Genomic DNA, 144,179 nt, shown 5'->3' with positions numbered 1-144,179 from the left:
TAATCTTCTGTTCTTTTATTTCGGCCGTGGGCCTCTCTGGAATAACACTGAGTTGCTCACAATTTTAATCTCCCCAGAAAAAAAGAAAATGTAATAATCAAGGATGAGGTGTTCAGGCTCTTCTCGGAAAAGCGCTGGTGTCACTAACAAGAACACTTCTCTAGTCACTGGTTTAGGAAACGGATACGCTGGGTCCCAAATCACATCACGAGAGGAACGAGATCACAAATGGACTCTCAGGTTTGTCAGGACCATAATAATAATTCTAGCACTAGCAAGCACACTTCCCCTTTCATTTCCACCCTCAGTGTGAGAGAGACACTAAGACGCTCTCTGAGGAACAGACTGAGAGAATAGAGCTGTTCAGTCATGACGTCAATTTGTAGGCCAACCCGCAAGGCTAATTTGCTGTGATTCCCTGGGGATTTCTTTCAATGGGTTTTTAGAATAGTAGTTTTTGATTTATGAGTAAAATAAGGTCTGTGGATAATATTACATTTTGTTCTACAACATAAATGAAACACAGTCATACCTCATATTTTAAAATTTAAAAATGTGTGGTTTAAAAGACACAAGCTGCTAACAATCTGCTACAGCGGTTGTTCAATTCCTCATAAACACTCACAACTTATAAATGTAATGTTAGCATTTATTTATGTAATGTTAGTTATAGTATTTAATTTTTGCATTCTTTTATATTCATATTTTCAGTTTTTCATTTTAATTTAGCTTACATTTAATTATTGTGGTGTGCTTTTGTCATTTTCATTTATTTTTATTATACCATTATATACCAATTTTTTTATTTCAGTTTTAGTCATTGTAGGACTTAAACTTACTGTTTTTATTGCAGATTGTTGCCAAGCCAACATGTCCCATTTTTAAAATTCCAATTTTTGTTTTATTTACATTGTATTTCAGCTTTTCAGTTAATGTTCTTAATTAACAATAAAAACATCAATGGGAGTTGACTGAACTTGCAAATTAATTTCAATAGGTTTTGACATCTGCATATGTTTTATGATATTTTTTATCATTTTAATTATTATTGTTTAAATGCATTTCTATTGCTAATTCTATGTCATAAATTTTCTTTTTATTTCAGTTTTAGTAACTTTTTCAATATATTTTGACGTCTGCATGTTACTAAGCTATGATATTCTAATAAGTTGCATAGAAAACTAATGAAATGCATAGAAAACACAGTTTCTGGGTGGTCATTTCTCATATAACAAGTGGTGTTTGGAAAATGGGTTTTTCACCCTCACCATGTCCATCATCTTGGACTTACTGTTTTCATTTTTCTTTCACACAATACTAGGGATGCATCCTGTAAAAAAAAAAAAAAAAAATTGGAAGCCAATAAAAATGATGATAATAATTTCAACAGCTCTATAAATACATGTATTTATAACATCTGTAATATTTTCTATGTTTTAAAATTATTCTCTTCTGCTCAGAAAAGCTGCCTTTGTTTTGTACAGTAAAGAATACATGCCTGATTCAAGAAGGGGTCTCAAAAATGGCCAAAAAAATTATGTTTTAACTAACTTATTAATTTAAAGTTAAATTGTGCTTTGGTATAATATCTGCTAGAATGTTAAAACACGTTAATATTTAATATACAAAGTAATATTTTTCAATTTTTTAAGCAATCATGCAATTTTACTTAAGAAATTGGCTAAAATAAGGAATCCTACAGTGCAGCATAATTAAAACGCCTACTGTATGATACTTTAAAATGCTGCCTCTGTAGTCAGCGCACTGTAGGTTCATGGAACCCAAGAGTGGCAGATGGCATTGTAAATCTGAAGCGAATAACCAATCACATTAGGTTTTTCTCTTTCTCTCTCTCTCTCTCTATCTCTCTCCAAATAATGTAAACCACAAATCAAATAAGCTCACATCACAAGGGCAAGTATTTTCCCCCAAAAACACCCCGTCTCACAATCACATTAGAGCCTCTGAGAGATGCAAGAATCCTAAGGGTCTGGTCGAAAAATGTCCAGGGTGTGACCCATAGTGTGATAATTTCTCCATTATCTCCACATTATCTGATGTCCTAATGGAAGGTGTTGCGAACAGTTAAAAGAGTAATGCATTTTAGGTTTTTTGTTACCTACGGTAAGTTTTCTATTATGAAGACATGTGTGCTGGACCCACAGCATAGACACTTCACTGTGTAATATCTTTTGTCTTCGTTCTCAACTTTGAGTGAACCATCACACTCATAAATTGAAGATAGATCACACAGTGATTGGTTTTTGTGACTGGGGGAGAGACTGGCATGGATTACACTGGTCCTACTCTCCTCATCCTCTCTGATTGCTTCCTTTCAGCTATTTGCAAAACGTCTCGCCGCTGGTCCTCAATCATTCTTTTTGTTTTGTCTTCTTGTTCCTTTTTGTCTTCCCTGGGATGATTTATAGATACTGTCCATTATCCCTGGCTGTGTCTCATCACTCACTGCTGATGCTTATCTTCATCGGAGCCTTCGAATGCTACGTTTTGAAGAAGTTTGTTGGAACTTTGTTACTTTATTGTTTTTCTTCGCAACTGAGGAAACATGCTTTATATTTTAATTTGAGAGCATTATATCTTCTATTGTCCAGCCCCTGCTAGTAGAATCTGGTAACGGCACAAATCCTACTCTGCTGATTGGCAAAATTGTAGCCATGTATTCGAACAATATATTTTTACTATTAAATAAATTTTCAAAATTTGGAGTTGGCAAGATTTTTATGTCTTTGAAAAAGCCGGCATTTATTTGACTGAAAATAGGCTACAGAAAAAAAAAAAATGAAAAATAGTATCACAATTTTACTACAAGTTTTCTATTTGAATATATTTTTAAAATGTAATTTATTCCTTGAGATGCAAAGCTGAATTTTTCAGCATCGTTATTCTTTTTCTGAAGCATCACATGATCCTTCAGAAATCTTTCTGACATGCATCTTTAATGATCAAGAAACATTTCTTGTTTGTTGAAAACAGTTAAGCTGCTTAATATATTTGTGGAAACTTTGATGCCTTTTTTCCACCCTGATCTGATTACGAAAACCTACCCGTAGGAACTTTTTAGCAAGAAGCAAAATACGTAGTGGCATGTATGTTTCGTGAAATATTTGAAGTGAAATGTCCACTGAGTGGCGCTAAAAGACTGGTGTTTTTTTTTCCCCCCAGAACAGATGAAGTACATATGGTACAATTTATATTTTGGCCGCAGTTCTGAAAGTGAAAGTGGAAAGTGACGTGACATACAGGTGACCCATACTCAGAATTCGTGCTCTGCATTTAACCCATCCAAAGTGCACACACACACATGAAAACACACACCCGGAGCAGTTGGCAGCCATTTATGCTGCGGCGCCCGTGAGCAGTTGGGGGTTCGGTACCTTGCTCAAGGGCACCTCTGTCGTGGTATTGCTGGCTCGAGACTCAAACCCACAACCTTAGGTTTAGAAGTCAAACTCTCTAACCATTAGGCCACGACTTCTGACTTGAAATGTCCATTGAGTGGTGCTATAATTCTAATGTTCCGTGATGTTACCATCTACACTACACCTAAACCGACCCAATACCATGCAAAAGCCAATATGACATAAAAACGTAATCGCAAGCATGCCCTTTTAGCTTGTTTTTTAATCTGTCATCTTTTAGCTCTTTCAATGTGAATCGTGTTTTTTACAGGATTTGTACCCAAGGATTCCGCATTCTAAAGCTGGGCTCACACTGTGCGATTTTTGGCCACGATTTGGTCATCTGAGACAAATTTTGAAAATCTTAAAAGATTCCTATAATCCTTGGATAAAATCTGTAGTCTTTGATAGCTGGTTTAACATGGTTCACCCACAGCCGATTAATGGCTGTTACAATCAAATTTTACCTCAGACGAAATTCTGGCAGTGTCAGAAAATTTGGCCTTTTTGTCCTGCAGTGTGACATCTCTAATGAAAAACATCAAAACTGTTTTTCGTTTTTTCAGGACAAGCCATGATCAGAATTAATGCTAGAGAATTCTTCTAACTGATGTAAACTCCAGCGCTCCCGTACTCGACTTACTTTCATTTGGGTGTATAGTGCTTGCTTACACTATTCTTCTTAAATACACAGGTATCCCCCCATTCATACATTTTTAATGATAGCCATCGTTTCAGCCCAGTGTATAACGCAGCTCGGGGTCACTGAATGTGTATGGGTTGATAATGTAAAACTCCGAATGTCACAGTTATGTTCTGTTTTGGTTCTGTTTCTGTCTCTACATTTCCCTTAGTTCCCTTGTCTGTTAGTTTATTAGTTTTTTTTTTTTTTGATTTAATTAGCTCCACACTTGTTTCAGTTCTCCCTATACCTTTTCTGCTCCTAATTTTTTTCCATGGCTCCTTAGTTCTGGTATTGATGTTGATTTATGTTAATCTCCTTCCCGTTTCTCCTTCCTGTAGATTCAATAAGGGACTATCTTGTTTATTTCTATGTGTGCATTGTGTGCTTTCCATTTCTACATGTGATAGAAAATCAGAACTCTAAGTTACTATTGCGGCGTTTTTTATTCTTTTTGTTTTCTCCTCTCCCGAAAGGATTTACCGGCTGTCCAGCTCCTTTGCCTGGAGCAGCAGGACTGTTCACTGGAGGACCATACTAGGGACTTCTTACATCTGGCGTGCCTTAAACATTTCCCTGACCACTCGCTTTGCATTTTTTATATCACCAGCCTGAGTGAAACGCTGTAAGGCACGCTTGCCAGTGAACGATCCCAGAGGAGGATTTCACGCGCGTTTGTGGAGTGGGTGCTGGTGAATAATCAATCTTTATTCACTGTCTGCCCCACCGAGGAGGACTTCACCAGCCCCACTCCAAACCCAGAGACCAGCCAGCCATCATCCCACTGCACGGAGCAATTGGCTGAGCCCAACACAGACGGAGGGCCTGAGCCTGCCACAACACGAGTCAGCGCGTTAACCCGTGACTGAGCCGATCATTGCCCCAGAGCCTGAGCCTCAAGAATCATCTGACCATGTGTGTGTACTGGGAACACTGCCCATCCCCGAGGGGGTACTGGTGGAGATTGAGGGCTTGGAGGGAAGCCTCGCCCACACTCCCGCTTCTGAGGGTGAGCTGCAACTGGTTTCTGGACATCATGAGGAACTGATGGACATTTTTTCTAGACTTAATAGACAGTTTGGGGGAGGTTATACCCAGTGCTCCTGAGTCTCCTATGTCTCCTGTGTCTCCGCTAGTTCTGGTTTGTGGTGAAACTCCTGCGTCTCTCTGGTTCCATCCAGCCCTGAATCTCCTGCGTCTTCGCTGGTTCCGCCTAGCTCCTGTTCTCCTATGTTCCCTCCCAGCTTCCCTCTCCCGCCTCATTTTATGCCAGCCAGTTCCTCTGCCCTGTCTCTGCTGGTGCCTGTAAGTCCCTCAGCTCACCCTCAGTCACTACCACCTGGGCTCTCTGATCTGCCTAGGGACTTCCAGTTTCCAGCTCCGCCTAGGCGTGAGGATCCCCTGTCTCCACCTCCATCCTCTGAGTCCTGGACTCCACCCTGGTCCTTCAACTCATCGCCTCTGCCTTGGCTCTTAGCTCCCTCGTCTCCACCTTGGCCCATGATCCCACTGGCTCCACCGGGCTCCCTTGTCCCTCTGGCTCCACCTTGGTCAGTTGTTGACCATCCACTGCCTCGGGACTCCACTCCTCTGGCTTCGCCTCTTTACTCCATCCCTCTGGCTCTGTCAGGCTCCTCCATCCCTATGCCTCCGCCTTCATCCTCAGTCGCTCCGGCTCTGCTATAGTCTTCCAGATCCCCACCTCCGCCTCGGTTGCCTGAGTCTTCGGTTCCACCTTGGCCCTCCGGATCCTCTGTCACCCTGGATCTCCATCCGTTGGCTCCTTCCTGGACTCCTCTTCCATCTGCTCTGTCTCCGTCAGTCATCCCCAGGGTATTGTCAAGCCCTTCTCCACCATGGCTCCTCCCTCCCTCGACTCCACCCTGGGGCCTCATCCTGGCTGGTCTCTGGATCTCCGTCTGGCTCTTTCTGCTCCGGGCTCCTCCTTGGCTCTTACTCCACACTGGGCCTATGAACTATGCTCCTTTCCCATTGCCTGCCCCTTGCATGCACCTCACTCACCTCCTGAATGCTCTCCCTCCCTCTGTTGGACTGTTTATAGGTGTGAGGACATGCCTTCCACATTTCTCTGAGTTCCCTTGCCTATTAGTTTCCATGGCTTTTGATTAATTAGCTCCCCATCTATTTCAGTTCTCCCTAATGACCTTTTCTGGTATTTAAGCCCTGTGTTTTGCCCCTTCTCCTTAGTTCCGGTATTGATGTTGATTTGTGTTAATCTTCTGCTTTTCTTCTGCCTGTGGATTTAATAAATGAATATCTTATATATTTCTATTCCTGCGTTGTGTGCTTTCCATAGCTACACATGACACCGGACATCTTTCTTACACGCACCCATTTTTAATGCATCTTGACTGTCGTGCATTATGACATTAATGACAACTGAAATCCCACAGTGTGATATGATCATGATGTTCGTACAGTCTGACAAGCAACAATCGTAAAATAGACTTTTAAAAATCACACAGTGTGAACCCGGCTTAAGTCCAGTTCCATGCTGGCTTAGCTACCGAGCAAGCCTGTTATGTTCGGAAAGCAAAACATATGGAGCTGTAATCATAACTGTATACGAAAATGATAGTGTTCACTGTTTTACCACTTCTAGGGTTAATTTATTTTTGAAACTGCAGTGATATGTACTTATTGATACGTATTTCGCATCTTGTAAAAAAGTTTCCACAGTTACATATTTGTCATGAGATCAGGATTCTTTTATGAATAGAAAGTTTATGAGAACAGCATTTATTTAAAATAGAAATCTTGTGTAACAAAAATGTTGTTGCTGTCACTTTCAATCAATTTAATGTGTCCTTGCTGAATAAAAGTAATTATTTTTCAGAAAAATATTACTGACTCCAGACTTTTGAAAAGTAGTAGATAATATTGTTTTTTTGCCAGCAACCAATTTTTTGGGGAGGGCTTTTAAAAGTGTGAAATGGACCGTCTCGCCATCTACTCGTAAACAGAATGACTCACAATAAAAATCTGCAGCAATAAACACAAGCACACCAGTGCTTTGCCTCAAAGTTTCTCTACATTGGTCTAGAATCAGGAGCCAAAGAATAGCAATCTCAGAAATGAAAGAACAGAATATGATGCAGGGATTACCAGTGGGACCGATGCACATACAGTAGGTGGATCAAATCGAGGTTTAATAAACCAATCTGCAGAGTAAGATGACTGTATGGAATGGAAAAATGCCTGCTTCAGTGACCTTTAGCAGGAGGTCAGCGCTACACCTTTTCTTTCATTATGAAGTGGCCTTTTAGGGACAGCACAGAGTTAGCTTTCCATGTGAAGCGATTATTTAGACCATTATTGCATTTTTCCACTTCAGTGTAATTCTGGACAAGTGCAGCTGGTTTCAAGTCAGTAAGCCTAATATCTTTTTACAGGGAAGGAAAGTTATTGGACAAGCCTTTGACCTTTTACTATCCCATTCTGAATTTTTAAACTCACCGTTGTGCAGTCAAACATATAAATAACTTAAAAAATAGGCTTTTGTGACTTTGGTGTGAGTAGTAAGAGAAAACAATGACGCACTGATCATCTCAATATGCAGTATTTTCCTCAAATATTTCTTCATTTCATCATTTTCTGACTAGAATGCATTTGCAGATTGCACCGTCAGCTGTTTTTTCCTCATAGCTGTGCATCCATAAGATAATTCAAATGTGTTTATTTGTCATGAATCGAAAAGCATTTTCCATACCTGCAAACTAAATGTCGGCCATCTGCTCTTAAGATATTTCATCTATAGCAAAAAAAAACGAACAAAGCGGCGGAGCTTGTATTAGTGGATTTTTGCTTACCGTTGCTTTCCACGTCTGTGGTGACGTATCTGCCATTTACTCACTTTACATCAACAGCAGATGGTGTGCAAATTCCCATTATTCTACATGCATTTGCGGTAACGGCAAAAGGGCTGATACATGAAGCGCAGACAGGGCTTGTGAACTTCACCGGATTGATGACTACATACTTCCGCACTGATCTGTTCGAAGGAACATGAAAGTCAAGGGAAAATTTCAACATTTTTTCAGGGATGTAGCAGCTTTCCCCCCATCACGCTTTCTTCTGAGCTTCACAGAGTGTTTCTAGAAACTTTATTTCAGTCAGAGTTTGTCAGAAATCATCTCTATCTTTCTTCTGCCATAACCCTGACTGCCACAGTAGAAGGTGAGTCTGGAAGTCTCTCTCATGCTCTCGTTCTCTTTCTTCTCCCACACATGGTGGGTTGAAAAAGCAGCCGCTTACAAAATGAGCATTTATGACAGAGATTAATGTGTGTGTGAGGGGGGAAAGAGCAGAGCAGAGAGAACACAACAGCAAATCCATTACTCTCCTCTTGATAAGCCTCTCTCTTCCCTCTCTCTTTCTGTCTCGCACGTTCTTCTAGTGTATAGTGAGGTTATGGAGGTGGGGACAATGCTTCTCTGGATTATAGTACTCCCACATCATATCACAGACCTAATTGGATCTGAAAGGCCTTCCCTTTCCCCTCTCCCTTCTGCTCCATTGTGTGCAATGAACATTGGGCTGACTATTGAAAAACAGCAGCGCCGTAAAAAAAATACAAAATAAATAATCAGCCCACTAAAATTTAAATCTTAATTGGATTTGCTGCCTTAATTTGTACAGCCTGCAGTGATAAATCTATTACATTTAATCATTTTGATATTAATTCATGAAGAAGACTAAACTAAAATGACAAGGCAATGTTAATTTATATATAGATGTTGTCATCTTACAAAGACATAAATTATAATGGAAAATACATTAGATTAAAATTTCAGTTAACCATGTTAACCATTAACTATTTCAGTCAATACATGATATTAAATACAATTTATAATCTCAAATGTCAGTTTTTGGTTATTATATATACACCTCACTCCAGCTAAAGAAACTTAAATGTGACTTATTTTAAAGTGAGTTGTGTTATAACTTGCTACAACACATAACTAACTTTACCTAAGGTTACAATCAGTTGCGAGTGGTTTTACAGGGTCTATGCGCAATTCCCACTGTGCTCTTTAGCAGAGCACCTATCTCAGGTTGCTCCAGGGGAGCTACACCTGTAATAAAAAAAACTTACTGTAAAGAGAGAAATGCAATGGCTAAATGACAACATGCCACTGACATACTAAATATAAATTTCAACATGAACATGATGTTCATCATTGCTTATGTTTAATTACAGATATAGAACATAGCTGCAGGGAGCAATTATAGGGCCAAACACAGCCAATCTGGACAATGCCAAGAGTTTAAGGATGACAGAGGTGCATCACAATCTTTTGGGTAAAATTCCTGACATACAGTCTGAGATCATTTTTCCACCAACATTGTCAAATACACAAGAGTGAGATTTAAAACTAGTTATAAACACATAAATTCTGATAAATCTGACAACTTTTATGAGGATTCATATGAAGTTCACATTAACCAACACTTGGGGGAAATTGGACAATATCTGTAACGAAATAGTAATAAACAATATAAAGAAGTTAAAGAAAATAATTCTTCCAACCCAAAGGATTAGGAATTTTTAAGAAAATGATAATACACTTTGAGCTAAAGGTGGCGCTAGAGGGTATGCGCGGGAGACTCCAAACTTGGTCAGAGGACTAGTCAGGCCCACAGCAATCAGAGTGCCAAACATCCCTCCAAATGGAAGTTTCTAGAGGATTCTGAAGACTCACACTGCAGAATATGATTAAGAGTATGTTTACATGACAAAAATATACTAAATATAGAAAAGTTTTTTCTTTTTTCTTGGGCCTTTTTCACAATGGAGTCAATGTGATTGTCCCACTTCAGCTCCTGAGAGATGGTGGTTCCCAGGAATCTGAATGACTCCACTGCAGCCACAGTGCTGTTCATGATGGTGAGTGGGGGGGAATGCAGAGGGGTTTCTTCTGAAGTCCACGATATATATATATATATATATATATATATATATATATATATATATATATATACATATATATATACACACACATACAGTCATGCCCAAACATATTGGCACAATACTAACCTCATCAGGCATTTAGTAGGAGAAAATTTAGGCCTGTTAAACTGGCAAGTGGAGGTTTAAAAAAGAATTCAATAAAAGGGTGACGTTAATTGTGGTCCATGTGTATTAGAGAAAAACCCTTTATTTCATAAGGATATTTCCCCCCATTTTTTTAAATTCTTATTATCCAATGAAAGGAATACATTTTTGTGAATGAAAGGATACATTACATTTTTGTGAAGATCAAAAGGATTAACAATGCAGATGAATTTCATGATCCAAACTACTGTACAAATATATTTATCAATTTCAAGTGTTAATACTTTAGTGTGCCATACAGTTCATAGTAATATACTGTTAATACATTTCAGCATTTCACATTTTTCATTTATTTGTGTTTGAATCAGTTCACCACTGATCCTGTAATGCAAAAATAACCATGTGCTTGTTCACCGGACATTTGCCCTCTCTCCTTCCCACAGATGACAGAATGGTCATAGGATGTGAACACACTGTGCATTGCTCAGTCTGAATAACCAACACATCTACATCTTCCTCCCAGGATGTTAAAAGATTGACAGAGGAACAGAGAAAGAGATAGAGAGAGGGAGGGCGATGTTTGGTAGTAGCAGTGCGAGTGCTTATTCTGATTTTGTTGCTGGAAGGAGAGGGAACAGAAGCATGCAGGTTATTCCACTCACCTGAGGGTAAGTAAACTAAGGTCAGAGAGGTCAGGAAATGTTGCTCAGGAGAAAAGAACACAGGCACCTGTTTTAGGTTTATTGATTCATTGTTTGTCTGTAGCTTCTTATCCCATAAAACACAAGCAGGGGTGGTGGGCTCAGTTCTTCTGCTCTGTTTGTACAGGTTACCTTTAGTTCTAAAATGTAACATTATTACATAAGTGTCTATGTTTAACCTGTTCTCCTCATCTAGCACAGTGATTAAGATAGGCTTCACACATACCTTAAGCAATCAGGAGTGATATAATCAAGGTATAAAAATGAGGTTCCATACAAAGTCACACAAATTTCACTGCTAATAAACCTTTGCCGCTTTTAAACTGAATTACACATTCAGAAATGTAACAGAAATCATGAATCATTTTATCATTTACTCAACTGTTCGTTTAGGAACGAACAAGCAAATAAGTTACAGTCTTAGTTACAGAAAATTTATACTAGAACATCTTAAACATTGTATACTGAAACCACTCTGAAATACTACAGTATCATTGTGCTTGTTGTTCCCCAATATAATCTCTATTTATACATGCTATCAACAAGACCTTATTATAATTTGAAGGTGTATGCTGGCCTGTATGTGTTATTTAGACTATTCTAATTGCTTGTTTGTTTCGAGCCCTCTGTTAAATAAGGTCTCTTCCTTTATGTTTTTCACTCCTCAGCAAGAAGTATTTGATATTTATATCAGTATGTGTCCAGAATTTCATTTCAACATAAGTATAAAAGGTAGTTAACAGGAGCCATAAAGTGAGCAGGAAAGCATCAGCGGCAAGCCTCTATATTTTTTTTAATCTATATCTGATCTATGAAGCTCTTCTTTTCTGCATTTGTGGCTGGGGAGTAGAATTTCAGAGGAATTCTCAGATGCAACTGCACATGCTCATATATAAATAACACATTGTCCTTGTGGGGGGAGACAGATAAACAACCAAAGTAACCTGCAGGACACACTTTAAAGAGTGTACACAGAGATGTTTATTTTGTGATTCAAGTAATATTATTTTTTTATTAGGTAGCATATCAGCTTTATAACCAATAATGATAAGAAAACTATGAGGCGCCGCGTAGGATTTAAATCAAACGTCGCTTATGAATACATGCATAAAACACGTGCATATACACCTATACATTACTCACATATACATGTATACTACTGGATGTTCACAAATACATATATGAAATACACGAGCACACTAATATGAAATCGATACCAATACACAATGAATGCATAGACACTTGTGAATAACTTGCATATACATATAAACTTGACGCGTGCATACACCTACAGACATTCGCATATATGTATAAGCTCGATCCATGCATACTACACACACTCGCGCATACATATAAACTCGCTGCATACAAACACAACTGCACATACTCGCATATACATATAAACTTGATCCTTGCATATATAGGCCTACCTATTAAACTGTTACGGGGTCGCTGAGACAAGAGTCGTTTAGATCCATTTGCAGGCTTTATTGGTGACAAGGTCAAACACAGGCAGGGTTGAATCAATAGCAAACAGGCATGGCACGGGCAAAACACAAGAATAGTCCTTGGGTGAGCGCGGGTCGACGATCGGCAAACAGTATCCGGAGGGCAAGGACAAAAAGCTAAATCCAAAGTACACGAGCAAGAATCAAACACACGGAAAGACAGGCAAGGCTAGAAACACTGACAAAGGCTAGTAGAATAGCAACACCAAAAGTGTGATACACACTATACAATACTTGGCCCTGAGTGGGTGAAAGTCCAAGGCTTAAGTAGGCTGAGTTGATTGGCTGCAGCTCTGTTATCAGGTGAGAGTGTGATTAGGAAAGTGGGTGATGGGAAATGTAGTTTGGGGTGAGGTGTAATAGTCTGTGTGTTGTGAGAGTTCGTAGTGGTGTAGTGTGAGAGTGTCCATGTGGTGGCTAGTGACATTTGGTGGTGCCTGGACAGAAGGGCAGGCACTGGATTCCTAACATAGCCCCCCGCCAAGGAGCGGCTTCCAGATGCTCCAACCACATTACAATCCGGGAGGGCGGTGGAGCGGAGGGAAAGGCGGAACAGGGGGAGGGGCGGAGGGCCAGGTCCAAGTGAAGAGACCAAGGTCAGAGGCTGAGCTGGCAGAGCTGAGCTGGCAGAGGCGGACACCCAGGCAGACCCGGCGTGGCAAGGAACCATGGTGGAGCAGGCGGAACTGGAGCCCACCGGAGCGGAGCAGAGGACCCCCACAGCTGAGCAGACGGGACCGGAAGCCCCCACCAGGGCGGAGCAGAGGACCACCACAGCCGCAAGCAGACAAGACCGAAGCCCACCAGGGCGGAGCAGAGGACCACCACAGCCAAGCAGATGAGACCGAAGCCCACCAGGGTGGAGCAGAGGACCACCACAGCCGAGCAGATGGGACCGAAGCCCACCAGGGCGGGAGCGAGCAGAGGACCACCACAGCAGACCAGACTGACCAGGAGACCATGGTAAATACCCAGACCTAGAAAAAGCATAATAGACAACACAGACAGCACATTCACAGAGCCCCAAGGGACGAGAAAGAGTACACATCAACAGTTCCCCTGATGAAAGCTGAACGGTAAACGGTTCATAATCAGGTCTACTAAGGGTTGGGGGGGACTGAGCTAACAGGTAGTTCATAAACTAATTCGGGGTAATTATGGGGTGTACGGACAGTTCAAAATCAGGCTCATTGGTAGAAACGGGACAGACATAGAGTGCATATTACAGTCTCTGAGTGTTAATGATAGATGGGGTTGCGATTCCAAAGTCAAGTCTTTGGGGCTGTGATGCCCGGTCATTAAAGCCTACCGGAGTTTCAGTCCAAGGTTTCTGGGGTTGTGATCGGACTGAGGGGGGCAGACACAACAGTTTCATAGTTGGGTCCATTGACAATAACCAGACAAACAGATTGTCCAACATCAACTGCATGGCTAGGAGTAGAACTGGAAGATAATTCAAAATCAGGGGTATTGACAGAAGTTGAAGCAGACAGTTCAACAGTGGATTCAAAAATTACATTTGTACTGACAGATAAATCATCACCAAGTACATCAACGGAAAAACTGACTGGCAGACATTTCAGTGAGGGGAAAACTAAAACTGGTAGGCAATTCATAGTCAGACTATCCATTGAAACAGACAGTTCATTTAAGGCATTCATGACAGTAGTGATGGTTGTTTTAGTTAGTAGAAGTGAAAATTTCTTGAACAGCCCCTGTGGCCCTAGCAAAACAACCTGGGAGTTCAGAGACAGTGTTTTCAGGTTTAACCCTCTGGAGTCTAAGGGTATTTTTGGGGCCTGGAGAAGTTTTGTAATGCCCTGACATTTGTGCTTTTTCAGTTTCTTATAAATATCTAAATGGGGCTAAAGTCTAATCTCACTGTAAATCAGCACAAAAAACACTAGGCTATAATAATATGTTGAGCAGCATGTATGTACATGATTGTGTGTTTTTGAGAAAAAAAAAAAATGTTATGCGTGGTTTAGTGAAAAACTAAAAAATGTTAAATCAATCACTTGAAAAAAGGCAATAAAACACATACAGAACATTGGTTCCCAGGAATTTTGAGAACTGGAGCTTGTAGTAGCCTAGAATTTTTTTTTTCTAATGAGTGATTGTGAAAATATCTTGTTTACTCACTTACAGAAAACAATATATTGATTTAAATTTTCTAAGACACTTTTTGTTGGTAAAAGTCATATGCGAGTAGGCGTCAACTATCAGAATTCACACCTGAGAAGACAAAGGCCTGCATAATGAGCTGCATAATGAGCCATTCAGTCAGCTGTGTCACTGAGAGGGATGAGTTACAAGGAAAGAATGTGAGGACAAAATAATCTCTATATAATTTTTATGTTTGTAGTTTATTTAGAATATATTTAATTATCCCACAACATAAGTTAATATTCACTTGTGAGTGCAGTTAAACAGTTTATTAGGAAAAATCAAAAAGCTGACTTTCAAAACTGAATGTTTTTTGCATCATTTACTCCAGTCACACCTAATCCCTTCAGAAATCCTTTTAACAATTTATTTTCTACAAAAAAAACATTTATTGTTATTATTATCATCATCATTATTATTATTATTATTATTATTATTATTAACTGTTGAAAAGAGCTGAGAATTTTTTTTTTAGGTTTTTTTAGGGGGGGATAAATTGAAAGAACAGCAATGATTGTTACATTTGTTACAGTTACATTTATTGGTACATTTATATTATTTACATCAAGCTTTTGAATGGTATAGTAGTGTATATTTTTATTGAAACTTCATAATATTTCACTTGATTAGACATTTAGTCAGGAATTATAGTTTGGAAAAAGTCTTTGGAAAAAGTCTAACCAGTAAAATGTTTACACGTTATGTGAAAACTTGTACAAGTATATAAATAAATAAAAAGAGACTTACTCATGTTTATGAACTCTGCTGAATAAAGTGCTTCATTCTTTTTTTCTGAGGAAATCCAAATCTCAAATCCTCAACCACATCACATCTTTTTGGGGTGAATTTATGTCTTATTCCTCTCATCACGAAGCAAACAGTAAAATAATAAAAACTTGAAGAACAGTCTCGCTGCGTTGTCTTCTGTTGTGTGGGCGTATGTCAAAAGCCGCGCGCTTCAGTGAAACATTTGAATCTGAAAGGCGCGCTCGGCGCGGGGGGGGCGTGGTCGCATTAGAAGATAATGAAGGGAGACGTGAAAAACGGACATCGCGTTGTTTTCATATGGATTACTTTATCACAGAATATTTGTTTTCAGCAGCACTTGTTTAGTTTAAAAGTAGACATGTCAGGCTTTCTATAGATATCTCTCTCATGTCTCTGTGTTGAGTATTCACTGAGTTACAGTTCATTTTAATGACGCATTTGTATCTGAAGATCAGCGCAGACAAAGGCTGCAGACAGCACTCCTGGTTTGTTATCTTTATTTTATAAGTGCACAAAGTTTTGTTGTTTATTATGTCTGTATACAAAAAAAAGTAGTACCCTTTACAGATTCGATTGATGTATTGCACTTATCTGTAACGATCAAAACTGCTGAAAGTGTAATTTAAGTTCTTTTCGGGGTTATCAGGAGAAAATACCCCAAAACGCGTATAAGCGTTAATCGACTCCAGAGGGTTAATGGACAAGGCTGAGAGTGTAGAATCTGCTTCTTTGGCTGGGTCAAGCCAAGGCAGTAGTTCACAAACAGCCTTAATGGCTATGGCAGGAGCAAGTCAGGGATCCATAAACGGCATCCATAGCTGTGACAGGGCAGGATGAAGGAGAGTTCACCGACGGCCTCCCTGGCCATGACAGGACTGGTAGGGAGGGGAGCTGATGAAGAGTGGATATCACTGACACCTCCAGAGGGTTCTAGCAGCAGATTGCCACCACCCTCGGGAGGGTTCTACAGTGATGCCAAAGGAGACTGGGAGAGTTCATCTGTGTTAATCGACTACAGTGACATGATGAGCTGCTGGAGGTGCATTGCTGGATGCCACCACCATCCAAGGAACTGAAGTGAGAACCGCCGCTTCAAGAGCTCCAGGCTCTCTGTCTGGCATATGCCGCCACCTCCGGAGAAAAACCGCAGAGCAGGCACCATTGCTTCAGGAGATACAGCAGTGTGTCGCCTCTACCTTAGGAGGTTCTGCAGCCTCAACACCCACCGACCTGAAAGCTTTCATAGTGGACAACGCCCATAATCTGGGGGTTCGGAGATGGCATATACAGCCCAGACACACCACAAAGAGATTCCCATCAGGGGAAGCACTCTAGTCAGGGGAAATCAGTTCGGGAACAGAGAAGAGCAAGATGTGAGTGAATTTTGGGGATATACCCGTCTGCATGTGCAGACATCATCGGTGTATCCCTCACACTTTACACCCAGACTCGGACTATCGAAGCACGGACCTTGAATATCCAGGTGGGACAGAACAGGACGTGTACGCATACTCTGCGGATGATGCCTGTGAGACATGAAGGGATTACTGGACGATTTAGCTTGCGATGACATTAGACTCTGGAACGATTGGCTGAAATGTACGAGGCTCTGGAAGTTCAGAGCTGAGATGCGACTTGCATTCGATGATCACTTGTGACTTGGATGATGACTCCGGCTTCAGCGGTGGCTGGAACTTGACTCTGGAAAGTCAGCTGCGGCGCCATTTATCGTGCAGTGTCTCTGGCTTGGCGGCCATCTTGTGCAGTGGCTCTGGGCTGCGGCCATCTTTACCGCACCTGTCGCTTTCCTCCTCCATGAGGCCCCACAGTAAACAGCTGAGCCAACCGAACATAAAGCAAAGTCCAAAAAATCACTTAAAGTCAAACGGGTGACCCTCCTAAAATCAGTCCCTGATTGTTTGAGTGGCTGGTTAAGACCCTCACAAAAAAAATCTATTAACAAACAATCTGGCAGATCTGAAAAATTAGCCGACGCTTAAATATTCCATAACATAGTCTTCCGAGCGAGCGTGGGTGCCCTGGTTGAGGGTTAATAACGAACTGGCAATGTCCACACCTGTCCCAATGGCCACTGAAAAAGCCGCTCGGGATCCTGTGCGTGCCGAGTTATTCTTGTACGGGGTCGCTGATACAAGAGTCGTTTTAGAGCCCTTGGCAGGCTTTATTGTACACATGTCAAACACAGGCAGGGTCGAATCAATCGCAAAACAGGCATGCACAAGAATAGTCCATTGGGTGACGGCGCGGGTCCGCGATCGCAACAGTATCCGGTGGGCAAGACAAAAAGCGTAATCCAAAGTACACGACAAGAATCAAAAACACAACGGAAAGACAGGCAAGGCTAGGAACACTGACGAAAGGCATATTAGAATAAGCAACAACAAAAGTGTGATACACGCTATATCAATACTTGGCCCTGAGTGGGGTAGAAGTCCAAGGCTTAAGTAGGCTGAGTTGATTGGCTGGCAGCTCTGTTATCATGTGAGAGTGTTATTAGGGAAAGTGTGCTTGATGGTAAATGTAAGTTTGGGGTTAGGTGTAATAGTCTGTGTGTTGTGAGTTCTTCGTAGTGGGTAAGTGTGAGAGGTGTCCATTGTGGGTGGCTAGTGACATTTGGTGGTGCCTGGAAAGAAGGGCAGGCACTGGATTCCTAACATAAACACTCGCACATAAATGTAAACTCGACGCGCGCATACACATCCATAAAACACTCGCGCATACAGTACAGACCAAAAGTTTGGAAACATTACTATGTTTAATGTTTTTGAAAGAAGTTTCTTCTGCTCATCACGCCTGCATTTATTTGAATTCAAAAATACAGAAAAAAACAGTGAATATTGTGAAATATTATTACAACTTAAAAAATAGTTTTCGTATTTGAATATACTTTAAGAAAATAATTTATTCCTGTGATGCAAAACTGAATTTCAGCATCATTAATCCAGCCTTCAGTGTCACATGTAACATCCAGTCTATCACATGATCATTTAGAAATCATTCTAATATTCTGATTTATTATGAGTGTTTGGAAACAGTTTCTGCTGTCTATATAGATTGATGAATAAAAGGTTTAAAAAAGAACTGCATTTATTCAAATAAAAATAAAAAATTCTAATATATATATTCTTATTCTAATCCAAGATATTTCTTTACACTATCACTTTTTATCAATTTAACACATCCTTGCTGAAATAAAAGTATTGATTTTATTTAAAAAAAAGAAGAAAAAAAATACTGACTCCCAAATTACTGACCAGTAGTGGGATTTGTTCATTACAAAATATTTATATTTTAAAAAACATAGCTTCTTTTTTTTTTTTTTTTTTTTTTTACTTTTTTATTCATCAAAGTATCCTAAAAAAAGTATCACCATGTTCTGAAAAAAATATTAAGCAGGGCAGAACTGTTTCCAACTTTGATAATGAATCCTCATATTAGAATGATTTCTAAAGGATCATGTGATAATGATCCTAAAAATTCGCTTTGCATCACAGAAATAAATGATAATTTAACCGTATAATAAATTAAAAAAATTATTTTAACCCATTGTAATAATCTATCAACAATATTAATTTTTTTTTTCCTGTAATTTTTTGATATCATAATAAATGCAGGCTTGATGAGCAGAAGAAAACTTCTTTCAAAAAACATTAAAAAATAGTAATGTTTCCAAACTTTTGGTCTGTAACTGTACATAAAAAGAACATTTACTAACGTATACAGTCAGATTAAAAACAGACACATGCTTTATTTTGTGTACATATATATATGCAAGTGATTTCATATGATGGATGTGCTGGTAGTGAACTTTTCAGTGTAAACGGAATGGCATTTCAGTGTAAAAGGAAGTAGTTTGAGCGTGAACGGAAGTAACCTGTCTATATACCGCATTTGCAATGGACAGAGATCGTGCTACAACTGAAGCAATTAGCATTTTGCGAAATGTTCTTTCTTCGCCCACTATTATAATAACACGCAAACGATGTCAGCATCATCCGCCAGCAAAGTTCACGGACCATGATATCACACTCGCCAGCAGTTAGTTAATTGGCAGTCTCGATCTAGAAAAAGGTGAGAATTTCACAATTTCACTTTATGCAATCATCATGAAATACCTTCCAAACGCTATGCAAATTACGCACACACACAGAGAGAGTAAAATGTCCTGCCTCTATAGTTAAAAAATATAAAATTTGTTCCCAACTAAGTCCCAGTTTCAATAGTGAGCTTAGCCATTTTCAGAATTAAGGATGTCAAAAAATTTAAATGTGGTTAATTAAAGTTTGCCTTTTGTTAAACTGTGTTTGTTTTTACAGGCCAAGGACACAATACCTTTGGACTTTTAATAAGGATGTTATACTGTTGACCTCCCCTGATGATAATGTAGTAGTAAAGCAAAAGAAAAAACAGCACTTGCATGACATTGGACACATATTAAATGCGTTTGAATTTGACAAAGCATGGGATAGAAATCATAGAAAAAGTGCTACATGATTTAAGGTAAAAAAAATTTTAAGATGTTATATAGTTATTGTAAATGTTTTACTGCGTGATGTATTATTTAAGGGTTTATTAGGGGTTTATTTATCAAGGGTATTACAGTAAAACTTTTGAGTGGGGTCATTTTTATAAATTCAGTTATTATTTTTTCTTGTGGAGTATATGTAAACATCTCATGTAAATTAGCTTATTCAGGACAGAACTAAATAAAAAAAAATAACATGCAATTTTCATGATCCCTCAAATTTTGTTTCAACTATTAATATTTTGCACATTCTGCAAAGGCTATGTAAACTTATGAGTGCAAATGCACATGGCCTAAAATAACCCTAAACCCAATAAGGAAGCCTATATGGGAAAGAAAAAAAGTAAATAAATTAAACTTCATAACATAAAAAAAACAAAAAAAAAAAACACACACACACACACTCCTGTCTTACCAAGAGTAGTGGTCTTAAGGTATTTACGTATAAGGCCTTCAGCTTGAACACCTTTAAAATAAAGCTGCTATCCAGTTCCTGACCTTCACTTAAGGTGTAATGAGCTTGTTGCCACATACCATAAGTTTCCAAACTGCACACAATTAAAACCAGTGGGACTAATAAACCTTTAAATAATACATTCACGCAGTGAAAAAACATTTACAATAACTAAGTACAGAATTAATAAAACGTCCTAAATTACAACTACCTTTACCTTAAATCATGTGGCACTTTTTCTTTGATTTTTCTCAAAACCGATCTATCCCATGCTTTGTCAAATTCAAACGCATTTAATGTGTGTCCAATCTCATGCAAGTGCTGTTTTTTCTTTTGCCTTTACTACCATTATCGTCAGGGGCGTCAACAGCATAACATCCTTATTTACAAAGTCCGATGGTATTGTTAAATCCTTGGCCTGTAAAAACAAACACATTTTTTTTTTTTTTTTTTTAAACAAAAAGCAAACTTTAATTAACAAACATTTACATTTTTTTGACATCCTTAATTCTGAAAATGGCTAAGCTCACTATTGAAACTGGGACTTAGTTGGGAACACATTTTTATATTTTTTAACCTATAGAGGCAGGACATTTTACTCTCTCTCTCTCTCTCTGTGTGTGTGTAAGATTTGCATAGCGTTTGGAAGGTATTTCATGAAGAGACTGCATAAAGTGAAATTGTGGAAATTCTCACCTTTTTCTAGATTCGAGACTGCCCAATTAACTAACTGCTGGCGAGTGTGATATCATGGTCCGTGAACTTTGCTGGCGGATGATGCTGACATCGTTTGCGTGTTATTGATGCTTTTGTATACCAGGGGTAGAAGGCCGAACAAAGGCGCCAATTCACTATTGCTGTTTCTGACTGCAGTTGAGCAGGCATACACACGATTCAACTGAATTGGAAATTGATCTTATAATAGCGGCGAAGAAGGAGACAGAAAGAACATTCGCAAAATACTAATTGCTTTCGTTGTAGCACGAACTGTCCATTGCAATGAGGTATATATACTACCATTTCCGCTCAAACATTCCTTTTACCGAAATGCACTTCCGTTACACTAGAAAAGTTCCGCGCGCATCCACATGTGAAATCACTTTGCATATATATATATATGTACACAAATAAAGATGGTGTGTTCTGAGTCTTTCTTATCTGGACTGCTTATACCTTAGCAAATGTTATTTTTTTGTTAATGCGCGAGTTGTTTTATATGGACGTGTATCTTTGCGGCGTTGAGTTTACATTTATGTGTGAGTGTTTAATAGGTATATATGCACGGATCAAGTTAAAATGTATATGCGAGTATGTTGCGGGTGTGTTTGTGGCAACGAGTTTATATGTATGCAGCGAATGTGACTATTAGGGGTGTATGCATGGATCGAGATTTAAGAAAGTTTTTTTATGTTTTGTTTTTTAATGAGGTTAGTTATTGTAATGTTTATGCGTGATCGTATTATTTAAGGGTTATTAATAGTAGGCCACTGGTTTTAATTGTGTTGCAGTTTGAAATACTTATGGTATGGGGCAACAAGCTCATTACACCTTAATTAGTGAAGGTTCAGGAACGGGATAGCAGCTTTATTTTAAAGGGGTTTTCAAGCTGAAGGCCTGTACGTCAAAATAACAGATTAAGACCACTACTCTTGGTAAGACTGGGAGTGGGTGTGTGTGGGGTGTTTTTTTTTTTTTTTTTTTTTTTTTTTGTATGAAGTTTAATTGAGTTTACTTTTGTGTTCTTTCCATATGGCTCTTAGGTTTAGGGGTAGTTTTAGGCCATGTGCAGTTGCACTATAAGTGACATACCCTTTGCAGAATGTGCAAAATATTAATAGGTGAAACAACTTTGAGGATCATGAAAAGGAATAACTATATATTTTTTTTGTATTTAGTCTGTCCTGAATAAGTACTTTACATGAGATGTTATACATAGACTCTACAAGACACAAATAAGTAACCTGAATATAAAAATGGACCCCATCAAAGAGGTACTGCCAATAGTCACCTTGATAAAATAAACCCCCTAAGAGAAAACCCGTTGGAAAGACAAATACACTCACACGATTAAACAGTTACAATAAATATTATGTGGAGCCATCCTTAGTAATAACTTATAATATTATTTTGAGTAACTCTGAAAATTCAGGATAAGGCACAGTTTGACGAAGTGAGTTTCCTTATCCTAACTCATTCCGGCAGCGATTTGTCAAATTCAGGTATAAGCGCATATTAATATGTGTGTCCAATCTCATGCAAGTGCTTTCGGGTATATTTTTCTTTGCTTACACATTATAGTCAGGGGAGGTCAACTAGATATAACACCTTATCAACGTTCGCGATGGGATTGGCTGGCCTGTAAAAACAAACACAGTTTAACAAAAAGCAAAAACTTAATTACACCACATTTAAATTTTTTGACATCCTTAATTCTGAAAATGGCTAAGCTCACTATTGAAACTGGGACTTAGTTGGGAACACATTTTATATTTTTTAACTATCGAGGCAGGACATTTTACTCTCGCTCTCTCTTTGTGTAATTTGCATAGCGTTTGGTAGGTATTTCATGAAGATTGTGTAGAAGTGAAATTGTGAAATTCTCACCTTTTTCTAGATCGAGACTGCCAGTTAACTTACTGCTGGCGAGTGTGATATCATGGTCCGTGAACTTTGCCGGCGGATGATGTTGGCATCGTTTGCGTGTTATTATAATAGTGGGCGAAGAAAGAACATTTCGCAAAATGCTAATTGCTTCAGTTGTAGCACGATCTCTGTCCATTGCAAATGCGGTATATAGACAGGTTACTTCCGTTCACGCTTAAACGACTTCCGTTACACTGAAATGCCTTCCTTCCATGTTTAAACTGAAAAAGTCAACACATCCACATATTGAAATCCCTTTCTATATATATATATATGTACACATATAAAGCATGTGTCTTTCTTATCTGAACTGTATACGTTAAGTAAATGTTATTTTTATGTATGCGCGAGTGTTTTATGGATGTGGTATGCGAGCATCAGGGGGGGAGCTTACATTTATGCGCGAGTGTTTAATAGGTATATATGCACGGATCAAGTTTATATGTATATGCGAGTATATGTGCAGTTGTGTTTGTATGCACAGCTTAGTTTATATGTATGCGCTGAGGCCAAAATATGTGATGTAGGGTGTATGTATGGATCAACGCTTTATACATATATATGCTTAATGTTCAGTAGGTGCATGCACGCCAAGTTTATATGTATACGCAAGTTATTCACTAAGCAAGTGTATGCATTCATTGTGCTAACATCATATGTATTGGTATCATTTCATATTAGTGTGCTCGTGGTATTTCATATATATGTATTTGTGAATATCCAGTAGTATGCATGCATAAGGTGAGTAATGTATAGTGTATATGCACGTGTTTTATTATGCATGTGTATTCATATAAGTTTAAATTTGATTTAAATCCTCACGCTGACTACTTCATAGAAATGTAGCATTGCATCAATTGCTCACCATTGGATCCTCTGCAGTGAATGGGTGCCGTCAGAATGAGAGTCCAAACAGCTGATAAAAACATCACAGTGTAGTAAAATTGATCAGTTTTTACGACATTTAAACTTCAAATTATTGCTTCTGACTAAATTGTCTATCCATAGTATTGCTTCTCTATAGTGAAAAGGTAATCTTGTCGAATCAGGAGAGAAAATGGCAAAAGCTATCAAGTCACAAAAAAACAGGATTTTTACTGGATTTTAGAGTGGGACAGAGGATAGATTTTTTGAGAAAAACATAACTGTAGATAATTAGACTCATATTTTGGTAAGAAGCGAAGTTAAAACATTGTAGTTGGAAACATCTTGATGGATTGGTTATTGCAAACGAGAATTTCAGTCCACAATATGTCAATTGATGGAGACCTGGAGTCATGTGGATTACTTGTAGATTATTGTGATGTTTTTATTAGCTGTTTGGCACCAATATTCACTATTGGTGAGCAGAGGACAAACCAGCAACTTTCATATTAAGGAAATTAAAGGTGCTGATATGATATCTATAACATGTAACAATGCACATCTTATTTTCTGTATATGAAATGTGGCCCGACTGAGACGTCTTCATAAAACTTCATAAAGCAAGTAGTCCAGAAGCCTGTAATGCTGACAGTAGCACCAACACTGGATAACTCATTATAAGACTTTTCCACTCACAGGCTATACATGTAATAAGTTGTGAAAAAATTGCTTTATTCATTCAAGGTAATGCCTTTTAAAAAGTTCTTTCTGAACTATCTTTTAACCTTCTAAAGAAACCTGTTTTTGTCTGTGTGAATGCACATTCATCTTTGTAAACGTTGGAACTGTTTTGCTGTTTGTGGGTGGCTGCACCCTATGAACGTATTACGACTTTTAAAAAAGCCATCTTTCAAAAAACAAAGAGCAGAGAGTTCGTGGTCCATGACAACACGGATGTGAGCCTGTTCCCTTGTGAAACACAAGCACAAATGGCAATGGCTAAATGAATGCTCTACGGCACGAGCTGAACAAATCGACCAGAGCACACTAACCCCCAGTTGGACTCAGGAGCAAATGCAAATCACGAACAGTACATGAGAACTCCCACAGGGACATGCGTCATATTCTTGTCTTTTTATATTCTACTTAGGTATTGTTAAGTATTAGGTTTTTTCTTATTCAATGATGATAAAATATTCTTTGTTTTCCACTTTTAAGCAAAAAAGAAAAAGAAAGAAACACAGCAAACTTAGACACATTTTGTTAAATTTATGGAAAAAAAAAATCATCTTAATACAATATATTCTACATTACATTATGGATGGGTGAGATATATTTTTTGGACTCAAAGGACACTCAAATTTAAAAGTGGGTTAATCGTTATAATGTAAAGCACAATTGTAGTTTGACATCCACCCAAGAGCCTAAGCGAAATATTCACCTGGACCCACTGGAACTGTAAATCCTCTGATTCGCTATGATCAGATACGGCCAATTCGTATGTATTCTATACGTAGGGTCAAGGTCGTTACTGAGATATGCATACTAATTTGTCTGACCTCACTCAATTCGTTTTCGGATTTCTGTGACCAGTTAAGGGGGAAACGTTTAGGGGTGCGGGTTAGGTGTGGTCCTTTCATATAAATACATACGAAATTTTGCCACCTTGTAAAAATATGTACGATGCTTTCAATAACAATGTATCGAATCATATCATATGAGTGAGGTTTAGCCAAAGTTAAGTCATTTGCAATTTTTGTGGAATTTACTCAGTCAGCGGCAAAGGCTTTGATAAATAATTGAAGAGATTAAGTAGTACACTTTATTTGAATTATTTAAAATAATTGTAATTATTGCAGGTTTATTTATTTTGAAAAATGTACAGTATGTGTTTTTGTGCAGATTAGAAAAGAGTAGAGATTCTACCACAAGTCCAATCCCCCCCAACCCAAAAACAAAACCTGTCAAAAACAGATTATACTTGTTCCCCCTAAATATTATTCCTGTTTTTTAATGTCCCAAAAAAAATACTATCTTATAATATTACATCAACATATTATATAAAATTTTTGCGTCATTTGTTGATGCTTTAAGTGATTACCATACTTGTTTACAGTTCACATGTAACACGCCTGGGTTCAGATTTGTCAGACTAGAGAAACTGTCAGCTGTGAAATTCTAGCTGCGAAAAGATAGAATGCTCTCTTTACTGATTCACACAAATTAACTTTATAACTAGCAAACTTTTTCATTCGCCGTAGTATTCAATGATGACAGCTCGACCCCTAACCTGAAACACATTCAGTGCCAGAGCCTGGACACATAATCTCGCTGGAGTGTTGAGAGTCCGATCAAACAAGACCACCAGTCCTCCAGTGCTGCTATATTGAGAGAGAGAGATGCGAACAGCTATATAGGTACAAATAAAACTCTGTGCCAAATTCAGCACAAACATTGCCGCTCAGATTAGTTATAACAAACTCTTGTTACTGGTGGTGAATCAGCTGGTGATGGCACTGCTCAATGATTGATCATCAATAGCCTAGAAAGAGCATTTTTATTAGCATTTGCCTTGAGGTATAAAATTAGCTTCCTGAACAAGTAACAACCCAACTCCGCCATACTTAAGCATATTCAAGATGATTTTAGATTAATATCCATATGATGAGAAGTTAATAGTTACGTAAGTATATGTCCTTCGAGGGTAATAGATGATGAATTTAAATGTTGATCATACCCGTATGGGAGATATAAACAAACCACAATGCGGTGGCCAAGTTTTCACTTTGCCTAGTGTGTGCAAGAAAGAAAACAATGACGGTGCTCAAAGTGGTATGATATCCTGAGGCCTTCGGTGCTGTTTTGTTCTTGTAGCGAAGGCTGCAATGGATGATGGTCTGAAATCTAACAATTTATCAGAGCTTACGATATACACTGCAAAATGTAGCGAACTGCCTGTGTAGTGTGTGTGTGTGTGTGTGTGGTGTGTCGTGTGTGTGTGTGTGTGTTTGTGTTGTGTTGTGACTGTTTGGTGTGGTGTGTGCACAACAGCAATAGCCTGAATCCATCCACTGTTTTAGGTGCTGATGCATCCTCAAAAATGTACTGTTCAGAATGAAATTAGTTCACTTAGAATGCTTAACAATATGTGAGAATGCTCTAAAAATGCTCTAAATATACACCGGGTAGAATCCTAATCCAAGGACTGTCCTTGTGGCAGATTGCTCGGTCCGCAGTGTAGAAAACAACGTGGCCTGGGTTCATTTGATGTCACATACAACGCTGTGACAGCGAGAGATGATGAAAAGCACCATAATTCAATTCTTTCTATGGAGACAGAAGTGAGGAACAATACAGTATAAACGTAAAAATAGCTAAAAATAAACACCACCATGACTGGAATACTGCAGGAATTTATTCCTGTGCCTAGTGATATGAGGTAATAAAGAAATGCCCTGATATGATCAGAATTATTATTACAAGATATAAATGAGAGATGATGTATAATACCTTTTAAAGAGGGGATGAGGATATTCTTCATGAATAAAATCGGTCGGTTAATTAATTTAGTCTGCCATAGCCTGTGTTATCACCTCAAGTGAGATATCTGAAAATGAGATTATGCAAGATGGGACATAGTGACTTGTCCTGTGGGCTGCCTTTGTTTGTGTGCACTACTTTGTCTTTTGTTCTTCTCCTGTATACTGGAGCTATAAAGGTTTTATTTTTGATGTGTTGTTGTTTGTTTGTGTACATACTGTCAGGTTTTACGCCTCAGATTCATTTATAAAATTAATACAATTATTAATATAAAAAAAAAAACAGTCGAATGATGAAAATTCAGTCAGAATTTATAAGGGATAAATTAACCCACAAAAAATTAAAATTTTATGTTGAGCTTTTGTTTCTTTATTGGGATAGATTTGGAGAATGCCTGATGCATACTATTGCAACACGTTGTTCACCATAGCAATGGATCATTGCCTGCAGTGAATGGGTGCCGTCAGAATGAGAGTCCAAACAGCTGATAAAAACATCACACATGTATAATTGATCAGTTAAGATTAAGACATATTTAACTTCAAATCATTGCTTCTGATTAAATCATCTATCCATAATATTGCTTTCTATATAGTGGAAAAAGTCATCTTGTCTGAATCATGAGAGAAATATGAACATATCAAGCATTAGTTTTCTACAAGCTACAAAATAGGTTTAAGTCACAAACAATATCTTTGTGATTTTGAGTGTGGGGGGAGGGACAAAAACATGATGAGCTTTTATAAACACTTGTTCAATGAAAAGCATAAATGGCAGAATTATCTGGAATTCGTACTTGTGCGCCAAGAAGCTAGTGCTATATATTAGTTCCTCTGATGTTATCCCAATTATATGTTCTTGTATGGATTTCGTGTTTACCTAACAAACGCACAGACGTTACATCCAAATTGCACCCACCCAACGGCACGTGCGAGCTGCGAGTCACGTCCGACTTACTTTGTGGAATTAATTTTTGCATATAATCATTTAACTGCAGAGGATCCATTGGTGAGTCAGAGTTGATAAAGATTTGCTACATTTGACTGAATCTTGTTTTGAGTCCGTAGAATAAAGAGACAATACTCTACCTACATCATGTGGAAGCCGACGCCTTAGTGTGAAGCAATCTCTGTATCTCTTTAGGCAAATTTGCATGATGCGTGGAGTGTGATAACTATAGTATTCCCTGAATCATGAGGCGGTAAATAAAAAAATGCTGATATATCTATAAAACGTATAGTCACACACTTTCCACTACAACAACTAGGTACACTGACTTCATAAAGCAATATCCCAGAAGAATGCGTAGCACCAACACTGGATTACACTCCATGTAACAAAAGGTTGTTCACCTTCTCTGTGTCCAAATCATGTAGATAACTCTGTGAATAATATTCGCTTTTAAATTCATCGCTTCAAGGTAAATGCCTCTTGTTTAAAATATAGTTATATTCTGGAACCAATCATTTAACATTTGTTCTGAAGTCTAACAAGCGAAGCGGCAATAGAAGTTCACAATAAGGAACTCAATGGCATGTGGCAAAGATGCATAAACAAAATAAAGCCTGCAAAAAAAAAATATAATGAAAAGAGGCATTATTCAATTATCCGTCATTGTCTAAGCATAAAAAAAAAACAAAAAAAAACTATCTTCATATGTACTCCTATACAAACCACCATTAATCTTACAATTTTGTCTCCAGTTACCAAAAAGTAGTCTAAAAATTTTTCAATTAATGTAGGGCTTAATGAATTCCTCGTTTAGAGCCAAATTAAATGTAATTAAAATGCACACATTCAATAAAGATGTTTTTCATGAGCAGAAGACAGTACAGCAAGGGTACTACGTTAAACCCATAAAAGAATCCTGACTCATTATCAACCACTTCAACTAAATATAATAAGGGATAGAATACTAATAAAAATAATTCACGCGTTAGAATTTATTTCAGACTAGCTTGCCCAAGGCATGAGTCGATCGAGGATCTTTCATGATACTAATTATCCAGGCCATCTCTCAGTTCCTTTGTTGACCGTACAGAAACCAAAAAACAACTAAATCTAATTATACATATATATATACTAGCTACACTAACTTATATATATATATACTATTTATATATATATACTATATATAGTAACTATAAATATAGTGTAACATTTAGATAGGACATCTACTTGAAAAAAAAAAAAAGAAAATAAATAAGAAATTATGAAAACACAACAGTAAATTACTAAAACTGAAGTATCAGAAGTATCTAAAAGACACTAAGCAAACAACCAAACAAAATATTCTTATTATTATTAGCTATTATTATTATTATTATTAAGGGGCATTAAATCAATGTTTTTTATTAAATCTCTTAAGTTAACTTTGACTATAGAACATTAAATATAACAATAATTACATAGGTCAAAACCAATATTATATTACAATAATGATTCAAGTGGGCTGTGTTTATTTACTAACAAATTACTGGCTACTACAGGGCAATTTCCACATGTAATTATACTCAAATCAAAATGCCTGGTATGTTGTTATATAACAAAAAGTATGTTCCTTATTAATGCACATGTATATGCATCATGATGACTAAATTAATTATGTACATTTTTATGAGTGGGAAGTGATTAATCAGAATAATCATACAAGAAAGGCATCAGAAAGAGAGAGAGAGAAGAAATCTTGACTACAGGGTACAGAGATTCTCCAGCACTGCCTCCAGGCTTGGCTCTCTATGAAAAGCAATTTTGCAGCAGATGATTCAAACTCCGATAGCTGTTTATTATCTGGGCAGCGGCAAAAATCTAGAGGATAGGGAAAAAGAAAGGGGGAGGGGGGTCCTGCTGGAGGGGCAATAAGAGAGAGGTTCCACAAAGACCCATTTGCTTATATGTGGAGCAAACGATACTACAGACTACCGAGACTGTAATTGTGCTCTATCACTGTTATGCCCAGGAGTAAGGCACTTAACCTGAGGTTACTGCTTTATGACTATCTCTGCAAGTCGTTTACTGTAATGGTCTTTTCACACTTAAAATATTGTTAACCTAGTGCCATTCTAAACCCTGGGTACCCAGAGTTAAAAGTAACCTTAACCCTGGCCTAGGTTTAAAAAGACGTTAACCCAAGGTTAAGTGCAGTTTTTAAAATTATAATTTTGTTAACTTTGTGGTGTGAAAAGCGTTTGGTCAAATGTTGGTTGATAATTTTATGATAATTGCTGATGTGCTTGAATAATGCCATTTTCTTTTTTTTCTTTTTTTTTGTTTTTTTGTGTAATGCCTTGAGGCCTATCCATGCCAGTCATCAAATATATAAATCCCGTGCTTGTTTGCCCTTGCTTTTACTATCCAAACACTGATGCATTTATTGCCTGCCTCCGTTAAATCATATCCTCCTATTTATTATTTTTATAGCTCGTCTATAACACTTAAAATTCAGGGTCAGCCTAAAAGGAGACTATTAAAAGTCTATCAGCACTATTTACTGTTTCTCCAAACACAGCTTAGTACTTGCTCTTGTGGAAATCTTAAAACTTTATGATACTGACCTTGTAAAAGATAATCAAAACAGATTTGTTCGGAAGTTGACCATGTCGTAAAATTCTTTAGAAGTTGTCTGTGGTATTATATTTTTTTTATTAATAAATTAATTTTTATTTTTTTGGTTTTAGCACCCAGTTTTAACCATGTCAGAAAGAAAGCCTATAGCCTCAGGATAATGAACGTATATGATTTAGAGACACTAGATCTGAAATGCCTGTTTATAATAAACAGAATCTTTATCGTGATGAGTTGAGTTCCGGACGCTGATAATATGCATATATATGGATTTGTATTTTGTCTTTATTTGTTTTTTATCTTTAAGGGTTGTTAATAACTATGATATAAGGATTTGTATATAGTCATTTTTGCATTTTTTGAGAATTTAAGTGGTAAGGATAGTAAATAGAACGCAGTTAAAAAGGTACAATATGGTTGGTATCGTTTGGATCACTTTCTTTTTAATTTTTTTTCAGCTGATGATAGTGACTCTAAGGAAGTTTTAATAGATGACTAAACTCTAATCAAAATGACAGATTCTCGCAAATCCTCACATCTTTGAAGGATCTCATGAAACCAACGGCGCCTTTTTTTCCTTTGTTGTCCTTGCAAAACATAAAATAGCAGCAGGTCATCTACATCCATTTTCGTTACTTTGAAACTCGGCCATGCAAATTTTAGAATAAACAGACATTTATCGCTGGCTGATGTGGACACAAATATAGCTATCGTTATCTTTATTGTTCTTGGTGTGAATGGACCTTTAGAATAATTATTAAAACTTTAGTTATTGTTATAGTTATCGACCTTAGTGTTAACGACCCTTTACTGTTACATCTTAAGATATGTAGATATCATCCATGCGAGGAGTCTCATCAGCTGAACGCACAAGTTACAAGGCACGATCCTTATGGCATTTCATATATTTCATTATTTCCTGTGTCTCAACAGCAATAGACTCATTATATTTAATACAGCCACTGACTCCTACACCCTTAGATGCTCACTTGCTCTGGTCACAACTTCATTATGGCTCTTTTTTGTTATTTTTATTTTTTTGCATTTTTTTTTTTTTGATTTTATTTTTTATGTGAGTGTTTTTTTGTGGAGGGTGTTCTTTGAAAAGGCTGTGTGCCAGCAGAGACCGGTTTTGGATGCAGCTGGTTCAAACTACCAAGGATGCAAAGGCGCCAGACAACTCCTGATATTCCCATAGCTAGTTCTGTGCATTTGTATTCTGCACAAACTGCAGTCAAACAAATGCATGCCGGCATGGTACATATGTTAGTCTGAGACACATGATGCAAATATACATGAACAAAAGCATGGTAATTTACAAGCACTGCTCTGCAAATGCATTACAGCCACAGAAGCAGCTAACAATGTTAGCTACATTACAACAATAGCTTAATAGACAAACAGGTACGGGCAGCGCCATTTAGCATAAGCGACAGGTCTAGCGGCCCTCTACTGCATGCACATATCCCAGCCTCAGTGATTGACAATAGGCAAGAGAGTAAATCAATACAACCTCCCTCATGTCCTCATTACATAAATGATTTGTGTTTGTTAATGGAGGCGACAGGCTACTGAAATTTTAAACAGCCATGAACAAGAAGCAATGCAGCAGCGCTGCCAGATGGAGAGGATGTGTCGATGGTGAAGCCACCTACCCGAAAACACACACACACACACACACTTTCTCACGCTCTGTTCCACGAAAAGTGTGTGTGTGATGCTACTAGAGGGGAGCAGAAGGAGCTTTCACGTTAACGGTCAGGGAAGCAGTTGGAGTGGTTTTCTGAAGTGTGGAGTGAAACGAGGATTTAATGGGACTAATATCCATTATTAATAGGGGAGACGTATGTAAATGTAGATTATGGATGGGAACCGCCAACTTTTTTATGAGAGCTGGGCACAGGCTAGTCAGGCCAAGACCCTGGAGTATCCACGCTCTCAACTCATATTGACTCTTTTTCTCTTGCAAATGAACTCTTTCCTTTCGCGTGACTGCATCCCCATTTGGAAGCTTAAAGTCACATTTACAAATCTCCCACACACTTTTTTTCATTTTCTCTCACTTCCTTGATCATGTTTATTCACCCCAATGGAAAACTGCATGTTGCATTTTAATGCTAAGAACACTTCTCAGTTTTAATTTTTCACAAATGTTTCCATTTAAATGGATAACTTACACAAATCTGAAAATAATTCTGATATTATTTACTTACCCTCATGTCTTGCCAATCTTTTCAGTAAAATTACTGACAAACAAGGTCTTTTTTACATCAAGATTATCCAAGAGCCTACATAAAGACATGAACAATGATCTAAAAAATGTTTATTGAGGGATTCACGTTTCACTGAAGAAAGCAAGTAGCCGATATGTCTGCTTTGCAAGTGCTGTGTTGCATCATGAAAAATTAGAAGAAAAAGGATTGTGAATCTTTTTGGTTTTATTAAATGCATCAACACATAAAGTGAATGATTTCACATTTCTAACTAAAAATGCTGCACTAAAATTATGCCATTTTAGTAAGTAAAAATGACTGAAATAAATATTACAAAATACTTAGCCTACTATATTTTATGGATATTTTCTTCAATAGACAAAAACTATGAATAAAACTTTGACACTTTTGTAAAAAAAAATCAACACTATGACGTTCTTTCTTGTGCAGAATGCAAAATGAAGTATTTTTAATGCTACTTTGCATGCCATTATAATTTGTCGCATTCTATGTAAATAAAAGATTAAAAAAATAATAATAATAAAATAAAAACAAGGAGCTTTCCAAACACATTCTTTTGTGTGGAACTAAGTCACGGATTCATGATCAACCGTTCAAAGGATGTGCCGAAGCCTCTGTGACTAATTAGAAAATGTCACGTTAGCTTGGGCTACTCCTTGTAAATGATTCCAGTAACAAGGACAGCACAATACCGGAAGCGTCAAGTTCAAGCCAACCCGCCAGGTCAAAACAGTGATACAGTGGAGGTGGGTTTTACGTTTAGTCTACTTATTCAAATAACTTATTAATGCTGTCTAAACACAAAAATACTAAATTATGACTGAAAAAAGAAAGTTTACAATACACAGTATATATTCAGTCAATATAGGCTACATTAAGAACGAATTTTAGGAGTGACTTGACATACACCCAAGTATGGTGACCAACACTCAGAATTCGTGCTCTGCGTTTAACCCATCCAAAGTGCACACACACAGCAGTGAACACACACAGTTGGGGATTCAGTGCCTTGCTCAAGGGCACCTCAGTCGAGACTCGAACCCACAACCTTAGGGTTAGGAGTCAAACTCTCTAACCATTAGGCCACGACTTCCCCATGACTTGTCTGTGTTGTTCGCCAAATATAACTTACATTTTAGACATTTTGTTTCAACCAAATTTTTTAATATATATATTTTTTTTTTTTTTATATATATATTTTTTTTTTTTTTTTTTTTTTTTTTTTTTTTTTGCTCCACATACACTAAAATAGTTCCCAACTAAGCTGCTCATTGTTTTTTTTTTTTTTTTTTTTTTTTTTTTTTTGACATACACTAAAAATGATTTGAATGTATTCCTCAAGGTTGACTTCCTCCACTAAATGATTGAATTACTCAAGGTTTGTCCTGAATGTATCGGTTGAATTAACGATTCAGGGACTAAAACAGCCTGTCACTTGTCGCCACCTATTGGTCGACTAAAATCCCCTCCACCATTAAAGTGTTTGTGTTGGACTTTTATATGAGTATATCATTTTTATGAGTTTTTGAATATTTTCATACAATATGGAATATTTCCTGATATTATTATACTCTAATCTTAATTTGTCTCAGTGGCATTGGTAGTTTTAGCATGTTTTTCAGTGAGATCAAGTAGAAAACACTGAGGAGACCCAAGTGAGATACGCAGTCTGTTTCTCAAAAAGAAAAATCTGAGGAGAAGATTTAAGCAGAATTCTTCATTTGCTCTTCATTTCATCTCATAGATGTCCAAGATTAGCATATGAGATATTAAAAAGATCTCATTTGCAATTTTTTAAAATCTTCTTACTCTTTTCCCCCACTCATTTTTCACTCTCTCCTTTTCTACTATCCCCTTCCCAACCTCCCCAGCCCCTCTCCTCTTCGTCAGGTGTGGATGGATGTTATCATTTAATTTCCTGCCTGCTTTCCCTTGGGGGCAGCTCAGGGAGAATCCGCTGGAAAAGACCAGGAAAGTGCCAGGGCTCAATTATTCTCAGTAAACAGGGATGAGGAGGCTTGGTCCTTGTTCCCTCTGTCATTTGTTGGAGAAGGATGAATCCGCTGGAATAATGATAAAAGATCAGGCCCAGGTTTCCCAACAAATGAGAAGGCTGGAACTGAGGCTCTGTGCTTAAGAGTCGCGCCAAAGGCCATGAGTGAAACGGCCCCCCAAAGTTATAGGCGCATACCATTCTTTTGCTTGTCATGCAGGAGGCTGGTCTTATCTCTGACAGGAGTGAGTTTGAGGTCTGGCTTTACTGTAGGCAAGATGAGGTCTGGCTGCATATGAAGAGCAAAAGCCTGAGGATGATCTTAAACAGATGCTACAGAATGCAGACTGGCAGCATGGGATGAATTGTCTTGAATTTTGGATGGGCATAGCCATTGGTTAGACTTTTCTTTTGTGTATCATGGGCTATTGTTGTCTAATGTCTTTCTGTTTTTTCATTATGTCTTTTATGTTTAATGATTAATATTGTTTAGTTGAGCTTAAATTGAACTGGAGATAATGTTAATTAAATAAACTGAAATTGGTTATAAAATAAATAAATAAATAAATAAATAAAGCATTTTTCTTGACAACAACAAGTAAACCATCTGTTGGTTGACTTCCTTGGAAAGTGTAAACACTGTAACCTTTGACCTTTAATGTCAATGTGAATCATTGCAACAATCAACATTTCAGGCTTGGAATTCTGCCTTCGATTTTTTTCTGCCTTCGAACTTGCAACTAAACATTTTTCTAACTTTGTGCACAAACTGATGCAAATCCTTCAGTTACTTCCCCATGCTTGCCCCAAACATCTGTCTATGTAAGTTTAGTGAGCAGATACGAATTTCCTCAACAAGGGCGGATTGCTTTACTGCAGCAATAAATGCAAGTGTACAGCAAGGGATGGTCTTAAAGGGATAGTTCACCCAAAATTGTAAATTCTGTCATTAATTACTCACCCTTATGTTGTTCCAAACCTGTGAGACCTTCATTCATCTTCAGAACACCAACTGAGATCTTATAGATGAAATCTGAGAGCTTTCTGACCCCCCATAGACCGCAACGCAACTGAAACTTTTAATGTAATTTATTTTATGTAGCTACGAGAATACATTTTGTGCACAAAGAAAACAAAAATAACAACTTTATTCAATTATTTATTTAATTAGTCACAGAATTTTCAATTTTGGGTGAACTATCCCTTTTATATTGGGTTTTACATAGAATGTATCTTTGGTTGGAGAATAGAACTGTCAGTTTGGTTCGTGTGTTGTGTTTCTTGAGAATGGTGTGGTGTGAATTTATTTATTCAGTTTTGCGTGACAGTCAGATACAGTTTGCAGTTGCTATACTGAATCTTACCCATCACAAAATTGTCTCACTTTTCTTACAAAACAGCATTTTTTTCTTTTTTTTGTGTGTAAAGTTTGATAAATTTGTGATTTTGTGTTTAATGGAAAACATGTTGAAGATTAGCTGATTAGGCTGTTGGGTTAACTGAAAACTACATTAAAATGATACAAAAGCAGTTTATTGAGTGAAGAGAAGCTTTTCCTCCACTGACCCTCCATTTAAAAAGGCCTCTGGTCTTCCTGTGTACCGCAGCGTTAAGCTTTTGCTGGTAATCCCTTTTTGTTTTTGTTGGTTTTTTTTTTGGTTTTTTTTGTTATTGTTGTTTTTTTTGTTTTTTTGCTGACTTGGGAGAAAATAAATAAATAAGGCAGTGCAATTACCACAGTGATAAATTCAACTCTCTTATTTGTTGGGTGGTGGGATAGAAAGTCACAAAAACACACAAAATTGCAACTACACAATTGATTTATTTGGATGGTTAGTTCACCAAAAAAGAAAATTCTATATCATCATTTACTCAAGTTGTTCCAAACCTGTATGAGTTTCTTTCTTCTGTTGAGCACAATATTTTGAAGAATGTCGGTAACCAAACAGTTGACGGAAGCCATTGACTTCTATAGTATGGAACAAAAATACTATGGAAGTCAATGGCTTCCGTCAGCTGTTTGGTTATGCCAGAATTTTTTTTTTTTTTTTTTTTTTTTTATTTTGGTTTTGCCAGATTTTTTTATTGCGGTTCATTTTCAGCCAAGAGTGCAAAAACAACCTTAATGCCGGATAATGGCAGGGGGGGGAAGCAGCACTTAAGGGATAAACCGAGAAATGCACTACACTACTAAGGAGTGCTATTTGTATGACGCATTGATTTTGACCAAGGCACAACAAATCAAGTCCTTTATGACGCCATGCTAGAACGAAGAGGGCGGCAACTGAGTGATTGGCAGCTTACTAGGTTTTGGCATCGACAACAGAGCTGCTCAGTCTTTGCAGATGCATATGAATGTTATTCACATCACTCCCTAGCACTGACCAGTAACCATCACTTCTGCGTAGCTGCCCACAGCGGGTCAGCATCGCCGAGGCACCTCGGTGGCAGAATACAAAAAAAGTCCCGTGCTCGGTCACCGAGCACGTGCGGCTCGAATACTAATCAATTTGGCATTCCCGTGTAGGGGGTGTGCTAGAGTTTGCGCTGGGGGAGCAGACCGCACACAGGCAACAGGTGCAAACTGACACCTGTTCTGTGTTTATGATGACCAAGCCTTCAGCAGGGAGGGAGGGCTGGGGGTGAAAATACCTGTAATTTTTCCCCTCAGCCCTTCCGTTCCCCGCGCTGCTTTTTCTCACTTACTTTTATCATTTCCCAGAAGGTGTGCGGATGAAAGGGAACGAGACGTGCCATGTGGCCAGTGCAGCCAAATCCATCCTGTTTTCATCTTTCAGTCACGTGCACATCTTCAGTGGCTAGATTTGAGCACTTTTAGTCATTTCTAGTCAAGCGTTTGGCAAAAATGGCTTGATAGCATTACACACACGGGGGTTTATGCAAACAGCAGCGCTGTAGCTCCAGTCGTGTTGTTGCGAGCGCAGTACTAGTCGTGTCATTGAGCAGAACTGCAGTGGGGTAATAGATGCAGGTGTCACGCAAACCGTTCTGGCACTTTCCTCCTGTGCTCATTCTAGCTGGAGGAGACTTAGCAAAGGTAGGAGGAGGGGGTGGACTGAAAAATGGGGATAATTGTTCTCATGCTGCGTGGGTTCTGAATTGTGGCCATTGCTCTCAGCACAATGCCTTTCTTCTTTTTTCTCCTCTTGCTTTTTTCCTCTCTTTCTGTCATGCAGCCAGTGTGGCACTCGACGTTGACCTGTCAGTCTACAGAACTTTCACAATGCCGTTGGCCACAGAAGTTGTATGTATGTTCATATGTGTGTGAGTGGTAATGTGCTTTGAATCGTGTTGGCGTGTTGTGTAAGGAATGGGGGGAGTTGGCAGCGTGGCCCAGTGGCCCTTTTACGGTCAACATTTGCACAGGGTCGTTTTTAGGGGGTAGAGGTTCTTTTTGCTTTTTGTCTTAAGTCTTGGGAATTGAATGTGTGTTAAAATTGTTCTTTTGTTATTTTTTTTTTAATGTTTTTGTGTGCACAGATTTTGTTTTTTTGAGTGAGCGTATTAATGAAGTAGACGATACAGGCTATAAACTTCATTCAACAACCAATCTAAATCTAAAAGTAACCATTGACATCATATTAACATGTGACTTTGCGTCTATTTTTACATGATGAGACAAACAACTTGTGGTCATTAAAACATGCTTTCTGTAGAATGTCAGTGAAGGTCTTTCCAAAGGATCAGCGCATCAATTATCAATCTTTTATTTTTATAGCTTATGTTGTAATGCATTAGATATATAAGGGACGATGTACAGCTGGTTATACTGCAAAATAAACCTAGACAGGGAGACGAGGTCCTCGTTGTGAAGCAGGTCTTGGTTTATTTAGAGATAATGACTGACTGACTGACTGACTGACTGCCTGGATGAAAATTGGCCTGCCTATTAGACAGCGACTTAGCAGATAAATAAATACATGGACATGAGAAATTGATTTGATCTTACTTGTTAATTGTCTTAATGTCTCAAAAAACAAACGTAAGAAAAAATAGTCTGTTGCTACATTTAAAACTATGAGCCCAGCAAGCAACAAGACAAATGGAACGATATTAGTTCATAAATTGCTGTTGGCTAATCTGCATTCAAAGTTCTTACTCTATTTTAAGATCTCTGTCATTCAGTTCTTTCATTTCTCGTACTGGTCCATACAAGGGATGTTTTCATTTTCTTGCTATAACTGGAGACTCCTGAGCTTCCGTCCAACTATTAAAGGTGTTATGCGTTATTAAAATTTATACTGTGGTTAATACTGTGGTTAAATCAATATTTTTGTGTCAGTCAGCTAGTTTAGGGTCTCTTCTGGTTTTATGAAGGCAAATTTAAGCCTTTTTTTAGGCCTTGTTTTTAATGGTAATGTATTAAGATGGTTGAGGTATGAAGAGGATTGAGTGAGTAAAGACCTTTTTTTAGATCAAGTAAAGAATATTTAAGGAATAAATTGAAGGAAACATAATATATAAAAAATTTAATGTAAATGGGAGCACACAATCACTTCAGAGTTTGAAAATACAACTTCCTACCAATCTCAATTACTTAGGTCAATTTGTCAGAAAACAATGCTTGTGGAAGAGCGAATTAAGACCCTCAGAAACTGTGTAGTTGTACCAACTTTTTGGGTCACAAGATGGCACTAATCAGCTTTAACAACTTGCATTGGTATGAAAAGACAGACCAAAGTATACAAATGTAGCAGCCATTATAAAAATATTTGATTGCTCAATGATTGACCATTGTTTGAAATCTGGGTGGCAATTTGCTGTATTCGGTTCAGTTTCTTACATAGGTGTTACCACTTTTAATAAATACTGATGTGTGTGCATGAGCTGGAATATGCATTCATTTTCTCGGTAGGCCTACACACACACTGTAGATCTGCGCTCTGTGTTTATTTGCTGCTATTCACCTCTGCACAGCAGTTAATCATATGGGCAGGTCTAGCAAGTGTAGTCTTGTTCAGAATGTTTATTTGGCTTTAGATGTAATTTAAATAAAGCTGATTAGGATGGCAGCACCAATTCCATAAGGACAGAGCGCTCCCTTTCTGTGACCTCATATTAGAGTCTATAAACACATGAGAACATGTGATTTTTCTTTGATGTTTTATTAAATTTATAACACCATTCCAGCTGAGCTAATCAAGATGTGAAAAGTTACCTCAGATATAGGCTGTTATAACTCTAATCACCATATATAACCTCAAAGATTGCACAGAGCAAGATAATCTACCATTGGCTGCTGTCCAGTTTTGATGTTATTGATGTTATTCACGTCTTGACTGCGAGTCAAGTACTGCAAGAATTACTGTAGATCATGTTCATTTGAAGAGATAAAATAAAAAATATTCAAGCCCAGCATCATATCATAGGGCGTTTCTAACACTCAGTGCACTTTTTTTTTAAATATATATGCAAATGCAACACAATACATCTTTAAAGTGACAGTGACCCCTACTTTGCTGTCATCCTGCATGACACACAGTGCACAGGCTAGAAGTGATTTGGTGAAATGCCTTTAAATGCCATACATTAAGCCAGGGATAGGCAACGTCGGTCCTGGATTGCCGCTGTCCTGCAGAGTTTAGCTCTTACCCTAATCAAACACACATGAACAAGCTAATCAAGGTCTTCAGGATTACTAAGGCTACAGACAAGTGAGTTTTTTTTTTTTCAGGGTTGGAACTAAACTCTGCAGGACATCGGCACTCCAGGACCGACGTTGCCTACCCCTGGATTAAGCTATCAGAACAGCATTGCCCCATTCCAGGGTGTTGGAAAAGAAATTCTTTCCATTTTCTGATGTCACTGCACCAGCCGATGCGAGAGTCAGATTGAAATAGAGCAACGGACACGTTGATATGTATAACAAACGGTCCACTGAAGGCGAGTTGTGATGAACCCAAGTGCAGCTTTTATTTAAAGTAATCCAAACAAATGAAGAAAGTCTTGACTTTGCACGAACAGACTTGACAAACTCACCAGCAGTAGGTTTCACGTATCAATACTAGACAAAGGACAAAGGCAACATGAGGGCTATTTATATCAAACAATACAGGTCACATGACAAGAACCAACCAATGAGAGACAAGACACATGAACCAAAGAACTAACAGCAGGATAACATGAGAGTTGCGTTCGACTTCATGCAGCGCCGCGCAAACTGATCGCAATCTGACTTGAAGCAGTGCATGCTGGTTAGAAATTTTGTCCGACTTGAGCCGGTTGCCGACGCCACATGACTGTCACGTGTGGCATCAAAGTACCGCGAGAGGGTTTCCAGAGCAGCCAGCCGACTCAGCCGCCACAGTTTCTCCAGAGCGACTGCAGGAGCGCTGATGACGACACAGCTGTTTCACAATTGGCCAGATTCACCACATGACAACGATCACGTGTGTTTCAGGTTTATTCTAATAAAAACTATAATAATGGCCACAAATCTGTGTTTTTAGAACTTTTTTACTGTAGTCACACTGTTGTATTGAGTCACGTTTATCATACAACACTGATAAAAGCACATATGCCCCCACTTTATTAGTATTTAAATAGTATTTTGATATTTTGTATTTTGTTCTTTATTATTTGAAATAGCTGTATTAAGCAGTATATAAAAACTGTTTCTGTTGCTCATGAAAACATTTCTATAACATCTGTGTATTTGACAAATATTGCATTTAATTCACTTCATCTGTAATAAAGTATGCATCACATGACTAGACAGGGACCATGACTAAACTAAAAACATGAAAACATGAACACGAAACAAAACCCAAAAAACCCACCTTACAATATGAATGTGCAGTGGAGTCAGAAACTATGGATTCTTCACTCATCTCACTCATGAAAAAACAACAACACTCAAGTTTAAATAAAAGCACATAGGGTCATGACAACCCCACTGTGTGCATAGGAATCTTTATACTGTCATTAGTAAAATCAGTGGTGATGAATTGGAATTTAAAAGGCGTTGCTCCTGAATATGAAACGACTGTTAAGTTTGGCCCGCTCTGTTAAGTAGTTGCTTATCATTAGAAAGTGTCACTGGTAAATTGGATCCACTGGAGCCAATTAACCACTCGAAGACGCTGAACGCTGTGCATCCTCATGTATTTATTGATCAGACACAATTGCTTTAAAGTGGGGTTATCAACGCTGTAAGGTATGCTTCTCGCTCTTCACCAACACATGTACTAAACATGTTACATGGTTAATTATACTAAGATTTTGTACTTACATTGAAAAAACAAGCTCTTATTTGCATCTGGGAAGCAGATTATTATTCCAGATAGATATTTGCCATTTAAGCAGATGCTTTCATGTAGAGTGCCTTACAGTGCTCTAATTGAGCACAATGCCGGTGGGATAATCTGGGGTGAAGTATTTTGCTCAAGGGCACAATAATAATTGGACAGGACAGTAAACTCAGTACCTAAACACTTCACTGACTGGGAGTGAACATGCAACCTTTATTTTAGCTTCAATGGTTACCTTCACTACTAGCATCCTTGAGCACAAAGTCTTCAAATATATATATATATATATATATATATATATATATATATATATATATATATATATATATATATTATATATTTGAAATTTGCTCCATTCTATTTTATTTCCCCCATGGCACCACCAGTGGGTTATAAAGACACAAGAAAAACAGATTTTTTTGATCTTTATGATTCGATATGTCCAACATGTATTTTTTTTTTTTATTGTTATATATATCATTAAAAGGAATGTTATATATTTATTATTATTATATATTCTGTAAGGGAATACTAAGGACATTTTAGTTGGGTTTTTACCATTAATATCCAGGTATTATAGATCTTATTGTAGACAGTGTCATATGGTGCCAGTGTTGTATTACTTTACATCTTTACATCTGAAAAAAAAAAAAAACTATCAGTAATATCTATTTTTTCAGAGTTTCCACATTAGACTCGCGTTGCCTTAGTGTCAAGTCTGGTTTAAAGAAATCGTGGGCATGAAACAACTTTGGCATTAGGCTCATGGTCTCTATCTAAAATAAGCTTGCAGCACTATTATTTATTCAGTAAAGGAACACTAAGCACATTTCAGTTACATTTCAGTTGATTTTTTTTCCATTAATAATTTCAAGCATACCACTGAATACTCCATGTCGATTTCTGTGCAACAATAAGAGAGAAAATATTTTTTATTAACAAAAAACCAACACCCCTGAAGCTTTCGACTCTCTCACAACGACGCACACCATGACTCCAACCACGCAGTGTTTTGGCTCCCTACTGAGGAGAAACAGTGCCCCCTGTTGTTTAACAACCTATTTTACACAACAAGGAACTAGGCCACAGAGTCGGTGCTTAGCAAAGCTTTCATCTTTTTCAGCATTTATGCAGAGCTCATCTCACACCAGACTCCCAAAGCTGGAATAAGTGCATCAGTGCGAACTTTATTGACGTCTTAAGTCTGTACCAGTTTACTCCGTTAATGAGTTGCAAAACTATGCTAAAATGTTCCAGTAGCAGATTGCCACCACATCTCTCTTCAGTCTGATGGCAGCAGATAGCTTTAAATTGCCCTCACGTATGTTTTGAACCACATCCAGTCTAATTACAATGATAGCAATATGCTGTGTGCATTTAAAACATGGTCAATGTACAGTAAAATACATCAAAATCTGTTCACATCATGTGCAATGCAGTTCATATTCCTGGAATGCTCTGAAAGAGTAAAGAGACTGAATTGATAAGAGCTGTAAAGTGTTTTCAGACTTTTAAAAGTCTCAAGACTGTGTGGGGCTCATGAACCGTGGCAGGCAGGGAGCCCAGCAGCATCCTAACAGTGCCCCAGTTTCCCTCTGCAAGTCAAGTTATTATTATTCATGTGCTCCTCAAAATAGGAAGCCTGTAAGAGGGAAAGTCAGAGTCTGGCCTGAATAGTACAATGACACTCGATGGAATTCCCTTGTCCATCATTAGCGAGCAGAGGATTAGGTGATGGGCGCCGTCCATTTTGGGAGAGATCTGCAGGACTTTAATTACCTGTGTGAGCTCTCGTCACAGTCCAAAAAAAGACAGAGAAGAAGGGCTATTAGGGCCCTGTGTTCAACCGAAGCTAAATTACTCTTTGATTTACTACCGGATAAAATCAACTTCGCCTTTGTGGATAGTGAAGGTCATAGTAGATACGCTCGTGTGGTATTCGGACACTTAATGGGGAATTCACTAAGAATGCACTGTGCCTGCTGATAGCACTGTTTTAGCAGTTTTGGTTATGCAAATCAGTTAAGTGCAAACACGTTTACAGAATTTGTGCTGAATGCAAATGCAGATCTTAAGGGTTGGTTCTAAGCGGACTACAACATTCTGCTATACTTCGCAGATTCAGACACCTCAATTGTTTCTTTAAATGCGAAGGTTTTGTAAATAAAACGTTATCTATAATAAACTTAATTTTCATAGTAAGGAGACATGAATTTAAAAAAAAAAGAATATTCACTGTGCATTGCTACTTCAGTGCATTTAGCGACTGGCTAAACCAGACTGGTTAAATAATGCAATCTTAACTGCACTGGCAAAATTGTAAAAAAGAAAGGTAGTCTATAATAGGCCTAAATGACGTAAAATAAGCATGCTTGCGCTCAATTTTTATATATATTTTTAATTAACTGCGCATTGCTATTTTAGCACATTTAGCTACTTGTTAAATTGGATTGCAGGTGATCATCGAAAACCCAAAAGTGGGCTTGTCTAAAGAAATCCAATCTGATGAATAAACGATTAATATCACGCGGCGATGATCGCAATGGCAAACAGCGATACAAATTGTGAATACGGTGCAGTCTAATTTATATAAAAGAAGTGTTTGCACATCACATAAATATTCTGCACATCGCTACTGCATTTAGCTGCTGGTTTATCTCATTAAAAACTAAAAGTGTGAATAAATGGCAACTTTTGACAAATATATGTTTTCGATCAATACAGCACAATGTTAAATGCTCCGACAAATAGCTTTGTCTGTTGTGAATAAGGTGCAATCTTGCATAAGCCTAATTTACAGTCTCAAGACACAGTCTTATTTTATTAAATAAACTGGTTTGTGGGTGGTTGTGTTTTTGCCAAAAGTGACACAACTGTTTTGCATCACTACTTTAGAGCATTTAGGTAGACGTTTGCCAAGAGTGGGCTCATCTAAATAAATAAAATTTTATGAATAAATATTCGTTATAAATATAATGCAACGATAATCGCAATGGCAAATAGCGATGCAAGTTGTGAAGAAGGTGGAGTCTATGAGCCTAATTTACTTAAAAAGTGGCAATAAAATGAAACATAACATTCTCTGTGCATCGCTACTTTTACATGTTTAATTATAAGTTTAGTTTAGTTTAGTTTAGTTTAGTTTAGTTTTAGTTTACACTAGATAAACAGGCGTTCTTTAAAAATCCAAAAGTGTGCTCTATATAAATAAAGTTTTTACAAATAAATGTTCACCTGATCAAGATAATGCAATGTTAATTGCGCTGGGGAAAAAAAAGCAATGTTGTGAATAAGGTGTCATCTATAATTAGCCTAATTTACACAAAAAGACGAGTGTTTGCACTTAAAGAATATACACTGTGTATGGCTATTTTAGTGCATTTAGATGATTATGGATTTTGGGTGCACTTAAACAGCCAAAATTGTGCTTGTTTGAATAAACTGTGATTATTTCACACTTTACCATCATTTGAAGAATAAACATTTACATGATCAATATAGCACAATGTTAATAACACGTCAAATAATGATGCATGTCCTAAAACAAGCCTAATTTACATAAAAAGTGTGTGTCTGTTATTCAAATAATGACAAAACAATTGCAGTGCAATTTTAGCGCATTTGGGTTTAAGTTAGGCTACAGTGATTCACCCCCAGAGAGGAACTGAACTATGCACACTCACTTATATTTAACTTCATTGTCCTATTTTGATTCTGAAGCAGTCCTTAGTTATTCTTTTGCACTCCTTTCACCATAATGTTATCATAGGGTGAACTGTCCTCTTCCTCATTGTCCTTCTGCTTTGAAAGCAAGGCCCTCCTGGGAGGTTTAGGAACTGCATAGTCGTCAGCAGAAGCATTGTATGGATACTCATGACCGCTCGGATCCATTACTGTGCCCAACATCTTCCAAGCATGACCTTTGACCTCCTCCGGTTCATCATAGAGTGATGGAGGCACACTTGGAGCCACACCACAACCCTCTGGTTCATCATAAATGTGCTCCACTCTTTTGTAAGGATGTGGTTTTCTGTTTGAGAAACGGTTTCTGATTGCAGTTTCATCTATAATGTCATAAAGTGGTTCTGTGTTTTCTATATTGCCTTTCTTGTCATTTTCACAACTGGGTTCTACGAACATGGGTGAAGAGTTTGATGCAGACAAAATATTTCCCATAACGTTCTTGGAAATGTTGTCAAAGGGCAGCGAGTAGTCAGAGTCCTCAGGGTTGGAGCATGGGGAACATCTATCTTTTGGTTCTCTCTTCTCCCCTGGACTTCCCCGATCTGGATCAGGGGCCATGGCCCGGGAATACATCTCATCCTCACTGTTGACCAAGGGACAGCTGCGGAAGTTTTTGACCTGGCTCTTTCGTGGCGGAGGCCTGGCGTCCAGGGTCAGGCTCTTGACTCCGGTCAGAAGTTTCTCTGCAGGGGCTTCAAGTCTGGTTTGCTGGGGGTTCTGGGGTTGTTTGGATCCATCTCTGATTGCTCCCTCAGTCACCACACTGTAGATACATGCATCATCTGCCACAGCTCTCATTTGAGGTGAAGGGGGCACGGTATCTCGCTCCCCACCTGATATTTGCTTCTGAGGTAAACTGACTCTGTGTAGATTGATGGCGGCCTCTACAGATTGGAAGATGCTGTTTCCTTGCTTTGTGTCGAACTCAAAGTTGCCTTCCCCCGAGTCGCATCTTCGCCCAGCCTCAAAGGAGAAAGTTGCCTGTTTGTTGAGAAATGATACATTTAATTAGTAGTAAGTAGTAAAAAGATGCTAAGACACTAAATTTCAATTTAATCTTCAAAAACAATGGATGTAGAATACCATCCAAAAGTTTGGGGTCAGTACGATTTTGTAAATTATTTTGAAAAATGTCCACACCAAGGCTGAATTTATTTGATTGAAAATATGGTAAAATGGTAGCTAAGCCTGCACATTTTGAAGGATTACATCAGAAACAAGTAATGGAAATGCCTAATTAGGTATGAAAAAATTCCATAATTCTGAAAAAAGTTTTTATGCTCACTTGAGGTGGTTTTTGACGTGAAAAACAGAGTTAATGTAAAAAATGGCAGATAGAAATGCATTTGCTGAATAAATCCTGACATACAGTAGCAAACATTAAAGCCATGTAACTAATCATCTGTTTCCCCTGATGGTGTCTTTCCATTTTTGTTTGTTTGTTTGTTTGTTTTATGGTGTCTTTCCATTTTTGTTTGTTTGTTTGTTTGTTTTACTGTTTATAAACTAAATTACCAATACCACCCGTCAACTGCTTTAAACTAATTTTTTTTTTTTTTGCAGACTGCATAAGGGTTCTTTTTTATTATTAAGATGTATACATAATCTGAAAGCTGAATAAACAGGCTTTCAATTGATGTATGGTTTGTTATGATAGGACAATATTTGGCCAAGATACAACTATTTGAAATAAAAATGTAATCAAAATATTGAGAAAATCGCCTTTAAAAGTTGTCCAAATGAAGTACTCAGCAATCTGCTTTACTAATCAAAAATTAAGTTTTAATACATTTATGGTAGGAAATTTACTAAATATTTTCATGGAATATGATCTTTACGTAATATCCTAATGATTCTTGGCATAAAAGAAAAATCAATAATTTTGACCCACACAACGTATTGTTGTCTATTGCCACACGCTACTTATGACTTGTTTTGTGGTCCAGGGTCAAGTTTATCCCTGTGATGGCAAATCTGCATTACTCCAGTTTTAAATGTCACATGATCCTTTGAAAATAAATGTATATCAATGTTGAAAACAGGTGTAATATTTAACATTTATGTGAAAACAATGATACATTTTTGCAGTCTGACCACAATAAAAGTGTAAAGTTTAGGCTGGTTTATTATTTATTTATTTTATTATTTTATTGAGTAAATGTTTTTATAGTACGTGTTTATCAGTTCAGTCAAGTCCTAACAAAATGATTTATACAGATACTGTTAACTGCTAATACTGATAACTTTGCCTTTTTATCAGTTCAGTCAAGTCCTAACAAAATGATTTATACAGATACTGTTAACTGCTAACTTTGGGGGCAACATTCTTTCTGACGTACAATTTTTTTTTTTTTTTTTTTCACAAGGGAGTCTGCGTATTAAAATAACAATCTCATTCAAATGACAATGTTTTTTAACAGTTCAATATCCCCATCACTCTACTGGGGCATTATGAATGACAGAGAGCACACACCTCACTAGCATTAACTGAATGACTGCAGATCACTGTCAAAGCCATACCTTGTCTCGTCCGAACCTGCGGAGGAAGCGGTAGGGCCAGGAGTAGAGAACCTCTCCCGTCTTCGGTTCCTTCAGAAGAAGGCTATCAAAATCAGTCCGTAACAGCACTGTTCCTTTCAGGCCACATCTCTCAGAAGCCTCTGTACGCCTCACCGTCACCTTAAAGTCTTTCATTGCTGAAGACAACAGAAAGGAAAAGCTTTACATAAACAATGTGCCAAAAGAACACAACATATATCAACCACTTGACACTTTTTCAGATAAAAAATATCAGTGGATTCAGCACACTTGCGGCCTTCTGAAGGCTAATGAGTGTCTTTGCGGTTATATCTTTCAAATCATTTTTAAAAACTCTTATTAGAAACTACATCTGATGGATAAACCCAAATGGGGTTCTATAATCATAAAAATGTGTAACTGTAATAAATTATGTAATATTTACAGGCTTTTCTTGGTGAATGAATATACTGATTCAACTCTTTTTGGAAGCAGATGGTACGTATCAGAGGTCATTGTCAGATATGTACAATAGTTCAAAGCAGATTTCTTTTGATGCTAAATGTACGCAATATAATTGTTTTTACAGAAGTGTACAGATTTAGCACATGCACTGCTGGGAAACAAGCGTCTTATTAGATGTTCTCGGTTAAGAAAGGTCAACACCCCATTCATTACTGCTGAACCGCAGGGTGAACTGTGTGGTGCAGGATTCTGCTGCTGCTCCAGAGGGATTGTCTATTAAAGCGCTCACCATGCAGATGTTTTTCCGCATGAAGCAGACATGGGTGATGAAAACTCTATTAATTTCCTGAGGTGAAGTGTCAGAAAGAGATTTTTCTGCATGTCATTCAGTCCAAAAACAGTCGACCCGTAACACTGGGCTATTAATTCAGGCTTTGCTTAAATTTTATGTAAATGTGAATGTTTCTCAAAGTCTGTATAGCAGAAGTTAAAATTACTCTGAAATATTATTTTTCATTATTATCCTTCAGAATTAAAATAAATAAATAAATAAAAAACTATATTTGGGTGTTTCCATTTTAAATTTTTTTAATAGTTTGTTTAATTTTTTTTTTTTTAAAACAGTGGACCATTATATTAAAAGATTTATTCATACATTTAAATATTTCTATATATATATTAAAAATAATGTAAATATTATTTTAATTTACCATAAGTTTGATTTGGAATTATACACAAAATATTATGTCACTGCAATATTTAAATACTTTTAAATATTTTATGATTATTTCATATGTCTGTTTAGATGATTATCTAAATGTAATGCTGATTTTTTTCATATATTTAAAAAAAAAAAATTATTATGAAAAAATTATTAAAATTGAAAGTGTTGGTCTGGAATGAGGATAAACCAAATCTATAAATATGGTTAAAAGCATGCAGCAAAAATTTACCAAAAACAACAACAAAAAACAACAACAACAAAAAAAACAAGTAATATATAAATATTAGTTAGATACTTTTATAGTTTTTATTAATATTTTTAATTAACATATATATACAGTTTATTCAGTTGTCATTATAATTTTTTTTTTTTGTTTATTATTTATTTGTTTATTAGTATTTTTAATATAATTATTTAGTTGTTGTTGTTGTTGTTTTTCTCCAAAATTTTTAGTGTTATTTTAGTATTTCAACTTCAGTTAGCTACCAGGGCAATATTTCTAAATTTAATTTAGTTTAGGTTTTTCATCTAACATTTATATTTTATTTTATTTAAATGTTTTATTTTATTTCAGCTCTATTTCAACTAACAAAAAATGTCTTTAACAGTTTTATAGTTTAAAATAATAACCCAGGAATAAACACCCATTTGCATGTTAGTATAATGTTTTGTCAAATCATTCATTCATGTTACGGTATTTTTGGCTTTTATTAAATAGAACAGTTTAGACAAGAGAGGAAACAACACTAAGAAGAGAGAGGAAGAGGATCAGCAGAGGACCTGGAGCTGGGGCTTGACCTCGGGTCGCGAGGTGCAGCTCTGCATGTCATTGCTTCAGGCCATGCATCGGCATAGTTATGTGAAACTCTTTTGCATAATTGTGCCAATAATCATACCAGAAAGGGGAAGAGAGAGAGACAGAAAGACAAAGGCTGCGATGTGGTTTGGAGGTATCTTTTTTTCGTTTGAAACGTGGCTCCTCCAGCCACAGTTAAACTTCATTGAGAGGAAGTATGTCTTTGCAGAAACAATGCTAGCTTCTGTTTGCAGCTGTCAGAATAGAAGCAACAGCCTAAATCACCTCTCTAAAATGAAATCACTTCTCTAAAAACACCTCTCATCAAATGAAAAAATGGCACTTCCTGCAAAAGAACAAAAAAGGCACACTATATACAGACTAGTGTAAAAATGAGACTCATTTCCATATTTACATCCTGTTGTCACTGAGCGACAAGTGGTAAGTTTCAAATGCAAGATTCTCTCACTACTGCTCTACATTTGGCAATGCACCAAATTCACAGCAACTGTTTTGTGGTCGTAACCCCCCATTTCCACACGACCTCATTTGCATAACACACTCTCACACTTTATCTCTTTCTCCCTCCAGGTGTGTGTTGTGTTCAGGAAGTTGTAAAATCGTAAAAGGTACATTTGATGCAAACAGTGCATTTGATGTAGACATGAATAGAATGGGGTATAAAGTCTGAGAGCTCTTTCAGTGAAAGATGCACAGCCCTGGCCCTGCTGTGTTACAGGATAAACAGAGGATTTGGCGTCTGATCAAGTTTGCTAGCAGGAGGTCACTATCTGGTCAAGCATAAGGTTACCATCAGCCAGAGAAACCCATATCTCTTCCAAATTTAGTCTTTTAGTCACAAAATAATCTTTCTTGATTTATCAAGGCAAAGCTTTATCATTATTTTGAATGCAAAGTAATCATTTGTGACACTGACAGATATTTTTTAGACAACAAATGATAGTCTAACTGGTTTGGTTTTTTTTTTATTATATATAATTATTCCTTTGTTAAGGATACATTAAATTAATTAAATGACTCCCATTTATAATGTTACCCAATATTTCTATTTCAAATAAAAGCTGTTCTTTTGCACTTTCTTTTAATAAAATAAAATAAAAAATTAAACACAAATGTTTTCAACACTTATAATACTAAGAAATGTTTCTTGAGCAACAAATCAGCATATTTAAAAAAAAATAAAAATCAATGAAGATTGATATTACAATGATTTCTGAGGAATCATGTGATACTGAAGACTGGATTAATGAATTAAATAAATTAAAATTTAAAATGTATTTAAATAACACATAGGTATTTTAAACTGTAATAATATTTCACAATATTTTACTGTATTTTTGTTCAAATAAAAGCAGCCTTGGTGACCATAAGAGACTTTAAAAAACATAAAAAATCTTTTTTAACTATAAGTGTCAAATCTGGCATCAGAAATAAATTGGCGGAGTCAAGATGAGTGATGCTTTTCTAACCTCCTAACACTAATGTTTTTAAATCTGGCAAGTGGTTTCATATACTACGCGATTTGCTGTTATTTGATGTGGTTTACAGCTTTTTAGTATCACTAATTTCGCCATAAGGTTTGATTCATTGACGATTTTGTGTTGGTTGTGAAAATGTTGCATCCTGGTGTAAATATCTGTATGTGCTGTAAATAAGCAGTAGTTTTACAGCCTTACAGTTCCCCTCTGATCCCTGAATTCCTCGCGCACCCCGTTACCCTGCTGTCGCTTGACAGAACAAGGCCTTCTGATATTTAAATTGAAACAGATGGATTTGTTTGATAGTCTGTATGTGTGTGTAACTTAAGCAAGACAGATTGATTAGGGAGAGGAAAGAAAGCAACAGAATGCTGAAGCTCACACAGACAAATGGGCCAACTTTTTGCAGACTGAAATAAGTCAATTAGTGTAATGAGATCATTTAAATGCCATTTCTGAATGCGGGCAAATACAGGAACATAATCACCCATGATTAAACAGTCAGGGTTGTGTTCAAATGCCCAGTGAAGTTGGACTGGCTGGGGCAGATTGCCTGTTAAGTGACATTTTTGAATGTGGGCAAATACAGGGTGACAATGAGGGTCTCCTATCTGTCTTTTTTTGGTACGGCACTTCTCTTACCCTGGCATTGTTTAAAAGTCTGTTCGCCTCTTTTTCAATTTGCTCAGTGTAAATGAACAGATGGAAGAAGAAACATGTACCAAGACTGAAGACAATGCAGAGAGTTCGATGGATTCATACAAACAAATTCATGCAAAATTTACATATGAAAATATCATTGCAAGGAATATAAGATTACATAAATAATAATGTGAAATTTTTATTATTATTATATACTATATGAAGATATATCTATTAATATTATAATATATTATACTATAATAAAACACTTTTATTTGAAGACCTCCTATTAAATTGAAACTATTTTGAAGAATCTATTAAATTGATTAACAATGACAGAAAAAAACACAAATATTTTTTAACATTACAAATGTTTTATCTAAATAAATGCTGTTCTTATGATCTTTGTATTCATAAAAAAAATTAATGAGCACAACTGTTTTCAACATTGACAATAATAATAATAATTATTATTATAATTAGATTAGCAGCAATTCAGCATATAAGAATGATTTATGAAGGATCCTGTGACACTGAAGGCTGGAGTAATGGCTGATGAAAATTCAGCTTTGCCATCACAGAAAGAAAATTACAAAAATAGTGAGCATAAGAACATAAAAACTTTCAAAAAAAAAAAAAAAAAGCCAAAATTTTGAATGGTTGTGTGTGTGTGTGTGTATATATACACATAATTCCAATGCAGAGTTATCTGTATTAACTCTACATTTTCATTTACAAATAGGTCAGAATTTGATTGATGAGATCAGATACAGCTTTGACGTACAAGAACGTCTGAATGAGAAATATGTGCATGGTCTGTTAAGAAATACACACAGCTGTTATCATTATTTCACATAATTGCAAAAGAGCCCAACTACACTCCCGAAATAATGTTCTCAAATACTGCAGCATTTGATGAAATGAAATGAAAGATGAGTTGAAATGAAAGTATCTGGTGTTACAAAGAACAGTACACTATACCAACCATAAAAAACAGCACTTACCCAGCATTAATGAAGACATTCAAATAAAAATGGATGAAAAGGAAGTCAAACGGGGCACTGAACACTCTTTGAGAACTGCAGGATATTGCGCATTTACACAGATAGTGGTCAATCTGCAAACAAGGCGGACACTTGTGTGATATTTTTTTCCACCACAAGAGAACTAAGATGAGCCACAACTTTCCACTACGTAACAGAGGAATGAAGAAGTTAGCTGTTGGTTTACAATATTTTCACAGCACAAAATTAACTAGAGGTGTCAGCCTATCTCAGCAAAAGCTGGTCAGCTAGAGACGGTGTACCAAATTGGTTAGTATCTACATCTACTCCTGCCATGAGGTCTATTTTTTGAATATGTTCCACAGAAACTGCCAGTAACTGGCCGTGACCTTTGTAAAGTACTTTACCAGATCTCTGAAACCAACTCATCCATCAGAACAGCTCCACAAGCAACTCCTCTTGTGTGCATGCATTCATATTAGTGGTTTTGGAATGATTTTGTTGTAATTTTATGGGTTTGTACACACTGTACACTTCCTTACCAGTTTCTCTGCTGCAGTAGAGAGTGTTGTCCGCCATCGTGACGTCATCAGATTCAGCATGTAAACTGTTTCCTCTCACTGCTCCTCTCTCCGTCCAGCTCATCTACAATTAACAAAAACATACAGCAGTTTAAACCACACAACACAAACTTTAAAAATGCAGTTTTGGCTTACCATGTTGATTCACTTAGCCTATAATAAACATACAGCAAAAAAAACAAACACCACACACACCACACACACACATACACACATGTTTGCTTTTTTTGTGTATATATATATGTATGTTTTTTTTTTTTGGGGTTAGTATAATAGATTATCATGCATTACAATAAGCTGAGTAATGTTAACAGCTCTGATATGGTGATCACAGGCAACCACGGGTACAGTATACCTCAAACCATTAGATTCACCTTCATGCATAATTTGAGATCCACAGTCTTAAAAAACTCACAATTGTTACAGCACAAAACACAATTATAGCAAAATATACTCAGCAAAATAGTATTTTTCACACTGTTAGTCCTCTACCAGCAAGTGTCATTTCCACTGGTATGTTAGATGGAAATTCTCTTTGCACTTCTTTATTTTTCGCACCAGCTGAAATGCTGTTTAACTTCACCACAAGGCTTTGGACAAACGGCCTTTGTTGAGGAACCATATTCTGAGCCAACAAATGCTCTCCAAAACTGAGCCAAAGTGATCATATTATGTTGCACAACAGCAACCTTCTCAACATAAAGCCCTATTCATTTCCCCCAGTGCATTACATCAAGCTCTTCCATTCCACAGCGTTCCTCATTCAACAGCCACAACACAGCTTCCACTGTTGGCTTTCTGTAGCACCACTCCAGTTTCAAATTCTCAAAGACAGCAGCCTTTTTTTAGGCAAAAGCTAAAAAGCTGGAGGAACCTGAGACATCAGACTGTACGTAATCTCAACATTCCCATTGGTCTGTGCCAATATGTTCAAATCCATAGCTGAATGATTCAATTCCATATCTGGCAAGCATCACTCTTGCGGTTTCTCATTCTAAGGTGTGGGGATTTGAACAAACCTCTAAGCGCAAGTTTAAAAAGTTTGGTGTGTAACTCGTCTCACATTGTTTATGCTACAGACATGATTGATAGATTTCCAATCAAAGAGAAGCCAATTTCTCATCTGGCAGACAGAGCTGAAAATTCTGACTGAAGAATTGGCTCCCATTCTACTCATGATTTGGAGTATGAATCTACAGTATCTATCTACAGTATCTGTATTTATCTGTCTATCCATCCATCTATCAATCCATCCATTCATCATTTACCTGTCTGTCTATCTATAGTATATAACTATAGCAAGCCAGGCTCATTCAAAATACATGCCTCTAAATGCATTTCTGCAGCACTGTTATTACGTACCTAGGCACGTATTGCTGTGTTGCACTATAGTATCTATGTATCTTTCTGTCTATCTATCTGTACATCTATCAGTCCATCCATTTGTTTATTTACCTATCTGTCTGTTTATCTATAGTATCTAATTACAATATCTATGTATCCATCCATCCATCCATCAACCTATCCATTTGTCTGTCTCTCCATCTACAGTATCTAAATACAATATCTATCTATCCATCCGTCCATCTATTAATTTTCCTATCTGGCTGTCCTTCAATCAATCCTTCTCTCTTCAATTAAAAATTTTAATTTAATTCCATTTAATGACTGATACATAAGTAGTAATTAAATTGGAGTTTTAGAGGCAATTTCAATTCAATTCTGAAAGGTGCACAATTCTTGCTGGCAGGCAATACCCACAGGAGGAAAGCCAGTCATATCTAGGGACCAAAAACACTTAGGAACCACTCACATCTATTTCAAAAGGTGTTCAAATGTAGTTAAATGTGGATATGAAACTAAAGAGAATAATAAAAAAAGTGTTAGCAGTATCAAAAAAGTGTGAGGTTAAACCACTATAGTACAGTAGGTACTGCTGGAGTGTTAAAATGAGAAGTTTTAATTAGAGAAGCTTTCATAAGGTCGACCTTTTGGGTACAGGCCCCTTTACTCAGAACATACTTCTTAGCCCATGTAATGTTACAAAGCATTTACTTTAACCCGTGGCCAGAACAGCGCAAGAGTGAAGCTCTACATGTTGCAACCGTCTGAAAAGAGCTTACGTACCTCTAACATCCATTAAGTCAATGTTACTTGACAGTTACTTCCTTTATTTGAACTATAACCGTTACTCACAACACAATATATACGGTACAATGAGATATGAAAACAACTTCCCTTCTTTAAAGACAGAAAGAAAGAAAGAAAGAAAATTCAATTTAAATGGAAGCTGTTGTTTTTATTTGTAAAGCAGAATGAGAATGTGAATGTGTATGAGTAGCAAGTTGTCTGATCAGCTTTGAAGGGCTTTTACATCTGCTGAGATGACAAAAAATCTTGGCAAGCTGCTGCAGTTTGAATCCTCACATATGCAGAAATTTTAGCATAAGCAGCTGACAAGCTTTCAGCAAAGACAACCTCTATAGTCTTAGCTGATGGCAGAAGTAAACAAATGTCTGTTAAACTGGCATGCAACAGGAATCAGGAGCTTCAAAAACATTAAACTGAGGCTACAAAGCCTGAAACAAAAGACAGGACCAAACCTGGAAACTTTGAAATAACCGCTATACACTTTGCAATCAGGTGTCAAATGAGGTGTTGCACCATAATATTCCAAAACAGAAAAAAGACAAAAGCAGTGTTAAACACTGGAAAGAAACCATCGCACAATTTAAAAACAGTGTTAAATACCGGAAAGGCGATTTCACACAGTTTCTGGATCCAGTCTTCAAGTTCAGCAATCTCAACAGCAAAAATAAATGTCTTTTCAGTTGTCTCCACCAAAAAAGGTCCACAATCCCGTGGACAGCCTTCAACATCAGCCTCCGAAACACGAATGCAGTCATTCATTTTTATCACCTATAATAAAAAAACACAAAAATTGAGATTTTATAAAAATGTCAAAAATTTGTTTTGAAATGTTTGCCAAAAAATATAACTACACATCAGCATTTAAATATGCTCCAAGATTTGCAAATTGTGTGGGTTGTATGATGCATGAACATTTTTTTTTCTTTCCAGGTCTGATCATTCTCCATATGCATTAATTTCAGAAGATAGCTTTTTTGTGAAAATCCTAATTTGTATGGAAAAGGGGATTTTTGTTTGTCATATTTCGTAGCAGAAATGGGAAAAAATTTAATGGCACCTCCTGCAAATTGTTTGTACATGTCCGCCCACACATAAACCTTGTGCATGACCCCCCACCGAGTTTGATTGTTCATGTAGCGTGGCACATCAATGATCTACATCACTCTCCTCAGATATGTTCTCACTTGAGCCAATCTGAGCTACACGGTTTCTTGCTCACCTTTTTGTTTTCCTGTTTACGGCTGGCTTTCTCCAGTGTGTTGCCGCTCAGACGAGAGATGGAGCAGGAGCTCTCTCGGTACAGCACGGACCAGACCTTACGCCATTTCTGAAACAGAGAGGAGATAAATTGCTTAAAGTGATGTAAACTGTCACACTTTATTATATTTCAGGATGTCTAATATAAAATAACATTAGAAGAAAGCACCTTACATCTATAAAACATATTAGAGCCATAAAATATCATCTTGGGACAAAACCTTGATGGGTAGGCTGAATCACTGGGTTGTACGATTTACATTTCAAATTGTCCCCCCCCCCCAAAAAAAAAATTACTCATCCTGTTTTATAATCTCTTATAATCTTCACATTATCGTGTATATTTTCAGATAATATACATATCTATATATATATATAGATATATATATATCTATATATATATATATATATATATATATATATATATATATATATATATATATATATATAGATATACATATATATATTTCTTTCTTTTTCTCCTTCTGGTATTTTGAAAATTTACTTTGACATGCAAACCAGTTTCTTTAACTTTTTATTCTACTCTGGTATTTAGAAAAATTTACATGACATCTAAAAATCAACTTTCTGGTATTTAGAAAAATTTACTTTGACATGCAAAACAGTTTCTTCAACTTTGTGATATGTTTCTATTTGTCAAAATATGATGTTCCCTTATGGTTATTTGAAGTTTTCATAATGTCAGTGATATTACCAACAATTCTGCACTTGTTTTTGACCTTAAAACGGGAAGTGGTTCATGTAAAAATCTTCCCATAATGTTTTTTAAACTAAAAGTCACTAAACAGTCCAAAATGTGTACACTTCAATAAGAAACACATGTAGAATGCCAATTAAGGTAATGACAACTTATTCAATTGGCTGGTAGGATGGTAGGATCATATGAGCATCAACTGATAGCATTTAAAGTGTGAGATTCCGGAAATACCCGTAATAAGATGAAGAGTTTAAAGAATCTCGGTGGTACGGAGATTACCTACTATTTCAGAGAAATTCATGGCCTCAAACAGCACATAATCTATTACAGATGCAACACACACCTTCTGGTTTCCTAAAGAGACAGCCCTGATCCTATTGCTAATATTAACCCACTTTAATGGACTCCAGCAGCCCATAAGTCCTCTAAATTATGCCAACAGGCTATTCCTCTACTGCAGTCCCATATGGTGGAACCAATAATATTATCAGCAGCATCAATCAAAATGAAGTGAAAATGGTTTTAAATGAGAATATGGACAAGTTAAAGTGGATCATGTTCACAGTTCAGGAAGTTGTTCATGACACTGCCAGTGTGCTTAATATGATTCATGAATTCCTCTCTTATTGTAATAGCTCAATAGACATGGAGTATTTGTCCACAAACATGTGGTGGTTCAAATTAGGAAAAGTGAAGGCTGCTAATTGAAATTCATAAGCCCAGCAAGCTGCACACAAATTATAATGCAGAAGTATTTTTTCCCCAATGATATTTATCTTTTTCATTCACTTGTGAGTGCAAATATAATTTCTGTCACACAAACTATTACTAATTCAACTAATTAATTAAGTTCCCCACACTGTAAAAATGTCATACTTTTAATGGGCAAAAGACTGTAAAAATGCTACCTGTTAATTACAGTTAACGATAAGCTATTGCATTATGATTTTAATGTTAACATGGAGTTTTATATGTGTGTGCATGACCCTGTGTGTACCTTTATATTATAATATACTTCATCTTGTGGGAAAGCTCATTGCAATGAGCTGTGATTCTACTGAACATGTGGCTTTTTTCATGACCACCTGTGTCTTTTGGTGGTTGTCAGTGTATTATGGTAAAGTTCATAACTGATTTTAATACTTCAGTTGGCTGTTATTTTAACATTATATCAGTTAATGAAATAATTTTTAACTGTAAATGAATGCAAACCGAATTGCAAACCCTTTTTTACAGTCCACATTAAAGAGAAACAACTGAAGTGATATATGCTTGGAGTACTGCTCAACATCACGGGTACATTAGTGATTCCTTTAGGCCTTAATGTTTGGACAGATACTTATTAACTGTAAATAAAATAAAACAAAATCAAATACAATTAAATTATCTATCTGTCTGAAATATGAACAGCTGCGCTGCAATATTACAGACAAACGCAAGCAAAATTATAGGTGTTATACAGGAACTAAAGAAGGGCCAAATGTCCAGTATTTTGCAACAAAACATTTTGCAATTATTTGAGATAAAAATAAAAAAAGACAACAGCCATCAAAAGTGTTTTTTACGATATTCATGGATTTCACCATTTTGCTGTAATTTATGAAATGGAGCAGCTACAACCTACGGTCAGGCCAAATGAGTCTTTTTAGTACAGCCTTCATTTTGTTCTATGACAGTAGTTCCACACCATTACCGTAAAAGAACACGATTGTTCATTGATATAAGCCCCCTGGTGAGTAAAGCACTTTCTGTCTTACCTTCCCAAACCGCTGCTGTTGTAAATACAGCATCCCCTTCTTTCTAATATCCTCCTCCATTTCTCTCGGTCTTGTCTCCGACCCAGCTCCTTAAGACTGTCTCGTCTAATATATCATACTACTTCTGCTAAACTTGCTTGTGACGCAAACAGCATCTCCAAGTTCCGCCATATCTACTTCCTGTATAGCCCAAAAGAGTTTACACTTCTTTGCAGAACTGTGCAAGAGCATCTGTAAGAGCCAAAGCCACAATGATTACTCAAGATCATGAGTTTCCTCATGTTATTTTGCACCCAAATGAAAGGAAACAGCATTGTACTTTAAATTGAAAAACATCACAAACTGTTTAAACCCAGAAAATTAGGCAGATTATATTAATTGAACATGTTTTGCATCATTACATGAGGCCTGAGCGTTTCCATATTGTCTCTCATATTATTTTGTTGAGAATTTAAGCAGTAAATTGCGATATAAGAAATATATATATGTTTGTGTGTGTGTGTGTGTGTGTGTGTGTGTGTGTGTGTGTGTGTGTGTGTGTGTGTGTGTGTGTGTGTGTGTGTGTGTGTGTGCGTGTTGGTAGTATACACTTTGTAAAGGCCTGAGATACAAAATGTATTTAAATAAATGTATTCAATCATCATGTAATAACGACCCAATGCCAGTTCTATATTAAGCCTCTGCCTTTTGGATTGCAGCATTAATGCAACACAGCTGTCAGACCTACAAACAAACAAACAAACCCCTTTTTCCAAAGGAAGTCTGCATTTAGTTAAACCGAATCAAACAGAATTCTGTCCCAAATATTTTCTGAAGAAAATGAGCTGCACGAATGTGCTAAAATTTGCCTCCGCGACGATACAATGTTGTGGGTGTTTTCCAAGTCGTCGTTACAGTGTTTTATGAAATGCTTTTAAAATCTTTAATAGGCTATATAGTTATTAGGTTTTTCTGGTGGTAGCTTACTGGTCCTAAAGTAAATATCCTAACTCTCTATAATATTCAAATCTCTTCGTTAATGCAAGTTTGACTCATTCAATGGCAAAAATAAGCCATACAGTGCGGGATGAAATCTATGTCGAGGTTTAATGCTTAAGGGTTCGTTTATACCTCAAATCAAAAATATGAACAGCAATAAATAGACTACATGCTTCCAAGTAGTATCTTCTCACTGCCCTCTAGGGCCTCAAAGCAGTACTGCACATGATCTAACATCACACCGCTCACACTTCATGAAAGATCACTCTCTGCGGCACATAAATATGTTTGACAGCGTATACCATCACACGTTTCTGTAAAGTGCCATTTAACAACGAGATGATTAAATTGTAAAAGAGTACAATGAAAATAATAAACAACTGGCAAACAAGGCAGAAAAGTAAAGCAAGAGAGACTTTTTTATGACATTTGTTTGTCATTACCCCTTCTGATGTTGTTTTGCTCCACCTAACAGATCTCTCTGTTAGTACTTCAACTTATATTGCAACTAATGCAACACGTAACCAATGACTGCAGAAACTGTCAGCTTTGTATTTTTGCCTCATAAGCTCATTAGTCTGTTATTCTTCCTCAGTCATGAACATGAACTCTTCCTGTTGTCTTTCACGCTCACTTTATTGATTACACTAAATCCACTCACAAGACTGATGATCTTTCACACAGCACATGGATCTCATTTTCAACAAGACTGGTAGGAAAACAAAAGCAGGGAAATGACTTTAAGAGTCTGGAACTACTTTTCTTTATTTAAATCAGACAGAGGCAGCTCTTTTGGGGAGCGGAGAGGCCTTTTTTAAGTGGCTATCATGGTTTAGCGTTAGCCGTACAATGAATGCTGCCGGGGGATTTGAGTGCCTGTGGTGACTGAGCTTGATGAAGACCAAAAAGAGAAAAATGAACAAAGAACATTTTGTTATTTTTGTTCTTCGCCTCAAAAACTATGCTTTCCCAACCAGCAATAACTTAGCTATATGAATTTATCTGCATGTCTTTTTGGTTGTCTACTGCATTTCTTAAAGCTATTTGTTTGAATTTCAAGCCTTTTTCGTCCTCCATCTCTGTGCCAGTAATGTCTTTTCATGACACAGGATATTAGCGGATTCTTGGGCAGAGAAGGGAAGCCCCTCGCTGCTGGCTCTGGAAGTTCACACGATCCCCTGAATATTTCTACAGTTTTCCATAGAATTTGGGGGAAAGAAAAATAACTGGTTGCAATGAAATTGAAACCGACAACTCCCTCAAACTACTGGAAACTATAGATTTTTGTCTTGTGAACCAGTGGCGGCTCGTTTTCTATAGAGAAAATGGGAGGAAGACTATTTAATGTTAATAAAATTAACAGTTTATTTCAGTTCATGTCTCAGAATGTGTATTTTTTTTTATTTTATTTTTTTTTTAATTTCACAGTTGTAATACCATAAATTGCTAATGAGGCTGGAAAGCGCTGCATTTCTATTGCAAATGTGCCAAATGTGCTGATGTACAGGTGCTGGTCATATAATTAGAATATCATCAAAAAGTTGATTTATTTCACTAATTCCATTCAAAAAGTGAAACTTGTATATTATATTCATTCATTACACACAGACTGATATATTTCAAATGTTTATTTCTTTTAATCTTGATGATTATAACTGACAACTAAGGAAAATTCAAATTCAGGATCTCAGAAAATTAGAATATTACTTAAGACCAATACAAAGAAAGGGTTTTTAGAAATCTTGGCCAACTGAAAAGTATGAACATGAAAAGTATGAGCATGTACAGCACTCAATACTTAGTTGGGGCTCCTTTTGCTGAATTACTGCAGCAATGCGGCGTGGCATGGAGTCGATCAGTCTGTGGCTCAGGTGTTATGAGAGCCCAGGTTGCTCTGATAGTGGCCTTCAGCTCTTCTGCATTCTTGGGTCTGGCATATCACATCTTCCTCTTCACAATACCCAATAGATTTTCTATGGGGTTAAGGTCAGGCGAGTTTGCTGGCCAATTTTGAATGGAATTAGTGAAATAAATTAACTTTTTGATGATATTCTAATTATATGACCAGCACCTGTAATTACAACCGCTAGGTGATAGAGAAGGGGAGGAGGAGGCCGGGGCAGAGCTGAGTTCTCGTGCCTCCATTGGTAAAAAAAAATTTGCCAATCAGCATCGAGTGTTCACTTTCAGCGCTGATGAGTGTTGAGAAAAGAAACCTCGCAGAGGAGGCTAGCCTCCCTTCTGGTATCAACCAATCATCATAGAGACGTAAATTATGTGCTATTAGTTTGAGGTTTGAATGTCTCACGCTGCACTGATAAGGCACAAAGTACTTATGATGAGTAGCGATATTGAATATTTGATCGCCATCAGATTTACCAAGCTGTCATTCAAACAGTATATATACAAATTTACAAAAGGGAAAACACATCTTAAGCTGGATATATGCTACAGCAGTCGGCTTAATTAAATGGCACAACAGGCAGCTCTCTTTCAACACAGACTTTTAAGAAGGGATGCATGTTTGCTTCAAGTGATAGGACAGGTAAGTGAAATTATATTATATTGTTGTATGTGTGTCGTTTTCTTTACATTTTCTGACTAAAAGCAAACAAAAAGCCATTTTAAACCGGTTCAGCAAATAATAATAATAATCGGCAGGGATCCCAGACCAATACAATTAGTGTGCCTCCTCTATTTTAAAACCCACGAGCCGCCACTGTTGGGAACTGTCATTCCGACAAAAATCACAAAGCATCAGGATGTAAAAACTTAGAGGAATAGTTCACCCAAAATTAAACATTTGTTGAAAATGTAGTCGTCCTCAGGCCATCCAAGAAGTAGATGAGTTTGTTTCTTCATAAACATTACATCACTACTCAGTTGGTAAACATCTTGTGAAGTGAAAATCAGTGTGTTTGTAATAATCAAATCCATCATTAAGGCATTTGAACTTTACATTTAAATCTTGGATGGCCTGAGAGTGAGTAGTGAAGAGAGTGACAAGGGGCCCAATGGAGATCCTATTTGATATATCCTACCCATAAAGTCAAAAACTTAAGCACGTCCAGTAGAGGTGTTTTGAGTTTTCAGAGTGTTTGGTTGTATAAGGCAAGAGGAAACGGCTCTGTCCCAGGGTGCTCTCAGTCTGAAATGATTTAGACCATACTACAGGCTAATTGCTTTAACAGTTGACTGCTGGGTGGAAGTCATGCAAATGGACCCTTAAACCACATGTTGTTACATTTGGTTTGTTATGCACACTGTTTTTGGTGTTTTCACAGAACTATTGTACAGTACATTAATGTAAAATACCATAAAAAGTTCTCCAATCCTCTGATTAGAGGTTTGAAACAACCTAGTGTCAAAATGTGAATCTTTTACACATTTTAAATAATGTAGCATCTAAAATGTAACCTAAAATTACATGCAGAGCTGTTAACATAATTATTCTGAGTTAAAGGCACCAGAAAACATCATGAGAGGGCATGTTATCCACGACCGTTCTGTTAAGTACAGGTCTCTGACCACTAAAAGGTGAAATTGATTGGTTAAGAGATGTTTACTGTATATCAATACGTAGCCTGATAGCGTTTGTTGTATTTTCATCAAAAGAAGTCCAACCTGTATGCACATGTACAAAAGAATAGGATCCCTGCTTTTGTGTCCTAAGACAGGAGATCATAAAGATATATTAAAGCCAGCTGTGTGCTCAACTGCCTCACCCAGATCTGACACACACACACACACACACACACACTCAAAGAAAAGGCTGGTAAAAGAGGGATGCCACATGTGGAAACATACATAAACTCAGCAGCTGATACACATTCTGCTTTGAGTAGAAACGGATGGATTGTGAAGAACTTTGCACAAGAGTTTGCACAAATGTCAAGCACATATTAGACAGCAGCAAGTTCTCAAACAACAGCGGCCTTTCAGAGAAGATAAGACTATGCATTTTAGTGATAGGGCCAGCAAGTGAAGGTCTTGAACTGATTCATTCAGGAATTAAACTTATGGTTGCATCTCAAATTGCATACTCCTTTTGAATAAGTATTACTTTGCGACTGTTGAAAAATTCTATAGCATGAATGTGTGTAGTATGAATGTCTGGATGTACTACATTCGTCATGTTTTTATTGTCCTGTGACCTACCAGCATCAGTTGTGTTGCTTCAGTGCTATTCAAAAATCCTCTCCCATGGCTTCATGGGATAGAAAAGTGTGAATGGATACTATAAATTCAGACATATTACTCACACACTGTTTTTCACCTACTATATAGTAGGGACCTATGCATATTGATTGAGTCATTGAATCATTCATTCAGCAAATAAAAAAAAAAATCGCTGATTCATTCAGGACAGCAAATGTTGTTTAGAAATGTATAACAATAATTTTTCTGTGGCGTTGTTTGGAACTATTTTATTTATTTATTTTACTTTTTTAGATGGACAATGTAACTAATACTGTTGTGTACCTAATGTATAAGTTACTCAATTTGAATTCTTTATTGAGCTTTTGTATAAATGTTATACTTTTTTATAAATACAATTACAGCTTCTGCAATTAACTATTTGTGAAATGGTCAGTTATAGCATTCCATTTCAGTATATTCAAAATGTTATATTTATAACACATAAAAAGTAAGGTTTAGAACTGCAATTATAATATGAAATTATCAAAAAAAATGTATTTTTCATGATCGTGCAGCTCACATTCAAATTTCACAGTTCTTCATGTTTTGTCATGTGAAACAAAAGAGACATTCAGCTCCAGTAGCTACTCTCTGTACTGAATTTCAGAGCTTCTAGCAGCTTCCAAACTACTCCCATTCTCTCATTGTGTGTTTTTCATCCATTTTAGAGGCCTGTGCCACTGGGAATTTATTTAAGATTCTTCCTCAACGTCTCCATGTTTGATTAACCAGATGTAGAAAAAGCTCTGGAGGGCGATGTTTTTTTTTACAGGCTTACTTTTTTTCAGTCATTGCTTGAGTGTCTTCTTGCCATGTCTCAAATCGAATGGCTAAAAGTAAAAAGACATTGTTTTTCTTCTGTGGGATCTGAAGTTTAGTAATAATCCCTGTCATAGTCCTGCAATCGGTCATAGCTCATCATTTCATTCAAGTTTTGTTCCAGATAGGTAGACATCTCATCTGGGTAAAAAAAAAAAATTAAAAAGATTTTAAAACAGATTATACTGTATGTAACGCTAATGGAACAGGAAATATTACTGTAGGCCATTAGCTCAGGGTATAACTTTTACCTGGTGGCAGGACTCCTAAAATTGCTGTGGCTGAGACGAGGCCAAGCTCATTTCGAGCGATGCACCTGTATGTGCCAGAATCCATCTGACTGGCCTCTTCGATCTGCAGCCAACTGGAAAGTTCATATTTCTGAGGGCCACCTCGTGACTACAGGAAAAACGAAGAAATGGAAAGGCTGAGGTAGATCCTAACATACTTTTTCCTATCTACTAAACTACAAATTCTTGACAAGCTCATTAATAACTTTAACCAACGTCCCAAATCTTGAAACCATAAACACCTGCAGTAAACCATTAGACATGAATATTCCTATAAAATCTGCTGACTTTATTCACATTTTTTGCACTTACTTTGTGGAAAAATCTGTGTAATTCAGTGTAATAGATTTCAGCATGGTATCATTTGCCAAAATAGGCAAAAATGAAAATGTACTTTCTCAGGCCATCCAAGATGTATCCAAGAGTTTGTTTCTTCATCACAAAAGATTTGGAAAAAATAGCATTATATCACTCGACAATGCATCCCTTGCAGTAAATGGGTGCCATCAGAATGAAACAGCTGATAAAAGCAACACAATAATCCACAAGTAATCTACATGACTCCAGTTCATCAGTTAAGATCTTATAAGATGCATTTATTTGTAATAAAAAAAATCCATCAAGACATTTTTGCTTCCAGCTAAATATGTGTGTCCTCTATCCATAATATTGCTTTCTCCTGTGAAAAACTCGTCTTGTCTAAATCAGGAGAGAAATATGCAAAACAAATCAAATCCAACAAACAAAATTCAAAACAGTTCTAAACAAATATGTCAGTGGATTTTGATGTGGGAGGACAACAGAGGAAGAAGAAGTGTTATTATGGATTATGAACTTGTATTTTTGACCAAGCAACAATTAAATGCCTTAATGTTTGATGGACTGGAGTCATGTGGATTATTTGTTGATTATTGTGAAGGTTTTCTTTTTTTTTTTGTCTTTTTTTCAGCTGTTTGGACTCTCATTCTGATGGCACCCATTCACAGCAAAGGATCCATTGATATGCAAGTTATGTGATGCTAAATTTCTCTAAATCAGTTCTGATGAAGAAACAAACTCATCTACATCTGTGAGGCCCTAATCAAGGTTATATATTTAGTTTATGTTAGAAGTACTTTACCTGAACAGATATGTGGGGATCATCACCAGGTAAAATGACCTCTTTTCCATCTTTCCTCCATTCTACTAGCGCCATGGGAAATGCAAACACTTCACAGAGAAATGCTATACTGCTGCCCGTTACATTTACCAGATTATGCGGCGGCACCTTGATGATGGGGACTATCAGAAATAGAGAGAAAGGGAAAAAGTCATATCAGGGATCACATTCAGAAACCACTTCCCATGTCAGTCCAACTTAGAGAGCTGTTTAAAGGTCATAAATCTCATCTTTAAAGTCACTGGGAAAATTATAGGGGCCAGGTCCAAAATTCCCAAGTGCTGGCAGCCCAGAGAGAAAAACACTCTTGAGATAACACTTCAAATCACTTGTGAAAGAAAATAAGAAAGAGACAAACAAAACAAACAAACAAGTAAAAAATGATATAAAGATGCTGATTAGAGGAAGAAAAACATTTGTGACATCCCTGATTATGAAAAACAAATAAATAAATATTTGTTTTAAGATAAAAGTTTTGAGATAATGTTTATTCCATGCATTAAATAATAATAATAATAAATATTAGTTTGAAAAACACTTGGGATACTCCATGTAAATAATTACATAAAAAATTAAATATGTTGGGTGAAAACATTTATGTTCTATTTATTAAAGAATGAAAATTAATTGATATATAAATAAATACTGTTTAGAAAAACACTACTTAACCATGTCTATTCCATGTATTAATGAAAGAATGACAAAATTTATTTCAATATCAAATTAAATTAAATAGTGTGTGGACAAAAACACTTAATATAACATAACATAAAACGTAACATAACATAAGGTATGTTGAACATAATTCCACTATAAATAAATAAATAAATGCTGCTTAGAAGGGGAAAACATTTGAGACACCTCTCTGATTAAATAAATAAATATTTGTTTAAAAAATGATGTTTATTCCATAGAAGTAAATACTGGAGATAGCTACTTTTACTCCATGCAAATAAATAAATGTTGGAAAAAACACTTTTAAAACATTAGTAAAGTATGCATTTGTTAAAGATAAAATACTGCTGGGGGATAACATTTCCATGTATTTAAGAAAGAAAGTGAAATAAAGAAACACCTAAATAAATACTGGTTGGAAAAAAAAGCTTGTAGGCCATTCATACCTGTCCTGCACGGCCCGTCGCTCACATTGAGTCCAGGATTAGAATAAGCCGCTTCTTTATATTTGCAGATATTCATGTAAGTCTGTCCGTCTGAGCCACACAGAGGTTTCTGGAACAAACACACACACTGAGCTTCTGCCTCCTCTGCGTCTGCTCCATCCGATCGGTCCAGTTTGCACTCCAGGTTCTCTCCGCACAGTCCATAATAGATGTTTCTCTGGCCGAGGTCACAGGTCTGTCCCTCCAGGTTGGCGCACTGAGAGCAGCAGCCGCAGCTGTCCCGCACCAGCCCCGCTCTACAGCCCAGCGGCAGCGGGCACAGCTCCGGCACACACTCCTCACAATGCTGCGTCCTGTTCCCCTCGTCAAACTCACCCGTGTCTTTGTAATAGTCAAAGGTGGCCAGATCCTCGTCCATGTAGTCATCTTTGTAATTTGGGAAACCGTCTGCAGGTCTGATGCTCAGAACCAAAACGGCAAACATAACTATGTGCATTAACATCGTGAGAGCTTATGTCTCGTGGCCAGGCTATGCATGCAATAAATGCAACTCTTTCCCAAAAGCTGCGGCGTCATCCCCGACTGTCGTTCTGCGTGTCTCTACTTCAGCCTCTCAGCCTCTGAAACCATCTGTGGCTAAAAGAAAATAAACACAGCTATCCTCCCCCACTCCCGCGAACTCACCGCTTCGTCCTATTGGATGCCAGAGGAGCAGGAAAAAATCATGGTGAATTTTTGGAGTTTATTAGAGGTTTACGAAACAATAATTTTTTTAACGAGTTTAAAAGAGTGTATAAAAAAAAGAGTGTTAAAAGAGTGTATTTAGTACAGCGGGCGAATACTACATATGAGTATATGAAATAATCGCATTATCCGTGCGCATGTAATCGAAGTAAGTGGCGTCGGTCATTGGTGTGGAAACTAACCTATAGTTACTGTTAGTTATTTTATAGTTCGTTCTTGGAGTGAACCGGCTTTAAGTGTGCCACCCAAGCTACTGGGTCCACATTTACTTTATTAGCTTTCTGGCGTTTTACAATGACTATGACTCCCTCTGTTGATAGGCGTCTATAATTAATTAATAATAAATTAATAATAATTTTTTACTTTAAAAATAATTTAAAAGTAATTAATAATTAATTAATTACACAAATTAAACAATACCACAATGCATTGAAATATTAATATGCACTAAGTTCAAAATATTGGTCAATGCTAAACAAAACCATTACCCTGAACGACAAAACATCTACTTCAGCTTATATTGCAAGCAATTAAATGGTGACCTATTTCAAACAGTGAACTTGTCCAGTAAAGTTAATCACAATAATTCACAACATCTATTTATATAAATAAATAAAATCTAACAATAAAAGTTTTTGTTTGTTTGTTTGTTTTTTTCACTGAATGACATGTTTTTGTAAACCACCCCAAAAGGGTAAATTACCAAGCATTTCAGAGCAAAAAACTCACTTTTCTGCAGCACCACACGGTCTTCCAGGAGCCATTTGATGATATCACAAACTGCCAAATGACTCAGTTTTTATATGATTTCAGAATAACTTCTTATTCCTGTGAAACTGAATGACCTCAGACAAACTGCATTTTTGGGACAAAAGTCCCCTGGTTATTTAAATACAAAAAATAAATTAATTAATTAAAATTAAATTAAAATAAGCATAGTTCTTTTAATATAAAGGACTATATTGTTTAAACTTGGCATTTTATATGTTTATGGTAAAATCAAAGAACATTATTTCCCCCATATTTTGACATTTTATTGTCACAAAAGTTTTTTGAAATATGAAATTAGACAATTTACTTCTATTTAAGATGTTTTTACATATTTAAAAAGACTTTTGTATATGTAATTTCTAATTTGATGCAGACACCAAAATGGTGACATCTCACCTTTGACCCATGTAAATTATTCCTAACATAAACAATGGATATATGCATAAAGAGCCATGAGCAGAAAACTTTTACTTTATGATTCACACACATGCAACCAAGAATCATCAGCAAACCAAGAAGACTCCCTTTCACAACTACAGGAAAAATCACACCCGCCCCACACACACCCTTTTGTCCTTTTAATATTTGGTTTTCATTGTATATGTGACCCTGGACCACAAAAGCAGTCATAAGTAGCACAGGTATATTTTTAGCAATAGCCAAAAATACATTGTATGGGTCAAAATTATAGATTTTTCTTTTATGCAAAAATCATTAGGTAAAGTAAAGATCATGTTCCATGAAGATATTTTGTAAATTTCCTACTGTAAATATATTAAAACTTAAATTTTGAGTAATATGCAATGTAAGAACTTCATTTGGATCATTTTAAAAGCGATTTTCTCAATATTTTGATTTATTTGCACCCTCAGATTCCAGATTTCCAAACTGTTTTATCTCGACCAAATATCGTCCTATCATAACAAACCATACATCAACTGAAAGCTTATTTATTCAGCTTGCAGTATAAACCAATGGTCAAAGAATTGACCCTTATGACTGGTTTTGTGGTCTACGGTCACAAATCATTAACTCCAGTCCTGACCTCTGCTCCTTTGATGTGAAGATACTGAAAGGGCAAAATATAATTATTTACTTTAGCTTATGTAACATCATTAAATAATCCATCTCTGTCATAGTCATAAATGTAGTAAATTCTACTATTCTGTGTTTTCTGTTCATTACAGCTCTAAAATAAATATTTGTTTCATAAAGATTAATTTTTGGTTCACCAGAGCAGAGTGAGAGGAGGAGAACAGACTCAGGTGAGGAGGGGTTACAGAGGGCTGTTAAAGTGACTACAGAGCAGTTTCACGTCCACTGCCTTCTCAAACATCTTACTAAGACACTGTCTGACAGATTTTGAAAAGGAAACATGGTCACATTATCTCTTGTCCTGCTCTTGCTTTCAGTCCAGTGGTCCTGGGCTCAGGAAGACCCTCTTCTGCCTTTCTCTGAACACCTGGACTCTGAGCACAAGGTGCGGCTGAAGTGGGGATTTGATGAGATCAAGGGTACCATCTTGTTCGAGCTCACGATCAACACCAACGGCTGGGTCGGTTTTGGCTTCAGCCCCAAAGGAGGAATGACTGGAGCCGATGTTGTCATTGGAGGAGTTGGACCCGATGGCAGTTACTTTACGGTAAAGACTGATAACCGTCACAGTGATCTTACAACTCATTTAATATTGTTTTGTATTCTATATGATATTTTGTTCTTTATGTTCTTGATTTTTATTTATATTTAAAATTTTGTATTTTTTTTTTATTTGGGTCTCCTAGTCTTTCACATCATCAAGACTGATAACTGACAATAAGTCACTTAGGGACTGCAAATGCAAATAATCAAAATATCAGGTCGGTATATATATATATATATGTCTATATATATATATATATATATATATATATGTATATGTATATATACTGTATATGTATATGTATATGTATGTATATGTAATGTATATGTATGTATATGTATAGGTATATATGTATATGTATAATAATCAAAATATCAGGTCTGTATATATATATATATATCTTTCCAGTTGTGTTTGTCTTGGTGTGGAGGTGAGTGGTGGTGAGCAAAAGACTAAGCCTGTGCTAATTATCCAAAAGACAAAAGCCAAATATAGTTAATTTGTCTTGCTAGAGCTACCGCGTAAGTTAGCTAAAGCAATAGGAAGTCTAAGAGGTTACACCAGTGCGCGTTCTTTCACTGCATGATTGAGTTTATTAAAATGCATTTGATCACAAAATTCAAGATATGGGGGCAGAAATATACAGGTGCTGGTCATATAATTAGAATATCATCAAAAAGTTGATTTATTTCACTAATTCCAATCAAAAAGTGAAACTTGTATATTATATTCATTCATTACACACAGACTAATATATTTCAAATGTTTATTTCTTTTAATTTTGATGATTATAACTGACAGCTAAGGAAAATCCCAAAATCAGTATCTCAGAAAATTAGAATATTACTTAAGACCAATACAAAGAAAGGATTTTTAGAACTCTTGGCCAACTGAAAAGTATGAACATAAAAAGTATGAGCATGTACAGCACTCAATACTTAGTTGGGGCTCCTTTTGCCTGAATTACTGCAGCAATGCGGCATGACATGGAGTCGATCAGTCTGTGGCACTGCTCAGGTGTTAAGAGAGTCTAAGTTGCTCTGATAGTGGCCTTCAGCTCTTCTGCATTCTGGGGTCTGGCATATCGTATCTTCCTCTTCACAATACCCCATAGATTTTCTATGGGGTTAAGGTTAGGCGAGTTTGCTGGCCAATTAAGAACAGGAATACCATGGTCCTTAAACCAGGTACTGGAAGCTTTGGCCCTGGTGCCAAATCCTGTTGGAAAATGAAATCTGCATCTCCATAAAGTTGGTCAGCAGCAGGAAGCATGAAGTGCTCTAAAACTTCCCTGGTATATGGCTGCGTTGACCTTGGACCTCAGAAAACACAGTGGACCAACACCAGCAGATGACATGGCACCCCAAACCATCACTGACTGTAGAAACTTTACACTGGACCTCAAGCAACGTGGATTGTGTGCCTCTCCTCTCTTCCTCCAGACTCTGGGACCCTGATTTCCAAAGGAAATGCAAAATTTACTTTCATCAGAGAACATAACTTTGCACTACTCAGCAGCAGTCTAGTCCTTTTTGTCTTTAGCTCAGGCAAGACGCTTCTGACGCTGTCTGTTGTTCAAGAGTGGCTTGACACAAGGAATTCGACAGCTGAAACCCATGTTTTGCATACGTCTTTGCTTAGTGGTTCTTGAAGCACTGACTCCAGCTGCAGTCCACTCTTTTTGAATCTCCCCCACATTTTTGAATTGGTTTTGTTTCACAATCCTCTCCAGGGTGTGGTTATCCCTATTGCTTGTACACTTTTTTCTACCCACTTCCCTTCGCCTCTCTATTAATGTGTTTGGACACAGAGCTCTGTGCTCTTTGCAACGACCTTTTGTGTCTTGCCCTCCTTGTGCAAGGTGTCAGTGGTCGTCTTTTGGACAACTGTCAATTCAGCAGTCTTCCCCATGATTGTGTAGCCTACAGAACTAGACTGAGAGACCATTTAAAGGCTTTGCAGGTGTTTTGATTTAATTAACTGATTAGAGTGTGGCACCAGGTGTCTTCAATATTGAACCTTTTCACAATATTCTAATTTTCTAAGATACTGAATTTGGGAATTTTCTTAGCTGTCAGTTATAATCATCAAAATTAAAAGAAATAAACATTTGAAAAATATCAGTCTGTGTGTAATGAATGAATATAATATACAAGTTTCACTTTTTTAATGTAATTAGTTAAATAAATCAACTTTTTGATGATATTCTAATTATATGTCCAGCACCTGTATATAGTTAATCAGTGTCATGCGAAGATCTTTCACCAAAAAGCAGCATTATTACAAATGTGATATTCATTTTATAAAGCAGTTCCATGATCAAGAATTTAATATTAAGACACTTATATTTTAGACACAATATTGACTGTTTTTGCTCTATTTTGCCAACAAATATAATTCCAATTTGCATCTCTGATGAACATGACGCTGTTTTGTTCCTAAATGAATCAACTGTTTAAATTATTCGGTTCAGTTGCAATGACTCACTATTAACAGTAAATGCATTTCCATCTCCCATTATTCGCATTAACCCTTTTTCAAAAACCACCTCAAGCGAGCGTAAAAACAATTTTGCGAATTAAGGCATTTTAATTTTTTATTTCATTATATATATTTATATTATATATATATATATATATATATATATATATATGTATATATAATTTCAGACATCAGTATTCAAAGTTTTATGTTTAAAATATCAAAACAGTATGCATTTGTAACTGCAGGATAAATACTGTACATTTATGTCCCGCATTAAACAGTGCATCTAAATGTCCCTTCTAATGCAGCTTCTGTGTTTTCTCTGCATTGCAAAGATTCATTTTGTCAATACTGATTTCACTTCCTTGGTAAAAGCCCAAATGATTTTTTATTCTAATTGACTGATTCAGTTTAAGAATTTGACTGAAAAGATGATGCACACTTTAAGAATAAATGGCTTTATAAAGGTAAAAATGCCAATAAAAGGTAAAAATCAATTTAAACTGATTGGAAAAGATTAATTTCTATCACTGCTGTGAACTGATCACCACACAGAATATGAAAAACTTTAGGAGTCAGCTGTCCATGGTAGCCCTTAAGATATCAGCACAATAACACTCAACAAAATATCCTCTAATTATCGTTATCAATAAAATCCTAGAAAATATTGATTGAAATATTTTGTCAGTATCACACACCCCTAATATATTTATAATGTTTTGTTTGGAAAGAAAATTAAAATAAATATGAGAAGTGCCCTTTTTTCCACTTGAGCCCCTGCTCCTCAAAATGTCTGTGCACGTACCTGAGTCACATTTAATTAATAGGGATGTGGGCCCAACGGTATTATCAATATCGTGGTATCATGACAGTTTATCAATTATCACTTGGTCTTGATATCATCGTGGTCACATGACGATATGAAACAATGGCAAAAAGAGTAGTTTAAAGCAAAAATGATATACCTATGAAATATTAATTTTCATTTATTTTACAGTAAAATAGTTTTACTATTACTGTCATATAATATAAAATTGTTGTTGATGTTATTATATTCAAATTTGTTTGGCTTCCTAAAACACCATTGTGAATGTAATTTTTTTTATTATTATTATTATTATTAGACCAATAAACTGGATTTTTTTTTACTAGATATTCTAACATATGCAGATGCTGGTAACATTAACCTGATATTAATGTAAGATCTCGAGAGTCAAAGTGTTAAACTGATAGCCCAGATTGGAAACTGCAACTAAAACTGTAACTACAGCATTACAAAAACACCTGTTGCTACGCATGCATACATGCTACATTTCTCTTTCCTGTTTTTTTGGTATTCAGGACCGTCATGCTGGGGGGAATTCAATGCCTGTGGTTGACCAGCAACAGAACTACAAACTTCTGTCTCTGACTGAGTCTGATGGGAAAACAGTCATGAAGTTTCAAAGGTCTATCGATTCCTGTGATAAAGATGATCTACCCATCACTGTGAGGCTGTTTAACCATTTTTCTTTTAACTATTCTTTACAAAGTAAAAGTAATTCAACACCAGCATGTATCCATCCCCATTCATTGTTTGTTAGATGTACTCTGCAGTTTTATTCAGAAAACAATGACGGTGGAACCAGTATGAGATTTTGACATATGACATATGAAACATATTTGCTAATAATAATATCAAATGGTATAAAATCGATTATTGTTATTTTAGTGTTTATGCACATATAGAATAAGTTTTTTTTATTTAAATTAGATTCTATAATTTTTAAAATTTAAGCAAAAACAGAAAGAAAAAAACTTTCATAGCTTTGTAAAAGCTTTTTTCATTTAGCTTTGTAAAATTATGCTCCAATATGTACAAGAAACAGAAACATCAGTCTAAATGAGAACGCAAATTCACTCTCTGCCAGTGGGTGGCGCTTATGGTGCAATGGCGTTTAGCATTTCCTGGGTTACAGATGTAAACCTTTTTCTTTCCGGAAAGGCCATTGTACACTTCAAGGTCCTTGCACACTGATTCCGAAATTTTCGTTTGCGTTTTTTCTTTTCTTTTCCATATTCGTCATCTTTTCCTATCAAAATGCTTGCTGTGGATGCGAAAATGCAGAAAATCGAAACTGATTAAATTTTTTTTATGACAGACGAAAGTTTCGGAGGCCCCAGAAACTTTCATCCGTCATACAAATAAAATAAATACAAAATATATTGGACCAGGTTAAATTTTCTGCATTTTCGCACCTGTAGCAAGCATTTTGATAGGAAGGGATAACGAAAACGAAAAGTACAAAAAACGCAAAAAATTTGAAAAATGTAACATTTTGGACTCAGTGTGCAAGGACCTTAAGAGTGGCTTCTGTCTCATCCGCATTCAGCTATTTTTAGCTATACAAAAGCACTCGATTTGCTGCTTTGATTTTGCACAATTGGTATTTTGCCAATTATAATTATGAACACACTGGTTTGTAGTGCAAATTTCCATTTACTGGACGTTGTTATTCTATGTACATATGTACAGATCTATGGTCAGTTCTCTTCAGAGATACATATAAATATAATAATACAAACCTCCACCCCCAATTAAATATTTAGCATTTTCTTCCAGTAGTATTTCACGCATAGTGAACAGAGCTGCTCTGCCTGCTGCCTCTTTATGTTCGTCTCTGTAAAAATTGTATTGATTTTTGAAAGTGCCATATAGCCCACCATGAAACTGGTAATCAGCCCATGCCTTATGGCACTGCAAAACAAAACCAGCAATGTAAAGGAATCCACACAATGTTAGGCCCACTGGGATCAGGGCATTTCTAAGAACTCCTACGTACTAAGTATCTGTAACTAAGTAACACACTGTTGACCTTGTTTGTCAAGGAGCTCTCAGCTGCACTTCAGAAACACTCCCTAAACTGAAAACATCGACTGTCTTTTAAAACTGAAATTCTAGATCAAATAGCTAAAAAAAATTAAAAAAAAAAAAATATATATATATATATATATATATATATATATATATATATATATATATATATATATATTATATATATATATATATATATATATATATATATTTATTTATCAGTGGCATTTAGCTGCAGTGTGCATGTTGCCAAAGAGCTTCTCATTTCATGTAAATGATCAAGTAAAAGTGATTTTAATTGCATGATCAGGATCTCGCCATGAAGCTGATCTATGCGTACGGACAGACTGATGACATCACGTACCACAGTAACCGAAGAGGCACAAAGGAGTTGAACCTGTTGAAGTACATGCCTCACGTCAACCCTCCAAACAGCAGCTTTTTTGACATAACAATGGTCAATGTAAGAAAGATTTTTACTTTGTTGTTTTGCTGTTCTGTCTGTAAAACCAATTTTTGTTTCTGACATTTCATGAACAGCATTTAAAAACTATTTGAACATATTTGAAAATGTAATATATTCAGGTGAAGCAAGCTGAATTTTCATCAGCCCATTATTCCAGTCTCAGTGTTCATATGATGACAAGGATTAATTATTGTATTATTATTTTGTTTTTTATCACTTGATATTTCTTCATATGATGACAAAGCTGAATTATTGCATTAGGATATTTTTGATGAATAGTAAGTTCAAAAGAACAGCATTTATTTGAATAAATGTTTCATACTTTGGTCAATTTATTGTTTCCTTGTTGAAGAAAAGTTGTTGAAATTCTTACTGTTTCATAGCCTACTTTGAATAACCTAGTAGTTTACAAAGATTATCGTTCTTAAATGATTTCTCTCAATTAAGGAAAGAAGAAAACCTTTTCGAAGTGCTAGTAAACGTGTACTTTCACTTTACATGTTGCTTACATTTACAATCATTTCAGTTCACTGTACCAGCCAAGCAAACCTACTATCACTGCAAGATCATGAAAGCCAGGTTTGGTCCCAAACAGCACATTTACCGCGTGAGTTTATGAACTTAACACACACATTATCTATCCAATGATCTGTCAATCATCTTCATCTCTGACTTTCTTTCATTATTTCCAGATTGAGCCAGTGATCGAAAACTTTGACCTTGTGCATCATCTGCTGCTGTACCGCTGCCCTCCGACTGTGACGGAGCCGCTTGAGGCGGAATGTTATACTGGAGTGGATGGGGAGTGCATGGAGGTCGTGGCTGTGTGGGGAGTCGGTGGAGGGGTTAGTCTCACCTTTGACTAAGGTTTAAATCATTTTTATGTGAAAAATAATTTTATCATTTTATAATAATAATAAGTCATGAATTACTTGAAGAAATCGTTAACCGCTATGACCACATCGTTTAAAATCAGGAATCGGATCAGTTTGGTTCTTAAAGGGGTCATCGGATGCAAAATTCACTTTTACGTGTTGTTTGAACATAAATGTGTGTTGTCAATGTTTGTACACATCCACCCTATAATGATAAAAGTCCACTCAGTGTTTTTTTTTTTTTTTATCCCTATAAATAATATCCCCTTTCTCAAATCAAGCCGTTCTCAGCTTCTTGGCTGTGTGATGTCACACAGACCTAGGCCCCTTCCACAATTTTTGACTGACACCAGCATTTTACCTTAGACCTGTCCTGAGTGAACTGTCATCAGTCTGCCATTGTTTTGACACCAGAGAAGGAGTAGACAAGAATGTCTTTCCTCCTAAGTGATTGAGATGTTCTGTTGTTGAATGTAATAATGAACATAGCAGTCGTCATTTACTTCCGACATCTGAGCCGCTGAAGAAGCAGTGGGTTACGTTTGTTTTTGAAGGGAATGCACCCCAGGACTGCCTTAATGTGTTTATGTTCACACTAATCATTCGTGATCCAGCCTCACCTCCAGAAGAAGTGAGTATACGGTTAATGAATCTTTGCAAATCACCTTTCCTAATAAGGTGCTAGTTAGCAAGTTCCGTGGCTAAAGTAAACAGTCTCATGAGAACGGCTCGTCACCCCTCAGAAGAGAGGGGCGGGGTCACCAGAGCTCATTAGCATTTAAAGGAACATGCACTGAAATGGCTTGGTGTAAACAGAGCAAAAATTTTATTGTTTTACACTACTTTTGAGAAATTATAACCAAAGTATGTTATATACTTTTCACTAAGACCCTAAAGAATCATATCAACTTGAAAATGGACATCCGATGACCCCTACAGAACAGTTTTCTGTATTGATTTACTGAAAGAGGATGATTCATTTTCTGCTTTTGGGCCTTTTGAAAAAGTATTTATATGTAAAACTTTAAAATTAGCTTTTTAATTCAGTTATATTTTTTCAAGGCTTTTGAATTTCCTGAGGTGGCAGGACTTCCAATTGGCGGAAATGTTGGAGATTTTTTCTACAGGCTTGAAGTGCATTACAACAACCCCAATAAAAGTGCAGGTCAGTCAGTCATTTACAATGTGAAATACCACCCTTTTATGAATATTTCAGATTTTGACGTGATAAAACAATTCTTTCTTCTGTGCACAGGTCGAGTTGATAACTCAGGTCTGCGGTTCTACTACACATCTGAACTCCGTCTGCACGATGCAGCTGTTCTGATGACAGGGCTTGCGGTGGCCCCTGGGTATGCCATCCCACCCAAAGCCAAATCCTTCCTCACGTATAGCATGTGTGACACTGCTAATATTCCAAAGGTATGTATGTACAGTATGTTTATGTACTCACATTCTCATGATCAGATTCAGCACGATCAGTTGTGTTCTGTGCTCTACAGGTGCTGGAGACACCACATGATCTTCAGGTGTTCTCTGCGATGCTGCACACACACTTGGCTGGGCGGAAGGTGCGAGTCGGACTCTTCAGGTAGACGTTTTTAACCTAAAGAAATAGTTCACTTAATATAACCTGTGTGCATTTCTTTCTTCAGTGGTTCATGACCTAAAGTTACTGCAATTAATTGGTTTTATTTATTTTTTTATTCTTATTCTCTTCAGAGGGGGAGAACAGATCGATCTTCTAGTTGCGGATGAAAACTATGATTTTGAATATCAGGAAGTGACAAACTTAGGTAAAACTAAGACAGTGAAGTTGGTAAGTGCTGTTAAGTTTACAGGGATTTCAAGCATAAATATCAAATATATCCACTGCACAACACAAAATGACACATTTATATACTGTAATATTCTATATTTTAGTATGTAATTATTGGCAATAAGTAAAATAAAGAAACTTTTCGGTCTTTCAGGATGACAAATTGCTGGTGGAGTGCACCTATAATACTGAAAACCGAGACACACTCACATGGGTTGGTTTGCATTTACATAGAAGCTCATATTGGTTTTTCTTTAATGGCATGTGTCTTTAAATTTCACTGATTCTCATTATTAAAAGTGTTCAGAGCCTAGTGGATGCAAGGATGTTTTCATATGTTCTTGATATGTGTATGAGTGCTGCCTTTTTCAAGACAAGTGAAAGCTTTTAAAAAAAATAAATAAAATAAAAAGCATTACTGATGTATTTTATATTGTAGAATATAACTTCAGCCAGACCTTATTTCAGGCATTGAACCAAAAATCCATTCAAAATTGACTTCAGAAACAGAACCGAAATACATCATTCATATAGTGCTCTATTTATCTACTCATTAAAATAGATGAGAAAGATTATGGATGTGTAAAACTCCCTTTTTCTGCCCTCAGGGTGGGTTCTCAACTACAGATGAGATGTGTTTGGCCTTCATCTTCTACTATCCAGCTATGAATCTGAGCGGCTGTGCGAGCTTCCCTGATTTAACGTCTTTACAATCCGCGATGGGAGCAACAGATATCGAGTAATCTAATTGAAAACCCTTATTTTTAATACATTTAGCTTTTAAAATGTGCCCTAATGATTAAATGTGTCTTTTATTTGATCATTTTGCAGTTCTTGGCTCAATATAATGTTTACCAAGACTTGGAATGACACGACTATCAGTGAATACCAACAAACACTGAAGAGTATCGACCAGTTCATCACAGTTGTGAACTCACTTGTAAGTGCCCACACCTCCAAAATATCTGCTTCTGTTCTGACCACAGCTGCATTTACCTGACACACTTTTCCATTTGTATTTCCAGAACAATGCATCTTCATATAAAGGGACACTTCCTGATCTTAAAGTCATCCCACCTGCACCCTGCATAAGTGGCTGTGTGACCAAAAGTCTTGCTGTGCTATCGCTGCTCACATGTTTGGCAGTGCAGTGGGCTTCCTTTTGAAACACTAATGCAAAATAGCACTGATGTAACTTGTCTGAATGTCTGAATCATAAAGAGAGCAAAAACTCCTGGCTCACAGGGACTGAAAATTGAGCAAGCTATATGTAACTTCTTCCTTTTTTTTTTTTATAAATCATTAAATGGAAATGGACTTTACACTTTACTTTCATTGGTTTACTTGTCTCTTATACATTCTACAATATGAAAAACTTTAAATATAGGTGGCGGTATATGTCTTTGACTTTAAAATCAAATGTTTGTAGTCATAAACCTGGAAAATAATTACCATTTTTGAGCCATGATATTCTCACATTTTATTTATTTTTCTTTTTTCTTTTTCTTTTACTTATTTATTTTATATATATATATATATATATATATATATATATATATATATATATATATATATATATATATATATATATTCGAGGTTTTAGATTTATTAGTAAAATAATGTCTGTGGAAAAAAATATCTTATACTGTATAATTTAACAGCTGTATTTTCAGTAATTTTTTATTTATTTTTTTGGTTTAGAAACATTTTTGTGTTTATCCTGTACAACAGTTTATAAGTGATGCAATGTCTTTGATAACAGCAAGGTGACCCTCCAAGCCAGCATGTTCCTCAAAAAATACATCATTGATGAAAAACATAATATTGATTATGATTGTGAAACACATTTAGTGACAAACTAAGATGTTCTGAAATCTCACAGGATTCAGAGTTATTGTGAACATTAAAGATGCATCAGCCTCTCTCTTTCAGTTAAAAACATAATGTTGATTATGATCTTGTCTCTTTGTGTTGTTCTATTGTTGTTGGTTGTGCTGGTCTTTTGGTATAATTGTGGTGTGTCTGGGATATGAATGAAAGCTTGTGTGGGCGAAATGTGGGGTATCAAAAGAAAAGGGAGGGTAGGAAAGCCAGGGTGAGGATGTTTGGCTGGTACTTCTTCAGCCCTCCCAGTGCCAGCTGGTCAGCCTATTAGGACCTGACTATGAGAAACATGTTTTGGCAGTGTTTCCGCCCCTGAGCTTGAGGTATATATTAAGCTGCTGATGCCACCCCACAGTGACTGGCACACCCCGGAGCTGGTAAGATACGCATATTATTGCTTTATTATTATTATAGTTTGTGTTCTTTTCATTTTCAGATATTTTAGCTACTTAATTGTGAAATATAACAACTCAACCTTGTCAGTCATGCACTCTTATGCTTTTGCGATATTTAAATATCTACACAATTGACACTAATAATTATTGTTTGCTTCCTATTTTATTACTAATGTTATCTCCGAACAAAGCTCATCACACCCATATTGGTTCACTATGGCAACTGATCACCAGAACCCTGCAACCAAGCAAAAACAACCAGTTGCCAGCAACTTCAAGGTACAAACACGTTCCCAGAGTATGTGTGGTGTGAATAGCTCTTATCAGTTATTTTTGTTTATTTTCCTTTTTATTTTGTTTATCTTCCTTTTTATTCATAGTTGGTCATTTTGGTTCATGGTTGCGTCATAGGCCGCTGTCATGAGCTGACTGAGCCCTGTAACAACATCCAGGAGGCGGACGTGGCGAAAGTGGGCTCAATACTGGTGCTGTGTGGGCCGTGAGTTTGTGTGTGAGAGAAAATAGCACGTTTGCGGGGGTTATATTGCGTTACATTCAATAAATAAGAAGTTAATATTGAATAATGTACATTTCAAACATAAATTGTTTAATTTGTACGGATATTTTTTTCCTCTGCCAAGGATAACAATTCTAAAAGAAGCGACGACAGCTTAAGGCTTTGCTTGTTGTCAAGCAACACAATTATAATGCATAATTGTGACTGTAAAATATATATATTTTAGGTATGGGAGTATATATTTTATTATCCAATTTGATTATTACACAGATCTGGCAACCCTGTTTCAGACACACTGAAACAACTCCATACCACTCACATACTCTTTTCTGGAAATCTGTCAACCCAGACAAGTGGACTGATACAAACAGTGAAATGTATCAGTTCTGCTGGACTGTTATGTCAGTTTTCTTGGTCTTATCAGATTGGAGAACTGTTATGTAAAGGAAAGTGAATGAGCAAGAAAGTAAAGACTTATACATCTTTTGTTCCAGGTGGGTGGGATATGAGCAGCCCGGCTGTAAGGGGGAACAGTATGTGTTTGAGAAGGGTGAGTATCCTCGCTGGGACGCCTGGACCAACAGCAGACGCAGTGACTGCATCGTCGCCTTCCGCCCCATCAAAGTGGTAACTAACAGCTATCTCCAGGATTATAAAATTGTCTAATATATACAGTACCAGTCAAAAGTTGGGATTCATACTTAATTATGACTATTTTACATATATGAAAATAATAGTATTGTCATAATCAAACTATAAAATTGAATTATGGAAATTATATAGTGACAAAGGAAAACTAATAATTTAGCTTCCCCAATGTCCTCTGGACATTCTCTCAACCAGCATATCATAAAACTTTTGAGTCAGGTGTGTCCAAATGTGTATATTAATGAATATTTCCCAATGAGGGGCTCTTAATATTCTGTTCTGCACTTCCTATGTCCTTGCAGGACAGCCAGGAACACAAGATCGTACTCTATGAGAACCCAAGCTTCGCTGGGAAGAAGATTGAGATCACAGATGATGATGTTCCCAGCTTCCACGCTCATGGATACCATGAGAAAGTCTCTTCAGTTCGTGTGCAGAGTGGCACGTGAGTAAAACGCTGACACGAGTATAGTGAACTCACATTTAAGACCATTTCTGACACTTTTCAGGCTAACCTTTAAATGTTCTCCTGCATAGTAATTGTTTTAGCTCATTTCTTGTTGTTATCTTGGTTCCAGCTGGGTGGCCTATCATTACCCAGGATATAGAGGCTACCAGTACTTGTTTGAGAAAGGAGAATTTAAGGATTGTGCTGAGTTTGGGGCCGTGCTGCCTCAGATCCAGTCCGTGAGGCGCATCCGTGACATGCAAGTATCACCCAAGAGGGGCCTTCCAACCCTCCACCTGAGTTCCCAGCACTTCTCCTCAAACCCTAAAGATTTCCTTACTCTTCACCTCTGAATGCTTATCTTTGACTCTTTCAGTTGCGTCAGTGATTCTGTTTGCTACTGCTGAGAAATAAATAAGTGATTTTTGCGTTACGAATGTTTCTGAGCTGCTTTTATTTGGGCATTCACTGTTTTTTATAAGTAAATTGGACTTTTTTGAAATCTATAGCTGATTGAGGTCTTTTTAATTGCTCCATGATGTTAAAATATTACATTCAGTGTATTACATTTGAAACTGACATCTTAACCTGCCTCATATCAAAGATTCAAGATTATTCACAATTCAAAACACGTTCATATTTTTTAGCTAGGAAATCCCATTGAGATCAATAATCTTTTTTGAAAGTCTCTTTACTCATGTCTCATTGAAGACCATTTATTTGATCAAAAATATAGTAAAACCAGTAACTTGTGAAATTATTACAATTGAAAATAGTTTTCTATAATAATATATTTGAAAATATCATTTATTCCTGTGAGGGTAAAGCTGAATTCTTCGCAGCCATTGCACCATTCTTCAGTGTCACATGATCCTTACTGAACCCCTGCTGAATAAAAGTTTCTGACCCTCAACCTCTGAACAGTAAAATACATTTCAAAATGTATGTCCATAATAAATTAGCAGAGTTTGCATGTCTTGGTGTATTTGGAATATTCTGATTATATGTTTAATGGGAATATTCCAATAGCTGTGAACCATGTTAATGTCTTTTCAGAATGAGCTTTAATCAGAATTTGGACTATTATGTGCACATTAACACAGAGTTTTCTGGCAAAGATGGTGTTAATGGATGAGCTCTTCCCAGTGGCTTTATAGCCTTGGAAAAAAAAAAAAAATCTTCTTAAAAGCTCTGAAAAACACACTTTTTTTTACAAGAATTAAAATAAATTTTTAGTCAATTTTATTATGAATTTACAGTATTGGACACTGGCATTACAACAGTGCAATAAACATATTTACAGTCAAATTTAAAATAAAAAGGACAAATTACCCTTAAACAGACTATAACAACTATAGGCAGACAATGAAAAAAAGCTGATAATAGAAAAAATAAAAAAAAAACAACAACAACACCTATAGGACACATTACTCACATACCATCAGCATACCAACATCACAACATTGACATCACGTGTGAAGACACATGCGTAACAAACGTGACTACTGGTCAGAACCGCTGTTCATTAACAGGTGAAAAGTGCTTGTTAGGTGGGAGTGGCACAACGGCCCAGCGTTTTTTAAAACACGGTAACAACAAGTGTGCAATGTAATGTGAAAAATCAATGTTTACAGTACTTCGACGTTTCAAATTTCCCATAGCAAACTAGTAAACAAACAAAAAAAAAGAATTCATGATGTATGTAACCAAGAGTGAGGGACACAAATGAAACTTTTCTCTTCTGTATTAATTCATTATCTTATAAGGGAAGAAAAACAGATTTTTATGCTCATTGTGCAATTTCCCATCAACATTTTTAGCCCATTGTTTAAGCAAGTAAAGTATTGGGATAAAAAGAAGAGCGTAAAGTGGAATGACTGATTGTACATGCGCAATTTTTCCAATCATGATATTATTATGGATTCAAACATGATGGAGATATGATGGAATGGTGAAAAGCTAGACAAACTGAGGCAGCACACAGAGCTTTGCATGTCTGAATGTCTCAAATCTGAACAACAACAACAAAAAAAAGAAATTAGTTATTAAGAGTGAAGACGTGAAAACAAATGATGAACTAAATTCATTCAGTGGCGCATCCAAACAGGTTCCCACACGCACATCAAAAACACACATACAGGACCGCTGTTCTGTAAATGAATGTTTTTAACTCCATTTTTGATCATTAAAAATTAACCATTTCCTTTCAAACTAACATTCATACAAATATAACATTCTGTGTTTTACATTTCATCATAACTAAATACACTTTCTATACAGACAGCTCAGCTTTGATTTGTCGACTATTAAAGTTTAGAAATAAAATTGTGATCGTCTATGGAAATGCATGTGCAACTGATAACTAAAACCATCAACTGAAAAGAAAAAAAAAATTAGAATATGACAAAAAAAAAAAAAAAAAAAAAATAGCATGAAAACTGTACTAATATGAACATACAAGGGTAAAAATAAACCAACATCATACTCCAGTTATATGAAGCACTTCAGGTTACTCGTAGGTGCATGTGGTCCCACAGTTCTGCTATAAGGTGTTATCTCGCTCACTAGTGGCTCTATGCAAATTTTATTGTATGGAGTGGAGGTGAGGTGAAGATTGACTTGGCATAGATTGGATTGAAATTCACTTAAAGATCTCTGCTTTGCCCTTTAAGTCAGTCAGAAATCTTTTAGAAAGGCACCATGCACATGTACATGACTCAGGCTGAAGAGGAAGGCTTGAAAAACCAACGAAACAGAAAGATGTTGTAGTCAGCAGCAGCAGCAGACTTCCCGTCAACTCCAGGTCAAAGGTTAAGGCTTCTGTCACAAGTTACAGCTACAGATACTGCAGTTATAAGGCATCCTGAAATGATGGGGAAAACACACGGGACATGTGGTTTGTGTTAGAGGACACCGAAAGTAAGAGACTCTGTAATAATTAACAATAAGTAACAATACAAGTTACAATTTTCCTCCAATACAAGTAGTACAACTTCATTATGTCTTACTGATTTTTAATACAAACACAAAAAATTATGCTTTACTAGCCTGACAATATGTCATGTAAATGCCTTACTCTATGCATTTTTAATGGGTCAAAAAGGTCATGAATTGTTTAAACAAACTTGGTAATCATGCATAAATTTCCTTGATTTGTTTTTTTGTGTTCTGGTGGCTTATTTAATGACAATTCACAGAAAACGCAAGTCATATGATTGGCTTTTGTAGTTCTAGGAACTAGCCAGCATGATGTTTCCTAGAGAACCGATTTCTCCCTCGGGCCGTTTTCCTGTTGCATTCTCACTGGCAGTAGGAACTCTGAAGCAGCCGATGGTGACATCTGGTTACACTTTATTTTAAAGTGTCCTTGTCACAGTGTAATTAAACATTTAAGTACTGAGTAATATTAATTAACTATATGAACTTACTATATGGTTAGGGTTAGGATTAGGGGTTGTGTGCATGTAATTATGCATATTTTATTGTTATTATAATAGTAAAGTACATGTAACGTGTAACAAGGACACCTTCGAATAAAGTGTTACCCGACATCTTTATTCACAACTGGTGAATGGAGGACGCCGTGATCGGAGCTGTTTCTGTTGTGTGTCATGGGTTTCGTGATTACAGAGATGGAATGTGAACGCACGATTTATGCAATTGATAAAAAGCATGAAAATCTGACTAAATATCCTATGACAACTTGCAATGTAACATATCATGGAGGCTGAGAAAAGAACACAATGCTCCAGACAACAGGAAGCTAACGTGTGCGATTAGCGCTGCAGCATGGAGTTACTATTTTTACATGGCTTTTTAAAAATGACTACTCTGAAGTAGGAGCTAAATTAGTTCCCCCAAACGGAGTTCCTAGAACTAAATACATTTAGTGGAAACTTCCACCAATAGTTCTAGGAACTATGAAAAGGTTCCTCCGTTGCGAAAGCCCCTATAGGTTTAAAACAACATAAGGGTGTCCTTTTTTGACTGAACTATTCTAAATGAATGTATTGTATCCTAATAATCATGCCAATAATTTAAGTGGAATCATTTTTTAGCTAGGCATGTAGGGAATCATTTGTATTACTCTACTTTAACATTAAATGTTGCTGTCAAAATATTCAAAGCCCTTAAAGGAATTTTATTTGATCTATTGCTTGCAATTAAAAAAAAAAAGAAAAGAAAAGAAAAGAAAAATGTAACATTTTTTAATAAAGTGTCAATTTGTTTTTGCTATGGTATCAAAAATGGGTTTAAAAAAAAACAACTACAGAAATTGTGACTAGCCTAGTTATAATGTAATTGCACATACAGATAGATAGACCATTTACCTGCTTGTTCAGGCTGTACTGTCGTTTTCATACTGACTCAAACGTTTTTTAGTCTTTAGTTCTTTCAGCCACTGAGGTGAGGACTCTTCTCTGTGAGGGGGATGAAGAGAGAAAATACTGATCAAAAAAAACATGCCACACCATGATAGTCAGTACTGCCAAACAAGAGACGATTCTGAGACTTCCTGATGTCTATTGAGCTAAAAGCACTCACCCATTCTCTTTGCCGCCAGCAGGAGGCAGCACACGGGCGGCTCTAGGCAAGAATGGAGATTTGGGTGAGCGTGAGAGCTGAGAGGGTGAAGGGCCGTCTGTCTGATTGTCCGACTCTCCTCTCTTCTTTAGCTGATTCTGAAATGAATGACCGAATCTCACGTCAAACAAGCTCCAAACAAATTCATACAATTCTAGCCTGTAAGACCTAAAACAAACATTGTCAGGAAGGTGTTTAATCACCAAGATTTATATATTTTTCTTATAAAAAGTTATGAACTGCAGCCATGTATATCATATTTGATATGCAAATTTCAGTCTTCAACATGATCAAAACTTCACTGAATTTTCTACATTCCTTATGTCGTCTGATTTGACAGTTCATACTGTTTTAGTAAGTAAAAATAATAAATATAACCTTCAGGTCATAGTATTCACCTTTTTGCTGTGAAATCTCTACTGATTTTTATAAAGTAAATGAAAGAATAAATGTTAAATTGTTAGTAAAATCTCAAGACTAAAGCAATTTTGGTTTATTTGACATTATTTTGTATTTTTTATAAAAAAAATATTCATGGTAAAATGAGAGTATCAAATATAATATTTTTTTTAAATAGAAATCTTTTGTGACAATATACACTACCATTCAAACGTTTTGGGTCAGTACATTTTTTTCTTCTTTTTTTTTTTAAGAAATGAATACTATTATTCAGCAAGGATGTGTTAAATGAATACAAAGTGATAATAAAGACTTTAATTGTTTAATTGATTTCTATTATGAACAAATGCTGTTCTTTTTAACTTATTATTCATCAAAAAATCCTGAAAGAAAGTATCACAGATTCCAAAACATTAAGCAGCGCAACTGTTTCCAACATTGATAATAAATCAACAAATTAGAATGATTTCTGAAGGATCATGATGCTGATAATGATGCTGAAAATTCAGCTTATAATTCTATTTTAAAGTATATTAAAATAGAAAAGTAGTATTTTAATTTGTAATAATATTTCACAATATTTCTGTTTTTTTTTCTGTATTTTTAATCAAATAAATGCAGCCTTAATGAGCAGAATAAACTTCTTTAAAAACAATAAAAATCTTACTGATCCCAAACTTTTAAACAGTAGTGTATGTCATGCTATGGTGGAATGAAATGCACGAGGAAGATGATGACCAATGAAAAAAGTCTTTAATTATTCCACAAGAGGGTAATTCCAAAACAGACAGGCAGAAAACACACGTATGGACTTCGTATACCGGACGACAAATAGTGAACTGAACACAACTTAAATAGGAGGGCTGATGAGGGTAATTAATGACACACACCTGAACCAAATGACAATCAGACATGAGGGAAAACTAGGTCACACAGAACACATGGGGGGATCAAAACACAACAAAAAGTCCAAGGGTGTGACAGTATATACAGGTCCTTCTCAAAAAATTTGCATATTGTGATAAAAGTTCATTATTTTCCATAATGTAATGATAAAAATTAAACTTTCATATATTTTAGATTCATTGCACACCAACTGAAATATTTCAGGTCTTTTATTGTTTTAATACTGATGATTTTGGCATACAGCTCATGAAAACCCAAAATTCCTATCTCAAAAAATTAGCATATTTCATTCCGACCAATAAAAGAAAAGTGGTTTTAGTACAAAAAAAGTCAACCTTCAAATAATTATGTTCAGTTATGCACTCAATACTTGGTCGGAATCCTTATTGCAGAAATGACTGCTTCAATGCGGCGTGGCATGGAGGCAATCAGGGGGGCCTGTGGCACTGCTGAGGTGTTATGGAGGCCCAGGATGCTTCGATAGCGGCCTTAAGCTCATCCAGAGTGTTGGGTCTTGCGTCTCTCAACTTTCTCTTCACAATATCCCACAGATTCTCTATGGGGTTCAGGTCAGGAGAGTTGGCAGGCCAATTGAGCACAGTAATACCATGGTCAGTAAACCATTTACCAGTGGTTTTGGCACTGTGAGCAGGTGCCAGGTCGTGCTGAAAAACGAAATCTTCATCTCCATAAAGCTTTTCAGCAGATGGCTGATAGCTAGCTGCATTGACCCTGCCCTTGATAAAACACAGTGGACCAACACCAGCAGCTGACACGGCACCCCCAGACCATCACTGACTGTGGGTACTTGACACTGGAACTTCAGGCATTTTGGCATTTTCCTTCTCCCCAGTCTTCCTCCAGACTCTGGCACCTTGATTTCCGAATGACATGCAAAATTTTGCTTTCATCCGAAAAAAATACTTTTGGACCCTGAGCAACAGTCCAGTGCTGCTTCTCTGTAGCCCAGGTCAGGCGGTTCTGCCGCTGTTTCTGGTTCAAAAGCACACGCCCGTGCACGGTGGCTCTGGATGTTTCTACTCCAGACTCAGTCCACTGCTTCCGCAGGTCCCCCAAGGTCTGGAATCGGTCCTTCTCCACACAATCTTCCTCAGGGTCCGGTCACCTCTTCTCGTTGTGCAGCAGTTTTTTTTGCCACACTTTTTCCTTCCCACAGACTTCCCACTGAGGTGCCTTGATACAGCACTCTGGGAACAGCCTATTCGTTCAGAAATTTCTTTCTGTGTCTTACCCTCTCGCTTGAGGGTGTCAATGATGGCCTTCTGGACAGCAGTCAGGTCGGCAGTCTTACCCATGATTGTGGTTTTGAGTAATGAACCAGGCTGGGAGTTTTTTAAAAGCCTCAGGAATCTTTTGCAGGTGTTTAGAGTTAATTAGTTGATTCAGATGATTAGGTTAATAGCTCGTTTAGAGAACCTTTTCATGATATGCTAATTTTTTGAGATAGGAATTTTGGGTTTTCATGAGCTGTATGCCAAAATCATCAGTATTAAAACAATAAAAGACCTGAAATATTTCAGTTGGTGTGCAATGAATCTAAAATATATGAAAGTTTAATTTTTATCATTACATTATGGAAAATAATGAACTTTTTCACAATATGCTAATTTTTTGAGAAGGACCTGTATATATATACCTCCTCATTTTAAAACACCACCGCATGCCACAGACGTATATATATACACACATTTGTCTGTTATATTGTATATCACTGATTAACATTACAAGCTTTCAGATTTTGTCTAAAGTTTCAATAAACGGTTACATTTCCAAAAATGAGATTTTCCAGACTTTTATTTAATTTGTCAGGCTTTACAAGGTTATGGAAATGGAAACAGGTGGAAAAAATCCCCAAAAACCCCTCACCTTGAGAGCAGATGGGTCCATGCCAGGGAAGAGCGCCACTCTCTGAGGCTGAGACATGGAGGAAGTACGGGATTCAGATTCCCTTGGCCTGCTCCTCAGAGTCTGACTCCTCACCCTGCTTAGAAGAGCCTGTCTTCTCCTCTACATACAGAGAGAAAGACTGGCGTAAATGCAGAGGACTAGATTTTATTGACGCGACGGTACAAAGACAATTATGATCCAAAGAGGACTTGCAACATACAAAAACCCAACATCTTGGGATGAGCTGTGCATGGTACACATGCGCCTCACTGCAAAGATGTGCATAATACCTGTTGAGTCCTTGTAGCGCCATTCATCATCTGCTCCAGTTCCCTCGGGTACTTGTGATAAGAGGGCACTGTGACGGTTGGCTCGAGAGGGCGGGGCTCTGCGAGTGCTCTTCTTGTTTAAACTGACCCTGGCGCGTAGTGCACTAGAGTCTAACAGTGTTGTGGGGGTCTACAAAGAAAGCGACATGTCAAACAAATGCCATGTACAGTTTTGTGTTTGCATTCAAATTTATAGAGATCGTTCTCAAAAAAATGAAAACGTGTCATCATTCACTTGCCTTCATGTCATTCCAAACCTATATGACTAAATTTTTCTATAAAAACACCAAAGATAATTTAAAGAATGTTGGTAATCAAACCCATTTTAGTTCCTATTGACTTTCATTGTGTTTCTTTTCCATATAATGGAAGTCAATGGGAACTGAAATTGTTTTGGTTACCAACATTCTTCAAAATATGTTATTTTATGCTGCACAGGGAAAAAGTCAAACAGGTTTGAAACGACATGATGGTGAGTTAATGATGACAGAATTTCCAGATTTTGCATCAACTGTCCTTTCAGTGAGACGTGAGAGATTTCTGTCAACCCACTTTAAGTCCATTCCACCAAAACTTTGACACTTCAAAAAGTTCATAGACACTGTAAAAGTAATCCATATGAATTAAAGAGATACTCCACCCCAAAATGAAATTTTGTCATTAATCACTTACCCCCACGTCGTTCCAAACCCCGTTAAAGCTTTGTTTTGTCTTCGGAAACACAATTAAGATATTTACACAATTTAAGATATTTTGGATGAAAACCGGGAGGCTAGTGACTGTTCTCAGTAAGTTACACTGTCAAAGTCCATAAAAGTATGAAAAGCATCGTCAGAATAGTCCGTCTGCCATCAGTGATTCAACCGTAACGCTATGAAGTGACAAGAATACTTTTTGTACACGAAGAAAACAAAAAATGATGACTTTATTCATCAATTTGTCTCCTCTGTGTCACTCCACATCAGCGTTAGTGGCATTTTTTTTGGCGAATCGAGCTGTAACGCAGGTAGCGTACACTCTTCTGTGTCAGCCGCGACACAGGATGCGCTGTTTTCTTTCAAATCAAGGAGTAAATATACGTAGAAAACGTTATCCTTGTGGCGATACCGAAGAGCGCACGCTGCCTGCGTACAGCTCAGATTCACCAAAATGGCACTATGCTGATGTGGAGTGACACAGAGGAGATGATGAACAAAGCTTTTACGGGTTTGGAACGACATGGGAGTAAGTGATTAATGACAAAATTTTCATTTTGGGGTGGAGTATCTCTTTAAGTGGTGTAATCAATGATAAAAGTCTAAATTCAATCTGTTCATTTCTGTCATGGACTTTGACACAAACCTCTTACATTCATTAAAACTATCTTAATTTTGTTTTGAAGATGAATGAAAGTCTTATGGGTTTGGAACAGTATGAGGGTGATTAAATAATGACAATTTTTTCATTTTTAGGTAAACTATCCCTATGGTTTAAGGGTGAAGACTGACCTCTGGGAATGGGAGCTCTGTCTGCTTTTGAGGAGACGTGGTCAAGCCATCTGGTGTGTCAAAGAGATGGGGCTGTCCGGCCGTGTGGGTGGGGTGGGCTTCCGTGGAGATGGGGTGAGGTTTGTATCAGATGAAGGTGTAGCTGGAGTGAGGCTGGGGAGTAGAAAAGAAATATTTGAGCACACTTAAATGTTGTCTGTATTTGTGGCAGAAAATGTAGAAAGAAAGCCAAAAACATGACAGTAAAACTAGGTTGCTATGAGGTTCAAACTGAGCTTTTTTATCACACCTCACCAATGTATGGCCAGTGAACTGTAAATAAAATTAAGTAGCTAGATTTATGCATAAATATATTAAATGTATAAATACTACAGTGTACATATTCATGTAACTATTAAGATTTCTGATTATTTATTCATTATCATATTTTTCCTTACATATTTAAATTGTCACTTGTAACACAAGATGAACAAGAAACAGCAGCTCAAAAACGTAGACAATGTCCATATTTGTTCCCAGTTGAAATGAACACTAGAGGCAACATCTTTTTGCACAACTTTTCAGCACAACTTTTATTCCTTTTCACACAAAGGCTGCATCAACAAATGGGTTATTTATATCACTTTTGCAGTTTTTAACACTATTGGGTAAGTTTAGGTTTGGGTTTGGTGTAGGGGATATTTTCCATCACAATAGATCATTACCTTTTAGTGACACTTCCCGGATATTTGAATACTGAACAGCCACAATACGTACCTCAAGCAGCTTAATAAAAATGCAGCAATACGTGCCTGTACCAACGTAATACAAACATGCGACGATCACATATTGAAAGTGTGTTTTAGTGCCACTCTGTGGACATTTCCATTTGAAACTGCCGTGAAACGTGCAGTAAGGTATGTAACTACAGTGCTGCAGGAATGTATATAGAGGGACATATTTTCATGAGCTTGGGTTGCAGACTTCTGTCTGGCAATGTATGCTAGACTTAAACTTACAATACGATCCTTACAATCAACTATGCATTCAATCTTCCTCCTATAGAACTAAGTTCCCACCCTACATTTTTTTTTCTTTTTCAATAATCCATTATACTCGGATTGTATGGCAAAATATGGAATAAAAGATCTGTCACTACTTCTGTTACATCACCACTTTAACAGCAGATGGTTAGTAGCCCATTGATTTTAATTTGATTTTGCACACGTCATTTTATGCCTACATGAGTGCTGGTTTCATATAATTGAATTTAAACCATGTATAATTTGGCAGTTCCTAATAAAGTTACCGGCCAACTGTGAGTACTGAGCGGCTACATCAACATCCCTGTTAAAAGACAACACATATCCACCCATCCAAAGATCATTTGAGGGGCACAGATACAACCCATCCAACCCAAATGATTAACATACTGTATATCAGCTCTCATTTCATCTGAATCCCTTGCATTTAGTCACTGCTGCAACCAAACCTCTCTGACAAGCCCAGTCTGATCTATAATGAAGATGCATCTGCCTGCCTTTGTGTCTGTCCATGAGGTCATTATAGCTCTGTTATAGATGACCCACTCAAAAGAGTGCAATTGATCCTGGTATTGAGTTACAAACAGTGACTGCGGATAATTTGGAGTCATTCATGTACAGTGTATATGTTAGTTTGAGGACATAGACAGTTGTTTGATGATTTTATATGGTTTTTGGGAGGCATGTGTTTACCTGTCATCTGTGCGAAGTCCTGTCTCCCATGTGCCGTACTGGCTGTCGGTCTCCTGCACCAGATTGTCTGTGTCTTTATTCTCCTCCGTTCCTCTACCATACTGCTTTTACCAGCTCCTGTAGAGAGAACAAAGAAAAATAAAAAAACAAAGCTACTAAATTAATATAATTTCACACAGGGATGTCTTTTTTTTTTTGAGGGGAGTAACAGTTGCTGATGGGTTGACGAGACAGGAAATTACCAAAGAAAAAAATAAACAACTTAAATTTCATTCAACTGTTTGTGTTTAGTATCCATGGAGACCTGTGTTCAAATCCTGAAATAACACAGCACCTTTCAAAGTTTGGGGGTCAGTAAGATTTTTTTTTTCTTCTTAAAGAAGCCTCTTATGCTTATGTCAAGATCAAAAATACAGTAAAACAGTAATATTATGATTTAATATTTTACTGTTTTCTATTTTTATGCATTTTATTATCAGTTTTATTCCTGTGATGACAAAGCTGAATTTTCAGCATCATGATTCCAGTCTTCAATGTCACATGATACTTAAGAAATCATTCTAATATAATGCTGAAGAAACTGTTTTTATTACAACCAATGCTGAAAATGTTGTGCTGCATTTTTGTGGAAACCTTGATAAATTATTTCCAGATTATTTAGAGAGAGAGAGAGAGAGAGAATGTACAAGTACATTTTCTTAAAAAAAATAAAATAAATAAAATAAAATCTTATTAACTCCAAACTTTTGAAGTGTATTTGAAGGTAGCTGTGCGGAGATGATTAGTATGGAATATAATAGAAGATAGGGCTGCACGGTTATGACAAAAATCACAATTGTTTGATGGAACTGCATGCCGGATTTTTATATGAAAATAAACAAGCTGAAATCACTCTAACTGAAAACCTTTTAGTACTTTTCTGTAGTATTAAGCCTCAAATGTCAACTATACTTAGGATTGGTTTCTTTAAATAAATAAAAAATAAAAAAATTTAATGGTATTATAAATGTAATACTAAAACTAAAATTAAATTAATAAGAAAAAGCCTTTAGATAACATGTAGAAAGAAAAAAAAAAAAAGGCATCTTAAGCACACCGAATAACATAAGTGGACTTATGTGGCACCCATAATTGTAATCGCGATTAGAAATTCGATTAATTGTGCAGCCCTAGTAGTATATAAAACAAACTGTTTAATATCAAGCCGTTTTGTTTATATAAGCCAAAAATACCGGAAGTGAACTTGACAGTCAGTGATCATCATGGGTTTTTCTGAATGGGCATGATGCTACCTGTGGAAAGGCATGAATGAAGAGGAGAGAGGGAGTTTAATCACCCTGCAGCACTCTAAACAGCCACCAGGTGAAGCTAAATCTCACACTGAACAACCCAGTCACAAAACCCCGCCACTCCCTTTAGGGGTGACATCACAGCACCAGAGCTGGACATTAGCCAATCACTGAGTGAAAAGATGCAATCCACCCAGCGGGACATAAAATGTCTTGTGTGTATCACAGAACAGAACAACAGGACTATTAACCCTGATCACATTTCATCTACAAATCCTGTCAGCACCGCCGGTTTTCACCATCCTGTAACAAGAAACAACACATTAAAACTGGCATCCTGGTGTCATAACTGGGCAGCTGCTGCTATTTTCAGGCAGTAATGTAATATATGTAATATACAGCAAATAATTAGCAAATTTAACAAGAAGCAGAGTCACAAAAACTGTTAGTGTGACAGAGTGAAAATGAATGACTAGGAAAATGGGAACATAGGAACATACTGGTGAGACTCCAATGAAAGTACTGCAATGACCTCATAGACATCTACTGGTTGAACTGGTGAGCGCATCCCACTCAACCGTGACTCTTTTAACGAGGAGACTACAGAGGGTACAGTGTATCTAACACACACACACACACACACACACACATAGTCATCAGCTCCCTGATCACAACCAAAACTGTGTATGTGACTGTCAGGGGTTTGTGCCAATCAGAACTGAACTGAAAAACCCTTTGAGAAGTTCAAATCAATTCCTGAATATGAGGAATATGAATTTGAAGATTTGTATAATTCAAATAAAACGTTTTAAGGTAGTTTTTAATAATAAATTAAACCAAGAATTACCTTAATATTAGTCATTTTGTTTCATGTGCATACTTAAGTATATTATTAATATTAAGCTTTATTTTATTTTAGCTATATGTTTAGTCATTTTAGTACTTAAATGTATTTTATTTCACTTTATTGCAAAGACAACGTTTCTAATTGTCTTAATTTGTTTTTCCATCTACTGTTTTATTTACTTTAGCTTTATTTCAACAAAAAATAAATAGTTTTTAAACAGTTTTATTTAACAATAACAACACCCTAGTATGTAATGTTACTAGTTAGTAAACATTATTTTTAAAAGCATTAGATGATATTAACAATCAATGGGTAAATTGCTAATGCTACCTATAACAATTTGCATTTAATATTTGAATACAGACACAAATCACATAATCACACTGATTTAAATTAATCTTTTACAATAAGTTTAAATTGATTTCTACCTTTTATGGGCACTTTTACCTTTATAAATAATTTTTTTTTCTAAAAGCGTGCATTATCTTTTGAGTCAAATTCTTACATTTTTTTTATTTAGTGAATTAGAACAATAAGACCTTTGGGCTGTTACCAATAAAAATGAAATAAGTATCAACAAAATGAATCTTTGCAATGCAGAGAAAACACAGAAGCTGCATCTGAAGAGGCATTTAGATGCATTTACGCACTGTTTAATGCAGGACATGAATGCTTTAACCTGCAGTTACAAAAACATCAATAATGTTTTGATATATTAAACATAAACATTTAAAATTATTTAAATAATAAAAGATACTCTGAATGTGAAATTAAAACTGCCAGTAGGTGGCAGCAAGTCACTGGTAATAAGTGAGTCATTGGGATTGAACCGAATCATTTAAATGGTTGATTCATTCAGGAACTAAACACTCCCTGCAGATACCTCGAACAAGCAATCTGTTCTTGTTTGATTTGTTGTGGTGGACTTATGAAGTTTTTCTGATGTGTGACTTTCTTTGATTCACTGTAAATTCCTCTTTCTGCCAATTCGAATTCAACAACCTGTGAGGCATGGCCAAGTCATTTTATATTCACATTTGTTCATGACTAGAAAATGGAACTAGCTAAAAACAATGAGACAATTATTAAACACATAGTCAGAAGTGCAAAATTCAGAATTTAAGACGACGGGTATCGACCTGACCCTTAAGTCATTAGTATCCATGAGAGAGACTGTGTGTGTGTGTGTGTGTGTGTGTGTGTGTGTGTGTGTGTGTGTGTGTGTGTGTGTGTGTAAGTAACCGAATGAGAGGAAGAGTGTGTGTTGAGGCTGTTTGCATTAGAGAAAACAGCACAGGATGTCATTCATCAGCTCTGCCTTTCCTGTCAGGAAGAGTAACAGGCAACAGAGAGCAGTGAGAATCAGACCGGACAACATCAGAGCAGAGCTCCCACCTGACAAACAGCTCATCTCACACACACACACACACACACACACACACACACACACACACCACACACAACCACACATTTAGCTTTCTATACGAGGACATAAAATCATTTTTTTTTTTTTTATAATGCTAATTATAAATATTCAGAAATCAAACCCTAGCCTATATAAAATTTTAAGTGTCTTTTTTTTAATAAATAAAAGAAGTTAATTCCATTTGATCAATTTTGGTGTACATTTGGCTTCACTAAAATATTTTCTATTATATTATACTTCTATTATATGAGTATTTTATATTAACAATAGCCCGCCCTGGTCTGTAGATATCAGTACCAGCACTGGCTACTAAAAAAAAAAAAAAAAAAAAATTCAGTTGACCCCTAGTCAGAATCACATGCTGGGACAGACAAAAGAAACAGATGTCTGTGTGTACAGCTCAATAACAAGACATCACACTGATTCAGACAACTCTATGAAAGTAACTCCGAGAGTCAACAGAATATGAACCTCTAGTCTTACCAGAGTTACCTTAGTTGCCACCAAAATACCATTACTGCACTTACTGGTAATATAATAAAACTGTGGTAACTAATACCAAGTCACCACTATCATCAGATAAAGATTAAATGACAGAAAGGTTATACTTGCACTGTTTCAAGTTGATTTAATAAAAATTTCTGCAGCAATTTTGGTATTTTGACAAAGACTGTGCTGTATTTATCTATATCTATATCTATATCTATATATTGTTATTACTATTATTTTTTGTAAAAGTACCATACTAAGGAAATCAAATGGTTGCTTGTATGCAAGCTAATGCCAGAAACGGTATGACAAAGCTTCTCTTAATCATTGTGTTAAGTAAAAAAAAATAATAACTGAATAACTAATCCAAATCCAAATCACAGGGAGGAATTACACTTTTTACGCTGATCACTTGAGCAGAAAAGCCAAGTGGAATGTCTCAAACAGCTGGTGGCTGATTAACCTAAACTTTTAGCACGTATTTATTGCAGCGCTAATTCATTAGCAACGGCAACAAAGACAATGCATCAGTGTTGTGGAAATTCTCTATTTCAATAAAGGTATGAGACAAAGGTCTTTTGAAGATTTATTTTCTTGCAAGAAAGGTCAACAGTCATACAGATTGGCTACAGAGTGTGACAAATTTAGAGGCAACACCCCAACTCAACTCACAGACTGACTCACAGCCTGTAAGTACGTTTACATATTTAAAGAATTTGACACTGATGATTCAAACGCGAGTTTTGAGAAATGTAGAGTAGCACTTGTTGTTTCTCCGATCACAAATGCAGACATGGTTTTATGTTTATGTGGCGCGATGCAATGCAACTTGTAAAAAGACAGTATAAGTCATTATAATCCGTAATTATGACCCCAGTGGATGCAACAAATGGCTCATTTGTAATGGGTTTTATTGTTTTTGTCTTGTAGCGCAGGTGTTTTGACCAGGAGACGGCATGACAGTATGGTAAGGGGTGTAACATTTCCGTCACACGTTTGAGGCATTTGGCCAATCACAATGCACTGGATAGCTGGCCAATCAACACACCTTGCTTTTCAGCCCGAATGATGATGAGCTTCGTAAAAATCAATGCGTTTCAGAAAGACGGGGCACAAAGGAGAAACAATAATGTACAGTATGTGGAAAATAATGTGTTTTTTTAACCTTAAACCACAGTAAACACATTTCATTACAACAAATACACAAAATAATGCTCTTTTTAGCAGCATCATATGACCCGTTTGAGGTGCTTAACTGTCCTCCAGATGTTTCTAAGAAGCCAGGACATCTAAAAAAGCAACATTAAAATTTATTTCTAGTCTCACACTTTTCTTGCACTTAGATTTCCTGTTATGTCTCATCTATCTCATGACAAACTTAAGCACGTTAATTAGACATAATAAAGAAAGAACACTCCTTAGTAGAGTAAAGCAAATAAAACTACTAATAATATGAATAAAAAATACATTATCCTCCACAATCAGCAAAATGTCTGTGAACTTTTGCACATCTTTGCATATATCTGCCCTCAAATACACTGAAATGGGTGTGTTTGGTTATAAATCCTTTCATTCCTGGCTTATCCAAACAATTTGGATTTACTTATGGTAGGTAAATCTTTCAAGTCTCAAATAAAGCTCGCTAATAACAGCAATGCGCATCCAACAGACACACCTATGATCTACCTGCTCACCTTGGAAAGCGACTGATTTTCTGCGCCTGCCGACCACACATAAATAAACACACACACACACACACATGCGCGCTGAGAGGGAGTGGTACTCAGGACTAACATTAGTTGTAATGGCCTAAAGGACCACACTGACATCATAAGGGTGTAGGTCTAGATAGAACAATTTCTATTTTAAAGGGCAAGGTCCTGGATAAGAACACTCTTATCTGAACCTTACAGTGTGAAAATAACATATACACAGCAGCAGCAGAGAGAGAGAGAGTGAGAGCGAGAGAGAACTTAAAAACCTCTCACCATCTCACTTACACGAACAGGAAGCGGCCGGCGTCAGGGGAAGCAAAGAAACAAATGAACGGATGGAAAAGAAAAGATGAGAGGTAGAAAGAAAAGCATATAGTCCTCACTTTAACACCAACACACTGATGTTTGGACATTTATAGAGATGTGTTTGTGTTTCTATTTACACTTGTGAGAGTCTCATCTCCAAATCTGGATCTCCTATTTGTGTTTTCTCAGAGTCAACAAGAGCCTTTCTTCATTTCCAATAGTGCACGTACTGTACGTGTTTATTGGTGTGTGTGCACTTAGAGACTCATTTTCATCTCCTGGCATTATCATAAAACATTCCCACCAAAGGTGGGCTACATTTACCTTAGGAACAATCAAACATTAACCGCTGATATTACTGGGTTGTGAAGGAGCAGCGCAAGATACTTGGCAGACTGAATTTACATACATTAAATACAGCTGGAGAAAGACAAGGCTAATCTCTAGCCCTTGAGAATGAATGGCTGCTTTTTAAGTTGAGAAATAATATACACCATCAAAAAAGTACAAAATTTTGGGGTCTATACGACTTCTAAATATTTTTTGAAAGTAGTCTCATCCATCAAGGCTTTATTTATTTAATGCAGTAAAAAGAGTAATACTGTAAAATATATATTTTTTAAATAACTGCTTTATATTTTAGTATATTGTACATTATTTTATTCCTGTGATGGCAAAGCTGACTTTTCGGCATCATTACTACAGTGTTTAATGTCAGAAATCATTCTAATATGCTGATTTGCTGCTCAAGAAACATTTATCTCAATGTTGAAAATAGTCGTAATGCTTACTATTTTTGTGGAGAATTCTTCAATGAATACAAAGTTCAAAAGAGAAACATTTATTTAAAACAGAAACCTTTTATAACGATTATAAGTCTACTGTCACTTTTGATCAATTTACTGTGTCCTTGATAAATAAAAGTATTAATTTCTTACAATCTAACAGAACTAGAAACTTTAGAATGCTAGGGTATACTATATTTTGTATTGGTAGACACAGTATTAAAGAAAAGCAGTTTGGTCTCTAGTGTATAGTTTTAACATTTCAATCAGAATTTACTGGTGCTTTTGCTTCAAATAATATGCTTCAAGTGCAGAGGCATTGTTACAAAGTTCAAACTATTCCCGTCAAAATGTCCCATATCCCAGCTTGTCCATGTGTGATAATATATAAGTACTGCTGAAGGGGAAATAGAGCTCTCTGTCTGTGTATGTCACCGAGAGAGTGGTGACGGTCGAAGGACACAGGAAGCAGCCCATTATGGCTAGTTTATTCTGTTACAATGATTACCTGTTGTTGACTGTTTCCTGTGACACTGTAACCAAAGATCAATGTACAGTACAGCTCTTCCTTTTGTTCAATACTTCTGACACACAAGCACACAAATAGAGTCTGATTGATAGAGGAAAAACCCTTGGCTGACAGCAGAGTGAATGAGCATTATGAGATGTGACATAACTGAAACTCAGCTATCGGGGGGGATATAATGTAGCTGTAGGCTGAGAACCTGCCCACCAGCATTCCCTGATTTACTCAACCAAGTACAACACCGTTTTCATCTGGCTTATACTGTATATACTTAAATACCAACAGGCACTGACTTTGAGGCACAACTCTAACAACATCACAAATACTTGATCTTTTGGTGCAAAACTGAGTACATGCATGCAAATGTCTAAGAAGTGTATGCAAACTCTCCTTGCAATGTACTGGCAGGTTTCAGTATGCATGAAACAGTATCCTTGCAGACGATGTTTCCATTTTGTGTCAACTGTGCTGACCTAGCTTTCCAGAATGCCCTTCTGGGGTCACTGTATCTCTAAGCTTTTCTCATACCACTGCAAAGGTCAAGCAACCAACAAACACAAGCAAAGTAGGTGATGGAGAGGCACCGGGTACAAAAGAAAAGAAAAGTGTATGCAAAATATGGTTTTAAAAATTAGGCTCTAGATGTAAAAGTTAATCCAGATCGAATGACATACGAAGTCTCTAAATACATCTCCTATATAAATGCTGTAAGCCTAATGTTTCCTCGCCCTGTTCCTGGAGGCTCACCAACAGTACACATTGTGGATGTGTCCCTTATCCGACCCATCCATTTCAGGTCTTGCCCTGAACACGAATATGCCTACTTTCCATACTATATAGTAGGCGAACAGAGTATGTGATTTGAAAATTCATAGTATTCATAAAACAGTAGGTAAAAAAGTACCCGGTTGACCCTACTACCTTCCACTGAGATTCTTAAGTGAGCATTCAATAAACACTTTACTATGCCCATTAAGCCACAGGAAAGGGATGGGAATGTGAGTGAAGCAACTGACAGCACAAGTCCCCACGACTATGACAACTTGACAGATTTAGTACCTGGCAGTATAATAAATACTACAAACATTCATAATACATATAGAATATACTTTTTAAATGGTTATAAAGTTTGTTTCTCATCCACCTTAGAATATACTCAGACAATATGTGATTTTGGATGGACCACCACGGAAACCTCTACTAATAAGCTGGTGGAATCAGATTGAAATGAGTGTAAATCAGATGTGTTTAATCAGGAAGAGTTTTAAAATGTGTAGTGTTTGTGTGCTTCCAGGAACAGGGGATGGGAAACACTGTTACAGCCATCAAAATGCCTCCAAATTCACCGCTTTTAACAAAAATAAATGTGATAGTTTTGGTAATTGAATCTCTGAACATGTGTTATCGTATTGTTTTTTACTGTCCTATCTCATTTATAGACTTGCTGCCTCACTGCCTTATCAGGCAATGACTTTGCAGGTAGCGTTTTTACATGGAGGCACCTCATGAAACTAATTTTGGACAAGCTTCTGGGGCAGCGCAACGGTTTAATGATCTACAACAAAATAGAACGAGTTTTGGTGATAACTAAATGAATATTTAATTACTATAATACTGATTTCTCACTAGAAATAACATCAAAAGTGCAAAAAAGTTAGTCAGAAATATACATTTACACACAAACTGACCACCAAACGCAACTTTCAGACGCCATCTTTACTTTTTTGCTCAACCGTCACGGAATGGAACGCACAGGATTGTGGGATATCAAAGGCAGTGAAGGATACATCTATGCTGCCTTCAAAATTCGATCAGAAGAAGGTACCTGCGGAGACAGGAAGTTAAGCAGAATTTGGATTTGGACATGCCTTGATGCCTTCGTGCCTTGAAATGCTTCCTCCGAAGGCAGTATTTTAGAGCTTTCGGACACAGCCCTACTTTTCTGCAAACTTCAGTTCCAACCCTGCTCCAACACACCTGTTTGTAATTACATTCCTGATTATCTTAATTAGCTGGTTCATGTGTCACTGTTAATTAGAGTTGGAGCTAAACTGTGCATGAAGGCAGACCTCCAGAAATAGGATTGAGCAGCAATGCTATACAGGCTTCTTTAAAGCAGGAATAGACAAACTTTGGTCCTGAAGAGCATAATCAGACACACCTGCCTGTAATTTTTTAAGCATCCTGAAAACTTCTGAGGTTGGATTTGTCAGGTGTGTTTGATAGGGGATGAAGCTAAACCTGCAGGATGGTGGGTCACCAGTTTGGGAGTTGACCACCCCTGTTGTTAAGCTTGAGATAACTACAGAAGCAAGCTCAGTCTCATTTTCAGACAATGACAAAAGAAAGGCATAAAGCCATGGGTTCTCAACTCTGGCCCGCGACATCCATTTTCCTGGAGAGTTCATCTTCAAACCTAATCAAACACACATGAACAAGCTAATCAAGGTCTTTAGGATCAATATAAAGTTACAGGCAGGTGAGTTTGATCATGGTTGGAGCTAAACCCATGCTTTAAGCAGTTTGTTGTTTAAATGGAAAGTGACCACCTAGACAAAGATTGAGGGCTACATGGTGCCAGGTGGGAAATCAGTATGTGCACTACTCTGTATTTGTGGTGGGAAAGATGGGTGGTTTTTAGAAATGCTGATTTTGGGTAAAGCAGAGATAGAAATTGCATGTATTTTCTCTCTTACAGAAGAGGGAGTGCTCGGCGCGAAGCCAGCGAGGTGGTTCGTCTGCGCAGGGACAAGCGCTGTTGGCTGCGCAAGCTGAATCTGCGGAAGGATTCACGGCTGCGATTGGCCAGACTGCGTAGAGAGGCAGTCCTCTTAAAGCCACCTCCGTCCTCTCCACCTCCTCCTGCTGATCTTCTCTCCACGCTGCTGGAGACCAAATTGAGGGTGCCTTGAAGGGAACGGCGCACATTCCCCATCCAGCCCGACACTTGCGAGTGGGCCACCGACAACTTGTCGCCCAGGTACTCCATCTCTCAGGATTTAGAGTGAATAAATTTAATAAAGGTTTGTGTCCTCAATGTCAAGCTTTTTCAGTGAAGTTATTTAACTTGGGACACTGTGGACATCCAATCAAGACTCTTAAATGGAGTCTTTAAGGTCCAATGATGATAGTCCAATTCAACCTTTAGGCAAGTGGCCTCGATTTACAAGAGAATCCAGTTCAGAGAGGTCCGGTTGAAAGTGCATCTGTGTTTAGACTCCATGGTTGGGTAGCACTTTATGATATGGAGGACCTTTCTCTTTAGCCCAGTCCAGCAACTGAAGTGTTGTTCTGATACACCATGTCTCCAGAGCAAGGCCAGAACAGACTGTGCTCCACTCTGCAGTGCAGTACGATACAAACTGCAAATTGCCACCAAGCAGTTGACCGTGATCTAACTTCCAACAATGCTTGACCAAAGTTTTGTGACTATTTCAGTGGCATAGCTCAATGGCTACATTTTCAATTACGAGTCAGAGATATATAGTAACATAAGGTCACTCAGGTACTCCTGATTTAAGATTATTTAAGATTACATGGACCTATTAGGCTCATGCATGACTCACTGTTGATAGAGTCATTGTTCTACAATACAGCTTTCCGAGACATCATAGTAAAAGCTAGAACAGAGGACACTGGATTGTCCCAGAGATCACAGCAGTTCTGCAATGCCTCATGCTCAGTGACAAAGCAACAAAGTTATAGTTATTATGTAACCACAGAGGCACCTGCAATTACGTCCCTAAACAAAAAATAGAGTGGTGTGATGTCATGGAGGCTGATTCAATATGCCTTACTTACTGACCTGAGCAACTCTTTTTCAAGTTACATTTCAATCAATCAGTGCATCAATCGCATGCAAATGTTATTCACATTTAATTTCGAAACAACAGCCACGTCACTAGAAATGGTCTGAAATGAGCAGTGCACCACCTCTACATGAATGTTTGAGCGTCTTTTGAATGGATCTGTCAGCAGAGTCACATACTCAAACAAACGCTAGTCAACTCATGAATCAGAGCTGTCAAACACACACTTTCCCAGTCACGTCTCAAACCTGTCAGGCAGCGTGAGCTACTTCAACACAACTGCATCTCCCAAAAAGCATCAAAACTGTCCAAATGTCAAGTCGGAATACGTCTGTAACTCTCAATGAAGGGTCAAACGGAAAACTGGAGACCAAGATGAGTGTTTCCTTATTTCACAAAAGTCCAGGGTGAAAGTCTGTTCTTAAAATATGGAAATTACAAGCCAGAAGTATCCAGGTGATTTCGCAGGCGTTGACTGAAAAAATTCAAATACTGTTTCAAGGTGGTCTTTTCCTGCGGTGTCCTTAAATGTGTCCCTGCAGGTACTGGCAGGTATAGAAATGTGTCAGCTTTCCTGCCTCCGTCCCCCTGTGCTACAGGACTTGTGCTCAAGGAGAAAACAGAGGGAGGAGAAAAATGAGAGCAGAGACAGAGAGGGAGGGGTAAGGGAAGCCTGTGATATGAGCATAAGAGAGAGAGAGTGAGAAAAAGAGAGAGAGGAAGATATATATGCACTGCAGTGTTCCCTGCTACTGTTCCAGCTTTGAGAGAGAAAGAGAAGGAGCGAGAGACAGATGGAGAGAGAGGTGCATTGGTTATGCAATATTGTCAGCAGCTCGTTTTGCTGAGAGCAGAAGAATGCTTTAACAGAATTTGTTAACAGAAACAAATAAATGGGACTAATGGCACATATCTGTGCATGTTTGGAGACATTCACTCTGGCTTGTAAGGATTTTAAAGCACATGGTTCCTGAATTAGTTTGCATTGCAAATGTACACAATCTGTCATGCGAACATCACTGATGACCAACCAAACCTTGCTGTTCTTTTTTTGGCCCGACATTTATTTCCATATTTCAATTTCAATTCTGATTTTGAGTTTTTGCAATCAACACAGATCGCAAGCGAAAAGGGAAATTAACATTTAAAATCTTTCTGGACTTCTTAACATATTTTTGGATTCACTGATGTACTGTATGAATTAAACATAATGAGTTCAAATGGGGGAAAAAGGAGAAGACTGAGCAAGTGAAATGCTGAGGTCCAATTTCGCACCCACTAGTGGACTGAGGGTGAATTACACTGTAAATGGAGAAAACAAACCTCATATTAACCTCTCCTGAGACCAAATCTACATAAAAAATAAGATTGATTTTAATAATATAACATACACATTGAACTATTACAGCCATCTAAATCATTCTGTAACATTAATCATAGCTTTATTAAGTCAGTTGTGTTTTTTAAATACATACTGTGGGCTTCAAAAGAGACATCATGTAAAGTCTAAGATTAAAGATCCAATTTAAATTTTGAAATAAAGTATGTTTGAAATATTGTTAGCTAAAATGAATGGTGCATGCAAAATTCTGCACTTTTAGATCACTAATCTAACAAGAAAACTTGCATGTGAACTCCTTTAATAATGAAAAATAATGACCACCCCTGTTGTTAAGCTTGAGATAACTACAGAAGCATAAAGTAAAGGAAAACACAGCAAAGGAAAGGACATGACACGTGGCCAAGTATGGTTTCACATACTCAGGATTTGTGGTCTGTATTTAACCCATCCAAGTGCACACACACATTACTGACTTATTTCATGACAAACCACACATCTTATTACAAGATAATCAGCATAGAGGCAAAGATTTAAAATACCGCTACGATATAAACTGACATTGGGAGGATCTGGCTAATGTCCATTTATCGATTAAATGCATACATTAGCCACAGTGCTAAGTGGTAAAATGATGACCATACTTTTATGAATGTATCATCACTAGAGTACTATCCTGTCAGCCTGTTTTTCAAGCGAGTCACAGTCATGATTCAGTCATCTGCCTGATGGTAAAACCACCTCAAGAAACGGAATCTGTTGCTTACTGCATTTTCTATAACTACTGTTTTGATCATACCGTATATTTATTTAGACATCACTCATAGTTAGTGCTGCTTAGAAAACATATAACGTACATCGACAGTACAGATTATGATAGAGAGGTTTACTTATTCCACCCTAGGTTTTGGAAAACTCATAATAGATCTAAAAGCCCATTAACATTACTTAGTTTAGGACAACTAAACACAAATCTTTTAATGTACTCCAAAATGCCGTCAAGCTACAGCTGTTTCTTCTAACTAATGTAGTGTAACATAAATGTCAAATAAATTTGGCCCCAATATGACAATACTGTGTATGTGTGTACACTTTATGCATGGTTACGTAGGTTTAGTTCACTTAAAATGACATGACCCCATTTTTGGTTCCACCAGTCTACTTTGCCCGTTTCACTACCCCAATTACATTTTAAAGGGATAGTCACATTAAGGTTTATTACTGAGCACATTACATCCTATTACTCTGACTACATCAAAATAACAAAGAGCAATTATAAAGTACAAACAGAACAAGTGGTCTAAATAGTGTGATGTTCCTCTTTAAAACCACACAAGGCCCATTCAGGAAGGGGTAACACTGTTAACACTGACTGATGCTACTTCCTTTGTGTCAAACTTTACACATTTCTTTACACAAAATTACAGCATTCACAGGTAGTCGCATATAGTTTTCATATATCAAGCCTTGTAACAAAAGCAGTGAGAAAGAGGATTAATTTTATTTGAGCCACACACAAAACTGTGTTAAAGCAAGAGATTTGTTTGCTCGATTAGTTTTGGAACTTAAACAAATCGAAACTTATGATTTAAACTCCCTGTTTTCACCAAAACTGGCTCGTATAGTCACATGACAATCAAAGAGATGCTGTTGATGTGCAGATGAAATAGAAGAGAACTGGATAAGAACTTGAATAAGTTTATTGTGCACTGTTTGAGACTGGTTTGGGCATTTACATTAACAGAACTGGTTCATAAGCATATAAAAAAAGATTAATAAGTGATCTAGTGCTGGGCAACGATTAATCGCATCTAAAATAATAGTTTTTGTTTATATAAAATATGTGTGTGCCGTGTATATTTATTATGTATATATAAAGACACACATATACAGTACATATTTAGAAAATATTTACATGTATTTATTTATATTCAAATAATTTATCTTATATATAAATATAGCAGTCAACATTTGAAGTGGATCAAAAAAGTTCATCAAAGATGTCCTAAGACAAGAACGCATTTTGGTTTTAGGTTTCAGGACAACTTTCATGAAAGGTTTTGATACACTGCAAATGTTGACTACTGTATATTTAATATCATTGCCCAGCACTAGATAAAACCAATAAAAATACTACAGAGGTATATGTTTTGTGCTATCTGGAGGATGCACATAGCCAGTCAATAGGCGGTGCAAGCTGAATAAAATGTGTATGGTTTTAAAAAAAAAACCCTAATCTATCACATCTATCTATATTTAATATTTCCGATACTGCATGAGTACTAGGCTCATATTAGCACAATGCAAACAGAAAATACTACTGTATTTCTAACAACATAATAATAGAATCTGAATGATTATTTTTTTCTTTCAAACTGTACTATCTGAGCCCAAAACCCATATCGGATTAATTCAGAGATGCCTTTGGAGACAGAAAAAAAGACAGTGAACCATCTGTCCACCTCCATAGTTAATTAAATAAACTAATCACCTGAACAATTAAAAGTTAAAAGAACAGAATGAAAACAATATGTTTATTTAGCCAGACAACAGGAAGCATCAACACAGACCTCACCTTGGTCACATGAAGATAATATTATTGAACAGAATGATATGCACAAATTACAGAGAAAGAAACAACTTTGCAAATCAATGTGCTATAAAAAAAATAAAAAAATAAACCGTCCAAAATGTCCATAACGGCTTCATCCAAAAGTCAAACATCATTCAATCTATGATAAGAGATGTCACAGACCTCCACCTAGCATTTGTTTGTACTCATCTCAGATTGCATGAAGTGTTGTGGTTGTGTAGTGGCATGTGTAACAACATTACCATCTTGACAGTAAAATAAAGTAAGCTTACCCAAAGCCACCAACAGCAGGAAGACAAGCGATAAGCCATGTTTCTATGAAGCAAATCCTTCTATTTAGCCCAAAAGAATGTCTTATAGTCTTTAGTTTTGTGAAGTTTATTAGAATGTTCATTACTTCTCTCTACCTCTCTCAATGTCTGTGTAAATCTTTTGTGCCCGTGAGCACACAGTGATGTAAAAATGATACTTCCTATGATGACCAATACTGAGAAACGATGAGAGTGGGAGAGCAAGAGAGAGAGTGTGCTTCCTCTTAAAGCCCCACATGCAGACACCTACACAACAACAAACTCAAACGTTTAAAATAAGAAACAAACTATCCATCCTGGAAATTTTTCAAATAACAATTAAAGGTTGAGAGGATATTCACAGCTGTCAGATCAGCCCCATTTTATAGCCACAGCTAAATGTGAATCATAAAAATCAACACTGTAATAACGTGATTCATACAGCAGATGGCACTATGTGTGCATTCAGAGGAACTAAGGGGAAAAACAGACTAAAACTGCCTTTTGAAATAAGTCTCTAGTTGGAAAAACTTTCCTCTTTCCTGAAAACACATCATGTATGAAATTTCAATGAATCTGTCGATCAAAAACAAGACTGATCTCCAAGCTTTTCAAAAAATTGTTTAAATTGGAGTTAATGTTGTCCATACATATGTTCATAACTTTTCACACAGTTGATGAACACATCATGATTAAGTCTGTTTTAGATTGATTTACACAATCTTACTCAATGCTAGCAGCGTAGCCGGGTTAGAAAATGCTCTGCCTTTACACAGTAACATTAAGACACTCCTTTCTGTCATCAGAATGCATTCCTGCACCACCCAGTCATACACACACAAATAAAACACAAGCTAGTCAGCCTCCATACCCAACAAGCATGCATATAAATATAAACATTCAGCTTAAATAACCCTCAGCCTAAATAACTAGTTCAGTGTGTGCTTAAACAAGTCTATTAAGTCCATCAGATACGGTCAAACATCATTAGCCAAGCACTACATGCCAGAAAGGGTCATGTGACAGCTGTTATTCACATTGTCGGGGAACTCTTCCAACATCTGGTCTCTAAAGGTTGGTGACATCATCAGAAAGTCAACAAGCAATCTCTTCATCCTTCATTTTTGAACACTTTCCATTAGAACATGGTAAAGAACTCGACTCTTATGTAAAATGTTTGCTGGTCCATGTGCAAAGTAAAGCTGAGCGAAACTAACAAAACACGATCCAAACAAAACTGACAATAAAAGCTCAACTCAGCAGTGACAAAACATGCTAAATTTGCAACTGACCAAAACTTTTCATATTGATGCATTCCTGGGTAAATATTCAATAGAGTACCCAGCCTTAGTGCAAAGTACCTGTAAATAGTTTTGAGTATGCGAGCATGTGTATGAGAAAATGAATAACATACAGAGAGAAAAATACACAAAAGAAAAGTTTTAATTCTGATCATGCTTCTACTTACCGAGGTCTCTCCACTTCTTTCTTTGTGTGCACTGCGACTTCTTTGAGTTCTCACGTGGGTAAGCGGACCATCAGCAGAACTTTCCGTGGGGGCAGATCTTCGACACATACTCCTTGAACGTTTCTACACAAAACTTAGAAGGGGCTACAGTCAAGCTTCTTTAAAGAATTCAAAGGAAATGCAATGCAACACAACTAGGGGCTGACACAATATTTGACCACTCCAAAGAACAGTTTTCAAAACCAATATTTAGGTGGTTCTACAATCAACTCACTGTCAATACATTTCTAAACTCAACACGCACACACACAAAGACTATACAGTGGGAATTTGTGCACAAACATCTATGCCAGAGTGTGCTTTTCCTCACCTGTTGTACCTTGTCCTTGTGCGAGGCATGGTTCTCCCTCTGTCCCTGGGATGCCAGCTCCCAGTTTGGACTCCATATAGGATCAGTGACAGAGAAGGTTGCAACCTGACTAGTGGGTACTGAAGTCTCTTTTTTAGCCAATGGCTTTGTGGGAGGAGGAACCAAAGCTCCACTTGACCCCACATTCAAAGGTTCTGAGGTCCAGCATCTCTCTGGGGTCATTATAGGGTCTACAGAGGGATGAAGACATGGTTGTGCAGTCAGCACAGGGGTTTGAATTGTTCCAAGACATGGTTGTGTAGAAAGCATAGGAGTTTGAATTGGTCCAGGATCTGGCTGTGCAGTCAGCATAGGAGTTTGAATTGGTCCAAGACCTAGTTGTGCAGTCAGCATAGGAGTTTGAATTTGTCCAAGACCTGGCTGTGCAGTCAGCATAGGAGTTTGAATTGGTCCAAGACCTGGTTGTGCAGACAGCATAGGTGTTTGAATTGGTCCAAAGCCTGGTTGTGCAGTCAGCATAGGAGTTTGAATTGGAACCATGGGTGGTGCAATATTAGGATGCAGTACAGGAGTGAAGACTGGACGCATGGGAAGAGGCTGAACTGTCTGTCAAAATGTTAACCGAACCTCTATCCTCATGATGCAAGAGTTGCTGCTCAAGGCCAACAGGTCTGGTGCTAACTGGTCTTCTGGATTCTTCCATGGCTGATACCCAAAGGGGCTCATCTACAGCCAACTCTGCTTTAGTATGTACCCAATCATTATTTGGCTGCTGAGCAACAAAGGGCCAGTCTGAGGTCTCAATCAATGAGTGTGTTTGTGGCCTAGGTCTTTCTGTAGCAAAAGGCAGTGAATGAGGTTGGGATTGATGCAGAATCTGAGGTTGCAGGGGTGGCGGGAGTTGAGTTCTCATACGTTCTGCTGGGGAGGGCTGGAAGAAAGCCTGGGACTGAGGGTGAAACTGGGACTGAAGAGGAGACTGAACTTGAGATGCTGTTTGGGGTTGGAGAACATTTGGTTGTGTGGCCTGTGGGCGAGCTTGAATCACTGAACCAACACTTCCTGACTCTAAACCTCCATATCCAGTTGAAGAGAAGGTATCAGGTTGGGTTTGACTCCTGAATGAATCAATATCTAAGATGCCAGGTTTGTAAAGCTCATTAGGATGAAGGGAGGGCTGCTTCCATCGAGCAGTGGGGCTATTCTCATGGCTGTCTCGACCAGTCCTAAAACCAAGAGACACTGCATCCAGATCTAGAACTTTTGGCCGAAGAGGAGATGTAGGTATAAACTTCTCTTGCTCTGTCTCCATCCGATGCCTTTCTGATGCTCTCTGCCATTCAGACAGCTTTTGTCTATCTTCTCGCTCTTTTTTTGATCTCTGTTTCGCTTGCTCTTGCTGGAGTTGCTTTTCCCGCTGTCTCTGCAGCCTCAAAATCAAGAAGCTGTTTGTCTCTCAAGCTCCTTGATCCTCTCAAGTTCTGCCAGCTCTTTCTTGGTCTCCCTCTCCTCTGCTTTTTTGTCGCTTCCATTTCTCCATCTCCAGCTCTCTCTGTTTCCGTCTTTCAAGTTCTTTCTGCCTTTCAGTCTCCCACTGTCTTTCAATCTCCAGTTGTCTCTCCAACTCTTCTTGCCTCTCAAGTTCCCTTTGCCTGTCTAGTTCTCTCTGCCTTTCCAAACTGTCTCTGTCTTTCCCTCTCTTGCTCTTTCTGTTTCTCCAACTCTCGTTGTCTTTCCAATTCTCGCTGTCTTTCTAACTCTTTTTAGCCTCTCCATCTCTCTATGTTTTTTCAAGTTCTCTCTCTGCTTTTGTCTTTCAATTTCCCTTTGTCTGTCCAACTCCAGCTGTCTCTTTCTTTCTCTCTCCATTTCCTTCCATTTTTCAAATTCTCTAAGCCTAAGCCTCTCTTGGTCAAGCATTCTCTCTTTCTCTAGTTCAAACTCTTTCTGTCGTTGCCTCTCAAACTCTCTCTGCTGCTCTAGTTCTCTTTCTGCAGCCTTCATTCGCTCATATTCAATTTGTTTCTGTCGCTCCTTTTCTCGTTTCTGGCGTTCAATTTCCCTTTGTCTTTCCAACTCCCTCTGTTTCTCCCTCTCTTGCTCTCTCTGTCTTTCCAACTCCTTTTGTCTCTCTTTCTCTTTCTGTATCTCAATTTCTCTCTTTTTTCTCCCTTTCAATTTTTTGTTCTCAATCTCCAAATCTCTCTGTTTCTTTATTTCTTGCTGCCTTTTCCAATTCCATCACCTTTTCAAACTCTGCTAGTCTTTGTCTCTCTATTTCTGTTTCCTCCCTGAATGCTTTTTGCCGTTCTCTTTCTTGTAATCTGTGATCTGTTCTTGGGCCAGTGTCATTTTTATGAGGTTCCTCTTGCAAATCTCTCTGCATTGCAGCTTCCAATGAAGGATTTCTTCTAAATGGAGCAATTGGATTCTGAAGACCCCACTGCCCTGATCTAACAGTGAAATCATCAAACGGAACCTCCTTCATCCCTCGTTTAATGTTCCCTAAGATTGCTTCCTCTTCCACTCTCTCACCCTGATGCACAGGCTCTTGAATCTGACCAGTCAGAGCAAAGTAAGTGGCTCTAGGTTTGTTCATTTGCTCTTCGGCTTCTAGAATCTTAGGCCGTTTGGGTGCTGCAACTTCCTCTCGTTCCCTCTCTCTGACTCTTTGTGCTTCTAATTGCTTCTTTCTTTCTACTTCGCTGTCTTCCTCCTCTTCCTCCAGTGCTGCTGCTGCAGCCATGTGCAATTCTGTCTGCCTCTGTATCTCTTCTTCCATCTTCCACAACATCTCTTTCTGTTGCTCCATCTGAGATTCAATCTCTCTGTCTGCCTCTGTGGCAGTCCATTTCTGTAATGCCCCTACTCTGAGGTAACGTGGAGTGGCTGCTTCATCCTTTAGCAGATTACCTATCTCATAGGTAGGTCTGTCCTCTTTACCTTGAGGAGCGGATCGCCGAGAATGCAGTGTGTGAGCTCTGTCCTCAAGGGAAGCGGTTGGCAAAACCTCACTAAAAGCACGGTTCCGGTTCCAAACAAAGCCACAGTGTCAAAGACATGCTCCACACGTACAGGGCTGGAAGGAGAAACTTGTTCTCTATAGGTTGCTTTGACCAAACTACCAGGTTCATCATCTTCAAGAGCTTTAAGGGTGTTATCTTGAATACGCAAAGAGTGGTTTCGCCTGGGCATGGGTTTAATTGTGCTTTCCTGTTGTGCTCTTGGGTCTTGTGAAATGTTATCCTCCATTACTTGAACATTATGCCTTTCCACCACATGCTCGAACATAGACGCTCGTACTGTTTGCACTCTGTCACTATCAAAACCAGAGTTGGTAGATAAGTCTTGAACACCTAGTGATGATGCTTTCCTGTCCTCTTGTTTGGTGAACTCCCCTTCAATCGTGGAGTAATCGAACTACAAAATGAAATAAAAAATCAATTAAATATATTTTTACATGATTTCACTTGCCATTGATTCAATTCTTTGTCTCAGTACCTTTTTAATGAGTAAGCAAGAACCCAGGACTTGGATTGACTTGCAGACAGACAAGGTGAGCTCTGTCTACAACTGTGATCCTTAAAGAAGCAGCCTTTGACAACCCCCATGTGTAATTATAGCTTTCACTGACAGTTATAGCATTTAGAGGTAGCATTTTCTTTGCTCAGATATGAGCTATCATTACAATGGCTGTCTGTGTACATTATGTGTATTACATGACTGATTTAGAGGCACACTTTGAGAGGGAATAGAATATTTCTACTCCAAAGGGCAAATCATCCACAGAAAGAATGCAACACAGACTCATCTGAATAAACAACAGATTATCAAATCTGAGTTATTATTTTACAGAGGAAGGTATAAAAAGATCACAAAAAAGAAGTACAAGATAGTGACGTATGAAAAAACTGATATGTGAATAACAAAATGTGAATAATAAAATAATACTACAAAGAGGAGATGGAGACTGAAGCAAACATTAAGGGCACATGAAAAGGGAGAGGAGATTGAAGCGTGTAATGAGATCTGTATGCTCTTTGTCAAAGCTCTTAAAGCAAGGTGGGGCATGAAGGGGCCATAATCAAAGCGTCCTCTTCTCTCACAAATTGACCTTTCCCACCCCCTCCCTTCAAAGTGTCCATGTTTCATAATTGCTATATGACTAATGCTACAACTCAGATTACATGTCTTTGGAGTGCCGCACCTTCTGTGACATCAGAAGCGCCTTTTTCAGCCTCATATGTTATTTCTCTATTCCTCTCCCTCTCTCTCACAAAGTGAAATCTCTCTTTTTCTTTTTTCAAGGATGATCAACATTTATTTTGGGGCTGTGACCACAGTAGGTCAGTTACTGTCACAAATATCAAAAAGGCCCTTTCAAAAGGATTTTTCTACTCATTTAACAATATATTGTTTTACTTTATCAAACATGCGACTATCATAGAAAAACTGTGTCAGGGTAAGAACACACAAATACAAATACTTTTTTGAGAGTAAAGAGCTACAAGTTTTCTGTATGCAGTATTAAAACACATATATTTCCGTTTTAAAATCATTGACGGCCTTTTGCCACAAATGTTAAAGGAAATGGAAAACAAGCAATTACAGTTAGTTTACTTAATTTGTGATAGACTTATCACAATTATAGTATACTCTGGTGTCATTTGTTTAAAAAAAAAAAAGTAAAATGTTAGATTTTATGGAAAAACTAAACTTCTAAACACAAAGCCTACTGTACTGCACCTTGCAAAGATGCTTTATTTGTGGCAGTATGATTAATAGCAGTGGTTCATATTCCCATACCTTTTTGTTTTGATCTTCTTCACCTGCTGGGGGCCTTTGAGCTCATAGGAACTATGGCTTTCAAGCGCTGCTTCAAATCTGTAAACAAATCAGATTAGTTAGAAACAAATACTATATATAATACTGTAGCCTTGATTTTCAGAGTAAAGAATGTGAATCATGACAAAAGCAAATGGGCATTAATTATGATTTCTGTACCACCTAACTGCAAACATGTATTATACATCTTTGTTTGCATTTGAGGGGGGAAAAGAAGATATGCAAGACGTAATTACACATAACGTCAGCAAAATATACATAAAGAATCCCTTATGCACATAATGTAGATCCTTTACTATTTATTTTGTTGCACTAGTCATAAAATGCTTCCTTTGTACTTTATTCTTTTTTTCAGAAAGTAAAAGAGAGATGTTGCATACCACATCTATTTTATTCCCACATTTGTAAAAACCCAAAGGCAGTAAATCTACTACAAAACTGTGCATATTGAAGTATTTCAGTACATACATAATATTCACATACAACATGAGGTTGATAACTGATTATACAACTCTAATTAGCAGCCCTCTGTAATGAATGTTGAAAACCACTGGATCTTACCTTTTAGTGCGGTCAGATACTAGGGTACGTGGCTTACATTGTGGCTTCTGGGGTGGTGACAGCGTAGTAGGCACTTCTTCGGTCAGTTCTTTGATTCGCTGTTTCACCCACACCGCTCCATCAGTATCAGAGACAGACAGCCCCGGTGAGTGAGGCTCAGTCCCTGGAGTATCCACACGTGCCACTGAGAAGGGGGATGAAGAAGAGTCCAAAAGCAGACTAATGCGTCTCTTTATACTGCTACCTCCTGTATCCTCAGGTTTTGAGTCTTTCTTGGAGTTCTCATTTTTTGGATTCAATCTTTTGAGTCCTTTTGGGACTTTTTTGACCCTTCTGCCCTTTCAGCACTGTGTTCTTTCTCTTGAGTCTTAGCTCCAACACCCTCTAGCATTTGAGGAGTGTTTTCTTTACCATCCTCCTTGGTAGGTCGCCGGTTTAGGGACAGCCCAATTGTCTCAAACTTAGAGGTAAGATCAGATGAAAGGGGTCGTCCTTTTGTCCAACGAGGAGCAGGTGTAGGGGATACAACCTGAGACTCAGACATAGTGGGGCTTTGGAGAAACGCAGCTGAAACCGGTCTGGGTCTTGAACCTTTAGATTGGGGGCGAAGAACAGTAGAAGAACACGCATCCTTAGCACCAGAATCCTCTTTACTGTCCTCGTTATTAAGTCCGATCTCTGAGAGAAAGCCCACTGATTTAGCACGAGTGATTGAAGGGCCAGGCTGTTTCTTCGGAGAACCAAAAGGCCATTCAGCACCAGGAGTGGAGGTCTGAAAATCAGTTTTGGGTCGAGCTGGTGAGGCTCCAAAGCTTGTTCTTCTCAGCACATCCCCGGTTTGGGTTGTTCTAAATTTGCTGGAATCAGTAGAAGCGATGGTTGGTGCTGGTTTAAAGGCCACAGGTTTGTTTGTTTGACCGCTGGGCTTCGGGACTGTTTTAAAGGCAGGTGGTACACTGGGTTTACTGGCTAGCTGCGGTTTAGGTGTGCTGGGCAGGTCTGGTTTGGAGGAAACTGGTCGACTGGGTTCAGGTTTTGGTTTTGGCTGTGGTTTAGGAGCAAGAATGGGGCGTATAGTGGGATTTTTCTCCACAGTGAAAGGTTTTGGGGTGAGTCTAGGCTTGGGACCCGGGGCAGGTTTGTTAGGCTCCGGGTGAAAAATAAGTGGCCCCTGGGTGCCACCTGAACTCTCCATCAAGCTCTTGTTGCTAGAGTCTATGAGAGGGCTAAGGTGCAGACGACTCCCAACCACACATGGCCGCCCAGCATCAACCTCAACCTGGGCAGCCATTGCACCACCTGAAACAAGAAACAAAAAAAATCCAGAGTTAGCTAACAAAAATTTGTCTTTTTTTTCCTGACAGAGAATAAATTGCAGATCACTAGGTAGGGCTGTGCAAATAATCGAATGTGATTTTCATGCGCATTTCATCAGTGAAGCAGGTTCTGTGATTAGTAGTAAATCTCCAGTACGTGCTGTTAGATGGAGCGGTATTTAATACGATTATGAAGGCGATTTTGCGTAGCTACGGCTCTGTGTAGTAAATGCCGCTCCATCTGAAAGCACGTGCTGGAGATTTACTACTAATCACAGAACCAGCTTTACTGAGAAGATGCGCATGAAAATCGCATTTGATTATTTGCACAGCCCTATCATTAGGATTTCAGTTATTATTATAGTTTCAGATATTCAACTGTATCTGGCGATAGATCACTTTCTGCACTCAATTTGGTTGTCGCCAAATCTCTTTGCTGCTCATTTGCATAAATCTAAGCTCAGTTTAACACTATTTTGCTGCCAACTGTCATGGGCTCATATTGGAAATTATATCCAGTCGCCTTATCGCAGCTCAATGCTGTCAGTGCCCTCCTATAAATTGGCGGGAAAATTCTTTAGTCAGTTGAAACCACTGACCAGTCTAAAATCCAACAAACTGAGCAGAATCTCTGCAGTATCATTTTACACCGCAAACAAATACAGTGTTCTCAGAAATGTTGTTGTGGTGGGGTGTGTCTATGAAGCTGAAGAAAAATGCTCTCTAACCCTTTTCCTCTCCTCTGCTGTGGACTTTGCCTTGGCAGAAACAGAGCTTACAAGAGCACACCGAATGCTTTACTGACACATCATTAATCACGCCGTGAGAGTGCGTGTGTGTATGGGTGTATTAAATCAGCATGATTGGACATTACCTAAAAGGGAGGGATCAATTTGCTGAATTAGGAGTCCAGACTGAGACCGGGTGTGTGCATAAAAAATCCTGCTACTACAGGCAAACACACATCTAACAAAAGGAATTCACAGGAGGATCCAAAGAGCCATAGTTGCTAATGCAATACACATGTCACTCTTGGAATCTGCGTACTAATACAAACACGTGTTCACACTTAGACTTTTACAACACACACATACTCACATTTTAACTAGAACGCAAGAGCTATTCATAACACATTCAGATGCCTGTGTAAATGCACATGCGTTTGCCATGCGTCCCTGTGCCGTTATTAAATTGTGCTTTGTCTGCAGTTTTCCAACACCACAATAAATAACTCACCTGCTTGGCTGTCAACCGTCGTCTGCAGTGGAGCCCTGGTTTCTGTGGTAACCGCAGAGTGATGTCATATCATATGGAGAGGAGGCGGAGCCAGACTCTGTTGCAGGGAACAAGCATGGTTAGACACCGTTACTTCTGCACAATTAAGGTATCAGTGTCCTTTGAAATTTTGAAGTCGCCACACATGCACACACATGTCAATGGTACAGCTTGTTGAAATTTTTGAATATCATAATTGAAAAGTCAAATGAGAATGTAACAAAGACTTTTGAGACGCAGCACAGGCTCAAACATACAAACACGTATACAAAATCTACACAATTTTTGCAACATGCAAATTAGACTCAATCAGTCTCTTTTACAAACAAATGAACACACAGAAAGCAGACACACAGTTCGAAGCCAGATATTTACCAGTACGATTGACCTACATCTACAGATTACCAAGCAAACCAAAAACATTTGATATGTCTCCTGTAGTGAAATTGTAGCTGTGTGGTTGCGCAAGGGGGACAGAAGTAGTGACATGGAAGGAGGGGGATGGCACAAAGATGAACACAAAGACGGAGAACAACTGTGAAGGAAGAAAAGGAGGAGGATCCTGGTCTGAGTGCATGGACTGGCAGTCGCTTGTTGACAGGAAACGCCTCTGCAGCTGGAATGTTTAATATCTACAACTTAAAAACCAGAGTGTTTAGGGAAGTCGTTTCTGGCATCCCATGGAGACTCATTTATACACAAACCATGATCTAGACATTAACCTAGAAATTTTGAAACAGATCTTTACACCTCTGTATTAATGTTAGCAGAACTTAAGTCAAACTGCAAATCTCAAAACTTTGAAGACTCCTTGGTAGTTATTTGTTTGCTTGTTGTTTAGTTAGTTAGTTATGGAAAAAATATGACCCAGATATTTCTTCATACTTTTTCCCCACTATACAGAAGAAATCACTGTCATAAATCAATCATCATAAAAATTAAGAACTGTCTTACTGAGCCCATGTTACAGTGAACGTTACTAATAAAGTAAAAAATTATTGGCCTAAAACTATGGTTGTTCATGCTTGTGAAGAGACATCTCATCAGTCACAACACAAAGTCTTTGTCATACTGTACGGCAATACATTGTAACTGTGTTAAATGACCATTGTTAAAGACAAACTTGACGAGTGTAAAGACAAGACAGTATTTATATACTATATATTCAAGTGTCAAAAAAAATGGCACTTCTGCTGCTGAATTTAACAATTTCAGGATATTGGTTTCAGGTACAGCCTGATAATCAGGATACTATGAATGAAACAAGTTGCTTTTTATTATTGCATCAAAGGACTTTAAAAGAATAGTTAACCCAAAAATGAAAATTTGCTGATGATTTACTTATGCTCAGGCCATCCAAGATGACTCATTCGTAGATGAGTTTGTTTCTTCAGTGGAATAGATTTGGATAAATTACATTACTTGCTCACCAGTGGATCCTCTGCAGTGCATGAGTGCTGTCAGAACGAGAATCCAAAAACATCACAGCAATCCACAAGTAATGCACACCACTCCAGTCCATCAATTAACGTTGTGAAGTATTTTTACAGAACTGGTATTTTGGCCAGAAGCGATGGTTTAAAGTTAAAATGCCTTAATGATGAATGTTTCTTACAAACACGCAGCTTAAACACACTTAACTGTAACAAGACATTCACTGATGGACTAAATCGTGTGGATTATTGTGATATTTTGAATCAGATTTTAGAGCTTTCATCTCGACGGCACATATTCACTGCAGACAATCCATTGGTGAGCAAATAATGTGATACTACATTTCTCCAAATCTGTTCTGATGAAGAAACAAACTCATCTATATCTTGGATGGCATTTTCATTAAATTCCGTAGACTGTCTTGATTTCAGTCCATTAAAAAAAAAAAATAATAATAATAATAATAATAATAATAATAGTTACTTTTAAATTCTTGAATACAATAAAAAGCATCTTGTACTTTCACTCTAGTGTTTAAGGTAAGATACTTTGACTTTTATCGTATAATTCTTACAAAGTATCCATACTTTAACTTAAGTAAAAATTTCTAAATACTTTTACATGCAAGTGGTTCTAGGACAACAAAGCTCTGAACCTCACCCTCTTTCCAACTTTGCAAAGTAAATCTCAGAGCTAAAGAAAAAAAACAAAGCCAATGTGCTTAAAAGTCAAATTAAATACTTCTGTGTCCTTAAAAATAAAACTATTTTAAGCCATAATTGAAACTCATTTTAAAAATGGTAGTGAGCGCAGGTGATTGACAAGAATGTATCAGTTGTATAGTTTTACCATCTTTCAACTAACCTGGCAAGAACCCAAATCAGCAAGGACCAACTGACTGCCCTGAAGCCTTTTTATGCCACTGTGTTTCCTGTCTTTTTTTTTGTCAGCATGTGTGCACACAACTGACACTCTGGTTCAGCCAGTTTTGCAGAAGGAAAATACCTTCCGTGCTCAATCTGAGCGACAGCACAAATGACTGAGAAGGACTGGCAGGGCTTCAGCACACACACATGAAGCTCATCACCTGAATACACAGCTGACATCATTCAGCGTATTTCTGTGTGTAAATAACCAGCAGAAAATCATTTAAAGCACACCTGCTAGGAAAACCTACTGGAAAAGTGGAATTCACAAAGAAATGTGTGAATATCAAAAAGTTAACGGATATATAATCATGCCGAATTTGGGTGAATTAACTAAGATTCAGCTGAATTTACTTTGATCAACTGCCCAGACACATACACTAAAGTTCAACATTTATTAATGTTTTAGAAAGAAGTCTCTTAAGCTCACCAAGACTGCATTTATTTAATCAAAAATACAGTTTAAAAGTAATACTGTGAAATATTTTGAAAATTTAAAATAATCTATTTTAATATATTTTATATGTAATTATTCCTGTGATGGCAAAGCTGAATTTTCAGCAGCCATTACTACAAGCTTCAGTGTCACATGATCTTTCAGAAATCATTCTAAAATGATGATTTGATGCTCAAGAAACTTTTCTGATTATTATCAAAAACAGTTATATATTTATATATATTTTCATGGAAACTGTGATTTTTTTGGGGGGGATTATTTTATGAATAAAAATTATTTGAAAAATAAATCTTTTGTAACATTATAAATATCTTTACATTTACTTTAGACGAATTTACAGCATCCTTGCGGATTAAAAAAAAAACTGATGCCAAACATTTGAAAGGCAGTTTGGATGACACCATGCTCTTTAAAGAGCAACTCATGTACTGTATGCAAATGTTTCAAGACAGAAGAAAGCTGACTCAGAAACTTGTGAGACATACAGTGTCACAAAGAAACAAAATCACAGACCATAACAAAAGATCTACAGTTTGACTAACTGTAGGAAAACTTGATTAACAACTAACTTACCAGAAATAAACAGCTACAGTAAAACTCAATGCTTATTATGAAAATAATAACAATTATACTTATAAACAAAAAATATTATTTATATAAAAATAGGAATAAATTATATAATTCTTTCTAACCGTGTAAGAAGCTTTCTCAAGATTTGACTCTTTGTTTTATTTCTATTTTGTTGACAAGCTATTACCATAATACTAATTCCATAATACGTTATTTTTCCTGAGAAAACTTCAGTTTTGCTGCAATAACTGTACATACAGTAACTAGTATTTTGGCGTAAATTATGGTTACCATGGTATATTTTGTAATGGTAAGAAACGTAAATAGCTCGCGTGTGAGTTTCTTTGTTAGCTGGTTTGACTAGCCTGCTTCATTATTCCCATTAGTCTGAAGATCAACAAAAGCAGCGTGGCATAAAGCAGGTAAACACAAACACAAATAGAAGCGCAACATTTCACTTTACGCACATTTTCGTCAACTTCAAGCAGCCGTCTGTGTGTCCCACCTGTGTGTGAGCTGTTTGGGATGTGAGCTCAACCAAACCTCGCTGCTGTCTGTCGGGACAGACCGGAGCGAGCGTCCTGTCGACCGCGGATTAACGCTCGGCTCCACCGCCGGAGAGTCGCTCTTTATTTAGGTGCTCTATCCTGCATGAATCGTACCGGGACACCATTCCTCACATCCAGTTATTTCCGCCTGGATAAACTTCAGTCTTTCTGTGAACACTATCACAGGCTGGTTCACACAAACTTCCCGAGAGAGCCGGAAGGCGGCGTGGGATCGCATTGCACGGAAGGATGGAGGATTTGTTTTGGTACGCAGGACTGGGACAGTGTAGTGGTGGGAGTGAGTCCCTGTGCCCCCTTGTGGAGGATGATAAAATAGGCCAAGACAGGATTAGAAGAAGGATATTGATCACGTGAGAGGTTTTCATTTCCTTCGAGCCTGTTGCGTGGTTGAAGTAGGAACGTGACAACTCCCAACTTCCCAACGAACTTTTTAATAATGTCAAATTAGAAGTTTTACTTAAAAGTGCATCATGTTAAATCATTATGTTTCATTATTGTTTTGTCATCATTTAAAGTACACTTATTCTGATGTGTTGACTAACAGTGACTCTAAAAGCACATCTGAAGTATTTTATATGACTTCATTATTAAAATGTGTAATTACGAATATTTAAATAAAAGTTTAATAGAAATTACATTCAAGTATAGTTTAGTTTACCATAAATGCTTGTACATTCTGCATTACACTTTAATCATGTTTCGAACGCATCAGGGGCAATTCTGAAATTATAACGACGTAATTAGGTCATACTCCAGTGTTTGTTTGTTTAAATTGTGTCCTCAGTTTTGAGGGTTGTGTATGGGATATGGGTGTAGTGGTTTTTTGACAGATAAAAGACCATTATTACTATTTTCCACAATTATGCCATCACTTGATGCATGAAACAATGCACAGCAAATTCGGTGGTGTTAAAATTTCAGTGTAAGGCCTTATGGTGTTACAGGTTGCATCCAAAAAATGAAAAATGCTGCCTTCGGAGGATGCATTCCAAGGTAGGAAGGCATCAAGGCACGTCAGAAATTCAAATGTTAGCTTCAGTTCCGGTCTCCTGAGATGCCTTCATCGGGCCGATTTTTGAAGGCAGCATAGATGTATCCTTCACTGCCTTTGATATCCCACAATCCCGTGCGTTCCATTCTGCGACAGTTAAGATAAAAAATAAAGATGGCATCTGAAAGTTGCGTCGTTGGTCAGTTTGTGTTTAAAGTATGTTTTTGATCAACTTTTCCCCCTTTTGATGTCATTTCTAGCGAGAAATTAATATTGCAGTAGTGAAATATTTGCTTAGTTATCACCAAAGCTCTCTATATGCCTCAGAAGTCTGTTTGAAATCCGTTTCATGAGGTGCAAAAACACTGCATGCAAAGTCATTGCCTCATACGGCAGCGAGGCAGCAAGTCAGCTGCCTAAGTTTTCGGATGCAGCCACACTGCCACAGTGTTCAAATAAAAGTGTACGTTTACTGTAATAAACACCAGCTTGTGTGAAATGGTGCCCCCAAGGGGTGCAATATTTTGGTGTTGCGCTTCCAGTGTTAATTGTACATACGAGAACTTGAAGTAATTGAGACAGTGCAGTCCGACTCCACATTTGACAATCTACCCTGTTTGGAAAAATGGCAGCTCTTTCAGTGGAATTGTGCGATTGAAAGCAAAACACAAAACGTAAACTAGCATTAGTGAGTCACATTAATAGCCTGGCAGGCTGTGTCTTGTAACGTTATAGTTTTAGTGAAATCGGAAATTTCAAAACATCAGAATTGCGTTATTTATTGTATACATATATGGCTTTATAGAACTGTGCTTGAAGTACACATTTATGGTCTTTTCTCTATTCAATACAAGATAAAACCACAGGTAAGACTTACAATCCTGATTATGTTTGTTTTAATCAATTAAATGACGGCCAGTCTATTTTAGAAAGGAGTTTCATCAATATAGTGTATTGTTGTCGTCGCCGCCGCCATTTTTAAAAACGTGAAATATTTCTAACGTGTTGCAAATTCTCCTCCTGAAAAATAACATAGAACATTCGTTTATTTGAAAAAGTAAAAGTAAAGTTGTTAAAAAGTTATTATAGAGGATACCTATTTCTGAAGCAGCGCACTTGAATGTTAAAGCTGTTTAAAACATTCAGGTTTTTTGTAACTTATTTTATACATTTTGTAATTGTTAGTGAAAACTGACGATTTCATATATGGCCGTATAGGCTGTTTTTTAATTGAATAATTTCAATTTGTGTAGAAACTTTGGCGTGAAGATCTACGCTGGTTCTGTGCTATTTTACATACAGGACATTTCAGTGGTCATGTTGTTGGCCATTTGAAACTGCGCTTGAAGCACACAATTATGGTCTTTTCTCAAATCAGTGCAAGATAAAGCCACAGGTAAGACTTACAATCCTGATTATGTTTGTTTTGATATATAAAATTATGGTTTATACTGTTTTATATTGAATATATGTGAACTGTTGATTTTTACTCATTTAAATTTTAAAAGACAATCAATTTTACGTTTTAAAATTTCCCCTAACTGTACTGAAATTGCACTGAGCTGTGACTTAAAAACAGAGGTACAAAACGAACCATGAATTTTGTGTACCGTTAAGCACCACAGTAAGCATTAGTAAATTTCTGATACAAAGACAGCTTTCCACTGTATGCTTTTTTAAACGTGTCATTTTGTTTTGAAGCAAAACATTGACAGTGTGCTGTTTAAAGTGCAGTACCAACATCACAGAAAGTACATAAAGCTTACTGGATCATCTTATGATTCTTTAATCAAGGATGGTAAGTGCTCCTAAATGGTGATATCTGGCTAATAATTGTAATATGGTTTATGCATTTCATTGTTAATAACAAATCTTTTATTTAAGTCTTTCCCCACTTTGATGCTCAGGATATTTTCTTTTATGAATATAATATGAAAGAACAATTATAATGTAAAAGCAGAAACACTGCTTTTAAACAAAAAAACGTTTATTCTATATTCATTATTTATTTTTGTCACCTCTTACATGTGGGTAGGTTAGGTTACTAAAAAAACAGCCCCAGATCAGATTCAGGATTTTTTTGTCAATTGTTGTAAATTCTGTCAATTTCACAATCACAGAAAAATCTGTGAATTTGGGGGAAATGGTTAAGAATTTTTTGCATGATGGATGAGCTCTTTTATTTAAATCTTTTTTCCTGTTCACCTGTTTCTGTTCTGTAATTTCCATTTTGTCTTTCCAGTCAAGCAGAAGTTTGACATCTCCACAGATCATAAGGTTTATTGAGCTGACAAGACTGGAACAGAAGTAGATGAAGATGTTTTTGCTGACATTATTGAGCAAAAGCCTGACATTCTTTGGATGGTAGTTGAAGCTGTGGCAGGTATGAAAAGATTTATTTATATTAGTGCTGTCAAATGATTAATCACATCCAAAATAAAAGTTTTGTTTACATAACATATGTGTGTATACTGTGTATATTTATTATGTGTATATAAATTAGTGGTGGGCATAGATTAATTTTTTTAATCTAGATTAATCTCACTGTAATCTTCGAATTAATCTAGATTAATCTAGATTAAAATGGCTCATTTGAATTCTGCCGAAGGCATTCAAATTATGTTCAGTAAAATGTACTTGTTAGTAGTGATAGAGCTGTGCTGCACTCAAACATAGTAAGTTTGACGACACTCTTCCCCTGCGCTACATTGCTTGGCCCGGCATCTTCCGCATTAGCTAAGGGATGCTTTGTGTTTAGGTGGTAGCCTACTTGAGACAGGAAGAACTCCTACAGTAAACTAATTCCGCATTGCACAAGTTGCAAACAACCTTACGCCTGTTTCACACATACTCCGTCTGCAGTGCGTACGCGTTGCATTTTTTTTTTTTTTTATGCACCCATGTCAACGGATTCCAGCGTTCACGCGGTTGCGGTCCGTCAGTGCGTTCCAGGAGCGGTGCGTCTATACGTTTAAGTACCGAGTCTATTTTTGCTGTGCTGCATGCACTGATTAAATGACAGCGCATTGTTCGCCGGTTAAAAATTAACATGGATTTGACAACGGAAATTGCGCAGTAGGTATTTCACAATAATGTATACTAATTAAAGCCTACTGTGTTTTCACATGCAACACATGGGTTGGTTTTTGGCTAGGTTTAAAACAAGAAAACGAGCACCTTTAGATAAACGAGGCAAACATGATATAGCCTATGCACTTTTTATGGAAGCAGAAAAACAAAGTTCATTAAGAATCGTGCGATTGCTTGTAATAAAGATTTAAATGCAAAAGGCACAAGATGTCGACTGGTTTTCTGTCAGCGGTGCTTTAATTTTAATATTTGCCATATCCCAACAAGAAAAGTAGGCTAATTGTTGTGTTTAAATGTTTTGTCGCTTGCTTGAGCAGCTTATTATACAAACCTAGAAGTCAAATGCAATATGTTGTTTATATTTATTAAGTTTAAACTAATGTCTATGATTATGAAAGATTGTTACTGGTCTGTGATAAGAGTCATTTTTTTTTAACATGGTTTGAAATATAGAATAATGAACAAATGTTGTGTTTGTGGACTAAACAGTTGCGGATCAGTAGCAGACTGCAAACGCGTCCTGTGTGAATGAAAGCACAATGAGTCCGTGCAGCTTCTGCAACCACATACGTAACGCACACGGACTGCAATACGCACACTGCAGACGGAGTAAATGTGTGAAACAGGTGTGAGTCTTGTCAGTTTTTTTTGGGAAGCTTGTACAATTTCACAGTAGGCATACACACCAGGTTCGAAGACTCGTTCTCCCGCCTCCTACAGTGCAATTCGTCTAGGTATACATCCGCGCTAAACTATCACAGTTGAAAGTCATCATAGCTTGCGTAGTATAGACCCACTCCCAACCCACTTTGAGAATAGATTAACGGCGATATTTTTTTTAATCGCCAGATAAGAGTCTCACGTTAACGCAGCACGTTAACGCCGATAACGGCCCACCACTAATATAAATACAAACACATGCATGTATATATTTAAGAAGAATATGATATGTTTGTATATTAAATATATTTATATATAATATAAAATATAAGAATTAAATATATAAATGTATATACATGTAAATATTTTCTAAATATATACTTTATGTGTGTATTTATATTGTGACACGTGTCCCGAGCTCTCATCAGCATCGCCCTGGAAACGGAGCAGGCTTGTTCTTTATTGATGTGTTTGCTTTTGAGGTCCACACCTGCGCCCCATCATAAATAAACCCTACAACCCAGCACAGAGGTGAGAGATGTCTCCACAAGACTCGGCTAAAACTTGTCTTTCCCTTTGCCCACAGAGAGCAGCGTGTGACCGCCAGCCCCCCCAACCACGGGAGAGCATGGCCCCACACTGCACCAGTGCACCGACAGCCAAGACGCCGAGCACCGAGCACCAAACCGCCTCACAGCAATGCCTATCACCACCCTTCCTATTTAATAAAATCCATCCTTCGGGGAACTTACCCTCCTCCCCGAGTCGTGTCCTCCTTCACCCCGCCACACTGGTGGAGAATGCTGGTAGGACAGTGAAGAGGACACTGACGATCCCACCCCGCACCGTGTGCTACGAATTGGACTGGTTTGGGTTGACTTTTTTGTTTTTTCCCCACGTTCCTTACCTCACGTGATTTTTCTGGTTCCCCAGGTGGCGCTCCTCCCCCAACGATGGAAGAGCTGTTGAAACACCTCACCGAGGTGAGCATCCGCCAGCAGCAAATCGTGGAGCACATGGCCGCCCGGCAGGGGAAACCGCGGACGTGAGTTTGGCCAGCGCTCTGCCTCGCCACAGCCCCCGCGAACTCCGCTACCTGACCCCCGTGTCCAGGCAACCCAGCTGCTGCCCCGGATGACGGGCCCACCCGATGATGTGACGATGTACCTCCAGATGTTTGAGACCGTAGCCACTCGGAGGCGTGGCCCAAGGAGGAATGGGCGCGCATTGTGGCACCGCTGCTCACGGGAGAGGCTCAGCGAGCGTACTTCGCACTGCCCCCGGAACAAAGCACCTCCTACGAGGATTTACGGAAGGAGATCCTAGGACGGATGGGGTAGTCTCCGATCAGCGCTGCCCAGCTGTTTAATGAGTGGACCTTCGACCCTCGGCAGCCGGCCCGGGTCCAAGCCGCTAGCCTCTCCCGTTTGGCCCAACACTGGTTGCTGGCCGGGGGTCCCACCGTACACCAGATAGCGGAGCGCGTCGTGGTCGACCGCCTCTTATGTGCTCTTCCCCGCCCGCTGCGGCAGGCCGCCGGCATGCGGAACCCGGCCAATGTGGATGAACTCGGCGAGGCCATAGAGCTGGCGGAGGCCACCCAACACCGGGAGGTAGGGGAGAGAGCGCCGCCGTTTCCCCGGAGGGTGGTACAGGAGCGACGCATGCCGGAGGGCACCCAGTGTCCGGTGAGCAGGCCGGCGGTTCCCGGCCCACAGGATGAGCCCATGCCCACGGAAGCTTCCAGCTCCCAAGGACGACCTTGGCTGGCGGGTGGCGCCGTGCACACCTAAAACGCACCACGGGCGGAAGTAGGGATAAATGGCCGCCCGTTCCTCACCCTTCTGGACTCCGGCAGTGCGGTCAGCCTGGTCAAGACATCGATACTACCCCTGCAGACCGAGGCCAAGACCAAGCTCCCGATCACCTGTGTGCACAGTGACACCAGAGAAGTGCCTGCGCTGGCCAGGGTTCGACCGCCTACTCGCCGCCGTCACCCAGCCCGCCAGCCCAGCCGGGAACCGCCCAACCAAGAAACCCAGCAGGAAAGCCAGAAGACGTCCCGTGCTGCTGGCCTCCGACAGCCCCAGGGGTGGTGAGCCGCCCCGTCCTCCTCCTAACCTCTATTTTGACTTGTTTCAGCAGGTGATCGGGGCCGGGGGTTTCTCCAGGGAGCAGCACGAGGACGATTGCCTCAAACACTGCTGGGCTCAGGTGAGGGTGGCCGAAGGAAGGAAGCTCCAGCTGGCACCCCACCCAACACCCCACTTCATCGTGGAAAACGGCCTGCTCTACTGTGTCGCCCAGCGGCGGGGGGAGGAGAAAACCTTGCTGGTGGTCCCGCGCAGCAAGACGGAAGCGGCGATCGAGATCGCCCATCCAATGGCAGGCCACCTGGGAGCCCAAAATACGGTCCAGCGCCTCCGTGACCGGTTCCACTGGCCGGGCCTAGAGGCTGAAGTTCGTCGTTTCTGCCAGGCCTGCCCAACGTGCCAACAGACGTTGCCTCGGACCCCTCCCCCCAACCCGCTGATACCGCTGCCCATCATAGTGGTGCCCTTCGAGCGGATCGGGATGGATTTGGTGGGGCCGCTGCCGAAGTCCACCCGGGGGCACGAACACATCCTCTTCATCAGGGACTATGCCACCCAGTATCCTGAGGCCATCCCCCTCCGTAAAGCCACCATGAAGGCCATAGCCCAGGAGCTATTCACCTTGTTCAGCCGGGTCGGCATCCCCTCCCAGATCCTGACTGACCAGGATACCCCCTTCATGTCCCGGATGATGGCGGACGTTTGCAAGCTCCTCAAAGTCCAACAACTCCGCACCACGGTGTACCACCCCCAGACCGACGGGCTCGTCGAGCGGTTCAACCAGACCCTCAAGCAGATGCTGCGACCGAGTGGCGGACAAAGACAAACAGGACTGGGACCAGATGCTCCCCTAGGTGCTCTTCGGCATTCGAGAGATCCCTCAGGCCTCCACGGGCTTCACCCCGTTTGAACTGCTCTTCGGCCGACAGCCCCACGGTCTTCTCGACGTTGCCCGAGAGGCCTGGGAACAACAGCCGGCGGTACACCGGACCACCATCGAACACGTACCTGAGATGAGGGAACGGATCGACAAAGTAATGCCCATCGTCCGGGAACACCTCGTCAGGGCACAGCAGGCGCAGCAACGGCATTACAATTGGGCGGCCCAACCACGGGAGTTCCAGCGAGAAGACCACGTCCTGGTGCTGGTGCCCACGGCTGCCTGCAAGTTCTTGGCCACCTGGCAGGGTCCCTACACCGTTACGGAAAAGGTCGGCCCCGTTACGTACCATGTACGGCAGCCAGGTAGAAGGAGGGAGGATCAACTTTACCATATTAATCTGCTGAAGCGCTGGGTCGGGACCGGGCCCCAGCTCTCCGCCTACACCAGCTCGACTCCTGTGGTTGTCGATATGGACCCCCAACTCTCCGCAGCCCAGAAGTCGGAGCTGCAGCACCTGGTCAGTCAGTTTCCAGATGTGTTCTCCCCCCAGCCTGGGTGGACCCACGTCTTGGAGCACGACGTCCGCACACCACCGGGGACCATCGTCCGGCAGCGGCCCTACCGTGTCCCGGAGGCTCGGCGACACACCATTGAGGAGGAGGTACAGGAGATGCTGAGGTTAGGGGTAATTGAACCATCACACAGCCCATGGTCCAGCCCCATCATCATGGTTCCAAAGCCCGACGGCACCCTCCGCTTCTGTAACGACTTCCGCCACCTGAACGAGGTCTCCGAGTTCGACTGTTACCCCATGCCCCGCATCGACACGTTACTGGACCGATTGGGAAGGGCCCGGTTCATCTCCACTCTCGGCCTTACAAAGGGCTACTGGCAGGTCCCCTTGACGGATCAGGCGAAACCGAAAACGGCCTTTTCTACCCCAAGTGGCCACTGGCAGTACCAGGTCCTTCCCTTCGGCCTACACGGGGCCCCGGCCACCTTCCAACGGCTGATGGACGTCCTCCTCCGGCCGCACCAGGCCTACGCGGCGGCCTACCTCGATGACCTGGGAGGACCATCTGGAGCGGCTGCGGAGGGTTCTGACGGAACTATGCTGGGCTGGCCTGACCGCCAACCCCCGGAAGTGTCATCTGGCCCTCGCCGAAGCCAAATACTTGGGGTACCAGGTGGGCCGCGGCCTCATCAGACCTCAAGAGAAGAAGGTGGCAGCTATCCTCTCCGTGCCGCGGCCCACCTCCAAAACACAGGTGCGGGCCTTTTTTGGGGTTGGCGGGGTATTACCGCTGCTTTATCCCTAACTTCTCCTCCTTAGCTTCCTTCTCCCCTGACAGACCTGACCAGGAAGGGGCAGCCCGGAGAAGGTCCTGTTGTGGACACCTCCGAGACAGAAGCAGCGTTTCCACCGGATCAAGGCGGCCCTCACCACCCGGGAACCGGTCCTCTCCGTTCCCCCGACTTTCAACCACCCCTTCCTGCTGCAGACTGATGCGTCAGACACCGGGTTGGGAGCCGTCCTCTCACAGGGCCACGACGGTGAGGAACACCCGGTGATGTTCATCAGCCGAAAGCTGACCCCTGCAGAACAGCAGTACGCCACGGTAGAGAGGGAAGCGGTAGAGAGGGAAGCGTTGGCCGTCAGGTACTACCTCCTCGGCCACCACTTCACCCTCCTGACCGACCACGCCCCCCTGCAGTGGATGGCCCGGGCTAAGGAGACCAACGCCAGGGTGACGCGGTGGTTCCTGGCGCTCCAGGACTTCAACTTCACTGTGCAACACCGAGCGGGGGCGGCCAACGCCGACGGACTCTCCCGCCTGTTGGTCAGCTTTCGCAGGTCTGTCAGGCTCCACTCCCCCCCCGCCCTCCAGCCTCCCCCCCCCCCCCCCGCCCTCCCGCGATCTCCCCGCTTCTCCAGAGGACTAGGACGATGCTTGGGGGGTGGAGTGTGACACGTGTCCCGAGCTCTCGTCAGTGTCGCCCTGGAAAACGGAGCAGGCACACTGCTGCACCTGCTCCTCATCACGGGCTGAGCAGCCACACTGCTGCCCCCCATCAGACGCTGCTCTGATAAACCCTGCAAACCCAGCACAGAGGTGAGAGATGTCTCCACAAGACTCGGCTTAAAAACTTGTCTTTCCCTTTGCCCCAGCAGAGAGCAGCGTGTGACCGCCTCCAGCCACCCCACCAAACACGGGAGGAGCACGGCCCCACACTGCACCAGTGCACCGACAGCCAAGACGCCGAGCACCGAGCACCAAACCGCCTCACAGCAATGCCTATCACCACCCTTCCTATTTAATAAAATCCACCCTTCGGGGAACTTACCCTCCTCCCCGAGTCGTGTCCTCCTTCACCCCGCCACAATATATACATAATAAATATACACTGTACACACACATATTATATAAACAAAACTTTTATTTTGGATGTGATTAATTGCGATTAATCGTTTGACAGCCCTAATTTAAATGTATGTGTATGTATATGTGTATATATGCTTTTTTTCTAATTTTATATTAGATTTTAAGACTCTCCTGCACACACAAGCTATGCATCTTCAAATGAGACAGATACACCATCACTTCATTCAGTTGCATCATCGTCAGATACACAGCCATCAGACAGCGATGGTCCTTCCTTCCCACCTAAAAGAGCTCGTTCTGATGACCATTTGCAAGAAACTAAGGAAGTAATATATGTGCTTTTGCTATATATGTGCCACTTGCTGATGAACTTGTGGGGTTGCAGGCTCGTCGCAATCCTACTAAAATGTCAATGTTGTTTTCTTATATGATTTTTCTTAGATGATTCTTTTTGTTTGTTTTTAAGCTTGTGAAAAGTGTTTTAGGAAAAAAAGCCTGCTGGGGAGAAGATATTTCAGGAATACAAAACAACTGGGAAAGTCACAGATTCCACAAGACGGATTCTTGTGAACGCATTAGTTGGAGACATGATTGATAAATATGGGTAGGGTAAAGGATGTTGTTCCCTTTCCTCTGTTTAAATATTTTGACAATACAGTGTGTGAATAACCATTCTAACTACTCAATTAAGCACACTTATTTACCAAATATAACAATGTAGCTTCATTTTTGTTTAGTTAGGAGTATTCCACCTAAGAAGATCAGAGTTAAATATGCAATTGGGACTGTGACTCAGTTTCCCTCTCTCAAGGATCCCTATTCCAGAAAGGCTATGTGAGTTCCCTATTTTACTGTTAAAATGATTTTTATTTTTTTAGTAGGGATGCATGTTATTATTGGCATGCCATATAATTATCACTACTATTTAGAGTGTCTTTTGTGGTCTGTTTATATATTTCATTTATAAACGTAAAACTGTCTTTCATGTAAGTGCTGTAATTTTAAAATTTATTGCTTATATTGTAGGGACACTTCTATGATGCAGAAGGTAACTCAGGATATATAGCCTGGAGACTGAAGACAGTTCAACGTAACAACCACTGCAGCAGAACTACTTCTAATGATAAATGTGAGAGGAGGGGTCCTCGAACCGATAGAGTGTTTTCCACAACAGAAAAGCAGCTAGAAGGAGATCGCTGTCAAGAAGCCATTTCATTTTTGAAACATTGTTCAAATCCAGAACAAGTTACTGCAAAGATGATATCTACCTTCCAGTATCGCCAGAAAATGACCCATGATCCTGAAAAATCATAATTTGTTCTTTCCTTATTTCCAAGGTTTCTTGACACAAAAGGACTTGTTAGTGTTGCACATAATAGGTTATTGTTATCCAAAATTGAATGGACTATTTAGCTGCAACACTTGGTAATGTAACTAATTATTTTCTTGCTTTTAACTTTATACAACTTAAAGTGCTTCAAGACTTTGACAGACCTGCCAACATGTATGCATTTTTCGTACTCGGCACGCATTTTGACCCATAAGTACGCTTGTACGATTCGCTGCTCTCTAGGTACGCATTTTGTTGCTTCTCGCATTTCGCCGATTTCAGTTTCTATGCAATCTATGATGCTGATTCTGCCGCTGAGCCACAGCTTGTAAGTGGAGTGAAAAGCTTTCGGCCAATCAGAGCGCTGCATGTTAACCCACCACCCACCTGCCCTCCTATCCACAAGCTTCGCGCTCAATTCAATTCAGTCACAGTGCCTCTCAAGCAAGCCAGACTGGCCGGATAAGATACCTAGGCTTTCATGCCATGGCTGAACCACCACAAAAAAAGGTTCGGAAAACACAAAGATTTTTAGACCGCTATCGTGAGAGATGGCCTTGCCTCCAGATGTCCAGGGCTACCTCATCATGCGTTCTGCATCGTCTGCAAGACGGACGTCGACATCAGTCACCAAGGGGCAACAGGTAACGAACACACAGTCAGTCCACACACAAATACTCCCCATCCCCAGAAACATAATTATATTAAAAATAAAAGGATGATGAGAAAAAAACGTTCATGGTGTCAATAGGCTAGCTTATCAAACCGGCCATCCTTCCCATTAGTTGGGGATTTTAGTTGGCAGTTAGAAAAGTGGTGGAATGGCTAGAAATCTAGAAGGTTTTTAGACAGGCCAGGTGCTGATTAACGTAAGATAAAGGTAACAGTTAGGCTGTTTTTAGCCTAATTGAATTTATGAACATTAAAAAATGACCTTGGACATCATAACAGGCAGTCCAGCTGTGACGAGCAACAGTTCAGTTCACGCGTTCATGTAGGCTAACATGCAGGCAGGGTGGCGCTGCCAATAACGCACCTAAAAGCTGTCACAAAGAAACCGGCAAAAAGTAGTAATGATTATGAATAATGTCAAATATAGAAAGTAGACTTTTAATTGTTTATTGATAAACAAGTGTTTTCTGTGTCGACTGCAAAGATAAAGTTGACGATGCCGTCTCGTGATCTTCACAGTAGTGAACGCGCCAGAGAAATGCACATTTCATACGGATTAACGTTACATAAGCAGAGAGCAGTCCGTTTTCTTTCGTTTTGAATTGTCATGTTTAAAATTAGACAGGTCTGTGAGTCAAGTAGGCGCTGAGTTACGGTTAATTTATGAGGTGAGCTCCAGTTCAGGCGCTGGTGCCTCCGTGTCGTGATTATCTCTTGTCTTGCCTATATATTACTTTCTTATTTTATTAAATCCAGGCAATTGCTTGATGAAACATTGATTAAAATGAAGATACAATTTATACAAAATGAAATTCACTTTAAAGAAAGGCTTTGTGCTTTCTTTTTGAGGTCTCTGTGAAAGTTGTAAAGCAACTTTTAGTGCCGTTTTCAGAGCCCTCACGTCTGTAACATTGTTTTTTCCTCATAAATGCGAACACGAAAAATAAAATAAAATGAATATTTTATGTTCTGTGGAGAACCAACCCTTTCTTCCCCCTACCTCCAGTGGGTAGTATTACTTTTGGTTTGCGCAGTGTAATTCAGAAGGATAAGTGTAACCTGGTCTTACTCTCATCTTTAACACATTAACTACTTAGGCCTATTTATTAGCGCACCTCCGCCAGCCCCTATTGGTTAGACTAACAAAAAAAATGGGGGCACAAAATATTGGACAGGATATAAAGACAAACAACATTTGTGTATTTTCAATACATGTACAGCCATTCCCATCCACTTCCATTACCAGCTACACAGTAATAATAATTTATTGTAATCTAGAAGGTACTAGTGATGAGCCAAACAATGTATTTTAATGTAATTACGTTTTACGTGGATCCTTTGAATGAATTTTGAATGTTGATGTGTGTGTAACGCAATTCATAATATTTGTAAAACAACATTGCAGGAATATAACCCCCCGCCCCTCTCCACCTACATTTTCAGATTGCAGACGCCATGTGAAGGAACAAAGCAGCAAGAAACTGGAAAAGTGTCCCATTGCCCTCAGTCCCTAAGATCACCACAAAGTTTTTTTGGAGATCAAGATCTACGGACCATCAGGGGCAGAAACACTTTTTTTCGAACTTTATTGCTGAGAGCACTATGTGCCAGTGTCTATAGCTGGACCATGCTGGGACCATTATTTAAGAGAAGATTTTTCCAGATAGTCAAATTGCCCAGCAGTACGGCTGTGCCCGAACCAAGACAGCAGCTATATTAAAACACACTTCGTCCTCAAATGATAAAACAGGTCATCAGTGACCTTATGTGCCATTTCCCCATTTCAGCATTGCAACCGATGGTAGCACAGACATGGATGATGTCAAGCTTTATCCCTTTGGGGTTGTCCGTGTCTATGATCGTCCCAGTGGGTTTTGGAAATAATAGTTGTAGTACTCCCTGAAAATGTGTTGAGTTGTAGAGAGTCTACTGGTGAAGGGATAGATACAATCTCATTGACCAGGAACTAAACAAAAGTGAAAAATACCATGGGGACAATTGTGGTAAGCTTTCTCTGCTGACAACGCCTCTGTGTCATAGCAGGGGTTGTAAGAAAAGGTGTTGCAGCCATTCATTAAGTCACAGAATCCCCAAAATTTACATGGTCGGCTGTGTATGCCACCTAATCCATTTATCTGCGGAAAAGGCTTCAAGAAGTCTATGTATTGACATTGAAGACATGCTCATCTTGATCTACTACTTGACTACTACACCTTGACAAGAGTAGCAAGAGGAAAGCTTTGCTGCAGTGACCTACACATGACATGCTGTGCGACACTGATGTGAGGAAGATTTTGAAATTATGCTCGACCAGATGGCTGGCTCTTTGGCAAAAATGTGTCAATCGACTCCTCCAGCAGTGGGAAACCTCCTGACTCTGTTTTTTTTGCTGAAGAGGCAGCATGGGAAGAAGGCAGCTAAACCTCTCACATCCTCAGCTCATTCCCTCTCTGAAGAGCCCAGCTGCCCCTAAGCCCTCAACTCTCACACCTACCTCGGGAAAGCTTGCTGTCTCAAAGACTTTGTCCTCCAGCTTTTTGAAGACCAAAGTCCACCAGAGAAAGTCCAAGACCGGACCAAGCTCCACACAGCAACAGGCAGGGCCTACACCAAAACGGCAGCAGACATGACCTACAACCAAACAGCTGCTGGCAGGACTAAGCACTCCACAGCAGTCAGCTCAACCACCTAAGGGGTTTGACTTAAACCAATTTGTTTTTAAACAAAAAGAAATGGGGCAAAAAACAAGAGGGATCTGTCCAAAAAGAAAACAGAAAAGGAAAAGAAGATAGAAAAAACAGAGGTCACAAAACCACAGAGGTTGTATGCTTTCTTGACTGACCCACTTTTTAAAGAGAGCTATACCTTTATTTGAAACCGCAAATCAGAACCTGCAGAAAGAAGAGCCATGTGTGCCCATATTGATGCAGATATTGGAGCTACAGTTGCAAAAAATGCTTTTGGCCTTCTGCAAACCTGAGTGGGTGTTGTGGAAATGATGGAAGAAGTAAAGAGAGGATGCCCCAACCCACACTCTGTACAAATCCAGTGAACACCCAGCTGCCTGATGATGAGCTGTCAATTGGACATGGACACAAAGACATTTATCAAAAGTGAAGCTAACTTACCTCTTGCAGCTTTCTTCAGGGATATAAGGAAATATTTTACTGCAGCTGTTGAGTACATGCTCTCTAAATTCCCCTATGGGGACGAATTGTTGCATCATGCTGCTGTAGCTGATATAAGCAGACAGCAAACAGCCAAATTCTCCTCACTGACATACTTCATAGACAGGTTCCCCTGCTTCTTGGGAAATGGTGTTACAGTGGATGAAGTGGAGGAGGAGTTTCGGCTCTTTCAGTCCTCCACCTTGAATGCTTTCTGGCGCCTCAGGACAGTCACGATCAGTGTCTCACGTGCCTGGGCATTGAGCACGCTGAGCAGGTGTTCGTGGACGGTGCTTGTTCTCCTTGTGGGAACTTGACTGTCTCAGAGTTACATCAAGACTCCGCTACATCAAACGTGGCGGCGTGCCTTTGCCGCGATCCAGTGTTCGTCTTGGTAACCGGGGTGATGCTGCTTCCGATGGATTCAGAGGTGATTTGAGGGGGGTTGTAGTACTCATAAAATTTCTTCAAGGTTGGCAGGTATGCTTTGAGTTACTATTTGGAGTAGAGACTGCATCTAAACTTCTTGAGAAGTGGGACTCTACTCTGAAGCAAAAAGTCATTCAAGAAGCCAAAAACCTCCCCCAGTCACTGCTTTTGAGTTCTCTGATTCAGTCTGCAGAACACTGCAACACCAGTCAAGGTCAAGGAGGTACAGGCAGTTCATTATGTATGCTAATCAAAGGCAAAGATAATCATTTTATGTGTATATAAAATAGCTTATGTATATTGGTATATGATTATATATATTTGTTTAGATTGCCCACACTCGTTGGCTCTCTAGAGACAGTCGTTCGTAGAGAGCAGTCACTACTGTGGGTACAAGATCATCGCTGGACAGACAGCCACACCAGGAGTGTGTGGTGGCCAGCTCCCCTGTGTGCTTCAGCACAGAGCATTTCTCTAAAAAGAGCAAACACGGGTGATCGCGTCTTTATAAAGATGTCTTATCACCCGTGCGTTTTTGGATGTGGTCGCTTTCTGGCACCTCAGGACGGTCACGATCACTGTCTCACATGCCTGGGCATTGAGCACGCTGAGCAGGCGTTCGTGGACGGTGCTTGTTCTCCTTGTGGGAACTTGACTGTCTCAGAGTTACATCAGAGACTCGCTACATCAAACGTGGCGGCGTGCCTTTGCCGCGATCCAGTGTTCGTCTCGGTAACCGGGTGATGCTGCTTCCGATGGAATCAGAGGTGATTTGAGGATCATGGTGGTGGCTTCCTCAGATGGAGGTTGTCACCCCTCAAGCACTCCGCAGGCGGTATGGCAGCCGGAGGAGCAGTCTGGGCCCTCTACAGAGTAGAGAGAGCCGGCCGTTTTCTTCGGTTCGCCCCCTAGAGACCAGATGTCGATCACTGCATCGGAGGGCGAGCTCTCTCTCTCTGGGGATGACGACTTGGCTGCGTTGTCCCCTTCGGGTGTGACAGCGTTGCCCGAGCCAGACCCAGAGATGACGGCCATGCTGTCCCGGGCCGCCAAGAAGACCCAGAGATGACGGCCATGCTGTCCCGGCCCCCGACCCTTCTAGGCTGGATAAGTGGTTTCTCGGGTGGAGCAGTCAGTGCCCCTGCAAGTATTCATTAGGCTTAACTGGCAGTGCTTACAGAGCTTGTGGGGAAGCAGCTTCTGCTCTTCATGCCATGTTACTGCAGGTCCACCAGGCCAAACCACTGTAAGACCTGCACAAGGGTGGTCACGACCAGGCAGTTCTACACGAATTGCGTGCTCCAACGTACCTTGCGCTTTGAGCAACGAAGGTGACCGTGCAGTCCCTGGACCATGCGATGTCCACATTGGTGGTCCAGGAGCGCCATCTATGGCCGCGTCTGAGAGAGAGCAGGATAAGATACAGTTCTTGAATGCTCCTGTGTCCCAGACCGGCCTCTTCGGCAACGCTGTCGAGAGCTTCGCCCAGCAGTTATCGGATGCACAGAAGCAGACTGAGGCAATTAAGCACATCCTGCTCCGGAGGAAACCTACTGCTTCCGCTCCGGCTGCAGCCCCTCAGCCTGCTCATCGCCGAGGGCGCCCCCCTGCGGCCGCCCGTGCTCCCGCGCAGCAGCAGCAGCCTTCCACCAGGCAGCGTCGTGGAGCCCCTCGGAGTGATGATTGCCTGTGCAGCAGCAGCAGCCTTCCACCAGGGAGCGTCTTTCAACCCGGTCGCAGGCAGGACGCCCAGCCCGTCCGGAGACTGCTCAGCGGGAGATGGTGACTGCACCACTCCCTCCCCCGGAGGAGGGCCGGGTGGTGAATCCTTTGTTTAATTATGTTTTTGTTCCGCCGCTCGACACTGTGCAACCAAAACTTCAATAAAAGAGCAGTTTCCTCTCTGGGTCTCAAGAGGAGGAGAGTTGTGAACTGTGCACCACAGCGGCACTTTCCTCCTCCTCTCTCACCAGCGGGCAGCAGTGGGTCACCCAAGAGTGCCCCTCCTGCCCATTTGTGGTACCAGGTACGGGCTGTAGATTCAAGTCCCCACTTCAGGTCGTCACACGACAGGCGGTCACAAGCCCCAAGCCGGGAGCCTGCCTTTTCTCCCGCACACGGAGGAATCAGGTGAGTGTTACACTTCACACCCAGACTCTGCCCTCTGCTGTCACAGGCCAGGCCATCACAGGCCTCGGGTCGAGTCCCTGTGTTCCACCACGCTGACCCACCGCGGGTATGTCGGTGGCTCCGTTGGTTCCTCTGGTACGGCCTCTCGGAGCCTGGTTAGCACTCCCTAGTCCATCTCGGTGGCTCCTGCGGACCATCAGACTCGGCTACGCGTCCCCCCAGGTTCAGAGGCATCCGGTTCACTTCAGTCAAAGCTGTCGATGCCCCTGTCCTGCGCTGTCTTGCTGGCGAAGGACGCAATAGAGCCGGTCCCTCCAGCCGATATGAGGTTGGGGTTTTACAGCCCTTACTTCATTGTGCCCAAGAAAACCGGTGGGTTATGACCGATCTTGGATCTGCGGGATTTGAACCATGCATTTCACAAGCTGCCGTTCAAAATGTTGACGCAGAGATGCATTTTCAAATGCATCCATCCCCAGGATTGGTTTGCAGCAATCAACCTGAAGGATGTGAACTTTCATGTCTCAGTCCTCCCGTGGCACAGGCCATTCCTGTTGTTCACATTTGAGGGTCAGGCATATCAGTACAAGGTCCTGCCCTTCGGGTTGTCCCTGTCACCTCGCGTCTTCCCCAAAGTCGTAGAGGCAGCCCTTGTTCCGCTCGGAGAACAGAGAGTCTGCATTCTCAACTCAATCTCGATGACTGGCTCATATTCGCACAGTCTCGCAATCAGTTGTGTGCACACAGGGACTGGTGCTCAGCCATCTCAGCCCGTTGGGTCATCGGGTCAACTGGGAAAAGAACAAACTCGTGCCAATGCAGAGGATCTCTTTTCTCGAGCATTTAGTTGGATTCTGTCAGCCAGACACCCAGCCTCACCCAGGAACATGCTCAGTCGGTGCTGAACTGCCTCAAGACTCTGTCAGGCAGGACGGCAATCCCACTGAAATGTTTTCAGAGGTTCCTGGGGCATATGGCTGCAGCTGCAGCGGTAGTCCAGCTCAGTCTGCTCTATATGAGACCGCTTCAACACTGGCTTCATGGCCGAGTCCCGAGGTCAACACTGCGACCATTGCGTATATCAACCGGCAAGGCGGATTACGCTCCCGTCGCATGTCGCAAATCGCCTGCCACCTCCTCCTTTGGAGTCAGAAGCATCTGAGGTTCCTTTGTGCGATCCACATCCCGGGAGTGTTCAATCAGGCAGCCGACGAGCTGTCTCAAGCAGCACTTCCAGGAGAGTGGAGACGGCACACCCTGGTGATTTGGAGTCAGTTCGGTGTTGCTCAGGTAGACCTGTTTGCATCTCCAGAAACCACCCACTGCCAGTGGTTCTACTCCCTAACCAAGGCAACGCTTGGCACGGACGCACTGGCACACAGCTGTCCCCAGGGCCTGCGCAAATATGCGTTCCCCCCAGTG

At 38.5% G+C, this 144,179-nt stretch overlaps 6 protein-coding genes, 2 long non-coding RNA genes and 1 pseudogene across 10 annotated transcripts; 2 read left to right on the top strand and 7 right to left on the bottom strand.

Moving 5' to 3' along the window:
- Positions 1-43,183: 43,183 nt before the first annotated feature.
- LOC109046704 (docking protein 2-like) lies at positions 43,184-60,429 on the bottom strand. The gene is made up of 6 exons (XM_042729008.1): positions 60,285-60,429; positions 57,772-57,879; positions 57,153-57,320; positions 54,363-54,465; positions 48,694-48,869; positions 43,184-47,154 (listed from the first exon to the last, which is right to left on the bottom strand). The coding sequence occupies exons 1-6, from the start codon at positions 60,342-60,344 to the stop codon at positions 46,156-46,158; spliced, it is 1,614 nt and encodes a 537-aa protein (XP_042584942.1). The 5' UTR covers positions 60,345-60,429; the 3' UTR covers positions 43,184-46,155.
- Positions 60,430-65,673: 5,244 nt separating this feature from the next.
- LOC109046997 (kazal-type serine protease inhibitor domain-containing protein 1-like) lies at positions 65,674-69,501 on the bottom strand. The gene is made up of 4 exons (XM_042729017.1): positions 68,852-69,501; positions 67,692-67,852; positions 66,533-66,680; positions 65,674-66,422 (listed from the first exon to the last, which is right to left on the bottom strand). Exons 1-4 carry the CDS (start codon positions 69,351-69,353, stop codon positions 66,337-66,339), a joined length of 897 nt encoding a protein of 298 aa, XP_042584951.1. The 5' UTR covers positions 69,354-69,501; the 3' UTR covers positions 65,674-66,336.
- A 1,987-nt stretch (positions 69,502-71,488) lies between these two features.
- On the top strand, positions 71,489-81,832 carry LOC109092106 (DBH-like monooxygenase protein 2 homolog). 2 transcript variants are annotated; one of them, XM_042729007.1, is made up of 14 exons: positions 71,489-71,631; positions 71,779-72,008; positions 75,831-75,977; positions 77,654-77,806; positions 78,336-78,416; positions 78,502-78,654; positions 79,747-79,849; positions 79,940-80,106; positions 80,187-80,275; positions 80,407-80,503; positions 80,658-80,717; positions 81,112-81,242; positions 81,335-81,443; positions 81,529-81,832. In XM_042729007.1, exons 2-14 carry the CDS (start codon positions 71,952-71,954, stop codon positions 81,667-81,669), a joined length of 1,488 nt encoding a protein of 495 aa, XP_042584941.1. In that variant the 5' UTR covers positions 71,489-71,631; positions 71,779-71,951; the 3' UTR covers positions 81,670-81,832. The 2 variants fall into 2 exon arrangements, with proteins under 2 accessions (XP_042584941.1, XP_042584940.1); XM_042729006.1 differs by lacking the exon at positions 71,489-71,631 and having other exon boundaries at positions 71,643-72,008.
- Positions 81,833-82,595: 763 nt separating this feature from the next.
- LOC109092107 lies at positions 82,596-84,815 on the top strand (annotated as a pseudogene).
- A 2,235-nt stretch (positions 84,816-87,050) lies between these two features.
- On the bottom strand, positions 87,051-92,242 carry LOC122138135 (uncharacterized protein KIAA1671-like). Its single transcript, XM_042729029.1, has 4 exons — positions 92,172-92,242; positions 88,941-89,077; positions 88,727-88,816; positions 87,051-87,258 (listed from the first exon to the last, which is right to left on the bottom strand). Exons 1-3 carry the CDS (start codon positions 92,226-92,228, stop codon positions 88,735-88,737), a joined length of 276 nt encoding a protein of 91 aa, XP_042584963.1. The 5' UTR covers positions 92,229-92,242; the 3' UTR covers positions 87,051-87,258; positions 88,727-88,734.
- Positions 92,238-94,109, bottom strand: LOC122134227. The gene is made up of 3 exons (XR_006155343.1): positions 94,009-94,109; positions 92,483-92,651; positions 92,238-92,312 (listed from the first exon to the last, which is right to left on the bottom strand). It is a non-coding gene; the product is annotated as an uncharacterized LOC122134227 (long non-coding RNA).
- Positions 94,110-112,275: 18,166 nt separating this feature from the next.
- LOC122138145 (putative uncharacterized protein DDB_G0290521) lies at positions 112,276-113,553 on the bottom strand. The gene is made up of 2 exons (XM_042729093.1): positions 112,976-113,553; positions 112,276-112,728 (listed from the first exon to the last, which is right to left on the bottom strand). Exons 1-2 carry the CDS (start codon positions 113,513-113,515, stop codon positions 112,276-112,278), a joined length of 993 nt encoding a protein of 330 aa, XP_042585027.1. The 5' UTR covers positions 113,516-113,553.
- A 2,461-nt stretch (positions 113,554-116,014) lies between these two features.
- Positions 116,015-118,665, bottom strand: LOC122138138. Its single transcript, XR_006155341.1, has 3 exons — positions 118,382-118,665; positions 117,782-117,859; positions 116,015-116,395 (listed from the first exon to the last, which is right to left on the bottom strand). It is a non-coding gene; the product is annotated as an uncharacterized LOC122138138 (long non-coding RNA).
- A 3-nt stretch (positions 118,666-118,668) lies between these two features.
- LOC122138132 (pollen-specific leucine-rich repeat extensin-like protein 2) lies at positions 118,669-125,037 on the bottom strand. Of its 2 annotated transcripts, XM_042729014.1 has the most exons (3): positions 124,865-125,037; positions 120,934-121,030; positions 118,669-119,680 (listed from the first exon to the last, which is right to left on the bottom strand). In XM_042729014.1, the coding sequence occupies exon 3, from the start codon at positions 119,670-119,672 to the stop codon at positions 118,677-118,679; it is 996 nt and encodes a 331-aa protein (XP_042584948.1). In that variant the 5' UTR covers positions 119,673-119,680; positions 120,934-121,030; positions 124,865-125,037; the 3' UTR covers positions 118,669-118,676. The 2 variants fall into 2 exon arrangements, 1 of the variants encoding a protein (XP_042584948.1); XR_006155337.1 differs by lacking the exon at positions 118,669-119,680 and having other exon boundaries at positions 120,953-121,030; positions 124,827-125,037.
- Between the last annotated feature and the right edge of the window lie 19,142 nt (positions 125,038-144,179).

Source organism: Cyprinus carpio, chromosome B8 (assembly GCF_018340385.1).
Source record: "Cyprinus carpio isolate SPL01 chromosome B8, ASM1834038v1, whole genome shotgun sequence".
In the NCBI taxonomy this organism is placed as follows: domain Eukaryota; kingdom Metazoa; phylum Chordata; class Actinopteri; order Cypriniformes; family Cyprinidae; genus Cyprinus; species Cyprinus carpio.
Note: the sequence above shows the minus strand (reverse complement) of the source record. Positions and strands in the feature narration are given on the sequence as shown.

Coding starts and splice junctions, on each gene's coding strand:
- LOC122138132 (XM_042729014.1), bottom strand. CDS start 119,672: ATGGCTGCCCAGGTTGAGGTTGATGCTGGGCGGCCATGTGTGGTTGGG.
- LOC122138135 (XM_042729029.1), bottom strand. CDS start 92,228: ATGTCTCAGCCTCAGAGAGTGGCGCTCTTCCCTGGCATGGACCCATCT. Junction 89,078..92,171: donor TGGACCCATCTGCTCTCAAG/GTGAGGGGTTTT, acceptor CATTCATTTCAG/AATCAGCTAAAGAAGAGAGG. Junction 88,817..88,940: donor GCTGGCGGCAAAGAGAATGG/GTGAGTGCTTTT, acceptor TCCCCCTCACAG/AGAAGAGTCCTCACCTCAGT.
- LOC109046704 (XM_042729008.1), bottom strand. CDS start 60,344: ATGGAGGAGGATATTAGAAAGAAGGGGATGCTGTATTTACAACAGCAG. Junction 54,466..57,152: donor TGTGTGAAATCGCCTTTCCG/GTATTTAACACT, acceptor TGTTAATTGTAG/ATGAGCTGGACGGAGAGAGG. Junction 47,155..48,693: donor GCAGGTTCGGACGAGACAAG/GTATGGCTTTGA, acceptor CTCAACAAACAG/GCAACTTTCTCCTTTGAGGC.
- LOC122138145 (XM_042729093.1), bottom strand. CDS start 113,515: ATGGTTCCAATTCAAACTCCTATGCTGACTGCACAACCAGGCTTTGGA. Junction 112,729..112,975: donor ACAAGGACAAGGTACAACAG/GTGAGGAAAAGC, acceptor AGTTTTGTGTAG/AAACGTTCAAGGAGTATGTG.
- LOC109046997 (XM_042729017.1), bottom strand. CDS start 69,353: ATGTTAATGCACATAGTTATGTTTGCCGTTTTGGTTCTGAGCATCAGA. Junction 66,681..67,691: donor ATCCCCACATATCTGTTCAG/GTAAAGTACTTC, acceptor TTTTTCCTGTAG/TCACGAGGTGGCCCTCAGAA. Junction 66,423..66,532: donor TTTAGGAGTCCTGCCACCAG/GTAAAAGTTATA, acceptor TTTTTTACCCAG/ATGAGATGTCTACCTATCTG.
- LOC109092106 (XM_042729006.1), top strand. CDS start 71,742: ATGGTCACATTATCTCTTGTCCTGCTCTTGCTTTCAGTCCAGTGGTCC. Junction 78,417..78,501: donor CCAAACAGCACATTTACCGC/GTGAGTTTATGA, acceptor CATTATTTCCAG/ATTGAGCCAGTGATCGAAAA. Junction 80,107..80,186: donor ACACTGCTAATATTCCAAAG/GTATGTATGTAC, acceptor TGTGCTCTACAG/GTGCTGGAGACACCACATGA.